The sequence below is a fragment of the Panthera pardus genome, unplaced genomic scaffold (assembly GCF_024362965.1).
Source record: "Panthera pardus isolate Hobbes unplaced genomic scaffold, ASM2436296v1 HiC_scaffold_11, whole genome shotgun sequence".
NCBI lineage: Eukaryota > Metazoa > Chordata > Mammalia > Carnivora > Felidae > Panthera > Panthera pardus.
In genome coordinates, this window is record NW_026526666.1 from 8,788,531 (window position 1) to 8,920,000 (window position 131,470).

The 131,470-nt window shown below is 44.4% G+C and overlaps 1 protein-coding gene across 1 annotated transcript; it reads left to right on the forward strand.

The window, feature by feature from the left end:
* Positions 1-61,255: 61,255 nt before the first annotated feature.
* TSPAN2 (tetraspanin 2) lies at positions 61,256-119,429 on the forward strand. Its single transcript, XM_019457939.2, has 8 exons — positions 61,256-61,398; positions 77,003-77,105; positions 89,089-89,186; positions 90,485-90,559; positions 91,821-91,919; positions 93,178-93,249; positions 114,296-114,379; positions 116,871-119,429. Exons 1-8 carry the CDS (start codon positions 61,330-61,332, stop codon positions 116,934-116,936), a joined length of 666 nt encoding a protein of 221 aa, XP_019313484.1. The 5' UTR covers positions 61,256-61,329; the 3' UTR covers positions 116,937-119,429.
* The last annotated feature ends 12,041 nt before the right edge of the window (positions 119,430-131,470 follow it).

The window sequence follows — 131,470 nt, forward strand, 5'->3', positions numbered from 1 at the left end:
ACAACTGCAGTTTTTCTTATGCTGTCTCTCCAAACAGGCTTAATGAATCGGTCATTTCTCTGTGCCCACATGAATCGTGAGCTGGCCCCAAAACTTCTTCAGTCTCTCTCAAATAATAGGTCCTATCAAATATAAGATACCACATCTAGCACACTGTAGTAATTGATCAGAATTAGGGGTGGGGGCAGTAGAGGAATAAACAGAGAAGAAACACGCAGAAAAGCTTGAGAACCCAGGAAAGTAGAGTATCGTGGAAGCCAAAAAAGAGGGAATGTTAAGAGAAAAAGGAGCAATCAGATGCTGAAGAGAGGCTCTGACAGAGGAGGAGAAGAAAAGGACTCGGCTCTCAGGAGTTCTCTAGAACCTTCAAGAGAACAGCTGTGTAGAGTGGCAAGAATGGAAGCCACCATGGAATATGTTAAGGAGTGAGTATGTGGCCGGAAAATGGGTTCACCAATTTAGACCCCTCCCTTGAGAAGCTGAGTGGTAAATATAAGGAGAAAAATAGATTGCCATCCTAAATGGGTAGCAGCAGATTTAAGGAAAAGGATTTAGGGTTGGGGTATATGGTAGTCAGCTTCTAAAAGGCTCCCCCAAATCCCTCCTACTGATACTCACCCCTGTTTAATCCCATCCCTGTGTATATGGGCTGGACCGGTGATTCACTTCTAACAACCAGAATGCAGGAAAAGTGAGGGGATGTCTTGTCTGAGATTAAGATACAGAAGCCTATGATTTTGTTTTACTTGCACTCTGTCTTCCCCTGGCTTTTCTCAGTTTGCTTACTCTGACAAAGCAAGCTGCCATGTTACAAGCCACCCGTGGAGAGACCCACATGGCAAGAATCTGAGAATGACCTTCAGCCAACAGCCAGCAAGGAACTAAGGCCCTGAGGCCAACAGTCCTTGAGGAACTGAGTGCTGTTAACAATGACACAAATGCTCTTGAAGCAGATACTTCCATGACTGAGTCTTGATGTGGACAGCAACCCCAGCCAACACTCTGCAGCCTCTGAGAGACTCCAAAGCACAAGGCTCAGCTAAGCCACATCCTGAGTCCTAACCTACAGAAAACTGTGAGATAAGCAATGCTGCTGTAAGCCACTAAATTTAGGATAATTTTCCTACACAGCAATACGGATCTAACACAGAATGGGTATGGTTTTTTTTTTTTAATGTTTATTTATTTATTTTGAGAGGGAGAGAGAGAGAGAGAGAGAGAGAAAGGGAGCATTCGCACATGCATGTGAGTGGGGAAGAGACAGAGAGAGAGGAGAGAAAGAATACCAAGCAGACTCCACGCTGTTAGCACAGAGCCCGAGACAGGGCTCAATCCCACAAACCATGAGATCATGACCTGAGCTGAAATCAAGAGTATGACACTTAACTAACTGAGCCACCCAGGTACCTCAGGATGGGTATCTTTGATAAGGGATGCTTGCACATGATTCTAGTTTCAAAATTTGTTGTCCTTAAGAACTACCTTGGCATCTGTCAAAATGCAGATTCTGGGCACCAGACCCAAAAATTTTTATTTAGGCACTGGGGATACAGCACTAACTGGACAGCACTCTTTGGAAAAGGACCCAAGAAATCACACCTGTGAAATACTGGGAATCATTCTGATACAAATGGGGAAGGAAAGGTTAAATCCAGTGGGAAAAAAACAAAAACAAAACACCAGGAGATGCAATTCAGAGATGGGGGTCTTGAGGTCCTAGAGCAGACACAGCAAGAATCCATGAGAAAGCTAGCCTTCAAGTCTTGACTTCTTCCTCCGAAAAAGCAAGGAAGAACAAAACTATGGGGAAAGACACACAGAAATTTTGAGATGGGAAGGAAGAAAAGACTCAGTCATCTCTGAAGGAAGGACACGGAGCCATCTACAAAGACTGAAGAAGTAGAAATATTGTAGAAGGTTTAAAGAAAGAAGAAAGGATTGGGAAGAACTAGATTCCTTGAGGAAGCTTTGGTGATTCAGTAATGATTTTTTAAATAATAGATAGCAAGGACCAGAGGATGACTAATGCGCATAATTTGGAGGAAAATGAAAGAGCACACTCACTTCACTCTCTTCACTCTATGAGCCATTCCTAGTGGGAAGAGGAAGGTCTCTGTTGGAGAAAGTTGCGGGAACATTATCCGGGGGAAAGGCCACTTTCTGCTGTGATAAGGAGGCAGAAAGAAGGCTTTAAGAAAAGGTGAGGGAGGAGCTTGTCCTCAACAATACAAGGGTTCTCCTGGACTGGGTAGAAGAGTCCCATAGAAGCAAAGCAAAGGGGCCCTGGGTAGGCCTGGGACTGACCTGGATAGAAAAAGAGCAGGACAGGAGGCTGAGGAGGTGAAGGCTGAAGATGGGCTACAGATTCCCGATCATAATGGGAGGACAGAGCAGATACCAGATACATTCACTGAATTAACTTGTCCCCATAATCTGAGTTAAATATTGATCCATCATCAACGTCCTTGTCTCCTCTAAGAGCAGGTCCAAGAAGAGGGCTGACAGTGCATGCCCCTCGCAGGGAGGCCTGCCTCTGAGATCTAGTTCAGGTCTCAGGAAAGCATTGAAACTGTCCAGACTCAAAATGTTTCAAGTCCTATATCTATTATTTACAACATCCCCACACATCTCATACAGGTACCTGCCTGTAGTTAAACTGATAGGGAGGAAAGATCCCTGGCTGAGGGTTTAGAGACCTGAGTCCTTGTCCCAGCTCCAGCCCGACAAGCTATGTGACCTTAAAAAGCTATTCACCTCTGACACCATTTGTAGAGTGGAGGGGGGCTGAACCAGATGTTCCCTCAACTCCCTTCCAGCTCCAACATTCTAGGAGCCCGAAAACACGCAAACCTAAACCAGGTCTAGGAATCATGTGGTTTCGTTTTTGGAAATTTAGCTTAAAAAAAAAAAAAGGAAAAAGTTTTATCCCTTATCTGTAAACTCCTGGAGACTTTCTATCCATTGGTAGGATTCCCTGTGGGAGATGTTTTGAAATAGTGGACATTCCATGAAATGAAATTCTGGGGATTCATCTGCAATAGGGGCTGAAGATTTTCTGAGTGAGCTTTCCCAAATGTATGAGAAATCTTTATCCAATTGAATATGGGGCAGATTCTCCTCTGAAGCATCCTGTTTGCATTGTCAAGGCAGGGTTTGGTAGGAAAAAAGCACTGAGGCCCAGATATCTTGCCACTTACTCATAAAGCTGTAGGGGAAGATGCACTGACAATGATTGGTGAATCACGTCTGGGTCATCTCATGTCTAAGGTTTTAAAGCATCTCCAAGTATTGCCACACACACATCCACACACACCTCACACCACCAGAACCATAAGGCGGATTGTGAAAGAGCTTCCATCACATGGCAGAAGTGAAAGTGGGACTTTCTCCTGACCTCCAGCACCCCTGAGGAATGCTCTCTCGCACCACCACTTACTTCTCTGATGGAAACCCTGAGGTCATTTAGTTCCATCTTACATCTTGGAAACTCAGGATAACCCAATAGATGTCCCAACTCATATCCCCAAACTTTACATGAAAGAAGGGATGAAAAACAGACGTGGAAACTTCTTTTGATTTCCAAATGCAGGAATTTTGATTACCCTGGCCAGGCCCTTGGGAGTCTGTTTACTTTTTCACAATATATTACCCGTAAAAATCAAAACACCCTTTACAATGTATACTGCATTTTTTTTTTAATATTTTATCCTTTTTTTTCAATCATTCAACAAATACATATTTAGCACTGTGCTAGGTGCTGGGAGGGAACTCAGTATCAAAACTATGAATTAACTACAACGCAGTGAAATAAATTCTACAATAGTGGCATCTGAAAAGGGGTTTGTAACTAATTCTGCCTCAGGGCAGGGAAGCTGAGGAAGGTGAGTCTTAAACAGTGAGTAAGAATTTGAAGATGAGTCAGAACTAGCCAGGTGATGAATGAGACTGAAGGGCATTCAAGGCAAGAGAAATAGGGGGAAGAAAAAAAAAAGACACAGAAGTGTGAGCCTACCTGAGCAGTGTTTGGAGACCTCCTACTAGTCTAATGTGGCTAAAGTGTAGGGTTCAAAGCAAGAACACAAAGGGATACAGAGGAAGATAAGCAGGTTTAGGCCAGCCTGTGAAGGAACAACAACAGACTAAGGGCTATGGTCTTCACTTTTTTAGGTAACAAAGAGACAAAGATAATACTGATCATGATCGAATTGTATATTAGAAAGGTCATTCTGATAGCAAGGAAGACAGGATTGGGAGGGAGAGAATAAAGAGAAAGATCAAGATCTACTGTAATAGCTAGCAGAGAAATGATAAATGTACAACATACCACATTTTACTGTCACTCGTTTTTGTCTCCTTCCCCAACCCCACATACAGATAAATCCCTGTGGATACCACGTCCTATTCGCGTTGTATCCCAGCACAGAACACAATGCCTGGCATACATAGTGTAGGCAGGCAATAAATGCCATCCATAGATGAATGGATGAATGGGGACTTAAAGTAGGCAGCAACAGTGTGGATGTAAAGAAAAGGACATATTCAAGAAATATTTTCTGGGGAAGATTCTAAAGAATTTGGTTTGAGGAAAATGGAAAAATCCAAAGTTTCCATGTTGTCTGACTAATAAGGTCTTTAAGATTTTTTAAAATATAGGAGGCTGAGTAGATTGAGAGAGAAAGGCAATGAGTTAAGAACATGTTGAGTTAGGGGCACCTGGGTGGCTCAGTCGGTTGGGCGTCCAACTTCGGGTCAGGTCATGATTCCGTGGTTCGTGGGTTTAAGCCCCGCGTTGGGCTCTGTGCTGACACCTCAGAGCCTGGAGCCTGCTTCGGATTCTGTGTCTCCCTCTCTCTCTGCCCCTCCCCTGCTCATCCTCTGTCTCTCTCTGTGTCTCAAAAATAAATAAATGTAAAAAAAAAAAAAAAAACATTAAAAAAGAAAAACATGTTGAGTTGGAGGTATCTGTGGGCCAGGGTCCTAAAGTTCAGTAGACATTTGTAAATATGCATCAGGACATGAGAAGAGTTCATTGGCTGATTTACACTCATGACCACTCATAGAAGCAGGTAAACCAAACTCTTCAAAATCTAGGTTTTTTTTAAAGGTGTGCTGAAAACTTTGTTTCCAAAGAAAAAAGTAACTAAGAAAATGAAAAGCGTCTTCAAAGATCCCTGCTTCATTACTCATGAAACAAAAGCAAAGACGAGAGAAGCCAGAGGTAATCTTCCACCCTTTCATCTCTGAATTGGTCATAATAAAGTCCTCATATCTTCAGAATCCCAAGGGAAAGGTTCCCATGAACAGCAGTAGTCATCCAAACATTAGTTAGCTGGATTACTGCAGAGCATAAAAAACAACGAATGTTTCAGCAGAAAACCCTAAGATTCTTCCCTTTGTTTTCTTCTCACCCACTGCCACTGAGAATTCTCAGATAGGAAATGCTTTCTTCAAGGCATGAACACAATAGAAACCTAAGGCTATATGGTACCTGGAATGTGCATTGAATAAAGAGTTGGAAGAAATGGATTTACTCCCTTCTCCACCACTAATTGGCCACGTGACCTTAGGCAAGTCTCTTTATCCTTCTGAATCACAGCTTCCTCACCTGTAAAATGAGTCCAGTCTTGATTTTCTGTGTGTGTGTGTGTGTGTGTGTGTGTGTGTGTGTATTTTGTTAAACATTTACTACCGATCTAGATCCTTCCATATGTGTTCATCATTAACTCAGCCCTGCGTCCCTAGAGTTTTACACATCCAACTCCAACTATTCAGGGTCTCAAGATGAACCCAGATGACCATTCCACTGAAAGAATCAGTGTATGCCAAGGCACTTCTCGATTACCATCCTTTGGTGTATTCCACTGCCCCCCAAGAAGCCCTAAAAATACGCACCTTCTAGTGGTTGAACTGGTGCAAATATTGGTACCTGGAAATGAAGTGCTACCATAATAAAAACATAAGATGTAGGAGCGGTATGGAAACCACTCAATGGGCAGAGCTGGAATGGTTGTAAGGACGTAAGGAGAGCAGTACTGAAAGCCTAAGTTACCTTGAACACACTTTGAGGAGGTAGCTGGTAAGGTGTTAAAGGAAAATGAGGAAAATCTTGTTGGAAGCTTGAGACGGGGGGGGATCCTTGTTATTCGTGGCAGAAAGTTTAGCAGCACTCTCTCCTGCAGTCATATGAAGGGGAATTTAGCTAAGAAGCTTTCCAGCCACAGTGTTGAAGGTGCCATTGGCTTCTTGTTACTGCTCATGTTAAAATGTGAGAGGTGACAGATGAGCTAAAGGAAGGACTGTTAAACCAAAAGAAGATGGGAATTGCTGATTCTGAAGATTCTGAGGCTCCCCAAATGGGAAACAATAGTAAACTTAAGAAATTGCTCCCACGCAAAGATCAAATCCAGGACACGCTCAGGAAACAATGTTCCAAAGGTAAAGCCAAGAATATGTCTGTAAAATCCTTTGTTAAGACCTCAGAAAGTTAAAAGGTGGATCTTCAGGGTTACATTCAGACAGACAAAAGGCCCTCTAAAGAGTTTAAAGATTTGCCTCACAGCACCTATAAATAAAATAATATGGATCCTCAGAAGCTTACGGGCTTTGTCCCTCATCCATCTTAGCAGAAGTCCAAAGTAGAGAGGATTTATCTCAAAGAGATTTGTAGGTGTGGATTTGTTGAATGGAGCAAACCTCAATGAGATTCACAGGAGGACCACAAAGTTTGAGAGAATTTTATGACCAGAAATACTGACAGGTTGAACTGAAAGTGACAAAAATAGTATAAAATAAAAAAGAAGCCTTTGAACCCCCAAACTTCTACAAACAAGAAACAGGCTGAGAAAACCACTCAGCTGCAAACACATGGTAAGTTCCACAAAAAGAGAAGGATGATTCCAAAGGAGGACTAAGAGCCCAGAGAACAGAACCAAAAACTATGGAAAGTCATTTCCAGGCAGGCATAGTGCTGAGTCCTAATCAAGAAACTTACAACATTTGTCTGGCTAGATTTCAGGATGACTATGAACCAGTGTCTCCTCTGTGCCTCACTTTCCCCCTTTTTGAACAGGAGTGTCTATACAGGCTATCCTCTGCTGTGCCAACATTGTATGTTGTAAGGACAAGAGACAGCCAACTTGGTTCCATCATTCACAGGTCTACAGATTGAGAGGAATTATGCTCATGAAGCTGTATTTAAGGGAATTACATCCAAGAACCTGGATCTGCTTCAGAAGATCAGATTCTGAACTTGGAGCTAATGCTATAATGGGATGAAACTTTTGTGCGCCTGGGGAAGGGATGAGTGTATTTTGTATGTGTAAGACAGATGGGTTATCAGGGACTAGAGGACAGACTGTGGTAGGCAGAGTCCAAGATGGGTCCTGCATGATGAGCTGCACTTCCTGGTATTCACATCCCATGTAGTTCCCCTTGCATGTTGCACAAAGGTTTGTCTGCGTGACCAATGACACGTGGCAGAAGTGATAGGATATTCTCTTGCTCTCTCAGACCATTCACTCAGGGGAAATTCAACTGCCATGTCATACACAATTTTATACAGAGGCCTATGTGGTAAGGAACTGACACTTCCTGCCAAGAGCCACTTGAGTGACCTTAGAAAATCATCCAGCCCCAGTTGAACCTTTGGATGACTGTAGCCTTAGCCAAGAGTTGACCGTAACTCATGATAGATTCTGAGCCATAATTACTCAACTAGGTCACTCCTGGATTTCTGACCCTCAGAAACAGTGCTTGTTTTTTTAATATGCTAAATTTGGGGGCAATCTGTTATACAACAATTGATAACTAATAAGGCCTATATATAAAAATCTGTTGTATTTCTTCTGTGTGGCTGGAAAGCAAATGGAAAATGAAATTTTTGAAATTTGATTCACAGTGGCATCAAAAAACATAATATATACTCAGGGATAAATCTGAAAACCTATGTAGAATATACACTGCTGAAAGAAAGTAATGAAGATCTAAGTAAATGGAGATATATACCATGTTCATATCTGGGAAGAGTCAATATTTTTAAGATGTCAGTTTTTCTCAATTGATCTATATATCCAAAGTCCTTAAAAATTTCTTTGTAGAAACTTACAAGCTGGTTATAAAATTTATATGGAGACATTAGATAGCCAAAACATTCTTGAAAAAGAACAGACATGGAGAACTTATTCTACCTGATTTCAAGACTTATTATAATCAAGACAATGTGGAAATGGCATGAAGATAGACAAATAGATCAATGGAATAAACAGAGTCAAAAAATAGATCCATACTTTATAGTCAGTTAGTATTTTACCAAGGTGTCAAAGCAAATGAATGGTGAATGGAAAGGTGTTTTTTTTTTTTTTAATGATGCTGGAAAAATTGCCTTTCCACATCCGAAAAAAGAACCCATATGCAAAAATTAATTATATATGGATATACCTAAGTGTAAAGCAAAAGCTGCAAAGCTTTTGGAGGACAAGATAGAAAGAAATATTTACAATATTTAGGTTTCTTAGACAGGACCCAGAAAACAGTAACCATAAAAGACAAAAACTGGAAGCGAAATTTTAGCAAAATTTAAAACCTTTGTTCATCAAAAGACACTGTGAAGAAAATGAAAAGCAAGACACAGACTAGAAGAAAAATTTCTAATATGTATATCTGACAAAAGACTTATAACAATAATATATAGGAACACATGGGGTGCCTGGGTGGCTCAGTCGGTCAAGTGTCCAACTCTTTTAATTTTAGCTCAGGTTATGATTTCACAGTTCATGAGTTTGAGCCCTGTATTGGGCTCTGTGCTGACAAGCATGGAGCCTGCTTGGGATTCTCTGTCTCCCTCTCTCTCTGTCACTCCCCCACCCACTCTCTATCTCCCTCAAAACAAATAAATAAACATGTTTAAAGAAAATATAGGAGTAGCGCGCGCCTGGGTGGCTAGGTCAGTTAAGCGTCCGACTTTGGCTCAGGTCATGATCTCATGGTTCATGAGTTCAAGCCTCACGTCAGGCTCTGTGCTGACAGCTCAGAGCCTGGAGCCTGCTTTGGGTTCTGTGTCTCCCTGTCTCTCTGTTCCTCCCCCTGCTCATGCTTTTCTCTCTCTCTCTCTCTCTCTCTCTCTCTCTCTCTCAGAAATAAAAAAACATTTAAAAAAAAAGAATATATAGGAGTATATTTTCAACACACAACTCAATAATAAAAAGACAATCCATTTTTCTTTAAATGGGCAGGAGACTTGACAAATGACGATACATAAATGGCCAGCAAGTTCATGAAAAGATGTTCAAGATCATGAGTCATCAGAGAAATAAAATTAAAACCATAATAAGTTACAAATATATCAATTGGAATGACTATAATTAAAATTGAATGGCAATACCAAATATTGGTGAAGATGTGTACTAAGTGGAACTTCAAACATTGCTGATGGGACTGCCAAATGGCACATGCACTTTGGAACTAAGTCTAGCAGTTTCTCATAAAGTTAAACATAAACCTACCCTAAGACCCAGGTAATCCTCTTCTAGTATTTCCCCAACAGAAATGAAAACATATATTCACACAAAGACTTAAACAAGAATGTTCAGATCAGCTTTATTCATAATACCCCAAAACTAAAAATAGCCTAAATTTTCATCAACAGGAAAAAGGAAAATCAAATTGTGGTATGTCCATTCAGTGGAATACTACTTAGCAATATAAAAGAGAAAGAACTACTGGAACACACACCAATGTAGGTGAACCTCAAAATATATACTGAGTTAAAGAATCCAGATACAACAGAGTACATACTGTTTTATCCCACTTATATACCTTTTGAACAGGCAAAAGTAATCTACCGTGAAAGAAACATGAACAATAGAATAGTAGTTACCTCTGGTGGGGGAGGAGGCAAGGATTGACTCAAAGGGAGAAAGGGGATCTCTCAGGGGTGAAAGAAGTGTTCCATTTCTTGGGTTATACTGGTACATACAATTGTCAGAATCCATCTAACCATACGCTGAAAACCTATGCATTTTACTGTTTATAAATTAAACCTCAATTTTAAAAAGGGAATGTGATTTATTAAGCCATTAAACATATCAGATACCTGGAAATTATTCTAATGACAACTGTGTGAACCTTTCACAGAGAAGAAAATGTAAATTATCACTGAGATAAACTGAAGAAGACCTAAATAAATGAAAAGATATTCCATGTTCACAGCTTGGAAGAACCACGTAAAGTTATCAATTCTCCATAACTGATCTTTAAATTCAACACAGTTCCAATAAAAATTCCAGTATGATAAAGGAAATTTTCAACTTTTAACATTTGTGGGGCCTGTTCTTAGGCTCCCAGGGAAACTATGCCTTCACATTTACCAAGGTCAAAATGATTCAGCAAAACCTCAAAGCATGGGCTCTATTTATGCCCCAAGAACACATTATACATCTGCTTCATTAAAGAAAATAATAAAAAAGAATCACTCTGAACACAAAAGATAAGAAAAAGTAAGAAACTTCCCTGGTTCCTATCAGATTAAAGGCATAGAGCCCTGCATATACTAGAAACTAAAGATAGGGTTTACAACTTTCTGACACATTCTTTGTCTAATAATCTGCAACTTTTTATGAAAAAAAAATGTATATAACCCTACCCCAAATGTTTCCTTGCCAGAGTACTTTCTTCTTTGTGAAGATTGTATATCCTGGGTAGCTGTCTTAACTCAGTCTTGAATAAAGCTCTCTTCCTTTTTTTAGAAATTCTAAAAGTTCTGTCCATTTTGCATCAACAAGTAGGCTTTCTTTTTTTTTTCTTTCTTTCTTTCTTCTTTTTTTTTTTTTTTTTTTTGTGGAACTTAATAAGCTAATTCTAAAATAAGTATGGAAACTCAAAGGCCAAAAATAGCCAAGACACCCTTGACAGAGACAAAGAGGGAGGACATTTTTTCCAGATATCAAACTTATTCTAAAACCACAAAATTAAGAAAATGATTTTTGAGTAGGAATAAACAAACAGACCAATGGAATAACATAGCAATTTCAGAAATTCACACAAAAAAAACCACTTGATTTGTGACCAAAGTGATACTTCAGATAAGTGGGGAAAGTATGATATTTTCATAAATGGTGCTGAATTGATTGGATATTCATATGAAACAGAAAACTGAACTCCACATCACACCATACACAAAAATCAATTCCAAGAAGAATGTAGCTTTAAATGTAAAAGGCAACATCAAGTTTCTAGACATTAATATACAGAATATTTTCGTGACTGTGAGGGATATATTTCTTAAACAGGAGGTTAAAATGCATCAATCATAAAGAAAAAGATTGATAAAATGGGGTACACTAAAATTAAGAACATCTGTTCACCAAAAGACACAATTTAGAGACTAGAAAGGCAAGTCAAAAAGTAAAACAAGGTATCAGCAACTTAGGTAACCGAAAAGGTTTACATTCAGAAAAAATATAAAGAATTCCTATATGTTAATAAGAAAAAGATATACAGCCCAATAGAAAAATGTGAAAGAGATCTGAACAAGCACTCTACAAAATATAATACCAAAATGGCCAGTAAATAGAAAAAGTTGTTCAACTTCATCAGTCATCAAGAAAATCCAAAATAAATGAAAATGTAAATGTAAAAATTTTAAGTTAAATAAAAAGAAAATGCGAAATAAAACACTAGCACTCTACATTGCCACCAGCATAGCTAACGTTTAAGAAATTAAAAATAATTAGTGTTGGTACAAATTTAGAACAACATAATTTCTCATTTGCATAAATTGGCATAGCCACTCGGGAAAACAGTTTGACATTAAGCAATAAAGGTAAAGACACTGCTATCCTATAACCCAGGCATATATCCAACAGAAATGCATGCATCTGGGCACCAAGAGACATGGGCAAGAATGTTCATGGTAACTTTCTTTGTCATAGCGAAAACTGAAAATAACCCAAATGTCCATCAACAGTCAATACGTATAAGTAAATTACAGTATCTGTATACAATGTAGCATCATACAGCCATGAAACTTATAAACTCCAGGTACCTTTAACAACATAAATGAGCCACAGAAGGCAGGCACAAAAGAAAAATTAGGGGGTAGTTCTAGTCAGATAATCTTTGAAACAGGCAAAAGTAAACTTAAAGCATTAGACGTCAATGGTTAATTTCGAGGAAGTTTCCAGTGTGCAAACAGAACAGTTTGTTTGGTGGTAACAGTGTTCTTTTTCTTGACCTGGTGGGGGTTACACAGGTATTTGCTTTGTTATAATTTATGGTGCACACTTATTTCTTTTTAAAATATATATGTAGTATATATATTGTGTATATACATATTTGTGTTATATTTCTTAATAAAGAAGTTAAAATGAAATTAATTAAAGTACCTGTAAGCACACAGTAAGCACACAGAAAATAGTTTCTACTACTATCCTCCCAGGACCCCTGTCACCCCTGAGCTAATACACAGACTTTGTTCTCCCAAAACAAAAAGCTGTCGCAAGCAAATATTGACCTTCCTCTCCCTCTCCGCTTGGGACCGGGTTCTAGATGATGGAAGGGGCCCAGAGGCAGATTCCTTCATTGTTCCAGCATGCCCAAACTAAGGGTGGGGGGGGCAGAGGGGGGCTCACAAGCGTCCTCACAAGCCTCTGCCTTCTGTTCCACAACTCTGTAAACTGGGGCAACCAACCTGGAGGATGACTTAGCCCTGCTGGTAAAGTCGAAGATGCCCATCTCCAGTGACCCCACAATTCCACTTCTAAATATGTATCTCAGAGGATCTCTTGCACAATACCCAGTTACAAAGGTATGTCACGTGGCATTATTTGTCGTCACAAGACAAAAAAAAAAAGAGAGAGAGAGAGAGAAAATATAAAAACACAAAACCTGGAACCACCTACATATCCACCAATCTAGGCACAGATCTATAAATCACAGAGCAGTCGCTGAGTGAGCAGTTGTTTCAATGAGTGAACTGAATCTAATTTATTAACGGGAATAAATCTCAAAAATATATAGTGGAGTAAAAAAGGCAAGCTGTAGTAGGATGCCATTTATACACGTTGAAGCATTTCAAGAGGAGGCATGTTGCTTATGAAGATGTAGCAAAATTACAGAGAGAGGGAAAGAAAGTGGTCACTTATGAAAGGTCCTGGGACTTGGGGAAGATGGCTAGAGCTGAATCTCTAACGTTTTATTTCTTTCAATAAGTATCTGAAACAAATACGGGAAAATATTCACAATCTCTTAAATCTGAGGGTGGGCGTATTGAGTGTCTATTACATCATTGTGCAGTATCATGTTTGAAATATTGTCTAACTTAAGAAAAATGATGGATGTAACTCACCACTCTGAAAACATTCTCCAGGCTCCTTCCTCCTTCACAAAGGATAAATTGTCTGATTCTGCCAGATTTTTCTGCTTCTTCAAGAAGCAAATGGAAATTTATGATGAACGAAAGTTGGCAGTAGGGTCGTCGACTCTCCTCCAGGCTGTTCCTGACACAGAAGCGTCTCTGACCTAGGCAGACCCCCCTCCACCCTGCTCTACACTCTGGGAAGCTGACCTGAAAGACAACCAGTCCCTGCCTTCTGGCTTCCGATGGCGCTTGGTAAACAGGAGGCAGAAACTGAGATGGCTAGACAGAAAGAAAAAAAGGACTGGGTACTCATTCCCCGGCTTACTTCTGTAGGCCTACCAGTTGGAAGCTGCTGTCTGTCTCCACTGAAGGCCACATTTCCTAAACGTGGGCCTCTCCTGGCCTCTGCCATGGCTCTCACTAGGTTGCACCCACCCCCCACTTTCCCCTCTCTTCTTCTGACCTGGTGAGGGAGGCAATGGCTCCCTGCCATCACCAGCCCCGGTGGCTTCACCATCCCTTCGATTTCCCTTCATTCTGACCACTTCTTTATAAATAGTCCCCTCCTTAAGCTCTCCTTCATTTCCCAGTTGGATGTGCCTTCTCTTCCCTACGGGCACCCTGACCTCACAGAGCACAAGTGAAACACGTGAAGCATGAAGGACCATGAGAGGCCAAGCCTCACAGAAAGCTGCAGACATAAGGCTCATACCTGAGCAAAGGCTTGAAAAAGGGACAGAAATTTGTCAGTTGGTCAAAGAATTATGACAGGGGTTGGGGAAGGTGACAAGAGCAGTAAGAGTGAGGGAACGGCTTTGGGAAAGGCCTTATATATTAGGTTGACCACATGGAATTGCCAATATTAGACCATTTTTTGACATACCAAATCAAAAAGGCAATTTCATATGGTTCAACCTTATAATAGGATTCAAGCGATGATGACCTCAATGATGGTCAGACTGTGATGAATATGGCACCCCCTTGTTGGGGGCCTATAGGAGCAGGAAGAATGAAAAATGACCCTGTCCCTACAAGGGTAGGTGTCAGGAAGGGTGCAGATAACATTAATCTGAAGAGGATGAAAATCATCTTTGCAAAGAGAGATAAAGTGTGCTCTCTGTGTTTTATTTTTATTCAAACAGAACCTCTTTGTGTTCTCCTTATATCTGCATCTGCAGTCAAGTTCTTACAAAGAAGGTAAATGCATACAGGCTTCCACATCTTGAGCCACAGCCCTGAGACCAGATAGGCCCTTAATATTCTACCCTCTCATTTCAAAGATTAAAGAAAATAATGAGACACCAGAGTTAAGAGTCTTGCTCGCTACCATACAACTATGTGATCCTCCAGTTGGTTGTCTTGATAATGGAAAACTTCCAGAAGGAATGCGTTTGGGAAGATTCCAATGACACAATTCTACAGAGAGGGGGTGAAGGTCATTACAGGGAAGAGTCAAACCCTGCCAGAGGTGAAGGAATACAACGTTGTCTGGGGAAAGAGGCAGCTAAGAGCCAATTAGCTTGGCTGGAAGAGCAAAGAATGCATATGGCGGATGATTTTATTAATCTTATCCTTGGACCCAAATTAATTTTTTTCCTACACTTGTCAGGCTGACCAAATTTATTAACCTTTATAAACCTTCCCCACTTTGGGCTTTGGGAAAAATTAAAAGACGTATGATACATTTTTCCTGAGCTCATTCCCAGGCCCATAGTGCTGCTCTTCAGAACTAATATTTTGACATTTAATAAGCCAGAGAAATTAGATGTTAGGCCATGTAGTTGACATTAGCCAATTAAAAAAATAATAAATGCTGGCAATATTTCAAGTTGGAGTTGTATTCATCTCATTATTTCTCTCCTGACATTTGAGTTAATATATACTCTGGAACGAGATTTTCAGAAGCCTGTGTTGAGGCTGAGAGCAGCCTTTCTGTATTCCACAGTTTGGCAAACTTAACTAGCCAAAGTCCCAGGCTTTATCTGAACATCCAGCATGGCGTAGTGCCTGGGCGTTTTGTTTTGTTTTGTTTTGTTTTGCTTTGTTTTGTTTTTATGAAGGCTTCCCATCCACCCTGAAGCGCCAAACAGAGCTTGAACTCACAACCCTGAGACCAATACCTGAGCTGAGATCAAGAGTCAGTGGTTTAACCAACTAAGCCCCAGGTGCCCCATGTCTGGGCCTTTTGAAGCGTTGCCCAGACCATTATAAGCAAGAACTGTAGTGGAACTTTGTGCTTTGAGAGTAAAGAAAGAATAAGGCAAACTCTTAGAGGAGCAGGGGGCAGGGATAGGGGCTGGTGGCTAAGCCCTACTCTAGGTTGAGGAACTTGCAGACATACCTGTCTTGGTGGACAGCTACAAACATCGGCATTATTCCAAACCAGGAAGAAATGCAGATGAAAGTCCTCCAGGAGGATGTCACTTGTGTGCCTCCGTCTGTTAGCTCAACATAAACTGGCAGGCCTGTTGTGCTTATTATCTCTAGGACTTATATTTACAAATAAGCTACTGAGTTACTTATTTCAGAACTGAATCACCAATCATCACCCCATTCCTAAGCCTTTGGGCTTAGCAGAGCTAGAAAATGAGCACAAGTCAATAACACAATAAGAGAATTCTCCTCTAGAAGGGATCGTGGTGATGATCTAGGTTTTAATTCTCACCCTGAAAATGAGGAAACACAGGCTCAGAGATAGCGAATGACTTGCTCAAGGTCCTATAACCAGTAAGTACAGTACTGTGCTTGGTAACTAAGTACAGTACTGCACCTGGTAAGTATAGTATTGCACTTGGTTGCAAGTGCATGGACTACGATCTTACAGTGCCTAGAAAGTTCTTAATCCTTTTCTTTTATACAAATATTTCCCCCTCCTTTGTTCAGTGATTTGTTTTATGGCTTTGTACCTGGCTTTGTGATTACTTGGGGGTCTATGAGTGCACATATTAAGCGCTCAGTCAATACTTATTTAACTGGACTATATATGGGAACCCATTCTAGGATGAACACACGGAAGAAGAGAAAATGTGGGGGAGAGTAATAGGAAAGATAACCGGGCTAGTGCACGCATCACAACATAATTTGGTCCTAAAAGAAAATCGTGGTGGTCATGATAGGAATAAAAATCGTAGAAAAAAAAGGTGGAATTCATTTCAGAGTAAAATTGGATGTCAGGAGAGGAATGATAAGAAAATTATATTTTACACATTTCAGATGTGAGGTACCAACTAGGCACGCATTTGGAGAAGTCCCACAAACAGGGGGAAATGACTTAAGCAGTAGAAGCAAAGCTTGCCTTTCTGGAAGTTAGCACATCTCTCTGCTAAAATTCTCCTGCTGCTTTGAAATACGTGAATAGATCAAGAAATGGCAAAGATAGCAGAAAGAGAGAAAATGAATAGGAAAAGACCAGCAGCCCATGCAGGCTGCCCCAGACGCAAGGCCAACCTTTGCCCTTTGGCCCAGCCAATATTCTTTCTACCCATCATTCCAAATGCCTCATCTCCTCCAGGAAGCCCTCTTGTTTTGATAAGATGAGAACCACTAGCTTATCTGCCACTTTTCTTAGATTTGGGCATATCAGTCATCCCCATGTTACTATTAGTGGTATACATGGGCACTTCATGCTAAATGATGTGATCTGGTGATACTGATGCTTGCTACAGCAGCCACGTGCACAGTTCCCCTCCTTTAATTGTCCGTCCTCCCACTGTTGCCCCTGCTCCCAACGCCTTTCCCCTCCAGGCTCCTTGAAGCTCTCAAACTGACCCGTATCCCTGATAAGTTCCAGCGAAGAACGAGTTTCATAAAACAAAATTTAAAAAACTGATTTATGTCACACAGGAGAAACCTGCTTAAAATAGACTTTGGCTTTGCAAATATTCTGCATATGTGAGAACCTATACTCCCTGAATGTGGCAAAGATCTCCATTTGATAAACCTCGAACTCAATCTCATTTTAAATATTTGTAAAATTTCCACTAGAACATGCAACAATGACTGGTGGCAATGATGATCAAAATAGAAGCAAGGAAATTGGATAAAAACAGCAGACCACTAAGGCCACCCAAGTGGGGAAGCCAAACCACAGAGGAGCAGGAAACTTCAGGGACACAGCCCTCCGGGAAAACCTTCAGCTTCCTCTTCTCCAGAACAAAAATGTACTCATACGGTGGTTTATCTTATCATGAAAGGGGTGCCCGGCCCGAATACTGGAAGGGCAGGGGCTTTGTACCACGATCTACCACAAACAACCAGCAGTATGTTGGAATTCATCATACGTGGTCTTCAAGATCACTCAAACCTACAAAAACTTCACCAACAACATCCCATGACTGGGTCTGATGAGGAAGAGCTTGAAATCTGAAATTCTCAAAGCCCGTGACTTGAGGAGGTGTCTTCCCATGCACTTAGCATTTCCTTGTTGATACAACACGTCTTCGGTAGACCAGAGTGTAACGAGCAATTTCACCATCTCAACCATTCCTTGGTTTGGAGCTTATATGAAGACAGGGAGAGTTCCCCCACAGGACATTTCCCACCACCGCAGCTAACAATAGCATCTTGTCTCCGAAGGCAGCCCCTCCAGTAAGAGCCCAGGCCAGACCCCACCACACCCAGTAATGGGAACTTTGCGGACAAATGCTTCTCATCTGAACCCAATCAGTTTATAGGGCATTATACAGACCTACGAATGTATTCCATATGCGCTCCGTCTCTGAAATGCCGAGGCCTCGGCCCCAAACCAAAATCAGATTACTACCATTGTTGTTGTTATTTAACATTTGTTCTTTTTTACAAGTGCAAAGTGCAGCCCAATCATTTCATTAGTGTCTTATCATCTGGAGCCCAGCCCCTGTTCACTGCGGAGACTGGCAACAGAGGTGAACTGGAGAAATGTATTGGCCTTGTTGTAGCCTTAGTACCATTTCCCCACCCCACCCATCCGCCCACCATTACCTTCCAAAGAAAGGGCAGAAGCATGCCTGCGCTGCTCCAATCAAACATTAGCAGCTTTCCCAATGCACTAAAAAAATGTGAACATTGACAGACTTTTCTCAATTGTAGGCATTTCTCCCATAAATTTTTGTTCTGCCTTGCTGCCTGTTACCACTTGCCTATTAGCCAGAGCTAGCATAAGAAAATAAATGAATGAGCAGAAACTATTAATGAGAAACTCCAAAACAAATACCCTTGCATCCTTCAACAGCTTGCTTTTTGTGGCCCTGGCTGCTGGTGTTTGTGGTTTAATACGATCATGTTTGCTGGGGGAAATCGCCCCTTAATCATTTGAAGGAATTCGAGAGATCATATTTTATGGCATTCAGAAAAAAAAAAAAAAACCGGATAGACTCTATAACAAGACATGGGTGGAAGGGGATTTTGAGCCTGGTCTGGTTCCCACCCAGGGCAAGCTCTTCAGTTGACCAGATCTCTTCCAGCTATGGTTTCCACATCAGTAAAATGGAAACAGAACCTTCTGAGGACTAAATGTAACCGTGTATTAATGTGCCTTGTGTGAGGCAGGCACTCAATAAATGTTAGTGATTGTTATTATCAGGATAAATGAATGTGCATTGTAAATATGCGTAGCCCGGGGCGCCTGGGTGGCTCAGTCGATTGGGCATCCAACTTCAGCTCAGGTCATGATCTCATGGTTTGTGGGTTTGAGCCCCGCGTCGGGCTCCGTGCTGACAGCTCAGAGCCTGGAGCCTGCTTCGGATTCTGTGTCTCCCTCTCTCTGGCCCTCCCCCACTCACACTCTGTCTCACTCTCTGTCTCAAAAAATAAATAAGCATTAAAAAAAATTTTTTTAACAAAAAAATTAAATATGCCTAGCCCAATTCCTCACACTTGCAAAGTGATCCTCAAATGCCACTCCTTTCCCTTCCCCACAGCCATAGGCCTGTCACCCCACAGCTGCTCTGCCCTCAGACCTCCCCAAGCTCTGGGAAATGCTTTACACCACTTGGTTCCAGGCTGGTATGTGAGCTCCTGCCCAGAACCACCAACTCACAATAGCCACAAACAGCACCTCCGCCCCCCAGCCAAGAGCCCCAGGGAGCTGAGGTTCCAGCACACCGTGAAGCCAGAGGGACAGAAAGTGTCTGCACACCTACAACCAAAGGGCTCCTGCTGTTTTCCTCAAAAGAGAGCCCAGAGCTTTCTCACATGTGGTCCACCCAGGCCCCAGGATCACCCTCTCACAGCTTTGCCTGGACCAGACCCAGGAGTCTGCCACTCCTGGAGTTTTAATCAAATGCAAAAAAAAAAAAAAAAAGTAAATAGTTCTCCCTTAAACAAAGAACAAGTGCTACCATGCAGAAAGAGCTAACCCCTTGGAAATGCACAGCCTGGTGCTTCATCACAAGGTGTTAATCAGTTGGCAGAAGAGCACAGATGGAAATGGCTCTTCTCGAAGAGAAAAAAAGCTGGCTGGGCAGGAGTGTCGGCCCCCAGCCCCCTCCCCAAAGTGGTTCCATATTTGGCTTCCTTAAGATGAATCTAATTGTTTCAACAAGATTAAACAAGCATGGAATTTGGGAGGGAGAAGGAAAAAATATAAAAAAAAAAAAAAAAAAAAAAAGCGAGAGAATTTTTCTTACCAAAAGACCCAAAACAAATCTAAACTGTAAAAACAGCTTTAGCTCTTAGCAGCTAAAAAAAAAACAAACCAAACAAAAACAAAAACAAAAACAAAACTTCTAGGCTGAAAGTGTCAGTGTCCAAGGGAAATTAATTTCCTGGGGTCAGAGGGAAATTAATTTCCTGGGGTCAGCGTATTACAGAAGAATTACAAAGGAACGATGAACCCCGAGCCACCACATTCACTTTGCTTTAGAAAAAAAAAAGGCAAAGAAACACATAGAAAGCTTCCTAGCTCTAACATATTTCTACTTGGAACACCAGCTTCGGCCACTATAAAATAAGAAAACCATGTGCTGGTAGAGCCCTGAAAACTTCATAATAGAGCCCCACAAAAGGATTCAGGGTCAGACTCTTGATTCATACATGCATCAATTTCGTCATCCCACAGACATTTTCTGGACATCTACTCTGTGCTGGGTACCATGCTAGGCATTGGGAGCTATAACCAGGCACCACATGGAAATGATGCCTTCCTTCAAGAAGCTTCAAGACTCATGGGGCAGAAGACTTATAAACCTGCCATACTGAGTGCTGTGCTAACAGAAGTAATACAATTGATTCTGCCCAGAGGGGTCACTGAGGTAACATACTGCTTCAGATAAGAGGTGACCTCTACCCTGGACCTGAAAGAAAGAGTAGGGGTTCTTTAGGAAGAAGAGTATCAGGAGCTTTTTAAATGACACAGCAGAGGTGTCCCTAGGCATGCTGTGTGCTGGGGTCCTCCCCGGGGAGGAAAGACGGCTGGTCCAGACTGCCAAAGCTTTATCTACCATTCTCCAGAGCTCCAACTTTCCCCTGTGCATATTGGAGCTTCTCAGAAGGTAGAATGACATCATGAAGAGAACACTGGATTAAGAGCCAAGAAACCAAAGGCATTTCCCAGCTGTGTGACCTTGGGTAAGGGACTGTCCCACTCTGATCCCCAGTTGCCTTCTCTGTCAGTTGAGAGAATTGAGGGAAATAAAAAAATTTTTTTTTTAATTTCATGAGAGGCAAGGGAAACAAATTAAGGATGGAAACGAATTAAGGACGGACAGTACATTGTCAGTCTGACCACTGGGAAGGCCCCCACATCCGTAGGCCTTTTGATTAATGTCATCCCGACCATGTACATCCAGATATGTGCATTCGCACTCAATCGCACCTCTCCAAGGCGCCCTCCATTTGCTCACCAAACACTGACAGGATTAAGATGCTTCTGGGATCCAAAGCCCCAGTACGATAAAGCCAAAGTCCCTTAGCAAGGAAGAGAAAGACCTTTATAACCCCACAGTCTGACACCATGAACTTTGTAACTAGAAGTTCCAGCCTGGACGGGGCCTCTGCTTCCCTGGCCCTAAGGCCCCCAGGCCATCATGTGGCCTCACATATCTGCTCCTTGGCCCATGGGACTTCATCTGTCTGGAATGCCCTTTCCCTACCTTTGCTCACTTGGTAAACCCTTGTTCACTCTTTAAAACTGGCTCAAGAATGATCTCCCCAGCAAAGCTTTTTGTCCTGCTCATCACCCCACCTTGTGCATACTTCTATCCATGCCCAGGACACTGAATGCAGCCACTGGCTTACGTGACTCTCCCCCACGGAAGATGAACTCCTCTAGAACAAGGGTTGTGAGGAAATGCAAATCAAAACCACAGTGAGATACCACCTCACGCCGGTCAGAATGGCTGCTATCAAAAAGGTAGGGAATAATTAGTGTCGGTGAGGATATGGAGAGAAACTTCGTGCATGTTGGTGGGAATATAAATTGGTGCAGCCACCATGGAAGACAGTATGGAGGTTCCTCAAAAATTTAAATATAGAACCACCGGGGTGCCTGGATGGCTCAGTCAGTTAAGCATCTGACTCTTGATTTCGGCTCAAGTCATGACCTCATGGTTCATGAGTTCAAGCCCTGCATCAGGCTCTGCACTGACAGCGCAAAGCCTGCTTGGGATGCTCGCTCGCTCTCTCTCTCTTAAAAATAAATAAGTAAACATTCTTTAAAATAAATATAGAATTACATATGATCCAGTAATTCTATGACTGTTTACCCAAAGAAAGCAAAAACATTAATTCAGATATGTGTGCCCCTATGTTCATAGCAGTATTATTTACAATAGTTGAGAAACAGAAGCAACCCAAGTACCCATCAACAGATGAATGGAGAAAGAAGATATTACATATACATATACATATACATATACATATACATATACATATACATACATACATACACACACAATGGACTACTACTCAGCCATAAAAAAGAATGAGATCTTACCATTTTCAACAACAAGGATGGACCTAGAATATATTCTACTAAGTGAAATAAGTCAGAAAAAGACAAACACCATACGATTTCACTTGTATGTGGGATATAAAACAAACAAAAAACAGGAACAGACTTATCAATACACAGAACAAATTAGTGGTTGCCAGAGGCGGGGGGGGGGGGGGGTGGGCAGGGATGAAATAGGTGAAGAAGTTCAAACTTCTAGTCGTAAAATAAGTAAGTCAAGGAGATGAAAGGCACAGCATAGGGACTATAGCCAACAATATTGTAATAACGTTGTATGGTGACGGACGGTGATTACACTTATCGTGGGGAGCACTGAGTAATATACAGAAATGTCGAATCACTATGTTGTGCCCCTGAAAGTAATATACCATTGCATAGCAACTATACTTCAATAATAACTTTTTTTAATAACTAAAATATTTTAAAGAAGGGAATAAGGACTGTATCTCAGTGACACACCCCTAGCTCCTAGGGCTGTCCTAGGAGCGAGAATGCACGCAGCAGACCTCTGTAGAGCTGATCACTTGCCTTTTATTTAACTGTTCTGACTGCATGCACAATAACACAGGATGATCCTTCAATGGTCTTTTGGGAACCGGGGTCTCTTAGAGCTAAATTAGAAACCAGAAAAAAACCGCCCAGCATAGCTTGGAGGCCCATCATCTCCGTATATATTTCCACATATATATGTCAAGTATAAACTCCACATCAGACTGGGGGAGGACAGGTGAGAAGGTGGGCCCCCCCACACTTGCCCAGCGATTTGTCATTTTCATGTCACTGTCATTTCCTAGAAGCTACTGCAACGTTCCCCACCCTCACCCCAGCAGAACACCTCTCTGCAGCACCCTGAAGTGCTGCTCATCCCAATTCAGCAGGTCCCACCACATCATGAGGGAGCCTATCCTATCCTTGACCGATTATTAGAAAATGCTTGCTCGTGTCACCCATATAATAATCACAGACTTTCCTGTGCTCCAGTCGCAATAACATCGTATTCGAGTGAGACAGTCCAACAACCAACAATAGGTGAAGATACAATTCTAAACTGGCCTGGAATTTCTCAAAGATTTTATTAAAAGGCCATCAAGTAATCAACGACCATGTCTCACAGTCCTCTTTCTACATAATTCTCTTTCGATCTCCTACTCAGTGCAGAAACCCCCAAAACCCTCCCTTTGAACCATTCTCAGCAAGCCTGCCCGTGGACCTCAGCGCCCCTCCCCCAACTGCCTTCTGATGGTACAACTCTCGTGGATAATGTTAGCTTCCCTAGCTCTCTTACTTTCTGTTGTTTTCTCTCCTACCCACCACCCAGATTCTGCACTACAAAAGAAGGCCCAGAAGCTTCCTTGATTTTGAAAACACTTGTTTTCTATTCCTCTGTAACATGTTGGTGGAAACAGAAGTACCCCCACGCCGGGAAGCTATCACATGTTCCCTACCTCTTTTCTTCTCCTGTCTACACAGCCCCCATATCCCCATCGGACCCCCAAATGGCACAACCCCCAGAGCCTCCACCATTCTGATCACCCTCCTTTTGATACTATCCTTAAATAATCCCCATCGCCTTTAAAAAGTGGGGCTCGGAACAGAACGCAGTAATTCAAGTGGGCTTTCACAACGCAGAGCGCGGTGGAACTTTTCATGAAGAAGAAACTCCCTCGGTGAAGCTAAAGAATGCATTGCTTTCTCAACGTCTTCTACGAATCGAAAGTACCGCCTGGTTCAAAACTGGATACTAACTGTCAGAGGTGGGCACAACTCTCCAGACGGCAGGCGTGCTGCGGCTGGTCCGCGGAGGGACGTGCGCCCTAGCACATCAGTGCGGATGGAGCACTGCGAAAGGCCGCCCTGTGGGTGACTGGAGGGTCTCTGAGAGCGTCCTGGTCCCCCCCCCCCCCAACCAAAATATGGCCACCACCAGGGCACCCACCACGTTACTCAAAGGCCTTGAAAGCAATTGTTAGGATGCAGCCACGTCACCAGGAGGATGCCCCCCTCCAACTTGTTACAATTAGGGTCTTAGCTGGGGTTACAGAAGATGCTACTGGCTACCGCCAAAGGAAGGAAGGACAGGTCCCCAATCTGCCACAGGTGAGGGTCGTCTACATCCAGGGGAGCAGGAGGTAAGGAAGGGTAGTACGCAAAATAAAGGATACATGTGACAAGAGTGACTGGAGGCTGGTAAGGGGCTGGCCCGAGCCCAGAGCCCCCGGGCCGACGGCACTCACCAAGACGCGCTGAGGCCACACTGCAGAGCCGAGCGGGGCCGGCGAGGCCGTCGGAGGCGGAGCCACACCCGCCCGGCTCCCAGCGAAGCGCACGGCGAGAGTGCCCTCTAGCGGGGGGAAGTAGCGCTCGCCACCGCTCAGGTCTGCGCGCCGCGGCGTGGATCTGACCTGCATCACCTCCTCTCATCATTCATTCCGCAAACACTGCTTGCACCTCCGCTACGCGCTGAACATCACGGTAGACAGGCGAGCGGGACGTAATCACTCCCTCGAGAGGGCTTCGGGCTGGTTGGGGAAGCTAGACAAGTCGTGGTAGTTGAGTGTGTGTCAAGGCCATGGCCACGCAGAGGCGGAAGTGGGGGCACAGGCAGGGCTTCGCCAGAGAGGCGACCCTCGGGCTGAGACGTTTGCCAGATAAGTGAGTGGGAAACAGGCCTTCCAGACAGGATAGCACGGACTGGAGGTGTTCCAGTCCCCCCCCCCCCCCCCACTCCCGGGAGAAACAGAAGGTGGGGGCCGCGGCCAGAGAAGAAGCTGGAGGGGGCAAACTGGGTCAGATAATGGAGGGCTTGGCCTTCATCCCAAAGGTGATAGAAGCCAGAGCGACATCAGTCAATTTTACAGATTTGAAAGGATTGCTCTGGCAAAGGGGGCAGACGTTGAACGTCGAGCAAAAAACGAAAACAAAAAAACCAGGGCATAACTGGGGATGAAGATGACACGCAAGAGGAGATGGGAAGGAAGGGAATCTACAAGGACTTGGTTAGACGGGGTGCGGAGGGTAAAGGAAGCAGGTTAGCATGACCGTGACGTCATCTGTCAGACCCGAAACGAAGAGGAGCCGATCGGGAAGAAAGAAGGTGAGCTCATTTCTGAACACCTAGAATTGGATGTGTCTGGAAATTCTGGAAGGTAGCTGTCAATTGCCTGGTTTAGTCTGGAGCTCCGGGAACTGATTTGGGGGTTGGCACTGGAAGGGAGTATGTCTGCAGGTGCACAGTCAACCCGAAGAGAGGAAAGAGCTGAGGGCAGATCCTTAGGGAAGCTAACTTGTAAGAAGCACGCGGAGGAAAAGCTGCCCCGCCCCACCACCAGGAGACCAAGAGGAAGGACTGAAGTTGAAGGAGAACCAGAAAGGACTGAAGCCATGGGAGAGACAGCTTCAAGAGGCGTGCAATCAGTCTCCACCAATGACCACCAGGACCACAGGTCTTGTTGAAGAGTACCTGAAGCTAAGAGAGGGAGTGTGGTCTCACACTTGGCTTCCTGATCATTTCGATTTGCGTTCTGAAAACATCAGCCTTGCCTCCTTCTACCACTCAGCATCCAGGAATACCCAGGTAAAATATTTCCAAGAGGATGCAAACCCTTGGCTTGATAACACCCCTCACAGGACCACCAGGATTCAATGAAATCATTTATATCGAGCACCTAGAAAATTGCCCCGCCTAGTAGTCACTCAAAGCTAGTTCCATCCCCCCCCATACGCACTTGGATAAAACAATTAGGAAAATAAATCTAACAGAATACAGACCCACATTGGATTAGCTGGTGTCAACCAGGACATGACTCCCACTCCTGAACAGGGTAAGCGAGAGTGGGCTCAGCTCGGGTAGACGAACATCCACCAAGTGGGCATTGTGGTCAGATAGGGTCAGAAATTGGGTCCTGAGATTTAGATCCATTAGTGACCTCAATGGTGGTATGAGGTAAGTGTTACAATTATTCCCTTTTTATACATCAGGACATTAAATTTAAAGATTATGTAATTCTCCAAATGCCACACATTCTTTCTCATGGACTGGGGTCTGTTTTTAAACTATGTCACTTCCAATGTCCTTTTTGAAGATTTAGGAGGACCAGAGAGGAGCACGCGTGCACACACACACACACACACACACACACACACGTACACATGCACGTGCACACTGTCCTGGACGGCAGCCCCTCCGAGCAGGAGCCCAATTTCTTCTCAGCTCTGTAGTGAGCTCATTGCCTGGTCCTTAAACTCCTCCCATTCCTCGGTTTCTCCATCTGGAAATGGGATGAAACAGTCCTATGCCTCCCGCTTCCCCCCAGGGAGTGGCCCTGATGAGATCATGTCTGGATTCTTGGCTTGGACAGAGGGAAGGCCGGTCCTCCTCCTAACTTCCAGGGGATGTGCACATCCAGAAGTGCAGACCAATGTCACATGGCTGCCTGATCACACTGCTCCCTTCTGAGGCCTAGAACGAATGGGAAAGAAGGGGGTTGACAATGAGGCTCCACAACAGCAGCAAGGAAATAAAAGCTCAATTTCAATGATAAACCTTCAAGAGGAAAGGTGCTAGGCCAACTGGCTGGGTCTCAGCCAAATTCTAGTAAGATCTGTAAATCATCGTATGGATCTTTGCACCCAGGTTCTTTACTCTGCCTTACCCTTGCTTCTGATTTTAATCTCACCCCAAGTCCAGGTTCTGAATCCAAACACAGAAGCCGGGACATCTTTATTAGACATAAAGATAGCTCTTGATGAGGTTCCTCTGAAATATCTCACACCTGGAGTTGATCGGTCTCACACTTTCTTCCTCACTCATCAATCTTTCTTCTCCCACCTCATAGTCTCACTGCCCTCCTCCTTGTCTGCTGCACACACGCACACACACACACACACACACACAGGCACACACGTGAGCACGCACACACACACACAGAAACACATACCTCTAGCCACTCCAAGGAGTCCAAAGGAGTGAACCACCCTAAGGGCATCTCAGCACCTCAGCCTGCGGAAACAACACTCATGTGCCTGGAATGTTCCCTGGCCACCTCTTCACCAAGCCTATCCCTTTCTCCAATCCATCTGCTCCTGAAGGCCCACTTCCTCTGGAAGGTGTTAGATTAATCACATAGGCAGTTTCCCCTGCCCCACCCTGAATCAATCTGTGTCTTAAAGTGGTTCCTGCAAGCTACTTTCTTACCTCAATTATTCACTCATCGCTTTTTCTGACCTCCAGAATGCACTTAACCTTTAGGTGTAACTGATGTGTATTCTCTACTTGTGAGTTACGTAACTTTCTGATGCCTTTCCATGGTCATGTGTGCATCCATATTCATATGTCAGCATCGCAGGGTGGGAGAGCTCTCTGTGCAGCACCAGATGTACGCTAACAAGGAATCTGTGAAGATGACAACAACAATGACCACGTTCAACAACTATCGATTGAGCTGCTCCTATCTGCTCGTCAGTATGCTAATTGTGTTGGGGTTGGGACTGTGAGAGAGCCAGTAGAAACTATAAAGCAAAATCCTTACAAGGAGAACATAATACCAATCCTCGGATGTCTTTGTTCCCATTTTACAGATGGAGAAATCGAGGCTCAGACATGGTCACAGTTTGCCAGAGGTCCCACAGCACAGAGTGCCCCAGCAGGGACTCCTGAGCCCAGCCCCAAGGTTCAGGGAAGCAAAGAAAGCTTTCAACTTGCCAACACGAACACAAACCTCCATGGGCAATGAACCGCAGGTGGTGGGGGCCAAAAGGGTATGTAGAGACGACACATAATTCAAGGTATTTGAAGAACTACAGTGAAGAGCAGTCCGCCACGGTGGAGGGTCTCAGGACAGCCGAGAGAAACACTGCCCACTGAGCTGCCGCCCTTCTGGCCACATGTCCCCTGCTCTGGGACACCATCACACTGCTGGGACACAGAGAACAGCGTTAGCATTCCCCAGTAAATCATTTGCTGGGCACAAGTATGAGGAAATAGTTTGACTTTAAATGACATCTACATCCTGAAGGAAACTAAAATTAGCAGTTTCTCCTGCCATGACCCATTTGTTCTTCCAACTGGACTATCCGGCCAGGGAGCCTTGCTTGCCTTGCTAATCCTGTCCATGCCCCATCACGGCTCTGCCGCCCCACACTTACAGCACTTCCGGATGGCGACCAAGTCTGTAAACGTGTGTATATTCATGCACTTGTGTGCATGCATGTGTACGCGTGTTCGTGTGTGCACGCGTGGACATCCACTGACCTTCATTCTCCAGCTTGCTAGGAAGCTAACTAGTGAGGCTAATGTATCTGTTGTTTGCATGAAGACTGAAACTGACCAGTGCTTCCTCTCGTCATGGGGTTTTTTTGACAGCTACATGGATGCAAGAACCCAGGAAAGCCAAGCAGCCTGGCATCAGGGGAGGAGCGGCACCCTGGGGTCAGTCCTGGATCTGCAGCAGCCCTCAAGGCAGAGTTTGTATCTCTTCCAGCTAATGGGCCACCACTGACATGATTTGGCTTCCTTCTGTGCCTTCCTGTCGTTTCTCACCACCGAGTGGCTCCTGGTTACCTCTGCTCTTTGCAGCTGTTCCCCACCTCACAGCTTCTGCTTCTCAGAGCGTCTTTTTTTTTTTTTTTTTAATGTCTATTTATTCTTGAGACAGAGACAGAGCATGAACAGGGGAGGGGCAGAGAGAGAGGGAGACACAGAATCTGAAACAGGCTCCAGGCTCCGAGCTGTCAGCACAGAGCCCGACGCGGGGCTTGAACCCATGAACTTTGAGATCATGACCTGAGCCGAAGTCAGACACTTAACTGACTGAGCCACCCAGGCGCCCCTCAGAATGTCTTGCATGTGTCCATCCTGGCCACTCTCCAGCCCCACGTCGTGATCTTGCAGCTTTGGCTCTCACGGCTAGCCCATTCTTCAGCATTTACTGGCTCAGAGCAGTTAGAGGGGAATCTTACTTGGCCTGGCTCATCATTTCAAACAAACCAAGGTATGGACAGGGGTAGGGGTTAGTTGCATTTAAGGCAGATGCCCTGTGTGATTGGGACCAGCTTTGTGCAAAAATGAAAGCCTTGAGCTATTTCCCAGAGCAGGGAGTTGCAAGTGGGAGGCCAGAAGAGCAACACAGTGATGGCCATGTCCAGTGCACTCAGACTCAGGTGACCCACAGCCAGACCCTTTGTCCTTCTCACCCAGGACTCCCCAGCAGCCTCTCAGCCCCCACACTGGGCCAGGATTCAAACCCTGGCTTTGAATTTTTTTTCTCTCTCAGCCTTTAGATTATTCTCTGGTGCTTCCACTTGTCCATGTTCATTGTCTAGTTGACTCATCAACCGAACTGCAAAATCCTCAAGGCCAGGGAGGATCTCACCTTTCCTGCATATGACAAAGCACTGAATATAACATGCCATGCAGGCCAGAGGCATGAATGAATGAACACATTAATTTAGGGAGAGAAAAAAGACTGGCCAGATAACTTTCTAAAGCCAGTTAGCCTGGAGCTCCCTGGACAATGGCATTTCCACTGGCCTGTTCTGGCCTTAGGCCCGTGCTCTGCTTCCCTGGGACCCTCAGGCTGCAGGCAACTGAGCCCTCACCTACCCCAGACACCCAAGCCTACAGGGTCCAAGGAAAAGGCTCCCTTGCCTTTCAGATCATGCTTAAAGCCCACGTGGAAAATTAGCCATCTAATTTGATTACTGGAACTCCGGCCAAGTCCAGAAAGAAAGGGGCACAGGAAAAGAACGTCCGGTGGGGTGTGGGGACGATTTGGGGGCAACGAGAAGGCCACCCTGGGGAGTCTTCAGCTCAGCCCACAAGCTGGGCCTGGTCTTGTTGCCACCCCAGCTGTGCACCCTCGGGAAGCCTCTCATCAGCAGTGCCATTCGCCTCATTAGTCCTTCCTGCCTCCCAGGAGTGGTGGAGGGGGTGACTGGGGAAGTCAGGTGCAATCATAAATGTCAGATGGTTGTTGTTAGTGTCACTGTCGTCATCGCGAGGCAGATAATTGAGCCTGGTGTGGCCCTGAGTCCCTCCCGCTCTGCCATCTAGGACCGACACACTCATCCAGACATACATGTGGGAAACACAGACAGAGAGGAGAAATCAAAACAAGATGCAAACACTCGGGTGCATGTGTATATATCGTGTATCAAATGAAGCTACGTGGCTGTTTTTTTTTAAATGCAGGATCGCTTACAGTGTGAAGCCCGTACCTACTCCGAGCACCCAACTGACTTGAAGAGAAGAGGGGGAGTAATAGCAAACCACCATCCGAGTTTCAGGTGCCCTGTGTGCAAGGCTCCATTTATTCCTCAGAGCAGCCTTGATATTATTAGCTTCTCTCTTGCAGAGAAGGAAACCGAGTGTGTGGGAGAAGCGAGGCTTGAACCCAGGTCTGTTGGGCTGCAAAGCTGGCACCTGTCCACTCCAATGACTCCCCCGTAGAATCTCAGGTCAGGAAGCTCAGAGATTTTCCTGGCCAACCACCCTTCAGAGCAGTCAGTAAAACCCCAGCAGGTTCCTCTGATGACAGTCAGCTCTCTGTGTCCTGGGGCAGCACAGACCACACTCGTGGACACCTAGGGACCATTAGAAACATGGCTGTCCACCAGCATGGCACAGGGGCCACCTTCACCCGCAGGGAAGGGACAATGCTGTGGTCTTCCTCCACACTCTGTACAAAGGGACACGCATCAGTCCCCGGAGAAACCTTAACCATTTGATTTTCATGACTCCCAAGCAGCATGTTCTGTTTTATGAATGACCCTTGTTTTAAAGAATGAGAACACCAGTGATATAAACACTTAAAGAAAAAAAAAAAAAAAACACCCAGGAAGGGAGGGACTCATGACCCAGTGTTACAGGATCTAATAGTCTCCCCAACAGCCAAAGGGGAGTTGGTTGGTGACTTGTGAATCAGTCTCCACGTCAGGGCCTTGGTGAAACACCCACATTCATAAACTGGCCGTTTTCATAGATCCTAGAGCCAAAGCCCTGCTCTTCTCCCCTCAGAATCAGGCATCTTGGGGCGGGAATGTGAGCCTAGTGGTGAGGAAGGTGCAAAGTCAGAGTCCAAGAGGAAGTTGGAAAGGTCAGACAAAGGAGCTTCTAAGGGGCAGCTGGAGGCACTTCACGCTGAGGCCCCAGGACTCTCGATCCAGACGTGGCCCTGTGTGTTGTGTGTTCCTGATGTTTATCATCAGCAAATCCATTTTCATGGAGTTGGCTTGGTTTTGCTCAATCAACCAGCACCTCATACTTTTCAAATATGTGGAAAATAATGAAAATGGCTTTAATTACTGGGATGACTTTTTTTTTCCCACAGCTTCCCCTCAAAAAGATGTCTGGAACCCACAGAGAATGATGGTCAGATAGGAAACAAGTGGGGACCCATTCAGGACCAAGATGCAGGACAGCCGGTCCCCTCTCAGAATTTGGCAGGCCCACTCGGGCCCCCGGCCTGCTCCCCTCAAGTGACCCAGGCAGAGGAACTTTCCATCAAGACAGGACCTGACTCAACCTCTCCCAAACAAACCAGACACCAGCCACCAAACTGCCAGCACAAGAGTTTCCATAATGAGAAGCTTCCAGGAAAGCCCCATAAAACCTTTACTGTAAATTCAATAAACTGGATTTCCAACATGGTGGCGGGGCTGGGGAAGCCTGGAGCCACACACCGCCCTCCACCCCCTCCACCATCCCTGCACAGACAGAAGTAGGCCATTCCTGCCCTGACAGGGATGCTGCCCCACCCTTCTGTCCACCAGTCCCCCAGTCTGCTTCTCCATGCTTGCCCGCACCGGCCGCAGCACCAGAGCAGCTCGGGCCAGGCACGTGGAGGAACCACCCAGTAGAACTTCCAAACAATGCTCAGCCACTCACGGTGTAAAACTCCTGCCCCTGGACTCCCTCGAGCACACCCGGGTGCGTCAAGGACTTAGCTCTGTGACACCTGCAGGGCCCTGTGCCCACCTTTCCTGTGCCCCATACCATTAGCCCTGTCAAGAAGCCAGCCATCTGAGACCATAAAAAGGAAATACAGCCCCAGAATCACTGAATCTAGATCCAGATGACTCCTGGCCCAGGATGACCAAGTGACAGCATCTCCCCCTGTTCTGCTCGAAAACCTCTCCCCTCACCATGATTCTCAGATGAGTGCCTCACACCACCCCCACACTGAGACCCCGATTTTCCTTTCCACACAGCTTTCACCCCAACCCAGCCTCACCCTGCCATCCCACGGGTCAGGCAAGAGACCTAACACTTGCAGAGTGGTGTGGGCAACCGGGCCAGGGCTCTGTGTGGACAGGCAGAGGCAAAAGCGGGCCTCGAACCTCCAGCTCTGTCCTCAGCCCACTTCACCAGGGCCAAGTGGGTACCAGGAAGGGTCACGGCAGAGTCTGTGCGGGACCAGTGACTGAATGGACTGGGGAGGTGATGGCTGCATCGGCAGGGGCTAGCCAGTGTGGGTTTGAAGCATGGGTTTGATCGGGAAATTTAGCGCCTCAAAGCTTGATAATGGGAAGGAGCTCAGACTTCAGAGACTATCCCACTCCACACTTACGTTGTGCAGATGAGGAAACTGAGGCACAGAGAGATTAAAATGACTTGCCCAAGGTCACACATTCATTCTTTCACACAATCAAGAGGCCACCTGTGGGCCAGGCACAGTGCCACAAAGGTCAGGCTCCTGACCCCAAAGCCCTCACCCCCCAGCACCTCCCGCTTCTGAGATAATGCAGCAGGGATTCATAGGGTGTCTAAGGTGCAAGACTTAGGGGCAGCACACGCATGGTCTAAGAGAAAGGACACTGGACTCACGGGAGACTGAGGTCTATGTGGCCCTAAGCAGACACCTCCCCTCCTGAACCTGAGTCTCTCTTTTGTACAACAGACCCAGTAGTATCCTGGGTCTATACCTCACCTCCTCACTCACAGCAAGTGTCAAATGAGATCCTGTGTAAAGCGGTGAATCACTGCATAAGGTAGGAAGTGAGGATTGGTCACAGAGAGTAGGTTTAGCACTGGGAGGCCAAGCAGTCCCAGCATCCTTGAGAAAATAGATGCATGTTCCAGGTCCCCACTGAGCATCTGGGGACCAGAGCAGGTATCCTGACTCACCCACCCACTGAACCCCTGCCGTCCGAGGCAGCCCCTCAGGAGGCAACAACTTCCCAGCATGACCCATGCCCCCCCTTGCCTCCAAGCGCAGGCAGAAAGTGAAAGGCACACTGTGCATTTTTCCCCCTTCGGGTGATAGGGTTTCACATTCCTTCCCTGCCTCTTCGCAAGAGGACCGCGGAATCTCCGGCTGCAAGCCCGTCTAGGAGACTTCCCGCCCCCGCTCTGCAGACACTTGGGGTGTGGATATTTTCCACATTTTTTTAAGCTGCTTTTTTGGGAAACTATTTTCCTCCAGCCCTGGACCAAGGACAAACGAGTCAGCGCTTGCAGTTGTGAGCGCAGAGGGCAGCCAGGCATTTGCCTGAAGGCCTGTACTTTTCCATGAATGGAGGAGACGGGGCAGCAGCCAGGGGCGGTCGTCCCCCCGGGCAGCTGCCTGAGTGGCCTAGCACCCTGAGGGTTTTCCCAGTTGGTTTTGGGGAAGTTACTCTAACCTGATCCAGCTGTGGCCGAGGCCCCGATGGGCACGAGGATTCAGACTGTCAGGCCTGCTCTCAAAGCAGGAGGTGGTCCTGCCTCCCCCAACCAACTTTCTCTCCCTGCTGGACCTGCGCGGTCCTCCCTGGGCCTGGGGTTCTGGCATTCGTCTATCTGCCTTCCAGACACTTACCCCTTGTTTGCACGTCTTAAATACCCACAGTGTTAGGGCTGGTTCGGCTTCACCAGTAACCTGGGGTCATACCCCAGCCGGGCCCAATCCCCGAGTCAGATGGAGAACGGGCACTTCTGCCACCAACAAAACAGGATGATAACAGAGTGCTCTCGGGCGACACAGTCCGTATGCAGAAGAGGTTAAACACATGGAGCGTGGGGTCTGACATCCTTAGGTTCACTGGCTCCGCCACCTTTCCGGCTGTTGTTACATCTCTGAACGTCAGTTTCCTCAACAGTCAAAGGACTGATGCGACTTACCTCAGAGAAGTGTAGGTTGGAGTAATTAACATCACACATATAAAAAGTACTTGTCACCATGCCTGGTACAAAACCGTGACGTCCTGTAATTATGAGCAGGTGGGGTAGGCCGAGGTATGTGATGGGTAGCACCCTCTCACACCAGAATCGTGACCTAGGGAGCGCGGAAGAGAGGCCCGCAGAGCAGCACAGGACAATCTCCCACGTTATGAGTCGCACGGGACAGCTGGGTCTTTGTGGAGAAGGCCTGCAGCGAAAGAAAAGGTGTTGGCTCTCTACCTGTTCCCTGGAGAACTCAGGGAGACTCAAATCTTCAGGGAGCTCACAGGTGTCTCTAAAGTGGCGCCCTAACCCCATGGGCCAGACCCTGACCCTGTCTTCCTGCTGGGAACACCACAGGCTTCTCTCCAGCCCCCAGCCAGCCCCTCAGGTTCTCATCTGCTGGGCCAAAACTACCAGGTGACACTCTCTGTTTCTTAAGGGCTGGTTGACAAAACAATGTGTATAGGGTGATCGTTCCAACTGGGCTACAGTTAGAATACAAACATTCATCAATGATTGGAAAGCTACGTGCCAAGATAGGGGCGCCTGGGTGGCTCAGTCGGTTGGGCGTCCGACTTCAGCTCAGGTCACGATCTCACGGTCTGTGAGTTCGAGCCCCGTGTCGGGCTCTGGGCTGATGGCTCAGAGCCTGGAGCCTGCTTCGGATTCTGTCTCTCCCTCTCTCTCTGCCCCTCCCCCGTTCATGCTCTGTCTCTCTCTGTCTCAAAAATAAATAAACGTTAAAAAAATAATAATAAAAAAAAAACTATGTGCCAAGGTTAACAGCAATTACCTCTTGTCTTCAGGCAGCGGGATTAAAGGTGATTTTTATTTTCCACTCTGTGCTTTTCTGTACATTCCAAATGAACAATGTGTGGGTTTTACAGCCATAAAATGTAATTCATTTATTTTTCAAAAATAAAAAAATTCATCACTAGCTTTTCTGTTTTTTTTTTTTAAGTTTTTAATTAAATTTCAGTTAGTTAACCCACGGTGTAATATCAGTTGCAGGTGTATGAAACAGTGATTCGGTGCTTCCCTACATCACCCTGTGCTCATCACAGCAAGAGCACTCCTAATCCCCCTCACCTATTACACCCCGCCCCACCCACCGGCTTGTTCTCTGTAATTAAGAGTCTGTATCTTAGTTTGTCTCTCTCTCTCTTTCTTTCTCCCTATGACCATTCGTTTTGCTTCTTAAATTCCACATATGAGTGAAATCATATGGTATTTGTCTTTGACTGACTTATTTTGCTTAGCATTATCCTCTTTGGATCCATCCGTATCGTTGCAAATGGCAAGATTTCGTTCTTTTTACAGCACAGTAATATTCCATCGTATATATACACACCACATCTTCTTTATCCATTCATGTCAGTGGACACTTGGGCTGTTTCCATAATTTGGCTATTATCAACAATGCTAGTATAAGCATCAGGGTGCACATATCCCTTTGCATTAGTATTCTTTGGGTAAATGCCTAGTAGTGCAATTGCGGGATCATAGGGTAGTTCTATTTTTAACTTTTTGAGGAACCTGCATACTGTTTTCCAGAGTGGCTGCACCAGTTTGCACTCCCACCAACAGTGTAAGAGGATTCCCCTTCCTCTGCATCCTCACCAACACCTGTTGTTTCTAGTGTTGTTGACGTTAGCCACTCTGACAGGTGTGAGGTGGTATCTGATTGTGGTTTTGATTTGTAGTTCCCTGGGGATGAGTGGCATTGAACATCTTTTCATGTGTCTGTTGGCTATCTGGACGTCTTCTTCAGAAAAATGTCTATTCGTGCCTTCTACCCACTTTTTTAATTGGAGGATTCATTTTTGGGGTGTCGAGATTTATAAGTTCTTTATCTATTAGATATTAGATCTTTATCTATTAGATATTAGATATTAGATATATTAGATATAGATATCTATTATCTATTAGATATCTAATAGATCTATTAGATCTATTAAAGATCTAACCCTTTATCAGATATATCATTTGCAAATATCTTCTCCCATTCTGTAGGTTACCTTTTAGTTTTGTTGATTGTTTCCTTCACTGTGCAGAAGCCTTTTTATTTTGATAAATTCCTAACAGTTTATTTTTGCTTTTGTTTCCCTTGCTTGGGGAGACATATTTAGTAATTTCACTATGGCTGATGTCAAAGGGGTTACTACCTGTGTTCTCCTCTAGGATTTTAATGGTTTCCTGTCTCACATTTAGGTTTTTCATCCATTTTGAATGTATTTTTGTGTATGGTGTAAGAAAGTGGTCCAATTTCATTCTTTTGCATGTTGCTGTCCAGTTTTCTCAACATCATTTGCTAAAGATACTGTCTTTTTTCCATTGGATGTTCTTTCCTGCTTTGTCAAAGATTAGTTGACCCTATGGTTGCGGGTCCATCTCTGAGTTTTCTATTCTGTTCTATTGACCTATGTGTCTATTTCTGTGCCGGGACCATACTGTTTTGATCACTACTGTTTTGTAATGCATCTTGAAGTCCAGAATTGTGATGCTCCCAGCTTTGTTTTCCTTCTTCAAGGTTGCTTTGGCTATTTGGGGTCTTTTGTGGTTCCATCAAAATTTTAGGATTGTTTGTTCTAGCTCTGTGAAAAATGCTGTTGGTATTTTGATAGGGATTGCATTAAATATGTAGATTGCTTTCTGTAGTATAGACATTTTAACAATATTTGTTCTTCCAATCTGTGAGCATGGGGTATCTTTCCATTTCTTTGTGTCAATCAATTTCTTTCATCAGTGTTTCATAGTTTTCAGAGTACAGGTCTTTCACCTTTTTGGTCAGGTTTATTCCTAGGTACTTTATTATTTTTGGTGTAATTGTAAATGGGATCAATTCCTTAATTTCTCTTTCTGATATTTCATTACTGGTGTATAGAAATGTAACAGATTCCTGTATATTGATTTTGTATCCTATGACTTTACTAGCTTTTCTACTTGTACATTACATCATGCACTCTCCTGCTTAAATCTTTTCAATAGTTTGTCATGACACAATAAAATTTAAACTCCTTTTCCATGGCCTACAAGGCTGGACAGGACCCGGACTGTCTTCCGAGCCCCAGCCCAACCACCTGTGGATCCTGTCCTCATTTTCTGGTTCCAACCTCAGGGGCCTCCTCCCGGGTAAGAATCGCAGCTCTACCATTCACTGGCTGTGTGACCTTGGTCAGCTTCCTTAACCCTCTCTAGCCTTGGTTTCCAATTCTGAAAAGGAAAAAAGAAAAACAAAAACAAAAAAACCATAATACCAGTAACTACCTCACAGCATTGTTGTGAGAACTAACTTTTTTTTACATTTTTTAATGTTTATTTTTGAGAGAGAGAGACAGAGCATGAGTGGGAGGGGGCAGAGAGAGAGGGAGACACAGAATCCCAAGCGGGCTCCAGCCTCCGAGCTGTCAGCACAGAGCCCGATGTGGGGCTCGAACTCATAGACCACGAGATCCTGACCTTAGCCGAAGTCAAATACTCAACTGACTGAGCCACCCAGGTGCCCCAAGGACTAATTTTAAGAACGCCTGGCACATAGTAAGCACCACGTGTTTTTATTATTATCATTCTCTCCATTGCAGCAGCTCACATGGTCTTCTCCTGCCCAGAGGCTCTCCATTCCATTCTTCACCTGGCTGACTCCTTTCCCTTCTTGGTCTTGGTTTATGTGTCCCTCCCCCAGAGATACCTTTCTGCTCACCTGCTTCCAAACCTGCCCCTCCTATTATTCTCTCATAACATCTTACCCTTTTTCTTCAGCACATTGATCAGAATTTATAATTACATAATTATATGTTGGCTGATTTCATGTAATGCTTGCCTCTCACCAGACTATGAAGCTTCATGACAGTTGGTATCATGGTGAGTTTATCCATCTATGAATAGCCAGAGCTTATAAAAGCCAGGCACACAGCAGGTACTCAGTAGACGTTGGCTGAAAGAATGAATACAATGAATAAATGAATACTTGCCTTCAGGCCTCTCTGATGGACCTCAAAGGTTTACTTTTTTATTTAGAAATGCATTCGTACTTTGGTGCTCACTTTCAATCTGCATGCTGAAACATGGCTACGTGACATTCCTTAGTCACAAGGTGGATGTGTTCTCCCTAACCTTGTGAGGACAAGTGACAGAAGCCCAGCTGAAATGAGGCCAGGCCAAAAGGGAAAGTTATTGGGAGGATGCTGGAGTCACATAACCAAAGGAAGGCTGCACACCACACCCAGGAGGGGCCAGCCTCAGGGGTGGCTGGCCGGGTCGCCATCCACTGTCTGCCCTGCTTTTCTCTGCCTGCTGCTTCCTTCTCTCACTGACTGCATGTCCCTCATGGGTGGCCTAGCGGCTGAGGGCCCAAAAGTTTCAAAACCTTTGGCTCCTACTACTAATTCCAGCTTGGAAACATTCTGAGGAATAACTACCAGGCCTGGCTTGGTCAGATATCATCCCTGTGGTCAGAGCCAGGGTCTTATTCTCTGACAAGCACGGAGGGGTCAGGTGTTGACTTCTAGATCAGCCAGCCAGACCCTGGGCCTGAGACAGGGCCACCCGGACTCACCTCTGCTTGTCCCCAGAGAAGGAAGAATGGCTCTGAGTCGAGCAGTGCTCCCATGAATCTACCACAGTGAGGCATTCATGCCTCCAGAGAGCCCTTGTATATCAGGACTGCTCCCAGGAAGTGGCTCTGGGCTGCTCCCACAATGCTGTTGACTATCTGACTGACTAAAACTTAGACTATTCTTTTCCCCTTTTTTGTGTATTTACTTTTTTCTTTTTATGTATTCATTTTATATTATTTGTCATTTTTATTCTAATAAATTATATTAACATATAATAAACATTTGATTTGTGAGCCCACCCAGGGTTGCCATCTTGTACAACTCTGGAAATACCACTCACACTATGATTTGGAGTTGTTCAAAATCTGGCTAGTAGATGACCCTGCCTACCACCCAACCCAACAGCTAGAGCATTAAGCCAAATACACACATGTTCCTTCCTATTCCACCTTTCTGCCTCTTCTTTCCTAAAGAGCTAACATAACCTTCTTGTGTAATACACTTGAATATGTTTGCCGTGGCAGATTGTATTTTCCAAAGATGACCTCAACAATATTTCCCACTCACAAGCTGTTCTTACAAAGTGAGTTCGATACTTCTCCCATCAAAGTGGGGGGTCCATGTCCTCTCCTTGAACCTGGGCAGATCTTTGGGACTGCCTCGATCAGCAGAGTATGACACAAGCTGTGTTGTGTGACTTCATACAATGCTGTGGGCTTCGTCTTGCTCTGCTCAGTGCAGTCCAAACAAGCCCATGCTGAGTGATGGCCTAGAGTGTTCTTCAAACCACACAGAGAAAGGGAGACACTCAGCCACTCACATCCCCACCATCTCAGCGCCAGCCACCGGACGGCAACCTCACCAGAGACCCTGAGACAGAACTGCCAAGCCGCACCCTTTCTGCATCCAGAAGAGACAGAAAATGATTGTGATTTTAAGGCACTATGTTCGGGAGCAATTTTTTATGCAGCAGTGGTTAACCAGAACAGAGCTGGGTACCTGGAAGTGGGGTGCTGATCTCACAAAGCTAATTTTGCTCAGCAGTGGCTTTTTAACTGGGAGGTGGTTGGGAGTTGGAAGAACCTTGAAGATACTGTTCTCTGCGAAGCCTGATTGCCTCTAGAAGTCTGGCAGTGAGGGCTTAAAGGAAAACGCTATGGGCACTGGAAGAAAGGGCACTGTTTCTCTGCTGTGGCACAAATTTTGGTAATACGTTCACCTGCAGTAGCATGGAAACTAGGACACATACCTAACGAGCTTGATGATCTGCAATTTCCAGGCAGAATATTGGTGGTGCCATCTGGCTGCTGCTCGTTCCCAGCGATTAAATGTGAATGGAGAGAAAGGAAGTTAAGGATGAACTGCACATATAATGGAGCATTTGAAAATAAAACTTCCTCACTCCCAACCTCTCCACGGCCAACAATTCTCATAATAAGAAATGCATCAGGGGTGCCTGGGTGGCTCAGTCGGATAAGCAGCTAACTCTTACTTTCAGCTCAGGTCATGATCTCAGCGTTGATGGGTTTCAGCCCCACATTGGGCTCTGTGCTAACAGCTCTGAACGTGCTTGAGACTCTCTCTCTCCCTCTTTCTCTGTTCCTCCCCCACAAGCATTCATGCTTTCTCTCTCTCTCTCTCAAAATAAATGAATAAACATTAAAAAAGGAGGAGGAGGAGGAGGAGGAGGAGGAGGAGGAGGAGGAGGAGGAGAAAGAAATGCATCAAATCCAGGAGGAGGCTGTAAGATCCTTTGTCAAAACTTCAGGAAGGTGCAAGATGGTGCCACTAGACCAGTGTCTCTCCACCAGGGGCTTTTTTGTCCCCCAAGGCACACATGACAATGCTTAGAAACATTTTTGGTTGTCACAGCTGGGGGATGCCACTCGCATTGACTGGGTAGCAGCCGAGGATATCACTGCACCCCCTCCGATGCACAGGACCAGCCACAATAACAAAGGATTCTTTGGCCCAAAACATCAATGCTGCTGAGTTTGAGAAACCCACCATAGACAGAAGAAAGAGCTTCTAAGGTTAATTTTTTTGAAGTATCGTTGACACACAGTGTCACATTAGCTTCAGGTGTCCAGTGTAGTGATCGGACAATCTATACCTGATTGGACAATCTATGCATTTATACCCACAAGTGCAGCAATAAGGATACTTTTTTTCATCCCACCAACTTTTCAGGCCCTCCCATGTACCACACACTGTACTAGGCACTGGAGATACAACGGAGAGTATAAGCGGGAGACTTACACTGCCCTCAGGAGACTCACACTCAAGTTGGGTAAGAAAAAAAACAAAAACAAAAACAAAAAAACGCTCTAAAGGCTATAATAGGAGAAGAAATCCAATATTGGTGAGAGTGACAATGGTCATATGCTTGGCCTCACACTGCCCTCACTGTCACCCATGAGTTTGGGTGTATTGTATCTTCATTTTCATTCATCTCAAAGCAGTTTTGTGATTTCTTCTTTGACCCACTGGTTACTTAATAGTATGTTACTTTATTTCCATTTATTTATAAATTTCCCAAGTTGGCCTCTGTGATTGACTTCTGATTTAATTCCATTATGGTCAGACAACAGATTTTATATTATTTCAATTGTATTAAGTTTATTGAATTTTTATTATTTCCAAGAGCCAAATTATGGAAGCAGCCCAAGTGTCCACTGACAGATGAATGGATAGAGAAGATACATATACATATACAATGGAATATTATTCAGCCATAAAAAGAATGAATTTCCAATGTCATTTGCAATGACATGGATGGATCTTAAGAGTATTATGCTAAACAAAATAAGTCAGTCAGAGAAAGACAAATACCATACGATTTCACTCACATATGGAATTTAAGAAACAAACAAACAAAAATAAACAAAGAAAAAAGAGAGAGAGAGAATCAAACCAAGAAACAGACTCTTAACTATACAGAAAAAACTGATGGTTACTGGGGGTGAGGTGGGAGATGGGCTAAATTGGTGATAGGGATTAAGGAGTGCACTTGTTGTGATGAGCATTGGTTGTATGGGAGTGTTGAATCACTATATTGTACACCTGTTAATATAATACTGTATGCTAACTATACTGGAAATAAAATAAAATAAAATAAAATAAAATAAAATAAAATAAAAATTTGTTGACTTTATGATTTTTTGGTCTTATTTTTATTTATTTTTATTTTAAAAAAAAATTTTTTTTTACATTTATTTATTTTTGAGACAGAGAGAGACAGAGCATGAACGGGGGAGAGTCAGAGAGAAGGAGACACAGAATCTGAAACAGGCTCCAGGCTCTGAGCTGTCAGCACAGAGCCCGATGCGAGGCTCAAACTCACGGACCGTGAGATCATGACCTGAGCTGAAGTTGGCCGCTTAACCGACTGAGCCACCCAGGCGCCCCAGGTCTTATTTTTAAATTAAAACCATATTATTTTATGATTTTATGATCTATCCTGGAGAATATACTGTGTGCACTTGAGAAGAATGTGAATTCTGCTATTGTTAGGTGTAGTGTTCTACAGATGTCTGTGAGACCATGTGGATCTATAGACTCTCCAAGTCCCTTCAAATCTTTCTCAAATGTCACTTCCTCAATGAGATGTACCCTGACCTACTCCATTTAAATTGAAAATTACCCTGCCAACCTCACCAACCTGCTCCATTGCCCTTACCTTCCTCTATATCTCCCTTGATACTAGACAACTAGCTAATTATTACTTTTATCGTTCATTGTCCCTCTCCCCCCAGAAGAATGTAAGCCACCGCAAAAACTGCCATTTTTATCTTTGTGTTCACTGTTATAGCCTAAACGCCTAAAAAAAGGACCTTGTGCAAAGTAGGGTTGAAGGAGTTTTTATTGAATAAATGAGTACCTGGATCTTTTCCAATTCCCTGTATTAACAGACTTCGTAATTGTTGCCAATTAAACAGATAAGTGTTAACCCACCACTGTCTTAATTTATTTTTCCTTGATAACTAAAGATGTTGACTACCTCTTCATGTGTGCATTAGCCATATGTATTTCCTTTTCTGTGAAACCCCTATTCATGTGACTTCTCTATTTTTCTCTTGAGTTGTTTGTTCTCTTTGTATTGAATTGTAGGAATTCTATATAATCTTGATACCGCCCTCTTGCAAGTATATGCACCCCAAGTATCTTCTCCCAGTATGCAACTTGTCGTTAAGATGTCTAATAAACGGAAATTCTTTATTTTAGTCTAATCAATGGTGTCGTAAATTCTTTTTACGTCTTATTTAAAAATAAACTATTCTTCTCACACCAGAGCATCAGGGCTGAGGGCCAGTCATTTCTAAAATTTTCTTTTTAATTAAAAGCTTACTTTATTGACCAAAGAGGGGTCCCGTGCGTGAAACTCAAGATGTTACAAAGGACCCCGGCCGGGCCCCTCCAAAGAGACAAGCCCACACACTCCCAAACCCAGGCCCCCCCTCTCTCATTTAGCATCCTCTTCTCCCCTCTAGCAATGAAGCGAGAGACAACGCCATTAATCACTCTCTACGAGCTGCCAGGTGGGCAAGAGGTGGGGGAAAGTGGGAAAGAGCCCAAGGGAAGGGGCTGCAGTTGAGAAATACCAACCAGCACAGTAGCCCTCCCCCTGCCAGAGGAACTGGGCAAGTCCCAACACAGGATTCTAGGGGGGCACTTGGGGATTTGAAACATAGCAAAAAAAACAAAAAAAAAGATGATAATAAAGGAGGGTGGGGGGTAACGCACTAAGGAAAGCCCAGGAGAAAGCGGGAGAGGCTATGCTTCTACAGAAAGAAGTACCCTTTCAGATGGGCCCCACTGAGGCAGAGGACAGTTGGGGTGACCTCCGTGCCTATAAGAGAACCAGCATCGGGGTGATCTGCACATTGGCACAGGTTCCTGAAAATGAGCGGACATCACAGGCAGAGGGGAAAGAGGGAATGGGGTTGTCTGAGTCCAAAGGCTATCTATCAGTACTGCTCAGACCTGGACGTTGTCACTCACCCACCACAGGTTTCCAGAGGCTTCTTCGACTTCCCACCTAAGGATAACAGTCATTTTTCCTGCAGGGAGGAGAAAAGGAGAAATTTCAAAACGTAAGCACCAGAAAATGCCCCTGTCCATCTTCCTAAGATTAGCCGAGCGATCAGTGTATAACCTGCAGGGATTCTCAGAGTCCTGAGTTGCCCACGACCGATGAGTCACTAAATCCTATTTGAAGTGTTCAGACTTTGCCTCCAGTGAATATTTGGCTTTGACACCTTCTGTCATCTCTGCTGAGAAGAGAAGCAATCACCAGTCAGCGCTGCCAGAGCCTGGGCCTCGGGTAAACCTCCCCCGCTCAGGTCGGCCTCCTCGGCCTCCCCGTCCCCAGCACCCCAGTGAGACAGCCTCATGCTGTGCACCGGACCGAGAGCCACCAGAGCCAGATCCTGGTCGAGCTACTTCCTCTCGTCCCTATAAAGAGATTTTGAAATGAAGCACAAGCCAAGAAATTGAAAGGTCACCAGGCAAAGAACAAAGACCGGGCCTGATATTTATCCTACACCAGCTGCCACACGCAAGTGTAAAGGGAAGCTGTGAGCCCTGCCAAAATGACATGAGGCACCCAGAGGATGCTCGCTTAGCTCAGAGCTGTATCTCCCAGCCGGCGGGCAGCACCAGACCTGTGATGGGGGGTCTCTCCCCTCCAGGCTTCCCTGCTGCTCACCAGCCCACGACCGTTTCAGGAAAAGTGGTCCCTCGAGCAGGCAGAACGCGTGTGGGCTTAGCTCCGATGGGTAAGTCTGCAGGAAAGGGAGCCCCACACCCAAATTGCTCACAATGAGCCAAGCCCTCAGACCCTAGCTGGAGATCCTGCACACATAGCAGGGCTAACCTGGAGCCTCTCAAGGGTGGGAGTGGGAGACAGGGGCACAAGTCCTTTCTCCAGGGAATCCTCCCGTCTAAGGAAGACATCATGGGTGACAAGTCTCTTAATCTAAAGGTTGAGATGGAGCCCCTGCTGTCAGGAGCGGAGCCTCCCCGAGAAAGTTCCCAAGCCCCTAGAGGACCCTGATGGGGCAGACAAGAACAGAGTTGTGAGACTTGGCCAATAAAAATACAAGGCATCCAGTTAAACTTCAATTTCAGATAAACAGGGGATCTTTTTTTAGTATAAGTATGTCCATGCAATATATAGGCCACACTTAAACTAAAAAAAAAAAAAAAAAGATTCCTTGCCTATTCAAAATTTAAATTTAACCGGACACTGCGTATTTTATCTGGCAGCTCTAGAACAGAAGCAAGTCACAAGGCCCATACCTAAATCTACGTATGTGGCGACAAGCCAGCAGGTAGAAATTAACCAGCCACAGGGTCGTAATGCTGTGAGGACAGAAAAGAAAGGGTGGCTCAGAGTTAGTAGGGTACTGCTGGGTCTGTGGGCTGCCCGGGAAGGCGTTAGACTCCGACCCATCACCACAGGCGGCTGCCGGCTGCGTCCCTGCGCGGTCGGCGGCTCGGGACCCAGAGAAAGAAGGCCAGGCAGGGGCAGCTGTGTCCGCTCAAGCCAGAGACGAGGCCAAGCACACTGGGAGAGAGATCGTGGGCGGGCCCCGGGGGAAAGAGCGCCAAGATCTGGGGGAATGCAGCTGAGTGCCCAAGGGACAGTGTGTGCTTTCAAAATGAAGAATGATGGGAAGTCTTCTACATCGCCAGGAAAGAAGCCTCCAGGAGACGGCTGCTGCAAGGGGTGCTGGTATCACGGGAACCTGACAATGGGGGAAGCTGGAGAACAGGAAACGGGCACCATCCAGAGCTGATGCCACAGAGCCCGAAGGTCTGAGCTCCCTGAGATGCTAGGTGACCAAGGCCCTGGGATCCCGGCCCCAGGAAGCCCCCAGGCAGGTGTCTGCACCCACACCCATGGCTCCCCAGCACCCACCGCGTGGGGCCCACACAGTGAGGCAGAAAAGCAGTTCACCCAGGCAAGAACTAGCTTGAAATATCTAACCTCTGTCCTCCATCAATCAGTTAACTCGGCATGCCTCCATCTAAGGAGGCCAGGGGTCCCGTCTTGTCAGAGAGGATCCAGGTGCAACCTTCAGAAAGGCAGAGATAGTTTGAGCAACCTCAGCTCCCAGGGCTGAGGCCTGAGAATCGCCAATACTAAACAGTTAACAGACCAGATGCTAACGTCCAGGGAGCTGCCTGGCACTCACCAGCCCAGCCTTCCTCCTCCTCTCCTCCTCTCCTCCTCCTTGGTGTTGGGCACCAGGCTCCTGGCTCCTGGTGCACTCCGGTGAGGAGGGCTGAGAACGTCTAGAATGTCCCCAGAACATCTGGAGTCAGGCCATCTCTCCCCACCACTGGAAGTGCCACCTAGGGCTGCCTCCTTTGAGGAGCTTTGAGAAAGATTGCTACTGTTATTACTACTTACCAATCACTAACTGCATACTAGACAACACTAAGAACTTTATTTCCTTCCTCGAAGAATGCACAACCTGCAAAATGGGCACTGTTGATGCTATTTCACAGATGAGGACCTGACAGCCACAGCCGTCGACCAATCTAGACAGTTAACACTCAGGGGTGGAGAAGACCAGTGAGACAAAATCCTCAGACTTGGGAACTGATCATCAGGGCTAAAACCCCCAATTCTTGAGAGAACACTGTCCAGACAGAAGATGCTAAGGGCAGGCTCCAAGTCATTGCAACACTGATCGCTGACAGCAGGGGGCGACAATGTCTGTGAAAAGCTACTTGCCACAGAAAATGTAGGCCCAGTTGGTGCAGAGGAATACAGATACCAAAGAGAAAGGAGAATGATCCCCTGATCCCCATGGGCTCCAGGAAAGAAACTTGAAACAACTGGCCTGTGCTGCAGGCCCAGATTTAGAGAGTGCTAGATTCCAGGGTTATTGAGACTTCTCATCAGCTTCCCCACAGCTCAGCAAATGCTCCACAGAGAAAACCAGCCTTGCCTTTGGGGCCCCTCTGGTTTCTCTGTCCTGCCAGCCTATCGAGATGGCCACAACCTCTGTGGTTTCCCTTTCCTTCAGTAGAGTCTCAGCCCACTCAGGTCAAGTACATGCCTGTGCTCAGACCGGGCAGATGCCCCCAGGGAAGAAAATGAGGCAGGATCAGCGGGCCAAAAGGTTCTTTTCTAGATTAATCGTTCCCGCTCATGGCTTCCAAGGCTCTTCACTGTCTCTTGCAGATGTTTTGTACAATGCATCCAGTTTTCTTCCAGTTACTGCAATAGTTGCGGTGGCCTGTTGTAACTCTCTCTCCTACCCGGAAGCAGATGTCCAAGTTCTCTCTCTCTCTCTCAGCCACCGCTCCCTCAATTGTGAAATGATGATGACGGTGTGAACTTTAAATGAACAGAAAGTATGTCATGGTGGGCACTTGGCAGAGTATGACCCAGGGTCGGCCATCTGAGAGATTTGCAGGGGAGAGGCCCTGTACGTCCTGGGGAAGGGCACTAGCTTTGGAGTCCATGGGCTCAGCTCCCCAATTTATAAGCTGTGAGACCTTGAATAAGTGGCTAAAGCTCTCCTAGCTTTTGTTTTCTCCTCAGTCAAATGAGGGAAACTAATGTCCACCTCACATTCTTGTACACAGTAAATGAAGCCCTTAGCTCTGCGTGTGCTGCTCTCGGTGGGCATTCAGCGGGAAACAGTAGTATATCTCGTTTCACTTACTAGGTGAAGTAAGGGCAGGCAGATGAAGGCATTCTAGTATCTGGAGAGTGCCTAGAAAAGACTAAATATTATCACGTATATCAGAAAGATATAAGGCAATGATAAACATTTCTCACATTTTGTATCCATTTAGCAATTGTTCTAAGTGCTTTGACATTATCTCTTCATGTTCTCACCACCACCAGGCATTGTATAGTAGGACAGATATTATTATCCCCATCTTAAAGATGAGGAAACTACGCTTCGATGAGATTAATTGAATTAGCTACTCAAGCACAGAACCATAAAAGAATTAGTGTTCACATTCCTAATCGATGCCTTCAAAGATATAATAATCCTACCATCAAATGGGCCTCTCTAGGAGAATATAATCAGGTGGTATAAGGTGAACATTAGGCAGGGGTATGATAGAAGGTCAAAGAAAGGAGAGCTGCGGGAAAGCTTGCTAGCAAAGACTGTGTTTATGTGTGTGATGAAACCACTCCGGCCATCATTGCCCAGTGCAGACCAGAGCCCTAAAGAGAACAGATGGAGCCAAGAAATCCTGATAAGTGGGAGACTGGAAGCAAATTCATACCTCGGGTGGTCTGGCAAGGTCAGATTGCATGTTTTTTATATATTCATTCCACAAAAATGTTTTGGACTCTTATCGCCTAGCAAGTGCCATGTTAGACACTAAAATACAGTCAGGGACAAATGTATAGTTCCTGTCCTCATGGAGCTTATGGTCTAGCGAAGGAGATAAACAATGATAAAATATATGATTACACAATGCATGTTATGATGAGAAAGTATCAGGTATGTTGAGAGCCCCTACCAGGCAAGGGTTGGTAAGGGCACTGAAAAGCCAACTCCAAGAGCCCCGCAGGCAGAAGGCAGCTTGGGAGATCCCCACGCAGGAGTGCACAGAACACTCAAAGAAGTAGAGAAGGTGAGGGGGGCCCAAGAGAGAGTGCTCCCCAAGAAGGCAAGCAGAGAGGCCCCCAGAGCGGTGTGGGCTTGGCCTGCAGGCCACTCTGGGAGCTGGGTTTTGCTCTCATAGAAATGTGAAGCCCCCAGAGCTGTAAGCAGTGGGGGGAGCTACAAGAGACAGAGAAAAGGGAGCAGAGGGTGGCCTTTTCGGGGTTCTTTGATCATAAACAACAGCAACGGAGTCTGGCTTGCTTCAGAAAAAGCTAATTTATTGGAAGCAGATGCTGCGGCATCAAAGGGAAGGCTGAACCACAGGGCCTTGAAAAGGACGGGAACAAAGGAAGTGCCACAGATCCCAGAAGCAGGGATTATAGACAGTCACCACTGTCCCAAAGTAGCTGCCCGACCGCTTTCCAGCTCTTGGGCTGTGTCACTCACATTCCGATTCCCCAGAGACAGACTGACGAGCTCAGCTTGGGTCACAGGCTCACTTCTTGGCCACAACACAACACACCTACCCTGACAGACTCTCAACAAGACAGCTTCCAAGGGGAGGGGTGTTCCTCCAAAGAAAAATAGCAGAGGAACTGGGGTGACATTCCCAAAGAATTGAGAAGGGGGTTCTGGACAAAAAAAAAAAATGAGGTGTCTACTACAGATCCTGAAAAAACAGCTGAGGATCATTAAGGAGAAAGTGCATTTTCCCGGGGTTTTGCCTAGGAAACAAAGTCAGGCAGCATCCTGTCAAGGGGTGGGCCGGTAGAGGAGGTTTGGGAGATGGGAGGTTGAGAAAGAAGGTACCAGATGGCACCTCGTATCAGGTTGCACGCCACAGAGTCCTCCCCTGGCCTCATTCGCTGACTCATCCATAGCCTTCAGAGAGATAAGGTAACCAACCACTAAATAAATAAGCCACCAAGCTAGTGAGAAGTGGCAGAGGAAACCGAAAAGGAATGTATTCATTCCACCAACAGTTATGTATAAATACATTCATCTAAGGAAGAAGGCTGACTGAAGCGTCCGGGAGGATGAAGGAAGGGGTAAGTGATAACCCATCGATGAGATTCCGGGCGTCAGAAGAGAAAGCCAGGAAAATAAGCTGACAGACTACAGGCAGGAAGCATCCAGAGCCCTGCCAGAGTCACTTCTCCGGCTCCTGAAGATCTATCTGTTAGAATAGCACTGTAGGTTCCTTCCTGGACAGGCAACTTCCTTCACCATATGCTAATTCAATGCTTCATTTCTTACAGGAAGAATATTTCAATGTGGGTTGCAGTGTCTTAAGAAATCCACAGTGCCTCGTAGAATGTAGACATCGCAAAGGAAAGAACTAAAGATAAAAAAAAAAGTGCACAGAGCGGGACTTTGGGGGTGAGGGATGCGGATGGAAAGCCTTTGCTTGCCTCCTTGCAACTTTGTTTCACTGGAATAGAACTCAAGATTCTCTGCGCAATTTCAAGGCGTCAGTCTGACAGTTTCCGAAGGTCTTATTCCCCTTCCCCCTTCCCCACTCCCCACCCCCAGCTTTTTCACGGAAGACTTCTTTCGTTGCGCTGAGATGAAAATTTTTGGTGCAAAGAAGAGTGGCATTGACTCTAAGGGAAGGAGCTCAGACATGGAACTGTGACGTGTAATGTGTCAAAGCTTCAAAACGCCACTGCCAGAACCCAGGGATGTCTGTTTGCAGAGAGGCAGTGGGGAAAATTGCGGCCACTTCCAGCTGCACGTGTTGCTTCCACGTGAAGCAAGCTGATGAATTTACAATAAGAACTTGAGCAAATATAGGAACGTGTGAAGGAAAAGCAGCAGCATGTTCCTTAAAGAGGAAACTCTTACTACTACCGCGTTACAATACTTTCCTTACTGGTCTCTGCCACCTAGATCACTTTTTCCACCTTAGCCCATTTCACACCGCTCTCAGATGGATCTACCAAAGCCCCTCCCTAAACACTTAGCGTGCCTACCCTCCTAAATCATTCTAAACTGAGCCCAATCTCCCTGAATTTTTCCTTGATGATTTTTGTCATGTCTGTGCACCACCCAAGTTATTACTTCCTTCTTTCTTTAATGTTTTTTTAATTTATTTTGGGAAGGGAGAGGGGCAGAGAGAGGGAGCGAGAAAGAATCCCTAGCAGGCTCCGCACTGTCAGCGCGGAGCCCGACACAGGGCTCGATCTCACCAACCGCGAGATCGTGACCTGAACTGAAATCAAGAGTCAGACGCTTCACCAACTGAGTCACCCGGCCGCCCCCAAATTACTGCTTCCTGAATATTAAGTTGCCTCATTTTCTTTACTTTGCCTCATTGTGAGGAATATTATCACTACCGTTTAAATATTTCCAAGGTGCGTTAATATAAATGCCTAACTGATAAACTCTAAAATGGCCATCACATGCCACCAAAGACCATCGCGTGCATCCCCTAGTGGCACCACACTGTCCTGGGCTGCTCCTAAGCACCCTTCATTCATACCCCCCGCACTCAGGCCGAAGCGGGCAATTCGCCGTTTCCCCCACACGCATCACTCGCTCCGATGTTTGTCCCACCATCCAACTCTACCTCTCTCATCACACTAATCATTCAAGCCCCAGCCCTCCACAGCCACCCCCCTCTTGAGATTTTTCCAGACTCCCACAGCCTGAAAGGATCTTGGCTCCCTGAGCTCTCTCGCTGCACTTGGAGCACCTAGGACTTCTCACTTCGGACTCTAGGTTGGCCTCTTCGAAATACGACGTTTTGGTAGACACCGTTTCTTTTAGAACATCCGCAGGCTTCCTTAGACCAGAGGTCATATAAGCTGATGAATTTACAATAGACCAGAGGTTTGTCAGTGTATTTTTAGGCTTCTTCTTTTTTTTTTTTTTTAATTATTTTGTTTTAATGTTTATTTATTCTTTGAGAGAGAAAAAGAGCACGAGCAGGGAGGGGCAGAGAGAGACACAGAATCTGAAACAGGCTCCAGGCTCTGAGCTGTCAGCACAGAGCCAGACATGGAGCTCAAATTCACAAACTGCGAGATCATGACCCGAGCCAAAGTTGGATGCTTAACCAAGGGGGCCACCTGCCAAGGCAATAGGGTAGCCCGTGGCTACCAGAACTGGGTTCTAGTTCTATGCACGTCCTGCAAAGACAGTGTGATGGTTAACTTCATGTGTCAACCAGACCAGGAACAGGGTACCCACACATTTGGCCAAACATTATTCTGAGTATGTCTTGAGGGTGTTCTGTAAGGAAATAACATTTCAGTTGGCAGACTGAGTAAAGCAGATTACCCCCCTAATGTGGGTGGGCCTCATCCAAGCAGTTGAAGATCTGACTAGAACAAAAGGCTGGAGTAAGAGAGACCTCCTCTCACCTGCCTGCCTTGAGCTGAGACACCGGTCTTTCCCTGCCTTCAGATTTCACCTGAAAAATCAGCTCTGTTTCCATCTTAAGCCTGCCAGCTTTCAGACTGGAACTACATCATTGACTTTGCGACTGCAGACTACAGATCCTGAGACTTGTCAACCTCCACAATCACGCAGGCCGATTCCTTATAATATATATAGATGTACATCCCTTTGTTCTGCTTTAGAATGTAAAGGTTCTAAAGATTTTGTTCCCCGTCTTTGAGGTCCCTGTCAAAACTTAGAAGCAACAAGAAAAGTCACATTAAAATTATGCCAGATTAGGGGCACCTGGGTGGCTCAGTCTGTGGAGCATCTGACTCTTGATTTCAGCTCAGGTCACGATTCCATGGTCGTGAGATCGACCTGCACAGGGCTTCATGCTGGGTGTGAGCCTGCTTAAGATTCTCAATCTCTCTCTCTCTCTCTCTCTCTCTCTCTCTCTCTCTCTCTCTCTCAAAAAAAAAAAAAAAACATTATGCCAGATTATTATTCTGTAATTTTAAAAAATTTTCCCTAATTCAGGTGATGAAAATGGGGATCATCTATGAGATACGATAAATATTCGGACTCATAAATTAGACCTGAATGGGTTATGTTCTCTCCTTTCCCGACCCCCTAGAAAAGTGAAAACAAAAATGAGTAGGCTATTCCCACGGGGCCCTACGGAAACAATCAATTATCCTTTGTGTTTGCCCCCGCCTCCTGTGTCACGGTCCCTTCTCTTGCACCATACATGTCTACACAAGCAGGTGTGCATGGCTTCCTCTCACCAGCAAACACCAGGAGCTAAAAAATGATGAAAGGAAGCTACTACTGCCTGAATGCTGCAGATAAAACATTGAAAGCGGAGAGCCCAGCAACCTGTGACCATGGAGATGAGTTGTAATCAGCAAACCAAGGCCTCGCCTTCCATCTTTCTCTGGGCATCCAAGAAATGGTTGGTTTAGAAACCCTGAGCCCACACACTATTTTCCAGCAACAACCACATAGCAACAGAATTAATACATCACAAGCTCAGCAGTCAAACACTGCTCACGGCCTGCTTATCAAAACCAAAGTTGAGATACCAGGTACACCACAGTTCTTTTTCCAACACTAGGGCAGACTTGCTGCCCCGAAGTACTTCCTCCACTGAAACTAAAGCACAGGATAAAATATATAAGCATCTTTTTAAAAACAGGTTGCTTAGCTCGCACAAAAGAAAAAGCGTCGACAAAGGCCAAAAGGAGGTGAATTCAAGAACCCTGGGAAATAAAGATGCCAAGACCATCTCTGGCCCCGAGTTTCTGTTTCAACAGCTGCAAAGTCTCAAAGTTGATGAAGTAAAGCGTGAAATCCCACTAAGGTAAAGAATGTATGAGGAAACCCTTACCCAAACCTGGTGTCCCTTCCCAAGGACTGCACTCTCAAGGTAGGACTAGAGAGGAAATAAACCCATCATAAGAAAGGGGGCAACAGGGAAATGGACATGTTTTGATCTTGAGGTTGGTGGGGGGGGGGCTCCAGGTGGAATCTCCCCTGGGAACTTGTAAAGCCAGCCTTGAAATGGGTTTGCTGTCTGAATTAATACTCTGCGGTGGTGTCTTGAGATGATTGATTTGCGGACGTCAAAGTAAACCCTCGCCGGAGAAACAAAACCTCAACTCAGGACACAAGGCACTTCCACAATTTTCCATGGGAAATGAGCAGCTTACAGTAAGAAAAGAGAAAGAAATCACACAACACACAAGGAAACAAGACACTAAGACAAATAGGCAGAGAGTTCCACAGGTAGCAAAATCAGATCACAGAGAGTTCAAGGACTGAGATTAGGCAACACAGAATGCAAGCTTTTTCGATGCCACCGTCCCTTGCCTGCTTTCTCCCGTCTCCGTACGTAAACCTCCATCAATGTTCTGTCTCTCCGCACCTTTCTACTTCTTCCAAGTCTCTACTCTTGCTTTTCAACTTTTTCGACCTCTCTTTCTCCACAGGCACTGGAAGGACACAAAGCACTACTACGAACATGTCCAAATCTTTCCACGAAGGAAGAAAGGAAAGAGAAAAGAAAATTCGTCCCCCCCACGCCACCACTTTTCCTCTACCACTCTTGTAGGTGGGCTTCCTGAAGAGCATCTACAGTGACTCCCCCACTGCCCAGTCACCCCTAAACTGCAGCCCAGCTTCCACATGCCCCCCCCCACCACGCTTCTGAAACAGCCCTTACCCTGATGTCCTGAGTTACCACATCACCAAATGCAGTCAACTTTTATCTTACCTGCTCCTGCTGAGGTATGTGCACTTTGACTAAGTCCTTCCTTTCAGAAACTTTCTTCCTCCTCCAGCCTCTATGACATCACTCTCTTCTGATTTTTCTCTTGCCTCTCTGGTCATGTCCGACTAGTCTCCTTTGAGTGTTACGTCTCCTCTGCTCCCTTCTTAAAATGTAGCTGTTTTAAAGTTTTCATTCTTGGGGTGCCTGGGTGGCCTAGTCAGTTGAGCATTTGACTCTTGATTTTGGCTTAGGTCATGATCCCAGGGTCGTGGGATCGGAGCTCCGCTCAGCGTGGAGCCTGCTTAAGATTCTCTCTCTCCCTCTGCCCCTCTCCCCCACTTGTGCACTCTCTCTCTCAAAAAAAAATAAAAATAAAAATAAAAATAAAATAAAGTTTCCATTCTCAACACTTTTCACATCCTCCCTGGCCATATCATCCACTCTCAGGGCTCAAAACAGCAGTCCATCTCTGGGGCACGCATAACCTGGCAATATAAGACATCTTTCCAGAAGACGTTCCAACATGAATAGTTTCAAGAGGATCCATTTCCAGATCTTCAATTGCCATGTGTTTTCCTTCCTAGAATCAATCTGCCTGAGAATACGTGACACCTTGATGACAGGCGTCTTCCTTCATAAGTTCCTTCTTGCTCATCCTAAATCTGATAAGGGCACATTTCTTCAGAGTTTATGTAAAAATCTCCGGGCCAGCAACTTGAAAAGTTGCTGTAGGAAAGGACAGCCTGATGGCTGCCAGAGGGGAAGGGGTTGGGGGATAGGTAAGATGGGTGAAGGGGAGTGGGAGGTATAAGCTTCCAGTTATGGAATAAGTCACAGCATGAAAGGTACAGCAGAAGGAATATAGTCAGTCAATGGTATTGTAATAACATTGTATGGTGACAGACAGTAGCTACACTTGTGGTGAGCATGGCATCACGGTTAGACTTGTCACATCACTATGTTGTACACCTGAAAGCAATATAAGATTGTGTGTCAACTAAACTTCAATTAAAAAAAAAATGCCATAGGTACTGAGACTACCTACAAGGACTATAATATAGTGAATGACTATAATATGGGTAATAAATGCTCTTATAAGTTAGAAGGGTTCCAACCCTGCTTTCAATAAAGTTGAACAGGGGCTCCTGGGTGGCTCAGTCAGCTCAGGTCATGATCTCGCGGTTCGTTGGTTTGAGCCCCCTGTGGGGCTTTGTGATTACAGCTCAGAGCCTGGAGCCTGCTTCAGATTCTGTGTCTCCCTCCCTCTCTCTCTCTCTCTGCCTGTCCCCCGCTCATGCTCTATCTCTGTCAAAAATAAACAAACATTAAAAAATAAAATAAAAATATTGGGGCACCTGGGTGGCTCAGTCGGTTAAGCGTCCGACTCTTGATTTCGGCTTGGGTCATGATCTCACGGTTTGTGAGTTCAAGCCCTTCACTGGGCTCTGCACTGACAGTGTGGAGCCTGGTTGATATTCTCTCTCTCGCCCTCTCTCTCTGCCCTGCTCTCTCTCTCTCAAAAGTAAATAAACATCGGGGCGCCTGGGTGGCGCAGTCGGTTAAGCATCCGACTTCAGCCAGGTCACGATCTCGCGGTCCGTGAGTTCGAGCCCCGCGTCAGGCTCTGGGCTGATGGCTCGGAGCCTGGAGCCTGTTTCCGATTCTGTGTCTCCCTCTCTCTCTGCCCCTCCCCCATTCATGCTCTGTCTCTCTCTGTCCCAAAAATAAATAAAAAACGTTGAAAAAAAAAAAAAGTAAATAAACATCTAAAAAAGTAAAATAATGGGGCGCCTGGGTGGCTCAGTCGGTTAAGCGGCCAACTTCGGCTCAGGTCATGATCTCGCAGTACTTGAGTTCGAGCCCCGCGTCGGGCTCTGTGCTGACAGCTCAGAGCCTGGAGCCTGTTTCAGATTCTGTGTCTCCCTCTCTCTGACCCTCCCCTGTTCATGCTCTGTCTCTGTCTGTCTCAAAAATACATAAACATTAAAAAAAAACCTCTTAATTTCAAATAAATAAATAAATAAATAAAAATAAAATAAATAAAAAATTAAAAAGTAAAATAATAATAAAATAAATAAAATTGAAGAAAGACCAAATGGAGTTGTCAGCCTACTGATCATTTGATGATAGTTTTTGATGATACATCTATATGTGAATTGGGGCTTCTAATTCGGAAGGGGGTTGAAGAACTAATTGGCAGTTGCTATAACAACTTCTTCCATCCTCATTCACTTATTTATCCAACCAGTGTTTCTCAGCATTAATATCAAAGCAAGGAAAAATATTAAGACAATTTATGCTGAGCCCTGTGTTGTTCTAGCAATAAGGAATATTCATCCGTGGATACGTAAACTAGTAGGAGAAAAATCCCAGCCCCCCCCCGCAACCTCATTAAAAGATGCAGTTCCAGTAATATTTTACGTTTGTGCTTAATGATTGTGTATTTAAACTATAATTGTGTGTTAATCAGTAATCAATTGTGTACTAAGAATAATTAATGATAGCTCAAGCGAGAATAAATTAATTAACATTTAGAGCCTTAGGGTCTCAGGAGGCAAAATTTCTTTTAATAAACATATAGTAATATTTGCTCAGACAAGTATAAAAGGACATTCAAGAAAAATCTTTCAAGCATAAAAATTACTTTAGGATTACATCGCATGGAAAGATAGAATGGAAATACAAGTTCAAAGAGAAAAAGGAAAGTTGTGAAACCTTTACTCTGTTGAAGATGAGCTTGTTTATACATTTTTTAAATGGATGATGAATATGTAAAAATATTGAATCTTTATGTTGTATACTTGAAACTCATATAATGTATGTCAATTGCACCTCAATAAAAATTTATCTTGAATTAAGTTTTCTGAATTAATTTAAAAATTGAGAGATTGTCATGCACTAGACCTGATGAAACATTTCATATTGTCATTTCAAGTGTTAAACCTGAGACATAAAAAGAAATGGGTGATGGTCGGTAGCAAATGACACTGGCACTAAGTTTCTAGTGGATGCATTAAAATGAGGGATGTGACCGTTTTTTATGTCGATATTTAAAATACATTAGAAATGACATCTTTTGCAAATATTCTAACTTATAATAAAGAAATTTATATGTCAACTTAAAAATATGTGAGGGTATGGGACACCTGGGTGGCTCAGTCTGTTAGGCGTCCGACTTCAGGTCAGGTCATGATCTCACAGTTCGTGAGTTCGAGCCCCGCGTCAGGCTCTGTGCTGACAGCTCAGAGCCTGGAACCTGCTTCGGATTCTGTGTCTCCCTCTCTCTCTGCTCCTCCCCTACTCGCGCTCTGTCTCTCTCTCTCAAAAGTAAATAAACATTTAAAATATTAATAAAATTTAAAAAATGTGAGGGCAAATACTGTAGAATTCCATTTATATGATGTTACAGAAGAGGGAAAATTAATCTATCATGAAAAAATCAGAACAGCGGTTGCCTCTAGAAGGGACGGGGGCACAGACTGACTTCAAAAGAGTTCAAGGGAGCTCTTTGTCATAAACGCAAAAGCATTTGTCAAACATCATCGAATGGGGTACTTAAAAACGTGTACATTTCACTGAGGCAAATTTTACTTCAAGCAAAAAAGAAAAACTACTAATATAGGTAGTGTCATGCATGCCAAAAAATTTAGAGGTGAAATGTATTGGTGTCAAACATGTATTTGGAAATGTACAAAAAATAAAATAGATTGAAAATGGACAGATGTAGAGATAAGTAATGTAACTAAAGCAAAATGTTTATGGGAGAATCTAGGTGGTGTGTGTATGTTGCTCACTGCTCAAGTATTTCAACTTTTCTGTATGTTGAAAATATTCACAGTAAAATATTGGGCAAAGTGTACAAATGAGAATATTTTTTTCATAATTCTTTGAGGGACATGTGGGCAAAAGTTTGAGACCACTGGTTTCTATTAGCACCATTTGCTAATGAATCTCTAACTTCAACAGCCCAAACCTCTCTCCAGAATCCCAATAATCTTTCCATCTTCTCCTGGACCACTCCATCTGGATTTCCCATCAGATCTAAAACTCAACAGATCCAAATATGAATTTACTGTCTTCCTGTGTCAGTTAGAAATATCATCAAGTGACAGAATGTAACAAACAAAACGAGGGCAATTTTTCTTACATAACAAGAGATCTGGAGGTGGACGGCTGCTGGCGTTGGCTCAGCAACTCAACGATCTCCTGGCAGGTCTGCCATTCACTTGGCCTTTCCTCATAGCCACAAAGTGTTCTGCTCCAGGCATCATGTCTGAGTTCAAGATAGGAAAAAGGGGAAGGAAGCAATGCCAGTGACAATTGAACTTTTATTAACACAACTTCAGATTTTCCAGAAGCCTCCAGCAGCCTTCCACATAAATACCATTAATCAGAACTGCAAAGGAAACCAGGAGGCAGGTACCCAGCTTCCCTGTCCTCTAAATTGGATGTAGGATTGGGTGACAGGAAAGCCCAGCTACAGTAGATATAACATTCTCCCCCAAACCTGTTCCACCTCCTATACTCCCTCTCTGAATTGATGGTCCCTGGACCTGATTAATTACCCAAGTAAGGAGCCCAGGAATCATCCTTACCTTTCTTTCCTCTCTACTCCTCATATTCATAGTCTTGATCTTTTCTCTGTCTTTGAGTCTCTCTCAGATCTGAGCCTCCTTCCTATATCCACTGCCACTGTCTTGGTTCAAGTTCTCATTTCTTCCCTGAACTGCTTAGTCTCAAGTCTTAACTTTAAACCATCTTCCATGTGGCCCCAGCTTGACCATTCTAAAAATAGACATCTAACCATCTTATCTCCTGCCTAGATCTTGTCTGTGGCTTTGCATAACACCTAGTTTAAAAGCTAACTTCCTGAGTATGTCATGTATTGTAGCCCCCCATTTTCGTATAATAATGGATTCTTGCAAATGTGTTATCAGTCACGGTACCCCAGTCCTGTCAAGGGTCAGCTCCCCTAAGACACAACTTTATAGATGGGGTGGGGGGGGGGTAGCTGGGAAAGTCGATATTCAAAATCTAAACCTGTTATGCTAGGTAGGGAACCATCTGTCTCTAATACATGTGTGCTAAAATCATAGTATGAAGGAATAATACATTTACATGTTATTATAAGGATTCTGTTCTCAAGAGTTTTGAATATATCATCTCTAAATGCATTTTGTCTTAGAGACTTAAAATTCAACCATATATTTAAAATATAATATCGTTGCTGTTCATTCAGTTCAGATTTATTGAATGCCCACTAGGTACGAGACCCTACCCTTTAGTTCTTTTCCTTCATAATAGAGCAGAAATGAGAGACCTAGAACAGTGTTTGATGGAAGCCATTTGCCTCTTTCTGCATACCTCATGACTCACATCTTTGTCTCTATTGCACTATTTGAGACTTACTACCAGAATCAGCACTTTTCTTTTTCTGGCTTCTTACTCATTTTCATAAATAAAATTCACTATTCAAACAAATGTCCAAAGACGCAGATGGAGGCAAAGATGGCAACATGGTAGAAACCGGTTGATTGATAAAGAGTGTGATGCGGTGATAGCTTAGCTTTAGAGAGTACTTACTCTGCGCCAGGCACTGTTCTAGGCACTTTACAAAGAGTAACTGAATCCTCACAACTCTATGAAGCAGGTGCTATGATCTCCATGTGGCAAATGAAGAAACTGAGACCCAAGGATACTTTTGGACCTTTGTCAGCTGAGAGCTATGCCCACCACCTCCCAGATTCACCTCCTGTCTGTTCCACTTGAGCTAACTACATTTCTCCTGGTTGGAGGTCGTGGGGGGGGGGGGGGGGGGGGAGGGGCTTTGGTCTCTCCAGCCCTGTGGTTTTGTACATGCTGTCCCATCTGCCTGGACTGCTCTGCTTTGTGCTCACCTCATTCTTGGAGACCAGGTCAGGCCCACTCTCCTTTGTAAAGTCTTCCCTGTCTAATGAGGTGAGGTCCAGCTCTGCTGGCCAGCACCTTGCCCAACCTCCCCATCTTGCTGTAACTATGTGCTTACAGATGTCTCTCTACCACCAGAGAAGGTACTGCCAGGCCTGGCTGTCTCATTGTTGAGTCCCTGGGGCTTGCTACTATGCCTAGCCTATAATTGGCACTTCAAGTTTTGCTGAATTGATGCACAGGATTCCTGGATTTTACACTTTCTTGTCGCCCCCATACCGTCTGGCACCACATATTGCAGACTCTTAGTCAATGGGAGCGGGAGCCTGGTTTCCCTGCCAGCAGCCTAACTTAATAAAACAGAGCAACACAAAACCCGCCCCCCCCCCCGCCTTTTTCTCCCGTGTCCACATCACAATTAATACCCCAGGATCTGAATTCCTTTCGAAGCCCTCCCACCAGTCGAATCCAGCGGGACCCGAGGGGTCTGACTGACTCCCCCGCTCAGTGCAGAAGGGGCAGGGTGGGGAGCCATCAGGGCGCAGGGTAACCGCATCCCGCGCCTTCTGCCAGTTCTTGCCTATTAAGGTAAGAGTTCTCGGAGGAGTGCGGGAGCGACCGAAGCGGGGGGATCCCCAGAAGGGGCCCCGCGGCCGGTGCGCTCGCCCGGCGCCGGGGGATCACAGCCCGGATACTGCCAGCTTCAGGGCGGCCCCGGGTCCTACTTTTCTCTTCTGCCCGAGGCCACCTTCCCAGGTTTCCACAGCCACCGGGGCCGCGTCCTCATTCTCAACCGCCACCGCAGGCCTCAAATGAGTCTCTGCACAGGGCGCTGATTAAATGGGTCTCCTGTCCCCAGCGGACGCTCCTACCCGTCAGATGCCCGCAGAAGCACCGAGAGCGCTGCGCCCGCGGGGCCCCGCAACCGAGGGACGGTCCCGCGCTGCGGGGGCACAGCGGAGGACGCGTCCTTCCGGCCTTCGGCTCTCCGCCCCCTCTGCGCCCCCACCCCACGCCAGTCTCTCGGGGTCCCCTAGGGCCCGCTCCAGCCCCGCGCCGGGCGCAGGCCCCGCCCCGCCGCCCCGCCCCCGTCAGGCCCCGCCCACGGCCCCTCGCGCTCCGCCCCCTCCCCGCCGGCTCCCGCCGCTCCCGGCGCTCCGAGCGCGGGCCTGGGGACTCGGGATCCCGCCGCCGGGGCCGCAGCATGGGGCGCTTCCGCGGGGGCCTGCGATGCATCAAGTACCTGCTGCTCGGCTTCAACCTGCTCTTCTGGGTGAGACCCGGAGCCCGGAGGGCCGGGCAGGGGAGTGGCCGGGCGGGGGCGCGGGGCCAGGGTCCCCGGGGAGCTGGCCTTTGCGGCGTCCGAGCCGGGCTCCTGAAGGCTGGGTGTTCAAACAGGCGGAGGTGTGGAAGAGGCAGACAAAGAGGGAGGGGGGGAATAAAAGGGGAGGGATGGAGGGGAAGGAAGCACAGAGGGAGGGAGAGGTTGAGCAACAAGAAACGGTGAGAAGGTGGGGGACACCTTGTGGATCTTAGCTTTGAGGAACCTCTGCCTCAGCTGGTGACTCCAGATGCGGGGACACCAGCCCCTCCTCACCTCACCTCCTGAGGAGTGGGTCCCCCCAGCCTCCAGGGCACTCACCCCTTCTTGCTCTCCCTTTCTACCGCAGCGGGGGCCTGGCCAGGGCGCTGGAAGAGAACCCCCCCTTTCCCCCCCGAGCCCAGGATGGGGCTGCCGGGGGTGGTGCCCCAAAGGGCGTGTGTGGAGACACCACCTGGCGAGGATGGTTTTGTTTAGGAAATTGGGGGTAGGAGTGAAAATGGTATGGGGGGGGGGGGGGTCGTCCTTATTCTGGGTGTTAGAAGAGGGTACCACGGGCCGGGAGGGGGTGGTGGTGCTCTTCTGCGAAGCGTATGGACGGAAGAGAGGGGCTTGCAAAGGGCATCGGCATCTCCCCACAACCCCTAGCCCGCAGCCTCTGCTAAATACCACAGATGATCTCATTCAACTTTGCATTGAACCAGCATTCCCCGGATTAGTGGTTCACAGAGAGATAGGGCCATGCCCCTGGTCTCCTATATTATTGGGACGAGGTTAGGACCAGACCATCCCTAGATCCCCGGCTATCCTGTCTCGGGCCCTGGAGGACAAGGTCTAAAAATTGTTTTCTCTGCACGTTCCTGCTTGGGCTTTCTCAAGAAACTGTCAGTCAGTATAACTGCTCAGTTAGACCCTGGGGGAAAATAAAAATTTTGTTTTGGGTGAACAGGTTCTTAAAGCTGGGGTGGCGGGTTGTGGGGGGGGTGGGGGGAGCAGCAGTGGCCTGGGTGCTTTGAAACAGCCAGGAAGGAAGAGGATGGTGATTGTCCTATGGGCTCTGGGGAGTCGGTCTTCCCATGGCTGCAACTAATTAATTATTGAGTGATGGGCTCTGCTCATGTCTGCCAACCCATTAGCCCAGATGGCTGGGTGACTTCAGCAACTGCAGCCTCTCAGAAGACAAGTTACCAGGCTCAGCATCCTGCAGCAGGAGAAGGTGTGAAGGAGGCACCCCAAAGACAGCCCCTGAATTTTAAAAATACACATGGTTTTTGTATCCCAGGCATTTACACTCAGCCTACTGTAGGGAGGGACATTTCTAAAGGCCCTTTATGTTGTGCTTTTTAATAGTGTGGCTTAATTTCAAAAGCTGTTAATTATAGATGTCATGCTTGGGTGACACCCTTCGCTCTCGCTGCTTACAAATTCAAAACAAGTTTCATATCAGCCTTAGAAGGAATTCTCGGGCTGGGCTCAGTGCTTACTTAGTGCCTGATGTTATGCCAGCCCTTCCAGGGATAAGAGGAAGCATTTCTTGAATGTTTTCTGTGTGTCAGGACAATGCTAAGCACATTGCATTCATTATTACACTTAATCCTCACAACAGTCCTCACGTGTATAATATTGCTATCCCCATTTTTACAGTTGAAGAAAGAGGCTCAAATAGGTTGACTTGCCCAAGGTCAAATAGCTAGTGAGTGGCAGAGGCAGGACTCGAACTCCTAAGCACTGTGGTACATCACACTCCTAAGCAGGGGTTCTCAAAGAGTGGTTCCTAGACCAGCAGCATCAGCGTTTCCTTAGAACTTGTCAGAAATGCATATTCTCAGCTCCATTCTAGGCCTGCTGAAGCAGGAACTCTGGGGGAGGGACCCAGCAATCTATTTTAGCAAGCCTTCTAGGTAATTCTGACGCATGCTTGAGTTTGAGAACCACTGTTAAACAATTATTAAATAAGTATTATAAAGATCATTTATCACATAGAAATATAAATTAATATGTATAATTTGTCAATATAAAATGCTGTTCCCTAAGTTTGCTAATGTTGTTAAGGAAACAAGCCCAATGCATATAGAACAACAAGTTAATAAGTATATAATCAAGCGAAAAGTTCACACTTCTGGCCATAAGCACAGTAAAGAAGGGAAGTAGGAACGAAGTGATGTTTGAGCGTCTACCATGTGTTAGCTACTGGGGTTAGTCGTGACCTTTTATATGTATGATCTAATTAAGGAGTTCAGAGAAAGGATCACAGCAATAGTGAGGAGTCAGGACTCTTGTCCTGAAGAATAGGGTGCTTAAGCTGAACCCCGAAGGACTGGTTGAATGAAGGTAGGCAAGGCAAGGGAGCGATGCCACCAGCCAATCTGACAAAGGGGTCAGGCTTGAGTGCGGAGATCCCAGGCAGAGTGTGCTTGAGTAAGCTATTCTCATCTCTAGGAGTCTGTTTTCTCGTCCATACTATTGAGGTAATGGGGTTGTCAGGAGGATTAAAAGGAAATGTGTAAAGCGCCTGACCTCCTCTTCCTATGAGTCTAGTACGTAGTAAGTGCTCAAAAAGCGTTGTTATTAGTGCAGACAGGAAGCATTCGATAAAAATTAGCTCTCTTTCCCGAGTCCTGTAATTTGGGGGAATAGCCTGTGTGTTTGCCAAATGGCTTGCAGCTTGTCTTTGTTTTAGGATAACTACATGTTATCTTCTCAATTCGTACTCACGAATTTGGAGCGCTAGAACTCGGAGTGCTCGGAGAGCAGGAGTTTTTTGTTTGTTTGTTTTGTTTTTATGTCTTGTTCACAGTTGCACCTCCAGTGCCTAGAACAGAACCCAGCACGCAGGAGCCACGCAGTGAATAGTCTGTAGAATGAATTCATGAATCTGCAGGTTAGAGGACGTGGTACAAATAACCTTTCCAGTTTGCACAGATAATCAATGATCGACTTTATCTGGACGACCGAGCCTATCTCTTCCTGCTCATTACCTGCCAATTTGTTCTCTCTTGGGCAGATTGAGCCCAGGACAGGGGCAGGGATGGGTGCGGGTGGTATGGGGTCTTCCTCTCTCCATGGGAGGGTGGGGACTGTGGGTCTCGGAGCAGCAGCAGTTACAAGAGGCCTTCCCAGGTCCTCTACATGCACAACCACAGGGAAACGGCCAGCTGAAACCAGTACATAATGATTTAGGGGAAAATCAGTATTTGGGATAAATTATCTAGATGTCTACCTTCACTGTAACTGAGGGAACCTGATTCCAGAAAAGCCCCACCCTAGTTTCTGAAGTTGTTTTTCCTGGTTAGAGGGGTTTGTGGGGAGGTTGGGGAATGGGCAGAGGGTGGGGGCCAGTTTTCCTGGAAGGCTGGGCTTTAACTGTGATATTCAAGTGTAATATTGCCACACACTGTTGGATGTTTGGGTGTCTGCCCCTATGAGATAGAAGGTCCCCCTCGGGGACTACACTCTCTTTCCTAGCAGGCCTTCAACAGAAGGCAGGCAAGGAGGTAGGGGTGGGTGTGTTCTGTGATCTGCAGTTTGACAAATCAATTTGCAGCCTCCTCTGGCAGTTTGGTTTAAGTAAGCCTCCCCAGGCTGTGCTCCTGATTTTATAAACATTCAGCTAGATCCTGCCAGAGCCAGCACAGCACTGCCTGGCCCAGGGCCGCTGACTGTATTCACCACTGAATTTTTAAAAACAGAAGTACAGCCTAGCCATGAACCCCACCAAATTCATGTCTGTTATCATGGTCGATGTCTAACATGGAACCCCTCCCAACATCTGTCATGTCTAAATTCGGACACTGCAATCAGATAGCACAGTATATTCCCATGCCTTTCACTGAAATCACCTTTATTTTTTTCTTCTGTTGCATAGCAATATAAACAAAACACCACAGTCCACCACACTGCATATGTTGGTTTCAAGAAAAACCTGGGCGCTGTTTATTCCTTGGTTTATTGTTGTACGCTCAGCGTTTTCCTATCATTGTGCTATACCGAGCAACTTGGTGTTAGCGACCGACAGGAAGCAGGACTGCTCATTGTTGAAAGTCACATGCCATATATGGCTTGTCTGAAGTTTCTCTCCTTTCCTTCTTACCACTATTCATGCAGCTTTGGGGTTTCAGTCGGTGATGTCTAGCAGGTGCTGTTGGGAAAGACTGTGTCCCGTGGGCTGGGGAGTAAAACATATTTGACCCTACTGAAGCTTACACAGGTTGCCTCCTCCACTTTGTCAAATTTAATTCAAACAGTGACTTCAGAGCTACCACCCGTTCAGAATACTGGTTTAGAAAAATACCTGAAGAAAGTATTCTTTGGAGTCCACCCAAAAGCTAGACCACTCCAGAAGGCAGACAGGAATTTCCTTGGCCTTCTGGTAGGATAGTCTTTGTTTCTGATTTCTGTCTAGGGGGGGAAGATAGCAGTGGAGGCCAGCCTCCCCTAACGTGGACGAGAGGGGCCTGGCGTTGCTGGAGGGGGCAAGGAGTCTATGACAGTGCCAGTGTGTGGAGGCTAGAGGTATAGTGCCAGTAGTCGGGTAGACCTCGGACAGGTCCAGGCAGTATGGCCATTCAAATCCAGGAACTCAAAGCCAGGAAGGTGGATACTGGCATCACACTGCCTGGGTTGTTCTTGCCTGTGTTATTTACTAACTAGGGGACCTTGGACAAGTTGTTCAACCTCTTTGAGCCTCAGTTTTCTCATCTATAAAATAGACATAATTGAGTACCAACATCCATCTGTGATTTTTGTGCAGATAAAATGAGTTACTATAGGCAAAATAGTAAGTATAGTACATGTGCATAGGTAACACTCAATAATGTAAGCTATTAGCAGCAGTCATATTTAAGCATTAGAAGTACAAGTAGAAACCAGAATCTAAGAGGTTCATAAAGGTAAAGAGAAGTGGCAGGTAAGTGGCCTAGGTCCAACCAACCAACTAAAAGGGCAAGAGTTTCATAGCTTCCGAAAGGCACGGAGTCCAAAGGACAGATGTCCTCTGCAGTTCCTCAGGAGACATATGCTGACGACCTACTGTGTGCCCGGCACCCTGCCAAGTGCTTGGGCATTCAAAAATGATTAAGACACGGTCCTTGACCTTGAGACGCTCATGCCTCTATGTTAGCGCTCCATTTTCCCTTTCACTGTGGCTTATTTCCTCTCTAGTGTCTTTGCTCCTCGAGGGCAGTGACTGTTTCTTGCTGGGATCCTCCTTTGTCTCTCCGCACCTAGAAGAGGTTCAGCGGTCACTGGCAAAGCTCTGGCCAACAGGACTACGTTCACTGATGGCAGCACAAGGGCTGCCTGTTTGTGCCCTGCTCTCCCTCTCTACTACCAAGGGGAAGGCTTTGAGAAGCGATGGGAAAGCCTTTGGTGATGGCCGCCCCTCTAACTTCAGTGTGTCTGTGAATCATTGGAAGATCTTGTCCAAATATCCACTTTGCTCAGTAGGTCTGCATCTCTAACAAGCCTCCCAGTGATGCTGATGCTGCTGGTCTAGGGAATACGCTTTGGTTTAGATGTGGCCTGAAGAGGTCAAAGACCTACTGGTGGCTCTCATTTCTGAACGGGGCAGAGAGTACCCTTTGTTTTGGCTTCCTTATGGCATTTCTCTTAAAAGACTTTTTTTTTTTTTTCACATTAAGACTTGATGGTTTCTAGAATTACCCAGTGACCATGTGTCCATTGTTCACTTCATTTCACTGTGCAATTCTAGAACATGCATGCAATATCCTTATGTCTCCAACCATGTGTGACAAAAAAGAACATAACCTCCATCCCCTACGTTAATATTGACCATTAACATCACAACAGGGCTGTTCTCCTGAAGTAAGTGATGCTGTACTGACCACTGAGGCAAATCACGTCACGGTTGCTAAAGAATTCGGAGAAGGAATTGAGGAAGAAGCAGGTAAAATGAGAATATCCGATTGGCTGAGAGCATATCTTACAGATGAGTAAGGGTTACCTTGGCCGGCCTTTTTCATCCTTTTTGGATTTAATTGGACACGAAAATAATAATGCTAATTAACATTCATATGATGTTTTAGTTTACAAAATGCTTTCGCATGCCTTATCCCATTTGATCACAAATTGCAACGGGCCCATGACATAATGTAATTATCCCCATTTTACAGATGTGGAAGCCGAGAGTCAGGTCCAGTATATGAGAGGCGGGAGAGAGGTTGAGAACATGACTGATCAGTTTAAGACAGAGGAAAAGCAAGATGGGAATCGAGAAAGGGTATATATGTATCAAGAGACAGTTTTTAAACTTAATTTCAGAAGCAAAACCTTGAGGAAGAATAGTAAGCATTATATAAATGTAAGCTGTGTGCCGCTGCTTTCCTGAGCGCATTTTCTACATTAGCTCCTTAAATCCTCACTCCCATCTCCGAAATAGCAGCTATTGTTACCCCTAGTTTGCACAGGAGGAGACAGAGGTGCAGACACTTTAAGAGACTTGGCGGGGACTCTGAGCCAGCCAGCGACAGAGCCGGGTTTCCGTGTGTGGCCCCAGACTCTCTGGTGTCAACCACTCTAAGTCTGCAGACCAGCAGGAGAGAAGGTTGGAGCTGTGATGAATGTGTGCATTCCAATATGCTGACCGTGCTACTAATCATATGCGGCGACTCAGATTTAAATTAGTTAGTATTAAAAGAGACTTAATATTCAGCTCCCCAGTCACAGTAGCCCCATGTCAAGTGCTTGATAACCATAGGGGGCTAGTGGCTACAATACTGGACAGCGCAGAGAGGGAATATCTATATTCACATCACTGGGAAAAGTTCTATTGGATAGCTCTAGCCTAAGTATAGTTATTCTTTCTCTCTAAACCATTTTTTCTGTTTATCTCTCATTAGGTCTTATAAAACTAAAGAGAGAGGGGAAGTATAGTTTTTAGAAAGGGGCACTGACGTCTGGAGTATCGGATGATTGAGAAAACTCAAGGGGATTCTAGCTATCCTAGAAAGAGCATAGAGCTAAAATAAAAGTGAGGGGAGACAGGTGGCAGAAGACTTAGTTATTGGTACTATGGGACTGGTGTTTCCTACCTTGAGTAGGATTCAGTTTTCAGTTTGACTGTATGTAGTAACTTTAGCACCTCTACCACCATAATGACACTAAGTGCCACTCCCACTCCCTCTCCTAAGTGTGAACCGTGAACTCATTTAACCTCTTAGGGAGGCACGGTTATTACCTCCACTTTGCAGATGAGGAAGCTGAGGGTTAGAGGGATCAGGTGTCTTGCTCAAGATCACAGACTAGTAAGTGACAGAGCCTGATTCCAATCTAGGATGCCTAGAACCTCCGCCTGTCGACACCTCAGCACTATATGGTGGATGTTTTTGTTATGATCCAGCCTGAGGGCATCACTATGCAGTCAGAATACTCAGAAGCGGTAAAATTTTCAAGAAGAATCGTTGGCAGTGTTCCCAAGTGCGTGCCAAGCCCCGTCCTCCCCATTGTAATGGTGGTTGGGAAAGAGTCAGCTTATAAACTGGGGCACGGAAGTTGGGCGAGGATGGCAAAGCCCCCTGTGGAGCAGGGCCTGGTGCCCTGAAAGTTGCTGTCACTCAGCCAGGAAGCCCATTTGCTCTCCCTGCACATGCTCGAATCTGTCCGGTCCCCTGTTAATGCCCCAGCGCTGTCTGCCTTCACGGCACAAATGGCTTCTGGCAAAATTGCTGTTAAGTAAAAGCTCTCTAGAACACCAAGCTGGACTTTCAGGATTTCTCCGGGATTCCATCCAAGCTAACTTTTTAATAAACCAAAGCTTTTAGGCTTGTTCCAGTCTGACCTGAGTTCTACCTGAAACATTTATTTCCTCCTGTTGTTTCTCTGTACCATCTAAAACTGGATGGAGAGCATTATCATTGATGGATATTTAAGAATCCTATGTATCTCAAGAATAATTCTTGAGATACCTTGAAAGATATTAGGCTCTAAAACAAATATTGCTTCATGCCCAGTCTTTGCTCATATAAAGCTTGATACAGATGAGATATCACAGTAGGCATTGGAGCCCTCAAGGTATATGTCTACTCAGAGGGCGAGCCTGGGATAAGAGCCAGCCAGGTGTTGTAAGGAGGAAGTCAGAGGATGTAGAAAAGGCCATTACTGTCCTCCTGGGAAGTCATCTGCTAGGTGAGCTAAGGCAGACAGCGGATTTCATTCACTTCAGTGACTTGGTGGGTTGGATGTTAGTTCTGTATTTGATCTTCCCTTGATGAAGCCATCTGCTCACTGGAATCATTAGCCAGCAGTCTGTGATATTTGTGTTGCTGTCAAAGACAACTATACGGCCATCACCTTTCTCCTAATCCTTCCTGATCCTTCCCCCCTCCTCCTTTGCCCTGTATCTCTTTAGAGACAAGGCGTTGTGTAGAACCACTGAGTAAATGCAACACACTTTCCAGCACCTGTCTTGTATCTGCTTTGGGGTGGAGGAAAGCTCCACCCCAGGTTAGTTTCCTTCTCCTGTCCCTGGGGTGACCCAGCACTTCCACACTGCCTCCCACGCAATGCCATGCCGGCTGAGCCACACAAGTTAACTTCCTAATGACCTAAACAAGCACAAGAAGGTGTGTTTGGCTCAAATCTATAACCCGGCATTCTTTCCAGAGAGGACATGCTCCTGATTCTGTCGCGATGTTGATTGCAGAACATTACCATCAGTGCAGAGAATTCAACATGGATTGGTTTTAAAATATATCCTTACCCAGAGGCAGTCTTTCGGGAATTTCTGAAGCACGAGCTTGTTCTAATGAAACCGTTATGAGAAAAATAATAGGGAAAATCAGAAACCCTGGTATCTAACCGGCACGTTTCCAAGCTAACATACACTGCTGCAGCCCTGCCTCCCCGTTACACCTCACCTGCTCCGGATGTCAGGGCAAAGGCAGCGAGCTTCCTCAGGTCTCCTGTGGCCTTTGGCTCTTGGGCTTCTTCTGACAGAATCCTCGATTTTGAGAAAGTGCTGTCTGCCTCCTTTCACTGAATAAGGGGATGAAAATCTTGGGAGCTGGCTTTCCTCCTTGAGAAAATTAGTGTCACCGTCCAGAGCAAATGTGCTTCTGACGTTTGCCTGCTGAAAGGATGAAACTCCATTACCCTTATGGTATCATAATGTGGTTTGCAATCACATCAAAACTGTGAGTGCTCATTACGTGATTCCATCCGGGATGAGAACTGCCCCCAAGCTTAAAAGCTTTTAATGGAAACTCTGGGGTTCAAGTGTCATTTCCAGCTTTGCGTGACTTCATCCCCAAGAAGAGATTTGCAGATGAGCTGGGTTGTGGGCGCACATGGTGTTCACCCTGGAGAAGCAAGAATCCAAAATTGCTTTTGTTCAGTCTTTCATTCGAGTCCTTGATTGCTGCTCTAATTGCATTCATATGTCCCTGCCTGTAAAAAGCGTGTGGAGACGTACCCTGTGTCCACGCATGAGGGAACAGCACACATCTGCACAGGCTTAGGAAACACGGAAGTGATAACTACCTGCGCTAGTTTTGGTTTGGTTTTCTGTGGGAAAGTGTTTTGCTGAGTATATTCAGCAGTGTGTTCACACAGTGCCTTCCAAGGTGTCTGCACAGCGTTTCCCAGGCTCAGATGTTTTTGAAAATAGTATTTTGCAAAGTATTCCCTTGGGGGGCAATCATTCCTGTCAGCCTATCTTAGTCAAGTCAGGTTGCCATAAAAAAAAAAAAAATACCATAGATTGGCTTAAACAACAGAAATTTATTTCTCACAATTCTGGAGGCTTGGAAAGTCAAGATCAAGGTATTGGCCGATTGGGTTCTTGGTGAAAGCTTTCTTCCTGGAAATCAGATGGCTGCCTTCTCACTGTGTCCTCACATGGCAGAGAGAGAGAGAGAGAGAGACAGAGAGGGAGAGTGCGGGCTCTAGGGTCTCTTATAAGGGAATCCCATCATGGGGCTCTCACCGTCATGACCCCATCTAAACCTAATCATCCCTCAAAGGCCGCACCTCCAAATACCATCACACTGCGGGTAGGGCTTCAGCATATGAATCTGGGTGGTGGTGGAGGACACAGTTCAGTCCACAGCACAGCCTAAATGGTAACCTTGTGAAGGCCCTCCACTCTTGCACTTAACAGATGTCTGTTGGGAGCCTGCTCTACAAGGCTGAGGGGTAAATCAACATACACCCTGTCCCTACCCTCATGCAGCTCAGGCCTTAGTTTTTTTCAATGCCAGAAATATTTACAACGGATTATGTTTTTAATGTTTATTTATTTATTTTGAGAGAGACAGAGCGGGGACGGGCAGAGAGAGAGAGGGAGAGAGACAGAGAATCCCAAGCAGGCCCCGCCATGTCAGCAGAGACCACACGCGAGGCTCGATCCCAAGACTGTGAGACCACTGACTTGAGCCAAAATCAAGAGTCAGGCACTTAACCAACTGAGCTACCCAGGCACCTCTGAATTCCAGAAATATTTAAGTAGAAGTGGTTACATGAGACATGAAGGAAAATACATACGCAGGCCAGCGTAGGTTTCCCAGAGGAAGTGACAAGAGAGCTGATAGCTGGGGGTGGGGATGGGGGGCAAGTTGGGGAGCTCAGGGGAGGGGGAGGGGAGGAGAGGGGAGGAGAGCTTTCTAAGCTAAAGAAACAGCAAAGGAGTAAGCGGAGGCCCTCAAGTGTGAGGAGGAATTGAAACTGTGTCTCCCATATAGGTGAAAAAATATGTACTGAGAACTTCCCCAAGTGAAGCTTTTTTTACCCAAATAGGGGGCTTTCTGCTGGGTTTAGTTATCAGGTAGCAGAGTAGCATGTATTTGCTTTTTATGATCAAGGTTTGGCTGGCCGCCTCTGGGTGTGGGTGTGGGTGCGGGTGGGAAGCTGGGCAGCCCTGGGCACCAGGGTCTGGGGAGTGATCTTTGCATTTTCGCATCTCAGCACAGCCCGCTTTCCAACTTAGTGCCTTCCAAAGAACCATGTTTGTGATCCATGAAATCTTTGTTTTCTTTAAGTGAAAAAAATATGTCCTCAAGATGGAACATTACATCAGCAATCCTAGGAAAGTAGAAATAAATACAGCAAAATAAAATTGAAATCCTTTGACAAGTTCTGCTTTGTGCCAGATGATCTGTTTCTGACAGATAGCCATTCCTTAAAGGAAACTTTTTGCTCATCACTTTCTTAAATGCTTTCTGAGCAGGTCTGGAGACCTCTCCGCTGCTACTTCAGTTTTAGAGCACAAACTGCCTTCTCTAAAGACATATGCTTACAATTTGCAACTTTGTGTCCTGCAAATGCTCTGGAGTATGGTTAGATACTGAAACCACTTGCCTGTGAAGATGCATAATATAGTTATATCTGGTGACCCCCTATTTAATGACATGGATGTATATGTCACTGTTCCCTTCACTGTTACCTTTTTTCCCCTATTTGATTCCTGTCCTCTTTTTAAATGGTGGGCACACATTTGCCCTCAAAATTCTGTTTCATCACATTCTCTGAGTTCGTAATGCACAGTTGGTCCTCAGAAAAGAAATGTGACACAAAGGATAATGATATCTGGCATATTCTCGTGGGCTGGTTCTGTGATTGAATTCTTACCTGCAAGGTTTGTGTCTGTTGTGGACCACCCGGTGGGAACCAGCTTCTCCATGAGCCCCTGAGATCCTCCTGAGAAGGAACTGGGTCTTCCTTTCTTATGAATCTTTGGCTCCTGGCTCACAATAGATGTTCAATAAATGTTTAAGTGACCAACATCAAAGTCCCACTCATGCTGCTGTAGGAAAACATCCATTCCTAGAAAAAACAACAGCTCTAGTGAGAATTACTCCAGAGGCATGAGGATTGGTACGAGTCCTGGACTCAGGGGCAGCCCTCAGAAAAGTTCTTTAGTTAGGAGAGTGGATCCTCACCACTCAACTACATCCACTCTCTAGCGTCCCTGCTCCCTCCTTCAGCCATCGGGTCTTTATCTCTGGCTTCTCACTGTCTGGCACGAAGAAGCACTCATGCTCCTGATTGTTCCATCAAAATGAGTAGCTCCCGTCTCCCCTCCCCTCAAGGCCCTGCCATGGGCTTTCCAAGATGGCAGCAAACTAAGTAGAAGCCACGGGCCATGCATGGTCTGCCCCAATGTGCCTTTCCAGCCCCAGATTTCTCTCTCTGCCCAACACAGGTTCCAGGTAAGGAAGGAAAGCCTTACCCATGCTGTTCCCTCTGCCTGATATTTTCTCCCCCCTTCCAGTCCTCCCTGGCTCAGTGACTTGCAGCCCATTCTTCAAGGTGTAAATCAAAATGCCTTCTGCCGAACACCGGTTGTCATGCTTTGCTCTGCCCCCCAGGGCAGTGTGACGCTCTCCCATGAGCACACTTCCTGCATTACGTTGCATGTGTCCATTCATGGGATTATCTTCCATGTGAGACTGTGAGTCCTGTCTTTCAGCATTGATTTCCTAAAGCCTAGCACATCCCCAACTGGGACCGCAGTTGATTCCTTGAAAGATGGGAGGAAGGGGAAGGAGGTGAGGGCAGGGGCAAGAGAAGGAAAGGGCGGCCTCATTCCTTGTTTGTTCCAACACTGGCTGAGGTGCATGTTGTGGCTGAGATTAAAAGGAAAAGAAAGAGCGGAAAAACGGAGGGGTTTGGGCCTAGAAGGGGTTAAAATTTAAGCTTAGTGGGCCTGAAGTCTTCTCCCACATCACTTAGTGAGATGTCTCTTCCCGGGTTTGGGACACACAGAGCAAGGGGACTCACTGACACCTGCCTTGCTCTCTTTGCCCCTGGCTGCACTCGAGTTGGGGTGAAGTTTTTCAATTTAATTCAGTTTGTAGCATGAGTTAGATCAGTCAGAGTCCAGTGATCAGAGTATTACAAGAGCCTTACCGGAATGGTGAGTTTGAAAAAACCAAAGGGCTACGTGGTCTGTGTTGATGTCACTTTCCAAAGCAGCGATCACTGTTGTCACGAGCAACCTCAGGCCTGACTGGTCCTCACCCACGTATTCCTGACATAGCCAGTGGCTATGTGCTGGGAGGATTCCCTCCACACAGTGATGACATTCAGTTAAGCCACAGTTTCCTTGACCCGGGAGGAAACCCGTGTGGTTTGGGGTTGGGGGCGTGGATGAGCAAGCCCAGATTTTTTTCTCCTTGCCCCGTGGCTTTAAATTGCAACTTCTCTTTTAATTTTCCATTATGCAGTGAATACATGTGTGCCAGAAGTGGACAAATGTGTTCCGTCTGGGAGGGTGATCCCAGACAGCAACAAATTAAAGTCTGTGTACAGACATGCCAAAAATGTGGCCGCGTGGTGGGGTGTCCCTGGGACCAGTCACCTCCTCCACAGTCTGCTTGGTGGCTGCAGGCCTTTGGCCTGACGCCTCTGTCAACAGATTTTGCTTTGTATTTGGAAACTGTCTTTCCATCAAGTCGCCGCAGAGGCAAGATGGGAGGGTTGCCTGTGAGGCTTTGCTGGGCACGTCTGTCCCAGGCAGCCTCGGGGAGCTTCTAGGACAGTGTCCTCCCAAGGGCATCATTCTCTTTCCTACACCAGAACAGCAATGACCTCAAAGCTGGTTCCCTCCCAAACTAAAGCACGGCCCAAGAAAAGCCTCCCCGCTCTTTCAGGGTTGAGCAGATAAACTACCCTATAATGCTTTAAAAAAAAAAAAAAAGAAAGAAAAGAAATAACATTTTTAAGTTTACGAGAGTAATACATGCTTAATGCACACAACTTAGACGGTAGAGTGGGAAAAAAAAAGCCACCCATAATCCCACCTTCAAAGATACATACTGTGACTGTTTTAGCATGACTTCTTTCAATATTTTTCCATGCCATGCTACCCTTTTAAACATGCAAAACCCCTTTTAAAGCTGTCACACTCCGGGGTGGCTCAGTCAGTTAAGCGTCCGACTTCAGCTCAGGTCATGATCTCTTGGTCTTGGGAGTTGGAGCCCCACATCGGGCTCTGTGCTGACAGCTCAGAGCCTGGAGCCTGCTTGGGATCTTATGTCTCCCTCTGTCTCTGCCCCTCCCCTGCTCACGGTCTGTCTTTCTCCATCTTCCAAAAATGAATAAATGCTATAAAAAAATAAATAAAAAAATAAAAAGCTGGCAGACTCCAGCTCCCTTAGCTGTCCCTCACATTATCCAATTAGTGCTTTCCCCTAAGTACTGGAAACTTTTACTTATTCCACATGAGAGAGTCCAGCTGGTGGAGTGCTAGAGCCTCTGACTCCCCATGCTCTTCTGAAGAAGCCGGCCACAGAGGGAAGTGGCCTGGAGACAAGGGAAGGACAAAGTCCTTACATAAGTCCAGCCAGAGAGCCCTAAACGGGAGCACCAGGTCCTTCAGCAGCAGTCCTGCGAATGGAGGGATGCTGCATCCAAAGGGCTCTGGTCTGACCCTGACTTTGATGCCCTTTTCCTTCGGAAAACCTCTACCGCCCTGACCGCATCCTGTCCTGTTGCTAGCATGTGTGTGTGCTCTTCCCTGTCGGGCCAGAAGCAGCCTCTGAACTGCTCATGTGATGATGGGCTCGGGCGCCCCCGCACCAACGAGAGGGGTTGGCCGACCCAGGAGGCGATCTTGACATCTGCTTGCTTCCCCACGAGCCTCAAGCCCAGCAGGTGCACAGCGAGTATCTGTTGATTGACTGATAGGACACAATTCGAGATGGGTGTTTGTGGCAGGAGTTGTGACAGTCCTGCGACGGGAGGAAAGACTCCCAGCGTTGATGCGGAGCCTCACAGAAGCCCTCAGAGTGGCCGAGAGGAAGCAGGCAATGAGTCTACCAGCCGCTGCCTGCGCCAGCCACACGGCCTCTCCATGAGCCGCACAGTACACAGACCGTGCTTTTTCAGAAAATTATTTTTTCCTTTCTCACTTTCCATGGAAACTCAAAATAGCAACCAAAAAGAAAAAAAAAAAAAACCCAAAACAAAACAAAACAAAAAAACAGCTGAGCTCCCTCTCTGCCTGCAAAACCATCCCCAGGCCGTACTGTGATCATAGAGGCCCTGGTGGAGACAGGGTTCTAGATCCCTCTAAAAGACCTTTCTAACTGGGCACTGCACACTCATGAGGTGAAAGCGGGTTCTGAGGTGGTGTGCTTTCTTCCAGTTGAGAAAAGTGGGTTTCTTCCAGGTCTTAGAGCTCAGCTTGCTGTTGTGGTGACGGTCCCCTTTCACTGTGATGTCGGTGAGGAGGTGCGGACTGCCCAGCAAGGGGCGATGTGGCAGAGGGTAGATGCCTTCCAGGGGGACTTTTATTGGAACATTCTTTTTGAGATGCCTCCCAGGCTGTGCTGTTATGCCCAGTCACCGCAGGGCAGCCTGGCAGAATGGGGAAAACTCTGGGCTTGGAATCAGGAAATCCCAGTTCTGGTATCACATCAGGTACCTGAGAGGCTTTGAGCACATTGTTTCACCTTCCCTAGGAAACGTGAAGGGCGGACAGGCTGGTTTCTGAAGGGATACCCTCATCCAGCCTCAGCACTCTGTGCCCCCAGCCCACTCCCAGACTATGTGTACACCATCCCTTTCCATTCCCTGAAAAACCAGGTTGTTTCCCTTTCAGCTGGCAGGGTCGGCCGTCATCGGTTTTGGACTATGGTTTCGGTTTGGAGGCACCATGAAGGACTTCTCATCAGAGGACAAGTCCCCGGAGTATTTCTACATGGGTGAGTGACCCCAGCTTGCTTCTCTAAGCTTTACCAGAGCTGCCCCGGAGGCTTAGGGCAGAACCCGCACCTGGACTTATGGAGGGGGAAGTGAGGACGCAAAACCTGACCCCTGTAGACTCCACCTGGCCCCGAGGGTGCAGGGGCCATGTGGCCATGGCAGGCGAGGACCCTGCACCCCTACCCTGCCTGTTGCTCACATGGATCAAGAAAGACCAGTGTGGGAGGACCAGGACCGACCTACTGTGCTTCTCTCAGCCACATCTCATTTCCAAAGAGTTAGAAGGTTGCCTCTTGCCCTCCGAATGAGGTGGGTGTGCCACAAAATCGGTCATCCTCTTGTCCGTCTGGGCTGATGGGGTCTCTGCCGAGTCAGGTTTTTTTGTGTGTGATCTGCTATTTTAAATTGTCGTGAGAGAGACACAATTCCAAGTGAGGAGACATCTCAAAGTTTGGAGGTGCTCAGTCCATCCCTAACTAGGGCCTGCAGAAGGCAGGGCTCCCTACCCAGGGAAGAGGCTGCCTCCCCCACCCAGCTGGAGGAAAGGGATGAGGGCTGCGAGGGCAGCCTGCAGTTCTGAGACAGTGTGGTCAGTAATAGGGGCTGAGCATTTCCCCGGGTTTAGTCCCTCTGATCTCCTCCTCGTCCTCTTCTGCGAATGTCCTCACTCTCCAGCCGCGTGCACCCAGACTCTAGACTTCAAAAAGCTCCAGACCGTTGTCACTGCAGGTCATAGCTCCGTGTGACTGGCCATTTCACGGTCTGTAGCAGCCACACGGTCTGCGTCAGTTGCTGGGGGAGAAGCAGGGCCCTGTGCAAGTCCTTTGCTCCCAGCACGGAGAAGAGCAACGTCCACTGCCGGGCCGGGGGGACTGAGCACCCAGGCTCATTCCACACCAGGAAGGGCCACCCACAGCTGTGTCACCTCCTGTTCCTGGCACCTTTCGCACACTGCCTCCTCCTGCAGAGAGCAGCCAGATCGGTGAGGATACTTCCAGGAGCAAGTAACAAGAAAACCTACTACAAGATGGGTAACTGTAAGGACACTCCACATTCATCAAATCTTAGATGCAGTCTTTTGTAAAACACACAATTATTTTAAGTTCCACCTTGAGGTGGGAAAGAAGAAATGCTGCCAATTCAGCCATGACCGCCCCTAAAATATGCATGCTAATTTTAGAAACATTAAAGTGTAAATATGTAAAATGTATATCGAAATTGATGAAACGTGGGGAGGGAAGAGTGGCGGTGGGGAGTCTCGTCTCCAGAGCTAGTTCTGGGTCCAGCAAAGTCATCAAGGAGCCAGGGTTTTTCCGTCTTTCCACCGGCAGTCCTTGGGATAACCTCAGACACCTCCCCTCGGGTTTAAAAGACAGCCGTTGTGGCTCCACGTCTCATGTCCTCATACGGCAACCTCCGAAAGAGAAAAAAAAAGAAGTTTCACCTCGCGTGGCCCCTTTTAGGGATGAATACCACCTTTGTCAGAAGACCCCCAGCAGACCTCTCCTCGCAGCTTATTGGCCAGGACTGTACCGTGTGTTCCAGCCTAAGCCAATCATGGCCGAGAAGAGAACTACTGTGACTGGCTCTCTGACTAATGGGGAGGCACCCTGGGCTTGGGAAGGGGCCCAGGCTCCCCGGAGGGCCTCTGACCCTTGGACAAAGTCAGAGTTTTGTGCCAAGGACGGAGCGGAGGAATCTGCCATCATGCTTAGCACCGAAATGCTCTTTTCCACTCACGTGGTTTCCAGGGAATGCACACCCTTCCGTCCAGAGCCAGCACGCACATTTAACATATTTCTCCTTGAGGAACTCCTGGCTCTGAAAACCTCGTCTCCATCCCAGGGCAGGCCCCAGTGCCCCAAGACAAAGCTCGGCCTGTCCTTGTCCTGCGCCACCTCCCCGGGGATGCCCAGAAACAGTCAGGGGAGGGGAGCAGAAGGAATGAATCTCCCTGCCCCCCCCAACCCCCATATGCTGCTGGTAGTCCAGGACCTGCTTATTTCATACTTGTTCCCCACGATGTCTGACTCAGTTCAGCATAGTCACACCTCAGCACCCGCTGGATTAGCCAGCATGGTTTGATCCTGTTGTCCTGGGATTCTTGCCTCTCAGACATGTGCAGTAATAAACAGCAGACAACAATCACAAGCAAACTTAAGTGCTAACGAGTGGCACAAGCATAACCACTGAATTAGGAAGTAGAAGGGGCTCCTGGCTGGCTCAGTTGGGGGAGCATGCAACCCTTGATCTCGGGGTCATGGGTTCAAACCCCATATCGGGCATAGAGCCTACTAAAAAAAAGACGAAAAAAAGAGAAAAGATTGTGTGGGAACAGTGATGGTGTATGTGCCTGTGACTTTAGCAGTCACATGAAACCAGCGTCACAGATTTAGGAGACACTTCTAAGAGCCACCTGGCCGACCCAGTCAGAAGAACATGCTACTCTTGATCTCAGGCTCATGAGTGTGTGCTCCACGTTGGGCCTAGAGCTTACATTAAAAAAGGAGGAGAAGAAGAAGAAGTGAGAGAAAGCACTAGGGGCCGGCAGGACAGTCTCAGGTGGAGGGGGGCTTGAACGAGGCCTTGGAAGACAGGTGGGTTTCAGACAGACTGACTGAGTTGGGGAGAGCCTTACTCATGACTCGGAATTAGCACTGGCAAACATAAGGCAAGCAGTTACCCATCATTTCCCTCTCCTGGGGAAGTGATGGCTAATTGTTCAGGCTGCTCTCTTATCATAGTCTTCCTAACCTAGCCCCTCCAACCAACTATAGCTGATGCCCAGGGTCAACAATATTTTCTCTCCCTACTCTGAAGCCAGTAGTTACCTGATGACGTAACATGACATCCGTCCCAATAAAATAGTGGAAATCTTTTGCTCCTGAAATCCAGGCACGCTGTGGTTCAGGGTTATTAACATTCAGTCTGTCTTCTCTTCACATGCTGTTGGCTTCGCACTGGCACCCTATTTATCCCCTCTTCCTCGGGAGGGACTCTCAAGACTTTCCATCAAAAGCTGCATTTCTGCCTTCAGGTGGAACCTGGGGGGAGCCCGCCCTTTGCTAGAACCAAAACATGGGAAACATCAACCAGTTCACTTACAGGCAGACCTTCTCCTTCAAGGTGTTTGGCAATAAGTAACTGCCTAATGCCCAGCCACCTACCCACCTCCTCACCAAGTTTGAGGTTGACAGATGTAAATCTCTATAATGCAGTTTCTGAGCTTGAACTGGAAATTTTCAGCACCAGTGAAGAAAACCCATTTTAAAAGGTCATGAAGGCCTGGGTTATGTGAAACACATGTAAGAAAAGCTGTCTCCCTTTCAATGATGATAAGCGTCTGGTTATCTAGTGATCTCTTCCTGGCTGTTTTAATTTGGGGATTTCATCAACTGTGGGTTTATGCAAACATAGGTATTCATTCAAGCAGGGGTGCCTCTATTCTTTCCATTTTTTTAGAGGTTTCTCCATTTGGGAAAAAAAATATAGCCTATTCATGGATGCATCACCCAGCATCTACAGTCGTGGGCACTGGAGTCACACAAAAAAGGATGAGAATGCTGTACTTTCTCCCATGTATCTTTGCAATCTATTCGAAAAGACTCACGGAGTTAACAACTCAAATTCTAGTGGAAACTAGCACGTAAATGCCAGCTAAGTGGTATTTGCAGTGGGTGAATCAGGGGTCATTCTAAACTGGTGAGGCAAGGATCTGATGTAGGTTTGAAAGACCAGACTGTAATCAGTAAGTGGAAGCAAAATGAGGACGGTGAAGGTTGTAGGGCAAGACTGCACAAGGCATGTCCACAGGACAGTGACCAGTGAACCCAGGCTGGGCAGAGAACTCTGGTTGGAGTGTAACAGGTTGGGGCAAGGTGGGAAATAGGACTCGAAGGGCCAGGGAGGGGGCGCCTGGGTCACTCGGTGGGTTAAGCATCTGACTCTTGATTTCAGCTCAGGTTATGTTCTCATGGTCTGTGAGATCGAGCCCCACGATGGGCTCTGCACTGACAGTGAGGAGCCTTTTTGGGATTCTCTCTCTGCCCCTCCCCTGCTCATGCGCTTGCTCTCTCTCTCTCCCCCTCAAAATAAATAAATAAACGTTAAACAAACAAACAAAAGAAGAAGTGCCAGAGAGGGAGGAGGACAATCACAAAGGACCCTGAATGTCAAAACTTGTTAATTTGGTAAGCAGTAGAGGAATAATTCAGGGTTTGGGGGAGGCATGATCAGTGCTGCGTTTATTTTTAAGTTTATTTATCTTGAGAGAGAGAGAGAGAGAGAGCACAAGCAGGGGAGGCGCAGAGAGGGAGGGAGAGAATCCCAAGCAGACTCCATGTGCAGAGCCCAGCACGGGTCTCAAACCCATGAACTGTAAGATAATGCCCTGAGCCGAGATCAAGAGCTGGACGCTCCACCAACTGAGCCACCCAGGTACCCTGGCAGTTCATTTTAAAGAGATTATTCTGGCAGTGGCAGAATGAGAGGGGAGATAGCCCATGCTAGGTTATTGACATAGGCAGACATAGGGCATAACCCTTGGGGGTTGTCAATAGTAGGGACTGTGAAGAAAGAGACAGGCAGATAAGAAATGTTATTAAACGTTATTATTAAACATTATTAAAGTCAGGAATAGAAAGAATCAAAATGACAAAAGATATCAGTGATAGAAGAGTCAAGCCTAGAAGTAATAATTAATGATTTTCAGTGGAAACTTGAGTTGCAGAAGGAAGGGATCCTGCTCAGAGAGAGGGGGAGGGATGTGGACCTGAGGTGAAAGCCAGTCTCGGGAGCAGCCTGTGTATGTTGTCCCAGAAACAAAGTGCTGATAGCAATTTCACAGGTGTACATTCGGGGCCAACAGAAGAGAACCTTTCTAATGATTTTGTAAACCAAGGAAGCTGAGCAGATTTCCACAGATAGAAGTGAGCTTTCCTCTACATCAGTATTTAACCACGAACGTGGCAAAAATCATAATGGAGTGATTATCAATTCGGGAGATTTCCTGTGCTGAGTAAGAGGGTGAAGAGGCTCCATACAGACATTCCTGATCCTATTTTTGAAACGAAAGCAAAATGAACTGCTCAAGATGCAAGAAATGTCATATCTTTATGGACGTATCTGTCAGGACCCTTTTCAAATCCACTCACAGAAACTTGACTCCCACTGTCTTGAGCAAAACAGAAATTTCTTGACTCACAAAACTGAAAAGTCCAGGATCAGTACTCATCTCGGGGGTGCAGGTGGTGCGGTCGGAGCCCAGCCTGTACCCATCTTAGCCCTGCTCCCCTTTGGCTCCATTCTTGGGCGGGTTCCCATTAGATGTGACAACATGGCTGCTCCCAGCTCCAGGTGCCATCTCCCGAGCAACACTGGCAACGGAGGTACATACTTCTTTCATTCCAGCAGCACTAACCAAAGTCCTGAGCCTCACTCTTACTGGCAATCTTGGGTCCAGTGCTTGTTCCCACACCAGTTACTGGAATGGGCTTTTTGGCCGAGGCCTGGGCTTCATGCCTGCCTTAGAGGTTGAGGTGAGGCAGACCACAGGGACTGAGTGGAGAAGGTTTGTGTCTCTCACGGAGAGAGGAGGAAGTGAATTCAGGTTAGGGAAAACAACAGGCTATAAACCGGGCCTGAGGTCCATCTTGTGTGTTTTTAGTGGCCTGGGGCATTGATGTGGGTCTGCCCACCCTTAGTTCTTCCTCAGCCACACTTCCCTTCCCTGTGTCTTCCCTTGAGTGGCTGGTGAAACGCTCACGGTCAGTGCTTGAAGTTCAGCGAAATGTGTTATCAAGAAACTAGAAACCAATGGGTAGAGCAGCGGGGGTTGGCAGTCAGCCATAGTTTTCCAGCTCTTTGTGATGGGGCCCAGCCCACAACCCAGGTCTCCTTGTTTGTTTCCCCAAGCTGCCTCTCTGGTTAGAGGCAACAATAAAAAGTCCTGTGAAGTCAGAGATCTTTTCTTCACTTTAAATATTCCTTCTAAGTGAAGCAATATAACCCACGTTTATAGAAGGCGATACTTCCTTCCTCAATAAATAATTTTCCAAATCGGAAAGATACCTGCTCTCTGGCAATCAAATGAGGAGAAAAATACACCCAGACACCATTTATGGACTTGCATAGCAAACAGTGTGAGGTAATAGGACTTTAAAAAAGAAGCAGGCCCAGCTTTTGGAAAATCTCACTTCATGTCACAGGGTACCAGTCACTAATCTGTGTGTTTTCTTTGCAGAGTAAGTTCCAGAGCAATCAGCCCACCAAACTCTTATCACCCCTTTGTTAAAGAGCGTCGGTGAATGGGCTTGGCACATTCAAGTGGTTCTGAAAGAAACAGGGCCTCACAGCCTAGAGTCCGTCCCCTCTGAGAGGGACCTCGGGAGGACACGTGGTCTAGCTGCCTGCTTCTGGGCAAATGACCGCCATGCTTTGTAGGAGAACTTCCTCCATCTTTGGGGGGATGCTTTCCTGTCTGGGATCCTTAGTTCTTTCTCCTTGTGATGGAAAGAGGCTCCCTTCCTGTGATGAAGATCTACCCTGATGTGAGCTGGGGGCAGGGTGGAAAGAATCCAGCCGCAAGCCCTGGGGGGAGCTGGCGCTGAAGGCAGGGCGTGAGGGTGGTCAGACTGTCTCCTGCCGCCCCTTCTCCAGGTCCTCTGAGTCCAGGCCGGAGTCTGGAGGCTGACGCAGGAAGTCTGTGTCCCCTGAGTGCTAACATGGACAAAGGAGAGCCTGGCAAAAGAGGCTTGGGTGGCTTGGGGCTTCCTGCACTCTCTCCACTGTAGTCTCTCTCAGTGAGCTCCAAGGGGAAGCTCTCCCACCCCCGTGTCTTCCAAACTCTACCCATCTGCCCCTCTGACTTCCTGTCAGTCTGTCTCTAGGGCTGCCTCGTAGAGGGGCAGATACCTCAGGGGGCTTCTTGGGGGGCAGGGAGGCCTCCCCTAAGCCCTTGGAAGCCTGGACAGATGGCATGTGCTGGAGAGCCTGAAGTCGTGTCCCGTGAGCAGAGGACGTTGGCAGGTTTTCTCCACGAAGGGGCTGCCCACACAAACAGCAGTCCTTTGGCCCTTCGGGGTCACAGGCTGACTGCCTACAGCTGTGTCTTCCTGTTGAATTCAGAGTCCGGGAGCCTGGCTCCGATTGCGGGCTGGACGCAGTGCTGAACACTGAGGAGCCAGCCTGCCTTTTCTCAAAACTCTGACTCACCCCGCTAATATTTTTTTTTTCACTTCTTGGTTTTCAGTTGGACATGACGGTCATAGTGGCTGCAGAAGAGATGTGCCGTAGCTCACGTTGTTGAGAAAATTTCCCCGAAGCCTTTTTTACAAGTTAGATTGTTATCCATACTGCAGATGACAAAACTGAGGACTAAGGGGAGGTACCTAAAGCTCAGTTGACAGGCCTGGGTCTCTGGCTCCCAGCCCTGTATTTTCAGAAGGAAACCCAGACATCATCCACTAGAGACTCCTCAAGCCCTTCTCTCAAGGAAGAAGAAAGAACCCTCCTGACATTTATAAGTTACAAAGTTAACAGACTTCCAGCAGTGAGCCTTTGTTATCCTGCATTCCTACCGGAATTGCCCTGTAGGAGTTGGGGGGGGGGGGCCCTTTGGAATAGACTCCCTAGTTCAGTTCCAGTTTTGCACCGTCCATGAGCTGTGCAGTCGCAGGGAAGTGACTTAAACGGTCTGTGTCTCCGATTCCCCAGCTGTGAAATGGGAGTACCAGCACCACAGACGTCATAGCATGAGATGATTTAACACGTGAGCGTGCTGACACACAGTACCTGTCGTGTAGCTTTGTTGTTTTGTGTAGGTAGGTTATCGTATTCCTCAATCAAGGAAGGAGCCGGCCCACAGCCCATGGGATGCATGATTCCATGGGACGAAAAGAGAAGGAAAGAGAGAGAAAGGAATGGTTTAGGTGCCGGTAGTCAGTGAGAGAAGAGTTGACAGCATTGAGGCTTGTCAGACGGCAGGTTCCCGAGATGATGCCTGTCAAGGTCACAGTGCAGAGTCCGCACAGAGCAGGCTGAGGTTCCAGGAAGTGGCATCTGTTACTCTAGCCCTGAATGACTCCATGACTAATACATGTTACGCTACTTAGAGCACAACTCGATAACCGATAGCTGTTGTTATTTAGATAGAACCCGAGTCTTTACTGTCCCCATAAGCCAACTCCCATCCAATATTCCAGACGACAAATGGTCATTAGCCGAGTGTGTAAAACCATCTGCTGCCAGAAAGCCACTATAATTGATGACCACGCCACTCTCCAGTCCCTAAAAGGGAAAGCCGTTTTGAAATGAGTTGATGCCGACAAGGCTTTTTGGAGGTTGCTGTCTCCTTTCCCTGTTAACTAAATGGTGCTTCTGGCTTAAAAAGAAGAATCTGGAATGCAAGAAACGAGCGATGGAATCGTCAGGGATTTGGTGATAGTGCGTCACGTGAAGATCACTTGCATCACAAGGCCCAGCTATTAATGATAAAAATGCGTTTTCAAGGTGTTTACTCTTTTTTTTTTTTTCAAATCGAGGGAAATAGGACTTGGAAGGCATAGGGGATTTTAAGAAATCGGTAATACACTTGTCACACCAGCCGCCTGAGAGGGAAAGGGTTCTACAGAAACCATCTTGGAATTCAAATGTGACTGTCAATTAATGTATTCATTCAACAGCTATTTTTTTAATGTTTGTTTTTTGAGAGGGAGAGAAAAAGAGACCAGGCATGAGCAGAGGAGGGGCAGAGGGAGAGGGAGACACAGAATCCGAAGCAGGCTCCAGGCTCCGAGCTGTCAGCACAGAGCCTGATGCGGGGCTCAAACTCACAAACTTTGAGATCGTGACCTGAGCCAAAGTTGGATGCTCAACCCACTGAGCCACCCAGGTGGCCAACAGCTATTTTTTGAGGGCCAGATCAGAAAAAGGATAAGGTGTCCTTGGAAGCCACAGGTGGCCTTATGGTGTGCAGTTTTACAACCAGACTGGGAACTGCTTTCCAGAGGCCTAAGGAATTCGTCTGATTTTCCCTTAAGCTCCAACAAGCAGTGCTCATTTGGCACTGGGCTGAGTCACGTGGCCTACGCATACACAAACTGAGGTTTGCTGGGGAGAGGCCTCTGAATTCGGAGCTGCCGGGTCAGTTCCAGGGTGTTTTTGCTCTGAGCTCTAGACTCTGACAGCCTAAGAATGGACTACTATACCAATCAGCAGATTTTCTTGGCGAGCTCGTACTATTTCAGAAGGGAGAGGATTGTTGCCCGTGGAACCGAGTGAGCCTGTTTGCAGTGGGGAACAACTGTGTCCTCCTCAGACCCCTGTGCCTCTGTCCACTGCACCCCCGCTTCCTCAGGAGCACCCCTCTTTCCTATATCCCAGACTCTCAGGAACCCTTTCTCAGAGTGTGCAGCCATGCACACATTTGCCCGACCTTGAGAGAGCCCACCCTGCGGCAGCTTCATGGAGGTTGGTTGAGATGTATTCCTAGCGTGTATCTCTAAGCAAAGATGGGCGATGGCAGACAGCCAGTCCAGAACTTCAGATTTGATATGTTCTTTCTTTATCCCCTCATCCAACAAACACTGATCAAGAATCCCGCCTTGTGTCGGCGTGGTCTAGATAGGGTGAATAAGGGTTGTTTGTGGACTTAAAATCTACAGAAGACAGACAAATAGGACAGCCTGCAAAAGCACAAAATGGAAAAGAGCTGGCCGGGTCAGATCACGATAAACTCCCCTGTGGCCAGAGCATGGGCTAGATAAGGATCAAGGTGAGCCCAGTCCCTAGGCTGTTACTGTAAGCGGAACCTGTAGAGTAGATCTTGTAGCAGTGGGAGACCATGACTGTTAAAAAAATTTTCTAATGTTTATTTATGTTTTGAGAGAGAGAGCTCAAGGGGGGCGGGGGCGGAGAGAGAGGGACAGAGGATCTAAAGCAGACTCTGTGCTGACAGCAGACCTGGGGCTCGAACCCACAAACTTCGAGATCATGACCTGAGCCCAAGTAGGATGTCCAGCCGACAGAACCACCCAGGTGCCCCTGCAGTGAACATTTTAAATGGGAAATCAATATATTAAGGTAGCCCAACCATGAGATCTTCTGTGAGGGAACTGAGTACGGTGTTGCTGCCTTCCTGCAGCAGTAGGGTGGGGATCAGGTCTCCAGTCCCAGGTGTCCCGCCTGGAGCGACCTTGCCTCTCTGACCCCCGTCAGCAAAACAGAAATAGAACACTCGCCTTACCTTACGGGCTTGTTTGAGAGACCAGTAAGATGATGAAAGTGAAAGAGCTTTGAAAAATAAAATTTTTAAAGCAATAAAGTGTGTAGGCAGTGGAGCCAACAACAGTATTGTCTTTAACATGGTGTCGTTTCTCATTCCCACGTCCGTTCCACACTAAGTCAATTCTTTTAGCGAAAAGGGAAGGGGAGGGAGTGGCAGATCTGGAGTAGCAGGAAGTAAATAAATAACCTGCCACAGGACCGCAGCACGGCAGGGCTTCCCCGTCCCAGGGGCCCCGAGAAGAGCTGGGGTGCTACAGGAAGCGGAGCTGCCTGGGTGTCACCCTGTCTGTGTCAGGGACCAGACAGATCTGCCCACAAACAACCGTCAGCACTGAGAGGGGCCCCCCGGAGGCACCCGGCTCAGGCTTTCCCCGCTGAGGTGGGACACCGGCTGGCTCCCACCCTTTCGGTGACTGGGAGTGGTTTCCAGGTGACTCAGATGAATAAAATGCAAAAAAATAAAATAGGGACAATTAGCATTACTCTAAGCAAGTCAAGTGCCAGGCCCCCACATTGTGTTCTGACTTATCTCCGGATCAGAAAAGGAAATAAGAAAGGGCTTGGCTTTATTTGTCTCCGAACAAGAACATTTCTGTCCTTTTCTTTCTCTGTGAGAACAGTGGTTCCTGTGGCTTGACTTCAGGACTAAGTGGGATTAGCGCCAGCAATGAGGCTGCTGGTATTACCGACGAGACAGGGCAGGGTAGGCTAACCATGATGAGCTAGCTTTAGAGGCACATGGGTATTTTTATCCCAGCTCTATCTTCTTGAGCAAATCGTTTAACCATTTGGGGACTAGTTTCGCTAGAAAATGGATATAATGGTACCTGCCTCAGGAAGATAAAATTATAAATCTGTGCCAGGTGCTTAAAACAGTGCCTGGAAAAAATAAGCCCTTAATAAATGTAGCTACTATGGTATTAGGAATAGTATTTGGTGTGTATTAGCCTGTCACCTCCTCTCATTGGCTATTTTCTTGGAACATTGCCACCTCCCATGTGTCCAGTGTTCGTGGTGATGCCCTCTACAGTTGGTGATTCTCAACCAAACTTGACTGCCTTATTCCTGTGTCTTCCTGCCCCTCTTGGTAACCAAAGACCCCCTGTTCTGCCCCACCCTGTCCCTGCTTCCCCATCTGTGCCTGGGCAGACCATCAGCCCTTTTCCCTTCCAGGCACTTTGTCCTCGCAGCCTCTCCTGTGATGGAGACAGCCATTAATTCCAGAGTGCCGTGACGGCCCAAGGGTCTCCTGGAAAGGCGTGGGTTTGTGTCCCAGCTCCAGCACTGACTCCTGACCACCCCTGGACTCACTGCACTACTTTCCCACAAATTATAGTGATACCCACTTTCCAGGGAAGGTAGAAATCTGAAAGGTAAAGTGCCCGGCATGTAGGAGGCACCTGGAGGGGATTAAGAGCATGAGCCGTGGAATTTGAACTAGTCATTGCCGCTCAAGTGACAGTGAGTAGGTCCCTTCACCTCTGTAGGTATCAGCTTTCTCTGTCCACTGGGGATAATCGTACCCCCTACCTCCCAGGACCCTGGTGCGGGTTCTGTCAGGTGCACACTCAGCAAGCATTCAGCAAGTGCTCCCCATTATACTGTCAGCAGCCATGCTCTGCTCTGCAGGGACACCTGGCACAGCAGGGGAGCAAGCGGGCTAGGTGCTCAGTGTCCCCTCTGACCTCTTCCCTGCAGGACTGTATGTACTGGTTGGAGCAGGGGCCCTGATGATGGCCGTGGGCTTCTTCGGGTGCTGCGGAGCCATGCGGGAGTCGCAGTGTGTGCTCGGATCTGTAAGTGGGGCATGTGGGAGGGGACTGGTCTGAAGGGCACTGGAGATCGGGCCTCCAGCGCCAGCTCCTCGGGCCCACTGAGACCTTGGCACTCGCTCCCTCTCCCTGAGTCTCCATTTTCTCCATCTCTTGCTTAAGAATAATATTATCTTTGTCCCTGCCTCATATGGAAAATATGAAAAAAAAATGAGGTCATTAGTGTGAAGATGTTTTGGAAGGAAAGGTGCCTAATAATTGTAGGGGGTAATTATGATTGTTCTTTCAAAAGTACTTCCCAGTGAGGCAGCTAAGGTTCCTATAGCCAGGGAAGTGCTGTTATCTACAAGAAAAGAATTGCTGTTTGAGATCAATAAGTTAGCCAAACATCTCTCTCGTGGATTATTTTAACAAGCAGCCTCTGTCAAATAGAAAAAAAAAAAAAAAAAAAAGAACGAATTTCAGTTACTGCTATACACATCCAATGCCAGAGCGACCTAAGAGAAACAGGGAGAAGGAAGAGGGGTCAGAAGAGAGAAGGATTTCGTATTTCTCCATGAGGGGTCAGAAACAGCAATTTCAGAGGGCAGTCTCTCCTTACTCGTTGCAATCTTTGATTTTTAAACCGTGCCTGCTGCTTCTGATCTCTTGCTGTGTAAAATCTCTTAACTCATTTCCTCAGTCCTGCATTCTGCCTGTCTTTCCCCTGTTGCTGAGCATCTCTCTCATTTATCTCTTAACATAGAGCCGACCCAAGAGACCGGAACAGAAATCTGTCCGGGAGGCCACCCCTCACCACCACCCCCACTCCCCAGAGAAGCCCTCACAGGCCCCAGGCCCCACCAGTTGCTCCCTATCTCCTGGCCTTGTTTTAGATCTTCGTAGTATCACTTTTGTTCAAGAATTCGTTCAGCGCATAGGTGTCAGGCACTGTTCTGAATGGTGGGATTTCTTTATCAGTGTCTGAAATTATCCAACTCACCTTTTTTTAGTGCTTTACTCCTTTATCATATTTACCCTTTTCCAAGATGAGGCCCATGATCGCAGAGACGTTGGGATCTTACCTTATTCACCAATGAATACTCAGTGCCAAGGACAGTGCCTGGTGCAGAGTAGATGCTCAATAAACAATCACTGAATGAATCAATGAGCAAATGAACGCATAAACAAGCTCCAGGGGAAGGGGGGACAAATACTTCCTACTAGATCAATTCGAACTCATAATCTTGCCTCATGTTTTCCAAATGGAACTAGAATTAAAGAGGCCGAATACATTGAAAAGGTATTGAGTTAATGAAGTGAATGTTTTCTCTCCTCTATAGTTCTTCACCTGCCTACTGGTGATCTTTGCTGCTGAAGTAACCACTGGAGTATTTGCTTTTATAGGCAAGGGTGTAGTAAGTAGAAATTACATGCAATTTCTTTTTACGATGGTTAAAGGGTCTCTTTATGGCAAAGGATATGAGAATATTACACCCACAATGGTATTACAAAACTAAATAACCCCCACGTTTATCATTGGCGCAGAATGTCTTAACCTGGAAATATCGTGCAGACCTATGCGGGTGTATACACGTATGTGCACACATTTTTCTGAGGAGATAGTTCATAGCTTTCATTAGATTTATGAAAGGGGCTATGATTTTTTAAAGGATATTTATCTTAAGATTATCCTATTTGTAATGGGGAAAGGGGATAAATTGCATTCATGAGAAAGAGGGATCAAGAGGAACATGCATTTTCATCCCTTGTTGGACTAATATTTGTCCATAGGGCTCGGCCTGGAAAGAGGCCACATCATCCTTGAAGACTAAAGCCTGACCTGCTGTGTGCTGGTGAAGCCAGTCTCTTTAGATTTGTGCTCAAACTATAGGTGTCCAAAATAGGTTATCAGAAGAACCCACAGAGGAAATGTCCTTTTAGAAGGTTAAAACACCCTGTGGGAAAGAGGGGAGTGAAAAGGAGGAAGAATGGAGTCTTAAATGTACTGTATTTCATGTAAATTCATGTGCTATCAATATTGTGTTTATGAACTTACTTTAGATGTAAAAAAAAAAAAAACGGTGAACACGTAGAATAAGTAAATATCACCTCCTTTGGAATGTTTCTGAAGTAGCTGGCTATATTTGCAGGTTGGAGGAATTGGATCTAATGACTTTTTGAGATCTTTATGGATGTCAGATCACATGCCTTTATATCAGACAAAGCATTCTCTATGTTTTCTACGATATTTATATGCTGAAACAGTGTTCCTCAGTCATGAGCATCTTTCCAACCATGTCATGAATAGACTTGAATACTTTTAACCAGTGGGGTACCAAGAATGCCTAAGTCCCCACTCCCTGTATGTCAGAATCTCCTGGGGAGGCCCCAGAGTCTGGGGCTTAGTGGATGCTGATGTCCATTCAGGTTTGAGAACCTCCACTTAAAGAAATCTTTCTAGTCTATGAAAGTTATTCTTGGTTAGTCTATCCTCCCATCTCCAGAAGTATCTGTGAAACTCCAGAATCTATAATCTATTATGTAAATGCAGAATTGCCTTAAAATACAGATAAACACAGGGACAGGCTGTATTTTCCAACGGTAAGGAAGAGGGGGTTTTCCTTGATGAAAGGAGAATGTTTGGAACTTCCCACAGTTTTCCTGGTATTTTTTCAGGCTATACGGCATGTTCAGACCATGTATGAAGAGGCTTATAATGATTACCTGAAAGACAGGGAAAAGGGAAATGGGACCCTCATTACCTTCCACTCAACAGTAAGTAACTTTGCTTCTTCTTTAACATCATATCTTCTGAAGACCATGCATTAGTCAGGACCTCTCTCTTCACTTGGCTTAAAGATCAGAATAACTTTGGTGAAGCCATGCTGTAGCTGTATTTCAGCCCTCACAGGAGCCGCCATTGGCATTACGCGTAGAACCTAGAAGAGGAAGGGGCCTACCTGGCACCCAGCGTTCACCAGAGGAAGTCAGGGTATGTGCCCCAGAGAGACAAAAGAGCACAAAGAAGAGCACCCAGAAAGCAGCCCAAATCAGTTCTAAGCTGTCTCAGAGGGTGGCATGGTGGTGTAATAGAAGCGACCATGACCTTCAAGTCAGGAAAGCTCTTTCTAGCTGCAGCTCTGCCACTGAGCCTCTTTGCGACTTGAGCCACTTCTTTGCCTCCCTGATAATCACTCAGCTCCCCCATTTGTAACACAAAAGGGCACGGAGACAGCTATGCTCCCTTTATCCTAGAATGTTCTATGAGACTGTGCTGTCAGTGCAGTGCTGAGGGCTGCACACAGCTAACCAACAAGGGCTTATGGATGATGGGCCAGGTCAGAGTCATCCTGATTTATTAACCACTGCCGTATGGAGAAGTATCTCTGAACCCCTGGGCCAGTTGCTTCCGGGTAGCCCCATTCCTGTTTGTCACAGGAATGTCCTGGAAGGTGCCAACCATTTATCCTGTTCAGCCTCAGCTGCCCCAGGGACATCAAGCAACACACAGTCTCCTTTGTCTTTGAAGAGCCAGCCCTAAGGCAGGACACCTATTTGCTGGCCTGACTTCATGCCCTGGCCTTTCAGCCCCTGGGGTTTATTTACTGTGGCCACTTCTCCTCTCTGTCCCAGACTGTCCCCAGTTAATGAGCCCTTCCTGAAGCTCATAAAACTTGAGCTACTCAGCAAGGTAAGTTACTCCCGGGCTGAAATAAAGAATCTAAGGACCCAATTCCTGTCTAAAAAACAGCAATTTACACAAGACACTGTCATTGGCTTCTTGCTTTGTTTGGATTGCCTTGAGTCACTTCCCATTGCAAAACTCAGACAACTTTACCGAAGTTCTCTTCTTGTTTTGCTAGCATGGTTATGTGACTCTTCACTATCTTCCTAGAAATGTCAGTTTGGGTTGCAGAGATTGGCCCCATAGCTGCTTTGCTGCCTCAGTGCCCCAGTCCTCCGCCGTGATGCCCAGACTTATAGCTCCCACTCCTCCTTCCTGTGCCCTAAAAGCTGTTCTCTGACTCTCTAGTTTCAGTGCTGTGGAAAAGAAAGCTCTGAACAGGTCCAACCCACATGCCCAAAGGAACTTCTAGGGCACAAGGTAAGCTTCTCTACTAGGGTTCCCATCCTATCTATACTGTAAGATGGCTCTTCCCCTTGGGTATGATTCTAGAAGGCCATCTCCCAGTGGCTTCTGAGCCTCAGCTTTATTCTATGTAAAATACATGAAGCAATGCTGAGTCCTAGTCTCCCGGTCCCCTGGGAAATGATGGTAAGCGGACCTGCCCATAATGGTGCAAATGCCATGGCATTAATTAAACTCACCAGGGCCAGAGGTGTGCACCCTGAGAACGTTGCCCCACCCACCTCTCCCTGGAAGTCACTGATGAATGCTTCATTTAGCAAGTGAAGGTGCCAGGTTCTGAAAACCTGTGCCAGGTTTTGTGCCAGGTTCTGAAAACTCTGAGATGAAACATGGCTCCTGCCTCAGTGGCCTTGTAGACTAGTCAGGGGACATGGTGTGTGCCCGAAGCCTGTAAAGAATACAATGTAGACACAGAAAGCTTCACAGAAGTTGAGATCCTTGAGCTGCATTTTGACAAAGGAAGGTCATTCTGGGCCCATAAAGCAGCAGGAACAGAGGCATGGCAGTAGGGAAGCCCAGGACTGCAGGACAGTAGGGAATCCAGAGGGGATGGTGAGGGACATTCTTGGGCAAGGCAGACAAAGGCGTGATTTTACACCTGGAAGTTTGGGAAAGGTGTTGCTTTTAGCAGAGGATTATCATAGTCCGTTTTGCATTGTAGAAACAATACTCAGGCTGCTGGGTGTGACAGGTAGAATAGAAGGTTGGGGAGTGTTGGAGGGAGGCCACGTAGGTGCCACTTGTGGTCACCTTGGTAAGAGAGGATGAGGAGCTAATGAAAGTCACGAGCAGTAGGGATGGAGAGGAGGCAGCCGATTCAGAGATGTTCGGAGGGTAGAATCAACAGGCCTGGCCAATCTCTTGTGTGTGAGTGGGGAGTGGGAGGAGGAAGCTAAGACCTCAGACTTCTCCTTGAGCAGAATGGGTGGATGGAGACTCTGCTCCCTGTGAGAGGTGCATGGAGGGAAAAGAGCACATTCCGGGGCAGTTTTGGCCAAGTTTGCACTTCAGGTGCCTGTGGGACTTACATGTAATCTGAGCTGAAGATGGGTGTAGGAATCCCAGCATAGTGGTGGTAGCTGAAGCCGTAGGAGTGGCTTCACCCAGGGAGAGTATGTGGAATAAGGCAGAGGTGGGCTGAAAACCCTGTCATTTAAGGGTAAGCGAAGGACAAGAAGCCAGAAGAAGACTGTGAAGGAGGAGTCGAACTGGAGAGAGTCCAAAGACAGTGGCGCCTGGGAAGCAAGGGAGGAGATGGTTGGTCCATAAAGTTCAATGCTGGGAAGAAGACAAGGCAATGAAGGCTGGAAATAATGTGTTGGATTTGGTCTTAATCATTAATGATGTTTGCTCTGCAGTTTCAGTGAAGGGGGTGGGGGAAGCACAGATGCGATGTGGGACATTAGGGGAGAAATATGAGAATATGGGGACAATGATATGGATGCTTCTAAGCATGCAGCTGTGAGGAGACTGATGAGATCTTAGCTCCAGCCTGTGTCCTGAGTCCTGCATTGGACACTTAGTGACTCCCTTTGAGTTGGAGGACATGAACAAGGCACAGCCACTGCCCTCAAAGTGCTCAGCGGCTGCCGGAGAGACCCGCAGGGGAGCCAGCACCACCACTCGGTAGTACAAGAGTAAGGCTGCGTGAGAGGGGCGTGCGATTGAAGGGTTGCAGGAGACCCTCCTGATGTGTGATTCTTTTTTGTTGGTGTTCAAGTATCATTAACGTAACACTCTTCCCTTAGTTTCAAGTGTACAATATAATGATTCAACAATTCTGTGCATTACTCGGTGCTCGTCACAAGTATACCTACCTCTTGGGGCACCTGGGTGGCTTAGTCGGTTAAGCATCCAACTTAAGCTCAGGTCATGATCTTGCGGTTCGTGGGTTCCACCCCCGTGTCGGGCTCTGTGCTGACAACTTAGAGCCTAGAACCTGCTTCGGATTCTGTGTCTCCCTCTTTCTCTCTGTCCTTTCCCTGCCCATGCTCGCTCACTCTTTCTCCCTCTCTTAAAAATAAATTTAAAACGTTTAAAAAAAATTCTAGGGGCACCTGGGTGGTTCAGTTAGTTAAGCATCCGACTCTTGGTTTCAGCTCAGGTCATGATCTCATGGTTTCTTGAGTTAGAGCCCCACCTCTGGCTCTGCACTGACAGCGTGGAGCCTGCTGGGGATTCTCTCTCTCCCTCTCTATCTGCCCCTCCCCTAGGTGTGCTGTCTCTCTCTTAAAATAAATAAATAAACTTAAAAATTAGTTTTTAAAAATTTCAACAAGTGTACATCTTAAGCCCTGTTATCTATTTCACCCATCTCCCTACCCACCTCCCCTCTGGCAGCCACCAGTTTGTTCTCTGTATTTAAGAGTCTGGTTTTTGTCTTTTTTTTTTGTTGCTTGCTCATCTGCTTTGTTTCTTAAATTCCATACGTGAGTGAAAACGTATGGTATTTGTCTTTCTCTGACTGTGTTTCTCTTTTTCACTTAGCATTATACCCTCTAGGTCCATCCACGTTGTTGCAGATGGCAAGATTTCATTCTTTTTTATGGCCGAGTAATATTCCATTGTGTATCTATACCACATCTTCTGTATCCATTCATCTGTCGATGGACACTTGGGCTCCTTCTGTATCTTGGCTATTGTAGGTAATACTGCAATAAACATAGAGGTGCATATATCTTCTTGAATTAGTTTTCCTTGGGTAAATATCCAATAGTGGAATTACTGGATTATAGGGTGATACTTCATATTGTTTCCACAGTGGCTGCACCAGCTTCCATTCCCACCAACAGTGCGTGAGCATTCTCTTTCTCCACGTCCTCATCAGCACTTGTGTCTCGTGTTTTTGATTTTAGCCATTCTGACAGATGTAAGATGATATTTCATTGTGGTTTTGATTTGCATCTCCCTGATGATGAGTGATGTTCAGCCCTTGCATGTCTTCTTTGGAGAAATGTCTATTCAAGTCCTCTGCCCATTTTTTAATTGGATTATTTGGGGTTTTTTGGTGTTGAGTTCTCCAAGTTCTTTATATATTTGAGGTATTAACCCTTTATCAACTATGTCATTTATAAATATCTCCTCCCATTTGGTAAGTTGCCTTTTCGTTCTGTGATTGTTTTCTTTGCTATGCAGAAGCTTCTTATTTTGATGTAGTCTCAATAGTTTAATTTTGCTTTTATTTCCCTTGCCAGAGGAGAAATATCTAGAAAAATGTTTCTATAGCCAATGTCAAACAGATTCCTGCCGTGTTTTCTTCTCGGAATTTTATTTTTCAGGTCTCACTAAGTCTTTAATCCATTTTGAGTTTATTTTTGTGTGCGGTGTAAGAAAGTGGCCCCATTCCATTCTTTTGAAAATGTAGCTGTCCAGTTTTCCCAGCACTGTTTGTTGAAGAGATGTCTTTTTTCCATTTTGTATCCTTGCCTCCTTTGTCATAGATTAGTTGACCATAAAAGCGTGGGTTTATTTTTGGATTCTATTCCGTTCCATTGATCTGTGTGTCTGTTATTGTGCCAGTACCATACTGTTTTGATTCCTACAGCTTTGGAGTGTATCTTAAAATCTGGGATTCTTTCTTCAAATCACTTTGGCTATTTTGGGTCTTTTGTGGTTACAAATTCCAGGATTATTTGTTCTAGTTCTGTGACAAATACTGTTGGTATTTTGATAGGGATTGTATTAAATCTGTAGATTGCTTTGGAGAGTATAGACATTTTAGCAATATTTGTTCTTCCAATCCATGAGTATGGAGTATCTTTTCATTTGTTTGTCATCTTGTATTTATTTCATCAGTGTTATATAGTTTTTGGAATATAGATTTTCCACCTCCTTGGTTAGGTTTATTCCCAAGTATTTTATTATGTGTGCAATTGTAAATGGGATTCTTTTAATTTATCCGTTACTTCATTATTAGTGTGTATAAATGCAACAGATTTCTATATATTGACTTTGTATCCTGCAACCTTACTGAATTCATTTATCCATTCTGGTAGTTTTCCAGTGGAGCCTTCAGGGTTTTCTGTATATGGTATTGCGTCATCTGTAAATAGTGAAAGTTTTACTTCTTCCTGACAAATTCAGATGCCTTTATATATTTTTGTCTTCTAATTGCTGTGGCTAAGACTTCCAGTACTATGTTGAATAAAAGTGGTGAGAGTAGGTAAAAAAGAAAACAATGGTAGGAGTGGATATCCTTATCTCGTTCCTGATCTCAGAGGAAAAGCTCTCAGTTTCACCATTGAGCATGATGTTAGCTGTGGAGTTTTCACATATGGACTTTATTATGTTGAGGTATGTTCCCTTTAAACATACTTTGTTGAGGGTATTTATCATGAATGGATGTTGTACCTTGTCAAATGCTTTTTCTGCATCTATTGAGGTGATCATATGGTTTTTATCCTTTCTCTTACTGATGTGATTATCACATTGATTGATTTGCAAATATTGAACCACTCTTGCATGACAAGAATAAATCCCACTTGATCGTAGTGAATGATTTGTTTAATGTATTGTTGGATTTTGTTGCTAGTATTTTGTTGAGGATTTTTGCATCTTTGTTCAACAGAAACATTGACCTGTAGTTCTTTTATTTTGTAGTGTCTTTGTCTGGATTTGGTATCAGGGTAATGCTAGCCTTATAGAATGAATCTGGAAGCTTTCCTTCCTCTCCTATTTTTTGGAATAGCTTAGGAAGAATAAATGTTAACTCTTCTTTAAACAATTGATAGAATTCACCTGTGAAGCCATCTGGTCCCATATGTTTGTTTATTGGGAATTTTTTATTACTGATTCAATTTCATTTTTAGTATTTAGTCTGTTCAAATTTTTTATTTCTTCTTGATTCAATTGTGGGAGTTTATATGTTTCTAGGAATTTATCCATTTCTTCTAGGTTGTCCAATTTGTTGGCATGTAATTTTTCATAATATTCTCTTATAATTGTGTTTCTGTTGTGTCAGTTTTTTCTCCTCCTTTGTTTCTGATTTTATTTGAGTTCTCACTCTTCCTTTTTTGATGAGTCTGGCTAAAGTTTTACTGATTTTTTTAGTCTCTATTTCATGTATTTCTCCTCTAATGTTTATTATTTCCTTCCTCTACTGGCTTTGCTTGGTTTGTTTTCTTTTCTAGCTCCTCTCAGTGTAAGTTTAGGTTGCTTGAGATTTTTCTTGCTTGTTGAGGTAGTCCTGGATTGCTATAATCTTCACTCTTAGAATAGCTTTTGCTGCATCCTAAAGATTTTGAAACCTAGTTTCATAGTGTTCTGGTCAGAAAATATGCATGATATGATTTCAGTCTTTTTGAATTTATTGAGATGTGTTTTGTGGCCTAACATGTGATCTGTTCTAGAGAATGTTCCATGTGCACTTGAAAAGAACGTGTATTCCACTCTTATTGGATTGAATGTTCTGAATATATCAGTTAAGTCCATCTGGTCCAATGTATCATTCAAAGCCACTATTTCCTTGTTGATTTTCTGCCTGGATGATCTATGCATTGTTGTAAGTGGGGTGTTAAAGTCCCCTACTATTATTGTATGACTATCAATTTCTTCTTTTATGTGTGCTAATATTTACTTTATGCATTTAGGTGCTTTCTTGTTGGGTGCATAAATATTTACAATTGTTATATCTTCTTAATGGATTGTTCCCTTTATCATTATGTTGTGATCTTCTCTGTCTCTTATTATAGTCTGTCTTTTCAAGTCTATTTGTTCAATATAAGTACTGTTACCTCTGCTTTCTTTTTGCTTCCATTTGTATGGTAAAGGTTTTTCCACCCCTTCACTTTGAATCTGCCTGTGTCTTTAAGTCTGAAGTGAGTCTGTTTTAGGCAGCATGTAGATGGGTCTTGTTTTTTATCCATTCAGTCACCCTATGTCTTTTGATTGGAGCATTTAGTTCATTTACATTCAAAGTAGTTATTGATAGGTATGTATTTATTGCCATTTTGTTACTTGTTTTACATTTGCTTTGGTAGTTTTTCTTTGTTCCTTTCTTCTCTTGCTCTTTTCCCTTGTGGTTTGATGGCTTTCTTTAGTGATATGCTTGGATTCCTTTCTCTTTATTTTTTGTGTATTACTGCAGGTTTCTTATTTGTGGTTACTATTAGATTACTATTGTGGTTACTATTAGGCTCATATACAACATCTTATACATATGGCAGTCTGTATTAAGCTGATGGTTGCTTAAATTTGAAACCATTCTAAAAGCACTAAATTTTTACTGCCCCCCCCCCTCGTTTCATGTAATGATGTCATACTTCATATTCTTTTATTTTTTAATTCTTTGACTGGTTTTTATAGATATAATTGATTTTACTGCTTTTGTGCTTTAATCTCTGTATTGCTTTTATAAGTGATTAATCTATAACCTTTATTGTATTTGTATTTACCTGTGAAATCTTTTCCTTTCATAATTTTCTTACTCCTGATTATGGCCTTTTCTTTCCATGTAAAGAAGTCCCTTTAATGTTTTTTGTAAGGCTGGTTTAGTGGTAATGAACTCCCTTAACTTTTTTTTATCTGGGAAACCCTTTCTCTCTCCTTCCATTCTGATGCTAGCCTTGCTGGATAGAATATTCTTAGTTGCAGGTTTTTTCCTTTCAGCACTTTGACTATATCATAGGGGCCTTCTGGCCCTCAAAGTTTTTGCTGAAAAATCCATGGGTTTACCTTGTCTGTAACTATTTACTTTTTTCTTGCTACTTTTAAAATTCTCTCTTTATCACTATTTTTTTTTTCTTTGCGTGGTGTGTCCTGGGATGTATCTTTGTGGGTTCATCTCGTTAGGGGCTCTCTCTGCTACATGGGCTTGTTTCTTTCCCCAGGTGATTAGGGAGGTTTTCAGCTATGATTTCTTCAAATAAATTTTCTACCCCCTTTTTATTTTTTTCTCTGGTATTCTTATAATGTGAATGTTACTGCATTTGAATATGTCACTGAGTTCTCTTAACCTATTCTCATTTTTTATTGTTCTTTTTTCTTTTTGCTGTTCAGTGTGGTTGCTTTCCATTACCCTGTGTTCCAGCTCCCTGATCCACTTTTCTGTTTCTCTAATCTACTATTGATTCCCTCTAGTGTATTTTTAATTTCAGTTATTGAATTCTTCATCTTTGATTGGTCCTTTTTTATATTTTCTCTTTGTTGAAGGTCTCAGAGAGATCCTCCACTCTTTTCTCAAGTCCAGTGAATATGTTTAGGACCATTGCTTTGAATTCTTCATCAGGAATATTGCTTACCTCTGTTTTATTTAGTTTTTTTGCTGTGTTTTTATCCTATTCTTTCATTTAGGACATATTCCTCTGTTTCCTCATGTTGTCTAATTCTCTGTGTTTCTGTGTATTCGTAATGTCAATTATGTCTCCTGCTCTTGAAAGTAGTTACCTATGAGGAAGAGGTCTTAGTGCCCTGCACTTAGAGGCCCTGCAGTGCAATGTCCCCTGTTCCCCAGGACCAGGAGCTTCAGGGGTGTCTTCTGTGTGAGTTGCACAGGCCCTACTGTTGTGGCTGAGCCTTGTTTACCTTCAGTCCAGGTGACTGCAGTGGTCCACTTTGCCTGTTGTGGGCAGGGTTTGGTCCCTGTGCCAGTCTGGGGCCACAGTGGGCTTGTCGTTAGGCAGTATCAGCAGTCAGACCAGATGTCTGCCCTCATCCCATCTGCTGGGGCTGGGGTCATACCAAAATGCAGGGCACTGTCTCTTCCTTGTCCCCTGAGAGGCTTTCATTGGTGGCTTGGGCCTCCAGTCCATCTGCTGAGGCTGCAGTGACCCCAGACTGCAGGACTCTCTTCCTGTGCTGTCTTTGAGAGGTTTTGAGGGCAGAGCCAGTAGTGAGATCAGATGTCTGCCCCCAGTCTATCTGCTGGAGCTCTAGATGCACCGATTGTCAGGGCACTCCCTCTGCACTGCCACTTACAAGGTTCAGCTCCTAGAGCTGCAGTGAAACTGGTGTGTATGGTTACCTTCCCTTCTTCCCAGGGCAGATGTCACTTTGGAGTGGCAGGGTCCCTGCCTGGGCTGCTGCAGGATCAGATGCGGCCGGAGCCATTCTGGAAGGACTCCTGCCAAGTGGGGCTGGTTGGATGGAGTGGACCCAGATCCATAGGAGAACACAGGGGCAGGCAGTGTGGTGTTAGCAAGCTAGGTGGCCGGTGTTCTCACTGGTTCCCGCAGGTCTCTAGCTGTCTAGGCTGGAGAGCAGGGAGAGAGAAATGGTGCCCACAAGCTCTTTTGTTCTTAGAAAAGTCTCCTAAAGACCCCTGCCCCTCCAGCACATGTTCTGTGGTTAATAAATAAATCTCCTTCCCATATACCCCAGCCACTTTTCAAACTGCTGCTTCTGTGTTATATCTCCGCAGGCCTGTTTGTTATGCTGGCTCTTTAAGGATAGCAGCTGAGTTTCCTACCACCCTCTGGCTCTCCCAGAGCGGAGCATGCTGATTTTTAAATTTCCTGGTGTTAAGCCCCACAAATTGTAAAACCTCTCAAAATTAAGCCCCTCTGGTTTTCAAAACAAAATGTTATGGGGACTTATGTTCCCAGTGCCAGTCCCCTGTGAGTGGGATGACTGGTGTGGGGGTCTGTCTCTCTCCCTTCCCCATGCTTGTGGTGCCCCCCCTGTTCGTGGTTAGTCTCACCAAGAGTTTGGTTCCCAACTGCCTCTCTGCCCTCCTTGCCCTTGTCCATGTGGCCTCCTTTCTATGATTAAGTGTGGAAAATCTATTCTGCTAGTCTTAGGGGTTTCTGGGTTGGTTGCACTGATGTCACTGTTCTCTAGGTGTGCTCATGGGAGGAGGTGACTTGAAGATCATCCTACTCTGCCATCTTTCCAGAAATCCTCTCCCCTGATGTAATTCTTAGGATGCGTTTTAAAGGATGAATCAGAGCCTAGCAAACAGACAAAAGAGAAGGGTATTCCAGGTAGAAGGGATATGGGGTAAAGACAATGAAAACAAGGGAATATAACTGTATCCAGAAAAGTGCCAGTAGTGGGTTTTGGCTCAGGTACCTGTGGGGATGAGTCCTTCAAGGAGGAGGGACCTGTTCTTGAAGGGCCTTGAATACTTTCATGAAGCCAAAAGTCTACATCTCCTGCTGTATGCTTAGGAAAGTACTAATGTTAGAATCTGGGATAGGATTTACATTTTCCTGAGTTTCCTATAGTAGCAGTTTGGAGGATTGATGGGAAATGAAAATCTGGAGCCAAGAAGGCCAGTTGGGAAGGCTGCTGTCCTCGTTGTCGTCCAAGAGACGTTAACTGGTAACAAGCTGGACTGAGCACCAGGAATGGAGAGAAAGCCATTTAGAAAGGAAAATCTACAGAATCTGGTGACCAGTTCAATATGAGAGAAGAGGGAGGAATCCATTGCTGCTTTTGGCTTTACTAGCTGGATAGATGGTATCATTTAATGAACTGAGAAATAGAGAAAAAGGAACAAATTTTGGAGGAAAGAAAGCTAGTTCAGTGCTTAACCTGGTAATTTTGAGGAGCTAGTGAAACTTCCAACTGGAAATGTCCAATAGACGGTTGCAAAATCTGGCCTGCGGCTCAGGAGAGAGGTTTGGGTGTCAGGACTTCATGGGAGTCTTAAAGCTGTAGATAAGAGTTTAATCCATTAGGTTTAGACGAGAAAATGGCAAGGATAGAATTCCAGGGAACAACAACATTTAAGGACGGGAAGAAGAAGAGTTGCCAAGTAAGAAAAGTAGAAAAAGTAGACAGACACATGTGAGGAGATGCATGGGGGGAGGAGGGAATAGTTACCAGGGTCAGGTGCTGCCATTGAGGTCAACTCAGCATTTATCCATACCTACCCTACGCCTGGCCCTGCAGGTAAAAAGATGAACGACACAAAGTCACTGCTCTCAAGGAATGTGTAGTCTAACAGGACAGATGGACACAGAAATGGACAAAGTGCAGTAACAGAGGTAGGCACAGAGGGTGCAAGTGCTTTGAAAGCACAAAGGGTTACTTAGTGAGGCCAGAGGCTGGAAGGGTCACGGGAAAGCTGACCGGAGCAGTGATGTCTCAGCTAACTCTTCAGGTGTGAGAAGTAATTATGGAAGCATTAGGCGGGAGGAAAGAGGAAAGCAGAGGAAAGAGCATAAGCAGAGGCACAGAAGCAGAAAATATGAATGGGGAAGTAAAAGTCCAAGGAGGTCCACTGAGATAACTACTGCCATGTTGACAGGATTGAGCATTTTCAAACGGTAACTTGATGTCAGGGGGAGTGAGGACAAACCCCATCCTGCATGGCATGAGATGTAAAGAGGGAGGGTGTCCTTTCAAGTAGTCTAGTTTGGGGCAAAGGACAGGCAAAAAGAGTTCAGAAAAGACGAAATCCAGGGGCACCTGGCTGGCTCAGTTGGAAGAGCATCCAACTCTAATTTCGGGATCATGAGTTCGAGCTCCACGTTGGGTGCAGAAATTACATAAGTAAGTTTTTAACAACTTAAAAGACAAAATCCAAATTACCATTAAACACATAAAAAATGCAGGCAGTTAATAGCAATGGCAAAATATTGCAAATTAAAGAGCTGGCATCGTTTAACCTATGAAATTGACCAAGTTCTTCCTTCCTTAATAGTTATATACAGGGTTGACAAAAATGATACGAAGTGAGCATTTTCAGAGAAATCAGTACAAAATGTTTAGAGGTAGTATGACTGTAGAATACTAGTGAGTTAAAAGAGCTTAGGAATGTGATAGAGTAGGAGGACCCTGACCTCACCCCATCCCATGTTTACAACCAGATATCACCCACATCCAAATCAATAAACTAGAGAGTAATCCAAAGGCTTAGAAAACAAACGTCACAACTAAATATAGAGAAGAAGCTGCATCTGGAAGGTTAGGAAGGTCAGAAAGGCAAAGGGAGGCTGCCTGGAGGAGGGAGGGAGCCGCACACGTGGAGAGGACAGAGAAATGGGCCTTTGCACCAGGGAACTTACGCAGGGAAGACTAATCCCCGTAATGTTTGGCTTTAAAAACCAGACAGGCTGAATTCTGGGGGACTTGGATCCTGGAACTTTAAAAGTCAGCTGACTCCGCACAGGGCAAGCTGGGAAGGTGAGCGATAGCCGGGTCACTGCCCTTAAACAGCAGCCTGTATGAAGAGGCAACATGAAAAAGGCGGTTTACACAATGCCAGGGGCAACAGGAGACAGATCTGTTCATACTGATTTCAGAGCACGTTGGAGGACTTCAAACTAAGGAAGCTGGCAGGTGCCGTCTTCCTTCTCCACCCTCCAGCATAAACACAGAGCCACTTGTAGGAGGCAGGACTGCACAGACACTTGCTGCCTAACCTGCTAGCAGTTCAGGTGCATGCCCATGAGATCTCCTGAGGACTCACCCACTCCAAGCCTGCTAACCTTGGCCCTGGGCTCAGGGAAAATTTTGTGAAAGCCGCCCATGCACCCCGCCCAGCCTCTGAGTGCCCAGTTGCCACCATGTTCAGTGCCTAGCCACTGCACCAGGCCCAGCTGAAAACCCCCAGCCGCCAACACATGCTAAGCACAGCTGGATGCCAAGTTCAGCCTCACACCCCCAGCCATCCCGGCACAGCCTCCAGCCTCCACCACAGTGCTTTGGGGGATCTGGCATGGGACAAGTAGCACAATGCAAATTTTGCTAACACTGCCACCCTGCTCCCAAGTTCCCTGGCAGGTACACCCACTCAGAGCTGGCCTGAGTGGGACCGGGGGTCCCACTAACACCACAGAGAGCAAGCACAACCCACACCAGGCAGAGAGTCAGTGCAGATAACTGCATGGAAAGGAAAAGTGACCCAGACACAATAACAGAGCATAAGCCACACACATAGGATACTATCCTGAACTGCCAGGACCTCTTTGTTGTGAAGTCCCCATTTTCAAGAGCAGAAGACGTAGCTGACTTTCTTAACACAGAGAGACAGACAGAGAAGCAGACAAAAGGGAGACAGAGAAATTTATCCCAAATGAAAGGACTGGACAAGGCCACAGCCGGAGATCTGAGCAAAACAGATATAAGTAACATGCCTGATGGAGTGTTTAAAGCAAAGATCATAAGGACACTCATTGGGCTTGAGAAAAGAGTAGAAGGCATGAGAGAGATGCTTAACAGAGATAAGGAGTAACATAACAGAGATAAAGGTTCAATAAAAGAAATGGGAAACATGCTTGATGGATTGAACAGCAGGATGAAAGAAGCAGAGAGGTTAATTAGTGACCTAGAACACACACTATTTGAAAATAATCAAGTTGAACAAAGGACAGAGAAGAGAATTATGCAAAATAAGATTAGACTTAGGATATTCAACGACTCCATCAAAAATAATAACATTTGTATTATAGGAGTCCCGGAAGAAAAGCGGGCAGAAAATTCATTTGAAGAAAATAATAGCAGATAACTTCCCTAATCTGGGGAAGGAAACAGATACCCAGATCTAGTAGACACAGAAAACTCCCATCAAGATCAACAAAAGCAGGGGTGCCTGGGTGGCTTGGCTGGTTAAGCATCCAACTTCAGCTCAGGTCTGAATCTCAGGGTTCTTGGGTTCGAGCTCCACATTGGCTCTGTGCTGACAGCTCAGAGCCTGGAGCCTGCTTCAGATTCTGTGTGTGTGTGTGTGTGTGTGTGTGTGTGTGTGTCTGCCCCTCCCAAACTCATGCACATGCTCTCTCTCTCTCTCAAAAATAAACATTAAAAAAAATACTTCTAAAAGAATCTACAAAAGCAGATCCACACCAAGACATACTGTAATTAAATCGGCAAAAAATAATAATAAAGAAAAACATTTAAAAGCAGCAAGAAACCGTAACTTACAACAGAAAACCCATAAGGCTAGCAGGGAATTTTTCAATAGAAACTTTCCAAGCCAGAGGGAGTAACATGATGTATTCAAAATGCCCAATGGGAAAAATCTGCAGCCAAGAATACTCTAGGGGCGCCTGGGTGGCGCAGTCGGTTAAGCGTCCGACTTCAGCCAGGTCACGATCTCGCGGTCCGTGAGTTCGAGCCCCGCATCAGGCTCTGGGCTGATGGCTCGGAGCCTGGAGCCTGTTTCCGATTCTGTGTCTCCCTCTCTCTCTGCCCCTCCCCCGTTCATGCTCTGTCTCTCTCTGTCCCAAAAATAAATAAAAAACGTTGAAAAAAAAAAAAATTTAAAAAAAAAAAAAAAAAAAGAATACTCTATCCAACAAGAATACTCTTATCATTCAGAATAAGAGGGATAAAGTGTTCCCAGGGAAACAAAAACTAAGGGAGTTCATGACAACTAACCAACTCTGCAAGAAATATTAAAGGGGACTCTTCGAGTGGAAAAAAAAGAGACCAAAAGTAAGAGTATAGAGGTAAGATATACAAAAGGAGTAAAAAATGAATATTTCTGTAAAAAATCATTCAAGGAAATCACAAAAAACGGTTATAAAATATAATAATATATACCTAAAACCTGAGGAGGAAAAAACAATGGGTTCAAACTTAAATAACCATCAACTAAATATAGACCGCTATGTGCAGAAGCTGTTATATACAAACCTAATGGTAACCATATATCAAAAGCCACTAGGGGCACCTCAGTGGCTCGGTCACTTAAGCCTCTGACTTTGGCTCGGGTCATGATCTTGCAGTTTGTGGTTCAAGCCCCACATCAGGCTCTGTGCTAAGAGCTCAGAGCCTGGAGCCTGCTTTGCATCCTGTGTCTCCCCCTCTCTCTGCCTCTCCCCTGCTTACACTCTGTCTCTCTCTCAAAAATAAATAAACGTTAAAAAATAAAAAAAATAATAAAATAAACACTAAGGACACTTGGGTGGCTCAGTCAGTTAACCCTATAACTCTTGATTTCGGCTCAGGTCATGATCTCATAGTCATGAGATCAGGCCCTGTGTCAGGCTCTGTACTCTGTGGAATCTGCTTGAGAATCTCTCTCTCTCTCTCTCTCTCTCTCTCTCTCTCTCTCTGTCCCCACTCCTCTCTCTCTACCCTTCCCCCTCTCTCTGAGAAAACACTAGTAAATATGCAAAGAATAAAGAGAAAGAAATCCAAATATATCACTAAATAAAATCAGCACACTATGAAAGAATGACAAGAAAGGATGAAAGAAAATCTTCAGAAACAACCACAAAATACAAAATAAAATGGCAATAAATACATACCTATCAATAATTACTTTGAATGTAAATGAACTAAATTCTCCAATCAAAAGACATAGGGTGACCAAATGTTAAAAAAAAAAAAAAAGACCCATCCATATGCTGCCTACAAGAGACTCATTTTAGACCTAAAGACACATGCAAATTGAAAGTGAAAGGACAGAGAAACGCCTATTGGATGCAAATGGATGTCAAAAGAAAGCTGGAGTATTTTTTTTTAATTTTTTTTTAACATTTATTTATTTTGGGGACAGAGAGAGACAGAGCATGAACGGGGGAGGGGCAGAGAGAGAGGGAGACACAGAATCGGAAACAGGCTCCAGGCTCTGAGCCATCAGCCCAGAGCCCGACGCGGGGCTCGAACTCACGGACCGCAAGATCGTGACCTGAGCTGAAGTCGGACGCCCAACTGACTGAGCCACCCAGGCGCCCCAAGAAAGCTGGAGTATTAATACTTACATTGGACAAACTAGACTTTAAAGACTGTAACAAGAGATGAAGAAGGGCACTATATCATAATAAAGGGGACAATCTAATAAGATATAACAATTGTAAATATTTATGCATCCAACAAGGAAACACCTAAGTATATAAAACAGTTAATAAAAAACATAAAGGAATTAATTGATAGTAATGTAATAATAGTAGGACACTTTACCACCCCACTTACAATGGACAGATCATCAAGGAAATAATGGCTTTAAATGACCCACTGTACCACATGGATTTAATAGATATATTCAGAAGATTTTATCCTAAAACAACAGAATACACATCCTTTTCAAGTGCACACAGAACATTCTCCAGATCACATATTAGCCCACAAAAGAAGCCTCAACAAATTCAAGATCGAAGTCATACCATGCATATTTCTGACAGCAACACTATGAAACAAAGTCAACCACAAGATAAAATCTGGAAAAACCACAAATACATGGAGCTTAAATAACATGCTACTAAACAATGAATGGGTCAACTAGGAAATAAAAGAAGAAATTAAAAATTACATGAAACAAATGGAAATGAAAACATAATGGTCCAAAACTCTGGGGTGCAGCAAAAGTGGTTCTAAGAGCAAAGTTTATAGCAATTCAGGCCTACCTCAAGAAGCAAGAGAAATCTCAAGTAAACAACCTAACCTTACACCTAAAGGAGCTAGAAGAAAACAAACAAAACCTAAAGCCAGCAGAAGGAAGGAAATAATAAAGATTAGAGTAGAAATAAATGATACAGAAACTAAAAAAACAAGAGAACAAATCAATGAATCCAGGAGATGGTTCTTTGAAAAATCAACAAAATTGATAAACCTCTAGGCAGACTTATTTAGAAGAGAAATGACTCAAATAAATCTCAAATGAGAGAGGAAAAATAACAACCAACACCACAGATATACAAACTCCTAAGATAATATTATGAAAAACTGTATGCTAACAAATTGGGCAACCTAAAAGAAATGGATAAATTCCTAGAAACCTATAAACTCCCACAGCTGAATCAGGAAGAAATAAAAAAATTGAAGACTGAATACTAACAATGAAATTGAATCAGTAATTTTAAAACTCCCAAAAACCAAAAGTCCGGGACCAGATGGCTTTACAGGCAAATTCTACCAAACGTTTAAAGAAGAGTTAATACCTGTTCTTCTCAAACTATTCCAAAAAATAGAAAAGGAAGGAAAACTTCCAGATTCGTTCTATAGGGCCAACATTACCCTGATACCAAAACCAAATGAAGCGCCACTAAAAAAGAGAACTGCGGGACAATATCCCTGATGAACTTGGATGCAAAATTTCTAAACAAAATACTAGTAAACTGAAACAATACATGTAAAAAATCACCATGATCAAGTGGGATCTGTTCTTGGTTTGCAAGGATGGTTCAATATTGGCTAATCAATCAGCATGATACATCACATCAATAAGAGAAAGGATAAGAACCATATGATCATTTCAATAGATGCTGATAAAGCATCTGACAAAGTACAACATCCATTCCTGATAAAAATCCCCAACAAAGTAGGGTTAGAGAGAACATACCTCAACATAATAAAGGCCATCTATGAAAAACCCACAGCTAACATCATCCTCAATGGCTAAACACTGAGAGATGTTCCCCTAAGGTCAGGAAGAAGACAAGGATGTCCACTCTCACCACTTTTATTCAACATGGTGTTGGAAGTCCTAACCACAGCAATCAGACAACAAAAAGAAATAATAGGCCTCCAAATCGTCAAGGAAGAAATCAAACTTTGACTATTTGTAGATGACATGAAACTATACGTGGAAAACCCAAAAGACTACACCAATAGATAGATAGGTAGGTAGAATGAAAAACCGCCAGAACTGATAAACGAATTCAGCAGAGTCAAAGGATACAAAATCAGTGTACAGAAATCTGTTACATTTCTATACACCAATGATGAAGCAGCAGAAAGAGAAATGAAAATGCAATTTCTATCAAAATACCAGCAGCATTTTTCACAGGGCTAGAACAAACTATCCTAAAACTTGTATGGAACCACAAAAGACCCCAAATAGTCAAAGCAATCTTGAAAAAGAAAAGCAAAGCTGGAGGCATCATAATTCCAGACTTCAAGTTATATTACAAAGCTGTAGTCATCAAAACAGTATGCTACTGGCACAAAAATAGACAACGCAGATCAATGGAACACAATAGAAAAGCCAGAAATAAACCCACAGCTATAAGGTCGATTAATCTTCAACAAAGCAGGAAAGAATATCTGGTGGAAAAAGACAGTCTCTTCAACAAATGATGTTGGGAAAACTGGGTTGCAACATGCAAGAGAATGAAACTGGACCACTTTCTTACGCCAAACACAAAAATAAGTTCGAAATAGATGAAAGACCTAAATGTGAGACCTGAAACCATCAAAATCCTAGAAGAGAGCACAAGCAGTAACTTCTTTGATATGGCCATAGCAACATTTTTCTAGATATGTCTCCTGAGGCAGGGAAACAAAAGCAAAAATAAACTATTTGGACTACATCAAAATGAAAAGCTCTGCACAGCGAAGAAACAACAAAACTAAAAGGCAACCTACAGAGTGGGAGATGATATTTGCAAGTGACAACTCTGATACAGGGTTAGTATCCAAAATATATAAAGAATTTACAAAAACTCAACATCACAAACACAAATCACCCAATTGAAAAATGGGCAGAAGGTGTGGACATTTGTCAAAGAAAACATACAGATGGCCAAAAGGCACATGAAAAAATGTCCAACATTACTTATTATGAGGAGAATGCAAATCAAAACTACAATGAGATACCACCTTATACCTGTAAGAATGACTAAAATCAACAATGCAAGAAAGAACAGATGTTGGCAAGGATGTGGAGAAAAAGGAATTCTCGTGCATGGTTGGTTGGAATGCAAACTGGTATAGTCACTGTGGAAAACAGTATGGAGGTTCCTCAAAAAGTTAAAAATAGAACTACCTTATGACCCAGCAATCCATTACTGGTATTTACCCAAAGAATACAAGAACACTAATTCAAAGTGATATATGCACCCCTCTGTTTATCGCAGCATTATCAACAGTAGCCAAAATATGGAAACAGCCTAAGTGTCCACTGATACTTATATATATATCATATATATATATATATGTGTGTGTGTGTGTATGTATGTATATATATATATATATATATACACACACACACACATATATACATATCATATATATACATATATATACATGTCATATATATACATATATATGTCACTTTTTATATATATACATATATATGTATATATGTGTATATATATATATATATATACACATTATATATATACATATATAAAAATAGAATGAAACCTTGCCATTTGCAATGACATGGATGGAGCTGGAGAGTATAATGCTAAGCAAAATAAGTCAGACAGAGACAAATACCATATGATTTCAATCATATGTGGAATTTAAGAAACAAAACAAGCAAAGGAGAAAAATAAGAGAGACAAATCAAGAAACAGACTCTTAATTGTAGAGAACGAACTGATGGTTACCAGAGGGGAGGTGGGTGGGGGGGATGGGTGAAATAGGTAAAGGGAATTAAAGAGTGCACTTGTAGTGATGAGCACAAGGTGATGTATGGAAGTGTTGAATTACTATATTGTATACCTAAAACTAATACAACACTCTATGTTAAGCAATTGGAATTAAAATTAAAACTTAAATTTAAAAAGAAATTTAAATAGACTAATGAGTTGAGTATGTCCATGCCCTTTATCCAGAAATTCCACTCGTCAATTTATTTTAAGGAAAATAAATCAGAGATAGGGAGAGAGGTATGGTATCACTGCAGTGTTATTCATGAGAACAAAATACTGAATAGGCCATTAATGTGTAACAAGAGGGGACTGTCTAAATTATGTACTCTCATATGATAAATTATAGCCACTAAAAACCACTATTGCAAAGAATTTTTGATGAAAGTAGTTTTGAAGTCCTAATGTTAAGTTTAAAAAGCACATAGTTGTATATAAAGAATTACCTAAGTGTGTGTTTGAGTTTAAAAATACACCACCTGGGTCATCTAGCTGGTTCTGTGGGTAGAGCATGCGACTCGATCTTGGGGTTATGTGTTTAAGCCCCATGCTGGGTGTGGAGATTACTTAAAAAAAATAAATATTTAAAAAAAGAATATACTCACAGTGTTGATGATTATCTTTAGTGTAGTAATACAAGTATGTCTTATTCTCTTTATTTTTTAATCTCCAGTATTTCCCCCTTACCCACAGGGGATATGTTGCAAGACTCCCAGTGGGTGGCTGAAACACAAATAACACCAAACCCTGTATAAAGGGTCTTTATATAAACCCTATATATGTGGTATCATATATACCTGTGATAAAGCTTAATTTATAAATGAGGCACAGTAAGACGTTAACAATAATAATAAAACAATTATAATAATGTAATAAAAGTTATGTGACTGTAGTCTCTTTCTCACTCAAAACATCTTACTGTGCTGTACTTACCTTGTTCTTGTGATGTCAGATGGTAAAATACCCATGTGATGAGATAAACGAGGTGAATGACAGACATTGTGATGTAGCATTAGTCTACTAATGACCTAATGGTATGTCACGGGAAGGATCATCTGCTCCCAGACCCATGGAACCATGGGTAACCAACTCCAAAAGCGAAACCACAGATAAGGGGGAACTACTGTATTTCCCAAATTTCAATAGGAAGCACCTATTTCTTTTATAAGGAAGTAAACCAGTACAAGTTACTTTTCCGAAAAGAAGCTGGCTTTGAAAGCAAGGATGGAATATGGGTAGTGCTAGAGGAGGACAGTCGTGGAGGGGATTGTTTTGTTTTAGACTGAGGAACACGGGCATGGTGTCACAACGATGAGTGGGAATGTCAATGGAGAAGTAGAGGCGAAATAAGAAAGATAACGGACAGCACAGGCTTCCTGAGGAGATGACTGGGAAAGAGATCCGGCTCCAGTAAAGGGATTAACTTTCAACAGAGATGCGTACTTGGCTTTGATGAGATAGAAATAAGAGCAGTGTTGCCTTGTTCACTCTGCGTGCTCACTGCCTACAACTGCCTGGCACTGACTGAATGGAGCGTGTAAGTTTTATAGGTGAAGGAGGGGAAGGTTGAGGAATTTTCTCCAACAGGTGCAGTCGTGTATTATAATGTATTATTTTTTCCGTGGGTCTGTATCCCTCTCTAAACTGTGAGCTCCCTAGGGTACTTGGGTGGCCCAGTTGATTAAACGACTGACCCTTGATTTTGGCTCAGGTCATGCATGATCTCACAGTTCATGAGTTTGAGCCCCGAATCTGCACTCAAACTGCAGAGCCTGCTTGGGATTCTCTCTTTCCCTCTCTCTCTGCCCTTCCCCTGCTCGCTTGCTCTCTTCCTCTCTCATAAAATATATCAATAAACTAAATAAACTGCCAGCTCCCTAAGGGCAGAAGAAATCATGTCTTATTATCTCCATATCTACCACACCATTCCAGTGACTGACTGATGAAGGTAGATTGCTCAAGAAATGTTTGTTGAATGAATGAATGATGAATGAATATGGTATGATAGGAGACCTGAAGATTGTGGTAAGGGTTTCATATAGCTTATTAGAGGGAACTAACCAGTGACAAGTAAAAGGACCTGGGCAGCCTAAAGACAAAATTGAATAGAGAGCATACCTCTGTACTTAAAAGGATTCCAGGGAGAAGCTGGAGAAACTAATTATAAGTGATCTGTTCTTTTCCCTGTCCAATTATCCCCCTTTCTTTTAACCTGCCCTGCACAAGTCTCTGTGGGCACAGATGAAAGGATAGAGACCCACCCAGCCCAGCCATCATTGAAAAGAGTTGGTCCTCTAACTGCTAACATTTGGTTTCCCTTTGTTTAATTCGAACCTGTACAGTCTTTTAAGCCTCTTACTAAGTAATCCCTACCTTGCATAGTAAATTGGACCAAGTATGTAGAAAGTCTTTTAAACTATTAATGGCAATAAAAAAAAAAAAAGCAAGGAGCTATTATCTGGGGGATATTTTACTTATTTTTATATGCTGAAAGTGAGAAGATGCCCCAAATTTTTAAATGCTTCAGGTCCTAGAATCACTTCCCCCAGCCAGGTTTCAGGGTTCTGAAGCAGCCATTGGCCTAAATAGGAACATTTTACCAAAAGGAGAGGATTATATGTTTTCCCCAATATACATTTTTGCTTTAAGGTTATCAGAATGATGCTAAGAGGAGTGGTTTGGATGTGAGCAGAAGCTGACATGGAAAAACTGCTCTGTAGAGAAGGAAAGGGTTGGATCAGAGTGATGATTCACAGATACAATCATTTGTTATTCCTTTTTTTTCCCCAAAACAGAATTGCATTGATGAAATTGAGGCCATAATCAGCATTAAACTCCAGCTCATCGGAATCGTCGGCATTGGAATCGCAGGTCTCACGGTGAGAAAGTTCCAGAACTTACCTCTTTTGCGCTTTAAGAAGTCTTTGTATGTTGTTTGTCTTCCAGTGTGATATAGCAATACCTTAGGAGAGATTTCTCATAAAAGACAAACACTGTTGACAGGACATCTTCTAAGAACAAAGCTTATTAGATATATCAAGACTTCTCTAAAATATGATACAGGTTTTTTTTAACATTTATTTATTTTTGAGAGACAGAGAGAGACAGACCATGAGCAGGGGAGAGGCAGGGAGAGAGGGAGACACAGAATCCGAAGGAGACTCCAGGCTCCGAGCTGTCAGCACAGAGCCTGATGTGGGGCTCGAACCCACACACCGCGAGTTCATGACCTGAGCTGAAGTCGGACGCTCGACCGACTGAGCCACCCAGGCGCCCCGACACAGATGTTAACTTTAACCAAATTATGACCTTGGGTTTATCATTGTAATAACTTGCTGCTTTAAGGCCACCAGACTTACACTAGACAAGTGATTTTCAATTCTGGTCTCTTCTTACTCTTAGAAATTTATAAGAGCATACCACATTAATCCCTCTCACTTATGATTTGTAGATGTGGTGATTAATAGTGTAAACTCTGGCGTCACCCTGTCTGGATTCAGCTCCTGGCTCCACTACCTGTGAGCCCTGGGATCATGGGGTAGTTTCTTAATGTCTCTATTCCTCAATTCCCTCATCTGTGAAATGAGAATTTTAATGTACCAACCTAAAGTATTCTTCCAAATTAACCCCTATAAAGCGTCTGGAACATAACACTCATAGATGCTCCCTCTATACATAGTCTGAGGGTTCCCAAGCCCAGAATCCAGGCAAAGGGAGTAACACACGCAGAGTGTGAAGCCTAGTGCAACCAGCACCGGCAGGCCTCAGTGCCTCTAAAGTATGTGTGTGCAAGAATTGAGAGCCGAAGGATGTGAGAGGAGCAGCAAGAGATGACACTGAAGGGCGTGTGAGGGTCCACACAACTGTGGTTTCTGTGTGCCCTTTAGAAAGGCTGGGCTTCATCCTTAAGGTAGAAGGAAGCCACCGAGGGTTAGAAGGGCCTGTGGTTGCCAAGTGGAGACAAGTTGGAGGGAAATGAGGTTGGAATCAGGCCAGTAAAGAGGTGATTTCCACTGTCCAGGAGTTGAGTGATATTCGCTAATGCCAAGGCAGTACTTACCCTCTGGCTCTCTATGTAGATTAATTCATGGCATGAGCATAAGGGAATTACGAGGAAAATCAATGAATTGGCGGTTTTTCAGGACACACCGGCATCTGCCCTCTTTTCTGTATTTCAAGCGCAGAGGGGTGGGACGTGTGGGTGAAATACTATGCTGAGGATCCCCCAATCCAGGGCCATCTCTCAGGCCCTCCTCACCTGCTCTGGGGCTAGGCCGGTTGCTACTCTGTGGCTTCCTGAGGACAATTTTTAGGCAAGAAGACTTGAAAACGCACTGCATCACAGAGGTATCAGATAGACGCTCCTAACAACTCTACAGTCTCAGTGAGCGAGCATCCTACAGGCAGTCACCCCTGACTCGTGACAGTGGCAGGACAAGGCTGAAAAAGTTCTTTAGAGTGCAGCCAGGATGAAGCAGGGGTTGTAGCCAACCTTCACAACCACACTCAAAGGGGAACGCCTTCTACTGGTCGTCTTGAATCAGCACCCCCAGAGTTTCTTCTTAAATTCCTTTCTTCTTAAGTGTAATCAGTTAACCAGATGTCCATTAGGTGTCTCCCCTGCCATGCGCTGGTACGATCAGCGAGAAGCTTGGAGCCCTGCTGCTGGCTCTTCTCCTACTGAAGCCTACCCCTTCCCTTCCAAAAGAACAGATAATACATGTCTTTTTAAACTTAGCATTTATAGATTCTGGTCCGATGTAGGGTAGGATCAAGGAGAGAATGGTATGGATTTCTTTAAACAAACATTGACAGTCATTTATCAACATTGCACCCACAGATAACATTCCATAGGCTCTGCAAAACTGTAGGGGAAATGACTGAGAACAAGAAAGATCTTTCGGCATCCTTCTATTCAAACCACACCAGTGGCTGTTGGTTTGGCCAAGTGTTTGGCTTTTCCCAGAATTATCCAAGAGGTAGAAGACATCAGTAATACCAGAATTCCAACACCTCAGTTTATGCTTTGGGGAAACTGTGGAGTTAAATAGTGAAGCATCATTTGTACCTTAAAATGGACCAAGAATGAAGAGATGCTCCACTTTGTCATATGTGGTCAAAGCTGCAAAAATTCGAAGCTTTTCCAATGACAGAAAACTCTTTAGACCAAAAATGTAAACAACTAATAAATAGTTGATATGTTAATATGGAAGCCTTTAACCTGCAGCCATAAATAAGTATTATATACAAAAGTGCCATTTATAGCCAGTAGTGGTTGTAATTATTTGTTAGACACCCAGGCAGTTTGCTGACCTTTTCATCAATTTTTATCATTCGAAAGTCATTAACAAGTGGTTCCTTCTTTTTCAGATCTTTGGCATGATATTCAGCATGGTCCTTTGCTGTGCAATCCGAAACTCACGAGATGTGATATGAAGCTACTTCGACATGAAAACTGCAATCGAGAGCTTTCATACAGCTGTCACAGGACCTGGCTCCTGGCTCATTTTTAATACTCAAAGGACATTAGGATCTTAAAATAATTTGCTGTCAATTGTACATTTGCACATGTATGTATGTTTGGCTCATTCCTCGTTTACCCCTTGAGTGAATGCTCTGTGTGTTGACTGACAGCATATTCATGTGTGATCTGTGTGTTTCTGGAATACGCATCATACAGAATGAAATCTGTTGGCTGAAAATTCCTGGTTCTTGTTATGTTAGAAGAAGAATCTATTTAACTCTGAGAAAAAAAGATCATAAAACTTTGATACACTTTAAAAAACTTGGCTATTCAGAAGAAGTGATAATGGGTCATTCTCTCAGATTCTAGCCATAGAAAGTTAGATACAGAGAATTCAGGGATTTCTAGTTAACAGAAGCAGTAAGTTATGGGAATTGAGAGATCGTGGCGAGGTGCTGAAATTGCCTGCCTCTGAGTTGGGTGTCAGGGTTTCCTGGGATTTTTTTATATACATACTCTCCCCAGAACACAGTAAGCCACAGTTTTAGAACTAAACACATCTGTAAAACTAAATATAGCATGGAAAATCTTATTTGAATAACTCATACTTTCCTAGTATTTAAAAACAAAAAACTCCCTCTGGAAAGAGTGGTCACACAGACAATCATGTGCCCTATAAAAGTGAGTGTTTTTAGGACTTCAAAAAAAAAAAACCTTTTAATAACTTTTTGAAGACATTTTTTTTCTTATGTAAGTACATTTAAACATTGCTTTATTACTTACTTTCCTTTTCTGACTCTGCTCTGAACTACAGCAACCCTCACACAAACAAAAGGGCTTTTATCTCAGATTTTTCCGTGTTTCTCCAAATGTAAAGATAGAAAGACTAAAGCCAGAGATCTGGCAGTTGCAATTAGTGGGAAAGAGAATTTTCATGGGCACTGTATCCTTGAAATACCTCATAACTTGAGTTTACATATTTTCCTAATTTTTTCTATTTTTCTTACTCACCTAGAGAATTCTTCTTCATAGATTATGAACTACAGTTTCCACCACTTAGGAAAACAAAACCCTTCCTAATTCAAATATTATAAGCATCCTTGGCCAAACCAAAATAAAGAAAGAAAAGCATCTACTAGTTGTGTGCACACAGCAGAGACAAGCTAAGGAAATTAAAATATTTGAACACACAGAACAGAAATATGTTTTTTCTGTGTTAAGTCGCCTATAAAAATAAAATTTTCGTATTCTTTATGATCTTGATGCTTTCATTTTGGTATGTAAACCCAAAGATAGGATCTAAACTGACATCATTTGTCCATTTTTAACAACTTGGTACCTTTAGTAGATCATGGAGGGGTTTTTTTAATTATTATTATTATTACATTTGAAAAGGCCACCCAAAAGTGAAAGTGCTGGGGACTTTGGAAGCCCCTGGGTAAGTTCACAGGCCTGTGAGAACACAATCTTTGGGTGCGCACTAAAGCAAAGTGCTCAGTCCCAAGAAACTTTTACAAAACGATTTGCTGAAAAGACCTAATTGCTACAAATAGTCTCAATCACATAGAGAACCATCTTCCACCATACTTGCTACTGCCACTAACTTGGGAGGAAGCTTTTCTAGAAAAAAAGACTGGAAGCAAGCTAATTTAATCGTACGTGGCTACTTTACAGTGTTTATAGCTGATGCAAAGATGATTTTAAGAAAGTCACTTTAATTTTAAAGATTATTTTAAGAAAGTCACGTGTAAACGTGAAATAGATGTTTACACCCCAGTAGGTGACAAATACAACCTTTGAGGCAAAGAACAAACAGTCCATCTCTCTTGCTGGCTTTAGTTCATCCGTCTACCTGAAGACAGGCCCAAGTGCATACTCGGGTTTCTTGCAGTTCAGAATCATCTCTGATTCAACAAAACTGAGTTTCACTCCATATCTGAATTAACAACCTTAAAGAAGACTACAGTGGTTAAAAAAGAGTAGAGATCTGTTCCATAAATGATTAATGTACCCCTTTGGGGAGTAATTTTTCAGAAATATGTGCCATGAATAAAACTAGAGAATTCCACCTCTGAGTGAGGGTAGATTTATATATATCCTGAATCTATATATATCTTGAATTCCTATATATCTTGAATCTATATATGTCTTGAATCTATATATCTCAAATATGTAACTCTTGGATACATACATATGTAACTTGAATATATGTATACATGCATGTATGTACAGGCATACATACATGCATGTATATATATATATGTGTGTGCATATATATATATATATATATATATATATATATACACACACACACATATATAAATTTTTGGTTATGTCTGTTTACCTGAACTGATTTGAGATCAGACTCAAACATATTCTTAAGCATCTGGTGCCAAGGCACTGAATTAAAATTTCTTGATGAACTATTTTAAGTTATTTCAAATTAAATTTTCTACGTACTGGAATTGTTTGTTTGATTTTATCTTAAAATTCTATTCTATCTGTATACACCCCTTTACACAACCTTTCCAAATGTCCAACTACCAAATAATACGGTTAAAAAAGGCAGGAGTAGCAATCCTTCTATAGTTTATTGTGAGGAGCTGGACGTAAAAGCAACACCCTAAGAACGTTCAAGCAAATAGCACTATTTCCTTTAACGTTGTTTCATCTCTTCCCCAGAGTCGCTCCTTTGTTGTCCATGGTTCAATCTGGGAAGCCAGACATTGCTCCTGGGGCCATCACAGTCCCCCCCTCTGCGCAGTCATGGAGATAGTTCTTTGCCCGTGTGCCTTGCTAATAGGTTTGCTTGATGAGAGTAAGGCTGGTGGGAAGACAGCAGTGAAGGAGATCTCTTCCCTTCTGAAGTAAGTATCAAAGGTTAAAAGGAAGAGGCACCCTTGGAAATTCAGGCAGTGCACCCCAACTTTCCTGGTTCACTGCTCCGTTGACATCCCTTTGAGGGAGCATTTGTGGGCCCTCGAAGCTAGTCACTTAACTACACCATCTTAGTTTGAACTCATCAAAATCAAATTTGTATTAAGGTATATTTTAAGGGGAACAAACGTTTTCTACTTTCTCTCAACATGATTTTATTTTTTCCTATAAAATGTACCTGTAAATTATTATATGTAGGTGTCCACTGAAAGGTAAAAAGGACTACACTACTACCAAATATTAATCATTCTGTTGGTAGCCTCATTGCTAACAAAAGTTAAATGCATTCCAGGAAACCACTATTCCAATGGCTATCTCCTGGGGACACAGAAAGCATGACATAGAGAAGCAGTATGTCGCAAAGCAAACTCTATGTTGATTTCATAAAGTTTTTAGCCAGAAACCCATCTGAAGCTTTGGTATTTGTTTTTTGGGGATTTTTTTGTGTATAATTTAATGATGGTTTTACTTACATTAAACAGAAGAAATTTAAATTAAAAGAAATAACCAACGAAATGCTTAGCAAACCTGGCAACTAATGAGTATTACCTTAATTGTTATATTTATTACATTGATAAGGACTTTCTGTTAATTACAAATCAAATATGCATCATCGTGCACAACTGAATATAACTTCTGCATGATACCAAATACCTATCTGAACACATTCATTTGTTGAATTAATCAATAGTCTTTGATCTAGTTCCCCATTCTATTTTAATTCAAAGACTTGTTATCAGTAGCCAGAGCCAGAGTCCCTCTATATCCCCCTCGGCCTGCTCTGCCTTACAAGATGCAACCCACTCTAATATTAGAATTTTTTTCTTTACTTTCTTTGGGGGCTACTATTTTATACATTTGATAATCTCTTTGCAACATACTGATATGCTAAGATGAACAAGAGAAGTCTCTGCCTTCAAGAAGCTTAGGGTGGAAAAAAGGCAGGCAAATAGAACCCCCGTGAGGTTAAGTGCTGTGATAATCGTTAACCACGCGTGGGCCTTCTTGACCTTGGAGAGGATGGTCAGGGGAGAGAGGTTTCCTGAGTTCTGAGGTCTCTAAACTGAGTCCTGAAGAACTCCTCTAACACATTAGCCAAGTAAAAAGTAACAGGAGTCGAGAAGAAAAGGGGATCTTTGGTGGAACAATATACAAGAAGACCCTGAAACAGAGAGCATGGAAGCTTTCCAAGAGGGCATGTCAAGAAGACACAAAGAGATGAAGGGCCCCGTTAAACTGTACCAAGGTGTCTTATCTCTGTACAGAGATCATAGGAAATACTTTATTTTCACATATTGTGATCTTTATTTTTTCTTTTAATTTAAATTTGAGTTAACATAGAGTGCACTATTGGTTTCAGTACAATTCAGTGATTCATCACTTACATACAGCACCCCATGCTAATCACAAGTGCCCTCCTTAGTACCCACCATCCATCTAGCCCATCCCCCACCCACCTCCCTCCATCAACCCATAGTTTGTTCTCTATCATTAAGAGTCTCTTGTGGTTTGTTCCCTTCTCTTCTCTTTTCCCCCCTTCCCATGCGTACATCTCTTTTGTTTCTTAAATTCCACATGTGAGTGAAATCATTTTGCATTTGTCTTTCTCTGACCTATTTCGCTTAGCATTATAATTATACTCTTTAGATCGATCCATATCGTTGCAAATGGCAAGATTTCCTTCTTTTTACGGCAGAATAATATTCCATTGTATATGTACACATCACATCTTCTTTATCCAGTTATCTGTCAGTGGACACGGGCTGTTCCATAATTTGGCTATTGTAAATAATGCTAGTATAAGCATCAGGGTGCACATATCCCTTTGCATTAGTATTTTTGTATTCTTTGGGTAAATACCTAGTAACGTAATTGCTGGCTCATAGAGTAGTTCTATTTTTAACTTGCTGAGGAAGCTCCATACTATTTTCCAGAGTGGCTGCGCCAGCTTGCATTGCCACCAACAATGCAAAAGAGATCCTCTTTCTCCGCATCCTTGCCAACACCTGTTGTTTCTTGTTAATTTTAGCCATTCTGGGAGATGTGAGGTGGTATCTCATAATGGTTTTGATTTGTATTTCCCTGATGATGAGTAGCATTGAGCATCTTTTCATGTGTTTGTTAGCCATCTGGATGTCTTCTTTGGAAAAGTGTCTATTCGTGTCTTCTGCCTCTTTCTTCACTGGGTTGTTTGTTTTGGAGGTGTTAAGTGTGATAAGTTCTTCATAGATTTTGGATACTAACCCTTTATCAGATAGGTCATTGGCAAATATCTTCTCCCACTCCATAGGCTGCCTTTTAGTTTTGTTGATTGTTTCTTTCACTGTGCAGAGGCTTTTTATCTTGATGAGGTCCCAGTAGTTCATTTTTGCTTTTGTTTCCCTTATCTTCAGCAATGTGCCTAGTGAGAAGTTGCTCCAACCAAGGTCAAAGAGGTTCCTGCCTGTGTTCTCTGGATTTTGATGGTTTCCTGTCTTAAATTAAGGTGTTTCATCCATTTTGAATTTATTTTTGTGTATGGTGCAAGAATGTGGTCCAGTTTCATTCTTCTGCATGTTGCTGTCCTGTTTTCCCAACACCATTTGTTGAAGAGATTGTCTTTTTTCCATTGGATATTCTTTCCTGCTTTGTGAAGATAAATTAACCATATAGTTGTGGGTCAATTTCTGGGTTTTCTATTCTGTTCCATTGATGCATGTGTCTGTTTTTGTGCCAGGACCGTACTGTCTTGATCACTAGCTTTATAATGTAGCTTGAACTCTGGACTCGTGATGCCTTCAGTTTTGTTTTTCTTTTTCAGGACTACTTTGGCTATTCAGGGTCTTTTGTGGTTCCATACAAATTTTAGGATTGTTTGTTCTAGCTCTGTGAAGAATGCTGGTGGTATGATGACAGGGATTGCATTAAATGTGTAGATTGCTTTGGGTAGTATTGACATTTTAACAATATTTGTTCTTCCTATCCAGAAGCATGGAATGCCTTTCCGTTTGGGTCTTCTTCAATTTCTTTCATAAGTGTTCTATAGTTTTCAAAGTATAGATCTTTTACCACTTTAGTTAGGTTTATTCCTAGGTGTCTTATTGTTTTTGGTGCAATTGAAAATGGGATCGATTCCTTGATTTATTTTTCTGTTGCTTCATTACTGGTATATAGTAATGCCACAGATTTCTGCATGTTGATTTTATATCCTGCTACTTTGCTGAATCATGTGTTCTAGCAATTTTTTGGTGGGGTCTTTCAGATTTTCTTTTTTTATTATTTTTTTAATGTTTATTTATTCTTGAGAGAGAGAGACAGAGCATGAACAGGGGAGGAGCAGAGAGAGAGAGAGAGACAGACAGACAGAATCCAAAGCAGGCTCCAGGCTCTGAGTTGTCAGCATAGAGCTGAACTTGGGGCCTGAGCCCACACACCGTGAGATCATGACCTGAGCTGAAGTCAGACACGCAACCAAGTGAGCCACCCAGGTGCCCCCAGATTTTCTACATAGAGTATCATGTCGTCTGCAAAAAGTGAAAGTTTGACTTCTTCTTTCCTTTCTTTTTGTTGTCTGATTGCTGAGGCTAAGATTTCCAGTACATGTTAATAGTAGTGGTGAGAGTGGAAATCCTGTCTTCTCCTCACTGTAAGGGAAAGGCTCTCAGTTTTTCCCCACTGAGGATGATATTAGCTGTGGGTCTTTCATGTATGGCCTTTGTGATGTTAAGGTATGTTCCATCTATCCATACTTTATTGAGGGGTTTCATCAAGAATGGATTCTGTATTTTGTCAAATGCTTTCTCTGCATCTATTGACAGGATCATATGGTTCTTTCATCCTTTTTTTTAAATTAAAGTGGTGTATCAAGTTAATTGATTTGTGGATACTGAACCAGCCCTGCAGCCCAGGAATAAATCCCACTTGATCATGGTGAATGATTCTTTCAATGTACTGTTGAATTCGGTTTGCCAGTATCTTCTTGAGAATTTTTGAATCCACATTCATCAGGGATATTGGCCTGTAATTCTCCTTGTTTAGTGGAGTCTTTGGTTTTGGAATCAAGGTAATGCTGGCTTCATAGAATGACTTTGGAAGTTTTCCTTCTATTTCTGTTTTTTGGAACAGTTTGAGAAAATAGATGTTAACTCTTTAAGTGTTTGGTAGAATTCCCCTGGGAAGCTATCTGGCCCAGGTCTCTTGTTTGTTGGGAGATTTTTGATTACTGATTCAATTTCTATACTGGTTAGGTGTCTGTTCAAATTTTCTATTTCCTCCTGTTTCAGTTTTGGTAGCTTGTGAGTTTTTAGGAATTCGTCCATTTCTTCTAGATTGTCCACTTTGTTGGCATATAATTTTTCATAGTATTCTCTTACAATTGTTTGTATTTCTGTGGTGTTGTGATTTCTCCTCTTTCATTTGTGATTTTATCTATTTGGGTCCTTTCTCTTTTCTTTTTGATAAGTCTGGCTAGAGGGTTATCAGTTTTGTTAATTCTTTCAAAGAACCGGCTCTAGTTTCATTGATGTGTTCTACTGGGTTTTTTTGTTTGTTTGTTTGTTTCTATATCATTTCTATTCTTCATTATTTCCCTTCTTCTGCTGTCTTTAGGCTTTATTTGCTGTTCCTTTTCTAGATCCTCTAGGTGTAAGTTTAGTTTGTGTATTTGGGACCTTTCTTACTTTTTGAGATAAACCTGAATTGCAATATACTTCCCTCTTAGGACTGCCTTTGCTGCATCCCAAGGGTTTGGGATTGTCATGTTTTTATTTTCATTTGCTTCCATGTATTTCTTTAATTTCTTCTTTAATTTACTGGTTAACCCATTCATTCTTCAGTAGGATGTTCTTTAACCTCCCTGTAGTTGAGGGCTTTCCAAATTTTTTCTTGTGGTTGACCTCAAGTTTCACAGTGTTGTGATCTGAAAACGTGCATGGTATGATCTCAGTCTTTTGTACTTGTTGAGGGCTGATTTGTGACCCAGTATGTGATCTATTCTGAAGAATATTCCATGTACACTCAAAAAGAATGTGCATTCTGTTGATTTGAGATGAAATGTTCTGAATAATATCTGTTAAGTCCATCCAGTCCAGTGTGTCATTCAAAGCCATTGTTTCCTTGTTGATTTTCTGCTTAGATGATCTGTCCATTGTTGTAAGTGGGGTGTTAAAGTCCCCTACTATTATTTTATTGTTATCAGTGAGTTTCTTTATGTTTATTATTAATTGATTTATATATTTGGGTGCTTACAAGTTGGAGACATATTACAATTATTTGATCTTCTTGATGGATAAGCCCATTTTATTATGACATAATGTCCTTCATCCTTTGTTACAGTCTTGTCTTAAAATCTAGTTTGTCTGATATAAGTATGGCTACTCCAGCTTTCTTTTGACATCCAGTAGCATGATAGATGGTTCTCCATCCCTTCACTTCCAATCTTCAAGTGTCTTTAGGTCTAAAATGAGTCTCTTGTAGGCAGCGTATAGATGGATCTTTTCTTTTTACCCATTCTGATACCCTATGTCTTTTGATTGACCCTATGTCATTTAGTCCATTTACATTCAGAATGATTATTGAATGATTGGACTTTAGTGCCATCATGTAACCTGTAGATTTGATGTTTCTGGTGATGTTCTCTGGTCCTTTCTAGTCTTGTTGCTTTTGGTCTTTTTTTTTTCTTTTTTCTCCAAAGAGTCCCCCTTAAAGTTTCTTGTATGGTCACAAATTCCTTTAGTTTTTGTCTGGGAAACTCTTTATCTCTCCTATGTTGAATGACAGCCTTTCTGGATAGAGCATTCTTGGCTGCACAATGTTTCCATTCAACATGTTGAATATATCTTGCCACTCCTTTCTGGCCTGCCAAGTTTCTGTGGACAGATCTGCTGTGAACCTGATCTATCTTCCCTTGTAGGTTAAGGACTTTTTTTCCCCATGTTGCTTTCAGGATTCTTTCCTTGTCTGTGTATTTTGTGAATTTTACTATGATATGTCTTGGTGATGACTGGCTTTTGTTGAATTTAATGGGAGTCCTCTGAGCTTCTTGGATTTTGATGTCTGTGTCCTTTCCCAGATTAGGGAAGTTTTCCACTATAATTTGCTCACATAAACCTTCCTTTTTCTCCCTCTTCATCTTCTGGGACTCCTCTGATACAAATGTTATTACATTTTAATAAAACACTGAGTTCCCTTAGTCTGCCTTCATGATCCCTGACCTTTGTTTCCCTCTTCTTTTCAGATTCATTATTTTTTATAATTTTATCTTCTGTATTGTTAATTCACTCCTCTGCTTCATCTATCCTTGTTTTTATGCACTCGATTTGGGTTTTTGCATCTCAGTTTTAGCATTTTTAATTTCGGCCTGACTCGATTTTAGTTCTTTTATCTCTGCAGAAAGAGATTCTTTTGTGTCTTCTATGCTTTTTCAAGCCCAGCTAGTATCCTTATAATTGTTTTAAATTATAGTTCAGAAATCTTATTTATATCTGCATTGACTAAATCCCTGGCCATCATTTCTTCCTGTCCTTTTTTCTTTTTTAAAAAAAAATTTTTAATACTCATTTTTTTTTAAATTTTTTTTAACGTTTTATTTATTTTTGAGACAGAGAGAGACAGAGCATGAACGGGGGAGGGGCAGAGAGAGAGGGAGACACAGAATCGGAAGCAGGCTCCAGGCTCTGAGCCATCAGCCCAGAGCCCGACGCGGGGCTCGAACTCACGGACCACGAGATCGTGACCTGAGCCAAAGTCGGACGCCCAACCGACTGAGCCACCCAGGCGCCCCAATATTCATTTATTTTTGACAGAGAGAGACAGACAGATTGTGAGTGGGGGTGGGGCAGAGAGAGAGGGAGACACAGAATCTGAAGCATGCTCCAGGCTCTGAGCTCTCAGCACAGAACCCAACACAGGGCGCAAACTCACGGGCCATGAGATCATGACCTGAGCCAAAGTCAGATGCTTAACCAACTGAACCACCCAGGTACCCATCTTCCTGTTCTTTCTTTTGAGGTGAATTCCTCAATCTTGTAATTTTGGATGAATATAAAACAACAACAATAATAATAGAATAAAATAAAATAAAAATTAATTTAAAAAAATCAAGTAAAGGAAGCTAGATCCTAAGTGTGTTTTGGTCTGCATGTTAAGAGAAGCTTGATAGAAAAAAGAGGAGAGAAAAAGAATAATGAAATTATTAAAATGAAATAAAAAATTAAAAAATTGAAAATTAAAAAAATTTTAAAAATGAAATTAAAAAAATGAAAATAAAAATGAAATAAATGAATGAATAAATGAAATAAATGAATAATGAAATAAAAAATGAAAATAAAAATGAAATAAAATTTGAAAATAAAAAATTTTGCTCTTTCCGTAACCAAGATACAAAAGAAAAACAACAAAAACAACAGAAGCAACAAAAACAAAAAAAGCAAACAAACAAATGAACAAAAAAACCCAAATGAAGCTAGATCCAGTTTTCCCTAGAGCTGAAACTTCGCAGCAGTATGGTCAGTAGACTTATCTCGTGGAAGGGACTTGTGCTGGTCTCCTAGGAGAGGGGAATGCTGCTCTCTCAGGCTGACTTGCCCTAGTGGAGATGTGCCTGGAGGACACAATGGGGAGGGGCTTGCCGTAATGACTCAGTTCTCCACTTGGTGGCACTATTTAGCTCACTGGGGTCCATCAGTGTTGGTGGGCTAATGGTGAAAATGGCTTCACTCCACTCTGTATTCTCCAGTGTGGGAAGTTTGGGCCATCACCCCTCCTGTGTCCCCTGCTTCCGTCACCTCCCTGCCTTCCCCCTGTGTCCAAGCTGTCCACCTACTAGGCAGTGACTCTCTCCAGAGTTTTATCTTAGGCATTGCTGTGTTTCAAAATCCATATTTCAGAGACCTCCATGGTTCAGACCCACAGTGATCTGGGGGAGTCTCATGGAACTGTAGCCTGCTTGTTCCAGGAAACAGTTGCACCACCACACAGTGGCTTAGAGTTTATGGTGAATGAAACACAGCCGGTACCAGGGTTCGTTGCCCTCAGCTGGGGTCTTTGTTCCTATATGGGTGAATATGGCAGCTTGATCATGCCCACCAGGTCTTTTGCCCGCAGAAAGGCCATATCACCTCTATTAAATGCACTGCAAGCTGGGGAACCACTTCTTCCTGTAGGACCCAGGGGATCCTCAGACCGGGCTTCCTGCTCCTGGGCCTCCACCTTGCTTCCTCACCAGAGCACCACCAGGGGCTGACCTCTGACTCTGTGCTGCACTGTTTATTAAAAACTGGCAGTATTGAAACCCTGTCCTTTTTCTCCTATCAATGGTTTTGGGGAACAGTTTTCTTGTGCAGTCCCCTGTGCCTGTTTTCACTCTTGCTTTCTAGCTGCTTTCAGGGGGATTGCTTTCTTGCACAAACCCAATGCACTGCCCTCTCCCTTGAAGTGCAGGTAGCTGATAGAGACTCTCCAGCCTGAGATTAAGGAATGGATGGGGAATACGAACTGCTTTGGGCTTTAAACATTACTGAATTCTGGAATGTAGTTAGAAACATTACTGGATTCTAGTTTTTGCAGCTTTCTCACTGAGGTCTTCGATGTGAAAGGCTACTCATATTGTTCAAATACGGGCACTACTGCTTGTATGTTGCAGATTCCTAAACTATAGTTCTCGTGAGACTCCCTCCTTGAGCTTCAGGAATGTATATATCCTTCACATGTATTCAGTGCCTGTTTATGTTTCCTCTTGGATGTCCTATAGTCATTTCCAACTTGCTTCCTCACTGTAGTCTGCTTTCCTGCCTGTGTGCCACCATCTTCTAGCTGTCAGGAAACCTGGGAATGATTCTAGTTTCCTATTTCCCTCAATTCCCCCTCTCTCTGTCTACTTCTTGGTAGGAATTCCAGTATATTAGTTAGAAATCCTCATGAAGGGGCGCCTGGGTGGCTCAGTCGGTGAAGCGTCCGACTTCGGCTCAAGTCATGATCTCACGGTTCGTGAGTTCGAGCCCCATGTCGGGCTCTGTGCTGACAGCTCGGAGCCTGGAGCCTGCTTCGGATTCTGTGTCTCCCTCTCTCTCTGCCCCTCCCCTGCTCATGCTCTCTCTCTCTCTCTCTCTCTCTCTCTCCAAAATAAATAAACATGAAAAAAATTTTTTTAAATCCTCATGAAATCCTCTGACTTTGTCCTCCAGTCACTGTTCATACTAAAGCTAAGTGATCTTGAAAGAGTTCAAATTTGATTTTGTAACTCGTTCAAAATTTTTTCAGTGTGGGGAGGAGTTAAGATGGCAGAGTAGTAAGGGGACCCTGGGCTTGTGTCATTCCTTGGACACAGATCAACATCAACCCATTTTGAACACCTATGAAATTGATCTGAGGATTAACAGAACAACCTGCATAATTTGAGGCAGAGAACACAGCAGGTGTGTGCCAAGAGGTGAACTAGGGGAGCGAAGAGCTGCGGTGCCACAGAGTGGAGGGAGGGAAGGAGGAGAGAGGGAGGGAGGGAGGGAGAAAACAAACATGGGGGGGAGAAGCCCAAAGGAAAATCGAGGTGCACCTACCAGAAGGGACATGAACGCTAGGCAGACAAAAACAGCAGGTGGAAGGAGGGTCACAGAAGTAGAGAATGTGAGCCAGAGTTCTTTGAAAAGATAACTAGGAATTAGCCAGGAGAGATGAGAGGGTAGGAAAGAATCCAATATTGAGCAATAGGGGGTTAGAGTGGAAGTTACCTTGATAAAAACAATTTTTACTGTACTTAGACTTGCTAGTGAGAAGTGGGAGAGGGGCAATTTCTTATATAAATGAGATCTTTTTTTTTTCCTGAGGAGATACTGTATAATCGACATACAACATTAGTTTCAGATGTACATTATATTTGTGTATATCCTGACATGATCACCACAATAAGTCTAACATCCGTCAGCGTACATAGTTACAGAATTTTTTTTCTTATGATGAGAACTTGTAAGATTTACCTTCACTTAGCAACTTTCCACTATGCAATACAGCATTAACTATAGATGCCATGCTGTACATTACATCCCCATGACTTAGTTATTTCATAACTGGAAGTTTGTACCTTTTGACTCTCTTCACCTATTTCACTCACCTCCAACTCCCCACCTCTGGCAAGCACCACTCTGTTCTCTGTATCTCTAGCTTATTTTTCTTTTTCTTCAAGATTCAACATATAAGTGAGATCATACAGTATTTGCATTTCTCTGACTGATTTATTTTGCTTAATATAATCCCCTCAGGGTCCATTCATGTTGTCATACATGGCAAGATTTTACTTCTTTTTTATGGCAAAACAAAAAATAAGTGTTGATGAAAATGTGAAGAAAAGGGAACCCTCGTATGTTGTTGGTGGCAATGTAAATTGGTGTAGCCACTATGGGAAACAGTATGGAAGTTCCTCAAAAAATTAAAAATAGTACTCTCATATGATCCAGCAATTCCACTTCTGAATATTTATCCAAAGCAAATGAAAACACCAAGTTGAAGAGATATATGCACCCCTATGTTCCTTGCTGCATTATTTACAATAGCCAAGATACGGAAGCAACCCAAATGTCCGTCAATGGATGAATGGATGTGTGTGTATATATATATATATGTATATATATATATATATATATATATATATATGCAATGGACTATTACTCGGCCATAAAAAAGAATAAGATCTTGCCATTTGCAACAACATGGATGGACCTAGAGGGTATTGTGCTGAGTGAAATAAGTCAGACAGAAAAAGACAAATACCACATGATTTCACAAGGTGTGAAGTCTAAAAGCAAAGAAAAAAAAACACAACAAGCAAAATAAAACAGACTCATAAATACAGAGAATAAACTGGTAGTTGCCAGAGTGGAGGGGAGTGGCAGGATGGATGAAGTAGATGAAGGGGATTAAGAGGAACAGGGGCGCCTGGGTGGCGCAGTCGGTTAAGCGTCCGACTTCAGCCAGGTCACGATCTCACGGTCCGTGAGTTCGAGCCCCGTGTCAGGCTCTGGGCTGATGGCTCGGAGCCTGGAGCCTGTTTCCGATTCTGTGTCTCCCTCTCTCTCTGCCCCTCCCCCGTTCATGCTCTGTCTCTCTCTGTCCCAAAAATAAATAAAAAAACGTTGAAAAAAAAAAAAAAAAAGAGGAACAAACTTCCAGTTATAAAATAAATAACTCATGGGGATGAAAAGTACAGCATACAAAATATAGTCAATATATTGAATAACATTGTATGATGACAGAGGATGACTACACTTATTGTGGTAAGCAATGAGTAATATGTATTGTAGTGTATACAACGTATGTCATACACATATATATATTATATTTTGTTGTATGTATAGTGAGAATTGTTGAATCGTTGTGTTGTACATCGGAAACTAATATACTATCATATGTCAACTACACTTCCATAATAAAACAAAAATATTTTTTAAGGTTGCTTTGGTTATTCAGGGACTGTGGTGGTTCCACACAAGTTTTAAGTTTTAGAATTGTTTGCTCTAGTTCTGTGAAAAACGCCACTTGTGTCTTAATAAGGATTGCACTGAATCTACATGTAGATTGCTTTGGCTAGTATGGATTTTAA

Bases quoted from the DNA above. Each gene is read 5' to 3' on its own strand.
- TSPAN2 (XM_019457939.2), top strand. From the start codon at position 61,330: ATGGGGCGCTTCCGCGGGGGCCTGCGATGCATCAAGTACCTGCTGCTC. The intron at 90,560-91,820 runs GTAAGTAGAAAT...GTATTTTTTCAG, and splicing joins CTTTTATAGGCAAGGGTGTA to GCTATACGGCATGTTCAGAC. The intron at 91,920-93,177 runs GTAAGTAACTTT...CTGACTCTCTAG, and splicing joins TCATTACCTTCCACTCAACA to TTTCAGTGCTGTGGAAAAGA.